Source organism: Triturus cristatus, chromosome 10 (genome assembly GCF_964204655.1).
Source record: "Triturus cristatus chromosome 10, aTriCri1.1, whole genome shotgun sequence".
Taxonomy (NCBI): Eukaryota; Metazoa; Chordata; class Amphibia; order Caudata; family Salamandridae; genus Triturus; species Triturus cristatus.
The window spans coordinates 909,380,069-909,524,247 of record NC_140593.1 but is presented as its reverse complement, the minus strand read 5'-3'; the positions used below and the strand labels follow the sequence as shown (position 1 = coordinate 909,524,247).

The 144,179-nt window shown below is 44.9% G+C and overlaps 1 protein-coding gene and 1 pseudogene across 2 annotated transcripts; both read right to left on the bottom strand.

Annotated features, from left to right (window-relative positions):
• Positions 1 to 40,033: 40,033 nt before the first annotated feature.
• LOC146796239 (uncharacterized) lies at positions 40,034 to 137,371 on the bottom strand. Of its 2 annotated transcripts, XM_085628732.1 has the most exons (4): positions 136,930 to 137,364; positions 77,233 to 77,307; positions 51,680 to 51,781; positions 40,034 to 41,256 (listed from the first exon to the last, which is right to left on the bottom strand). In XM_085628732.1, exons 1-4 carry the CDS (start codon positions 137,281 to 137,283, stop codon positions 41,056 to 41,058), a joined length of 732 nt encoding a protein of 243 aa, XP_085484858.1. In that variant the 5' UTR covers positions 137,284 to 137,364; the 3' UTR covers positions 40,034 to 41,055. The 2 variants fall into 2 exon arrangements, with proteins under 2 accessions (XP_085484858.1, XP_085484859.1); XM_085628733.1 differs by lacking the exon at positions 51,680 to 51,781 and having other exon boundaries at positions 136,930 to 137,371.
• Positions 137,372 to 139,915: 2,544 nt separating this feature from the next.
• On the bottom strand, positions 139,916 to 142,308 carry LOC146796238 (E3 SUMO-protein ligase KIAA1586-like; annotated as a pseudogene).
• Positions 142,309 to 144,179: the final 1,871 nt, after the last annotated feature.

The window sequence follows — 144,179 nt, the reverse complement described above, 5'->3', positions numbered from 1 at the left end:
TTACACCCCTATCCTTTGTCCGGCTTCGCGCCAGCTCAGGGGCTGGTGTGCCCCCGAAACTGGTTTGAGCCGGGCTATGCACAGTGAGCACCGGGGTGCCACTTGCAATCACCTTCCTTTCAGCCCTGCCTACCTGGGATACACAAACCCTGTCTGGGACGGTGCTAACACCGCCCTCGACAGGAAACCCTTTGTCCAAGCTCCCCTTGCTGGAAGGTCCCCCAGCAGCAGGAGGTCAGACTTGTGTCTGGTGGCAGCATCCATTTTGTGATGCTGAGGCTTGAGTCAACTTTAACCGGGGTTCAAGGTTACTTCCATGTCGTGTCCCTCTAAAAGGGGGGAATGCTAACCCCGTCACCAGGACTGGCGAGGGGTTCGTATTCCCATTCGTATGACACCTTACTCGACATGTATAGGTGATGCGATGCCAAAGTTAGCAAATAACCGCAAGGATAATAATGCATTAAAAGTAGTTGGCCCGCGTCACCATGGAACGGCTATTAGGACTTGGTTCCGCAAGCCGTCGACGGGCTCAGCTCGCGCCAGAGCACCGTCCCACATGATTCCCTGCACTCTGCCTTCAGGATTGATAAGGCCTGCTATAGGAGTGACTGATAGGAATCCATGTGTCCATTTTAGGGTTTAGGTGTAGGAATACTACACCTACAGCAACGGGTGATTACACCACGTGGCCCCAGCTGTCGTGCAGCCAGTTGTGTCAGATTTGGGCGGCCATTCCAGGGGTGGCATAATACATGCTTCAGCCCCTGGTAGGCCCTGTGTACACCGATGCCCTGGATACCTGTGGTATGCTGAGACAGGGACTGACAAGGCGGCCCAGTTCCAATTAGTGGATGCACCTAATGTACATGTGTGTTAATTTCGAGAGAGAACAGCTAGGCTGTGGGTCTGATTGGCAGGCCCACAGCCGGAGAAAGTCGTAAACCAATGAAGCAAAAGCAAAAAATCTGGGTGATCATAGGATTGCAGACCCTACTCTCCTACATGACCCCCCCCCCCAAACTTTGGGACAATAAGCTAACCTTGACCAGGTGAGTCTTCTTGCTCTAAGTGGAAATACCTGGAGAGCCCATCTGCATTGCCATGATCAGTGCCAGGTCTATGCTCCACTGTGAAGTCCATCCCCTGTAGGGAAATGGACCACCTAAGTAGTTTGGGGTTTTCACCCTTCATTTGATTTAGCCACAAGAGGGGCTTATGGTCGGTCTGAATCTTGAAGTGAGTGCCAAACAAGTATGGCCTCAACTTCTTCAGGGCCCAAACCACAGCAAAGGCCTCCCTCTCAATAGCTGACCAATTCTTCTCTCTGGGGGTCAGCCTCCTGCTAATAAAAGCTATGGGCTGGTCATGACCATCAAAATTCAGTTGCGATAGAACAGCTCCCACACCCAGCTCCGAAGCGTCTGTTTGGACAATGAATGGTTTGGAGTAGTCTGGACTCTTTAGGATAGGTGCTGTGCACATGGCCTGCTTTAGGTCATCGAATGCCTTCTGACAGCTTGCTGTCCACTGAACTTTTTTTGGCATCTTTTTACTTGTCAGGTCGTTTAGCGGGGTCACAATGGATCCATAATTTCTGACATATTTCCGGTAATAACCAGTCAGGCCCAAGAAAGCTCGAACCTGAGTCTGGGTGGTTGGAGGAGCCCAGTCCTGGATGGCCTGTATTTTGCTCTCCAATGGTTGAACCTGGCCTCCACCTACAAGGTGGCCCAGGTATACAACCTGTGTCTGCCCTATCTGGCACTTGGTGGCCTTGATAGTGAGGCCTGCCTTCTGCAGGGCCTCCAACACTTTCCTCAGGTGGACCAGGTGATCCTCCCAGGTGGAGCTAAAGACAGCGATATCGTCCAGATACGCCGCACAGAAGTCGTCCAACCCAGTGAGAACTCGATTCACCAGCCTTTGGAAGGTGGCAGGTGCATTTTTCAAACCAAAGGGCATTACCACGAACTGATAATGCCCACCCGGGGTAGAAAATGCTGTTTTGGGCTTGGCCTCCTCAGCTAACCTGATTTGCCAATACCCAGCTGTCAGGTCAAACGTACTTAAGTAGTTGGCCGAGGCCAACCGGTCGATAAGTTCGTCTGCTCTTGGTATCGGGTGGGCGTCGGTCTTAGTGACCGCATTGAGACCTCTGTAGTCCACGCAAAACCTCATCTCTTTCTTACCGCCCTGGGTGTGAGGTTTCGGCACGAGCACTACGGGACTAGCCCAGGGGCTGTCCGAGGGTTCAATGACTCCCAGCTCCAACATTTTCTGCACCTCTGTCTTGATGCAGTCTCTGACATGATCAGGTTGCCGATAGATTTTACTCTTTACGGGCAGACTGTCCCCAGTGTCGACCTCGTGGGTACACCACTTGGTCTGACTGGGTGTCAGAGAGAACATATGTCGAAAGGATTGAAGAACCTGTTTACAATCCTCTTGTTGATGTCCAGAGAGGCTGCCACAAAAGACAACACCATCTACTGATCCATCGTCAGGGTTCTGAGAGAGCAGGTCTGGGAGAGGGTCACTCTCCTCCTCCTGTCCCTCATCTGTGGCCATGAGCAAGCCCATGCCCTCCCTGTCGACATATGCCTTGAGCCTGTTTACATGGAGCACCCTGTGGGGGCTCCGGGGAGTTCCCAGGTCTACCAAGTAGGTGACCTCTCCCTTTTGCTCAATGATCGTGTGGGGCCCAGACCATTTGTCTTTGAGTGCTGCTGGGGCCACTGGCTCCAGCACCCACACCTTCTGTCCAGGCTGGTACACAGTCAGGACAGCCTTTTGGTCGTGCCAAGCTTTCTGTAATTCTTGGCTCGCCTCCAGGTTTTTAGACGCCTTTTCCATGTACTCCGCCATCCGCGAGCGGAGACCGAGCACATAGTCCACAATGTTTGATGCCGGCTTTCGGAGAGGTCTCTCCCATCCTTCCTTTACCAAACAAAGGGGTCCCCTTACAGGATGTCCGAACAGAAGCTCGAAAGGGCTGTAGCCAACCCCCTTCTGCGGGACCTCTCTGTAGGCGAACAAGAGGCAGGGTATCAGGACATCCCATCTCCGCCGAAGCTTTTCAGGTAGCCCGTGAATCATCCCTTTTAGGGTCCTGTTGAATCTCTCAACAAGCCCATTGCATTGTGGGTGATAGGGTGTGGTGAACTTGTAGTTGACACCACATTCCTTCCACATAGCAGTCAGATATCCCGACATGAAGTTTGCACCTCTGTCTGAGACGACCTCCTTAGGGAAGCCCACTCTGGAGAACACTCCAAGTAGGGCCCGTGCCACCACAGGTGCCGTAGTGGTCCTAAGGGGAATAGCTTCAGGATACCTGGTGGCGTGGTCCACCACCACCAGTATAAACTTGTGCCCTGATGCTGTCTGGGGTTCCATTGGTCCGACAATGTCGATCCCCACTCGTTCAAAGGGTACCCCCACCACTGGTAGTGGTATGAGGGGGGCCTTTGTCGTGCCACCTGACTTACCACTGGCTTGGCAAGTGACACAGGAGCGGCAAAACTCCTTCGTATCTTCGGACATGTGGGGCCAGTGAAAGTGTGGAACAATTCTGTCCCAAGTCTTATTCTGGCCTAAGTGACCTGCAAGGGGAATCTCGTGGGCCAAGGTGAGAAGGAAACCTCTCAGAGACCAGGGGATGACCAGCCTCCTGGTCGCACCAGGTTTGGGGTCTCTTGCCTCAGAGTACAGGAGTCCATCGTCCCAGTACACTTTGTGGGTACCTGTGGCGTTCCCTGCAGCCTCAGCAGCGGCCTGCTGTCTGAGGGGTTCAAGTGAGGGGCAGTCTAACTGTGCCTTCCCCAGGTCTTCCCTGGAGGGTCCCCCTGAGCCCAGAAACTCAACCTGACCAGGTTCAAGCTCTTGCGGCTCAGTTTCCCTCAGTTCTTTAAGGTCAGCCTCCTCGGAGACTTGATCCACGACCTGGGGCAAGGGGGAAGGCGAAGCCTTACCCTTACTGCTCCTTTTCTTGGAAGGTGTCTGGTCCGTTCTTCCAGGATCCAGCACCTGTTCAGTGGGGCATCTTTTGGCCTGTGACCTGGTCACAGCAAGGACATGTGCTGGCAAACCTAACATTTCCATGTGAGTCCTCTGCTCCACTTCTGACCATTGTGACGTTTCCAAATCATTGCCCAACAGACATTCTACGGGGAGGTCTGAACTAACCACAACCTTTTTCGGGCCACTTACCCCTCCCCAGGAGAAATCAACAACTGCCATACTGTGATTGGTAGTGACGTTGCTGGCATTGGTCACTAGGTAACTGGTACCTAGCATGATCTGTCCAGGGTCCACGAAGTTAGGCGTCACCATGGTGACACTGGCACACGTGTCCCTGTAGGCCTGAGCCACTCTTCCATTTATCAAAGGTGTCTGCCTGTATTTGCCCAAAGTATTGGGACTGGCACCAGGGGACATATCCATATCCCCTGTACAGACAAGGACGGCCTGAGTGAGCGTGCCGACTAAGTCGTCACTCCCCTCGGTTCCCAAGGTTAACCCAACTAATGCCTTGGGAGGCGCACTACCACTGCTGACTGTACTAGGGGGCGCAGGTGCCTTAGGGGCTGCAGTGGTAGGAGTTTGCCCTCCTTTCTTGGTGCACTCACTAAACCAGTGAGTCTTACTTTTACAGTATTGGCACCACCTTTTTGACTGGCCTTCTTGAGTCTTCTTCTTCTGTGAAGCCTGACCCCCACCCTCTTTGGTTTGTTGGGGACCTGTCGAAGACTTCTGGTCATTTTGTTCGTTCTTGTTACCCTTTTGGTCTGCTTTCTTCTGACCACCCTGATTCTGATTCTGGTTCTGCTTGACCCTTGTTCTGACCCATCTGTCTGCCTTCTTTCCCAATTCTTGGGGAGAGGTCAGATCCGAGTCGACAAGGTGCTGATGCAACAATTGGTTCTGACAGTTGTTTAAAATCTGTTCTCGCATGATAAGATTGTACAATCCTGTGTAATCAGTAACCTTGCTACCCAGCAACCAGCCTTCCAAAGCCTTAGTGGCACAATCGACAAAGTCAGCCCAATCCTGAGACTGAATTTTCTGGGTGTCCCGGAACAGCACCCGGTACTGTTCCGTGGTTAAGCCGAACCCATCAATCAGTGTGTTCTTCAGGACTTGGTAGTTGTTAGCATCCTCAGCTCTTGTAGTGAGGAGCTTGTCCCTTCCTTTACCTTCAAAGGAAAGCCACAGTATAGCTGCCCACTGACTTGGGGGGACGCACTGGACAGTGCAGGCCCTCTCCAAGGCAGTTATCCACTTGTGGATGTCGTCCCCTTGTTTAAAGGGGGGCACTATTTTACTCAGGTGTCTAGTGTCTATACCCCTGTCTTTCTCTCTATTGAGAATGCTGCCACCAGCGGGATCTAACCCACTTAATTTCTGCTCTCGGGCCAAGGCAAGTCTTTCTTTGGCGAGGGCAAGTTCTTCCCGCTCGATCCTCAGATTGACCTCCCGCATCTTCGCTTCATGCTCCCTCCTCTGAGGGGAAGTCATTCCTCTCTGAGAAGGTGCCTGAGAGACATGTGTATGAACCGATCTGCCAGAGCCTCTGGAGAGAGACCTAGCTCGTCCGTTCCCAAGGTTAAGCCTGCTTGAGCGTGGGCCCGGGGCTCCCCCAGTTCCATTCTCATGCCTGCTTAAGTTGGTCCTTGTAAGCCTGCCGACTACCACTGGACCTTTGTCTGCCTCGTCTCCCGATAACTCGTCCTCGTCCTCCTCCTCTGTGTGGAGGTCGAGGTCTGGGTCACCGAGGGTTCCCTCTAAGGGAGGCATGTTCCCATCTGCACTGGGGGGACCTGGGTTAGAGGACCTCCTAGCATCGTACGCCTCTAAGAGACCTATCAGTATTGCGATGGTAGGGTTAGAACCCTGGTTTAGCTTCCTGGAGGCACACAGTTGTCTCATCTCCTTGAAGCTAAGAGTTGCATATCGTGACACGACCTGTGGAGGGTCACTGACCACTAAGGGAGTCCCTGCAGACTCTCCGTGGACCGACATGCTTTTCTAGTGAGGTGTAAGTGTTGCACCTACCTACACTATGGGTTTACCTACTGATCCCTTGCTAAGAGTTGTAGTCAGGGTGTGCTAAGCCCTGTTACACTACAACAGCCGGTTCAGTAGAACTCGGAGTATTCTAAGTTAAGTTATATGTACCTGGGTACTTATGTGATCTTTCACTGCGATATTCTTAGGATACGTGTGTGGTAAAACAACAGCAAGCTCAAATCCCAACCGCTGCTCACCAATGTGAGAAGTTGGCCTGATATGTAGTGCTCACTATTCTAGTGATCACTGTGTATCATTCCAAACGACCCTTATTGATGATTGGTTGTAAGTCAACCTTTTAGACCAGCTATCCTAGTAGCGTGGATACGAGCAGTCTTTAGGCTAAACTCTAGAGGGCATGTTAAGCCAGCTGTTTACCATCACATATACCCCTTGAACACCAAGTGAAAGGACACCACACAAGTTGTTATGAAAATAAAAGGATATTTATTTATAACAAGACTACCCTGGCTCTTTATGAGTCAGGGAGCTAAGCACACTACAAAACTCTTAGGAAAATACTTCAGTTGCACAATTTACACAAATGCCCGAGGGGCACGAGAAACCATCTACACTAACAGTGAAATGCGAATGGTTAGAGTCTGGAGGTACTGATTCCGGAGTGATCCGATCAGTGGGACTAAACGAAAAAGGAACTGGACACTTGTAGAGCGAACCTGCGATGGAGCACCGAGATGCTCGAGTTACCTAGCCCGGAGGCTGCGGCTGCGTGAAGTTCGGCAAGATGTCGGGAGTCCTCGTGTAGTCTCAGGAGCCTGAAAGAAGAAGTTGCTGGCAGGCGACCAGTGACGATGTTCGGAGCGATCCAAGCCTGGATCGGTGATGAAGGAAACCTGAAAGCAGAGGGGACTCAGTTCTCAACCGCTAGCCAGCGATCGTGTGGGTACCAGGAGGGTACCGGCTGAAGTCACCTCGACCAGGTGAGTGGGTGACGTCGGACTCGGCTGTTCCTCGGACCAGGAGGCGCGGCGGCGACCAGGATGGAGGGCGAGCTGTCCCACGAAGGTGTCTGCTGTCGATGATGCTGGGCCCAGGCAGGGGCAGCGGATCTTGGCAGTGGCAACCCAAGCGGGGGAGTCAAGATGGCGTCGGGAGTGGACCAGGAGGGTCCGTGGTACTCCTCTGTTGAAGGGGAGCCAGAGCCAGTCTGGAGCAACCAGACTAGTGATGAAACAATCGTGGTGCGTCGTGAAGAGGGCCACAAGCCGGTCGGCAAGTGGTCGAACAACGCGGTGAACAACAAGGAGCGGAAGGGCCCCCACGCAGATCTCGGGGATGCTGGGGAGGCAGACTTCGATGCTGGAGCTGCTCAGGGTTAGGGCTTCTCAAACCCTAGGTGCACTCACTCGAGGGTCCCTCGGTGGGCGTGCTAGATAAGCGTCGTGCAGGTTCTGAAGATAGCCGGTCCCGCAGGTCTCGTCACACCTACGACTCTCAGCTGGGCTGATGAGGTAGGTAAAAGGTCAGAGATGGCAGGGTACTCGGGTCTCGTCGAGCTGGGCAGTCTTGATCCGTAGGAGAGACTTACAGCATCCCGCAAGCGCTTAGATGGTGCCTGCTGGTGCAGGGTGGCTACTCCTTAGCCACAAGGGAGAGTCTTCAGAAATAGTCAAGAGTTCCTTTCGTGGAAAGTAGTTCGTGATTCGGAGTTATCCGATTATCTGATTATCCAATTTGGGAAGGGGACTCGCTCCTACCTTTATTCTAAGAAAAGGGGCTGGCCCGTGACTAGGTTCTACCTATGGGTGGAGCCAGGAGGGGGGTGGTTACAGCCCTATCCTTTGTCCGGCTTCGCGCCAGCTCAGGGGCTGGTGTGCCCCCGAAACTGGTTTGAGCCGGGCTATGCACAGTGAGCACCGGGGTGCCACTTGCAATCACCTTCCTTTCAGCCCTGCCTACCTGGGATACACAAACCCTGTCTGGGACGGTGCTAACACCGCCCTCGACAGGAAACCCTTTGTCCAAGCTCCCCTTGCTGGAAGGTCCCCCAGCAGCAGGAGGTCAGACTTGTGTCTGGTGGCAGCATCCATTTTGTGATGCTGAGGCTTGAGTCAACTTTAACCGGGGTTCAAGGTTACTTCCATGTCGTGTCCCTCTAAAAGGGGGGAATGCTAACCCCGTCACCAGGACTGGCGAGGGGTTCGTATTCCCATTCGTATGACACCTTACTCGACATGTATAGGTGATGCGATGCCAAAGTTAGCAAATAACCGCAAGGATTATAATGCATTAAAAGTAGTTGGCCCGCGTCACCATGGAACGGCTATTAGGACTTGGTTCCGCAAGCCGTCGACGGGCTCAGCTCGCGCCAGAGCACCGTCCCACATGATTCCCTGCACTCTGCCTTCAGGATTGATAAGGCCTGCTATAGGAGTGACTGATAGGAATCCATGTGTCCATTTTAGGGTTTAGGTGTAGGAATACTACACCTACAGCAACGGGTGATTACACCACGTGGCCCCAGCTGTCGTGCAGCCAGTTGTGTCAGATTTGGGCGGCCATTCCAGGGGTGGCATAATACATGCTTCAGCCCCTGGTAGGCCCTGTGTACACCGATGCCCTGGATACCTGTGGTATGCTGAGACAGGGACTGACAAGGCGGCCCAGTTCCAATTAGTGGATGCACCTAATGTACATGCGTGTTAATTTCGAGAGAGAACAGCTAGGCTGTGGGTCTGATTGGCAGGCCCACAGCCGGAGAAAGTCGTAAACCAATGAAGCAAAAGCAAAAAATCTGGGTGATCATAGGATTGCAGACCCTACTCTCCTACACACCCCATGCACAAGAAAAGAAGCAGAAAAACAAACAAGGTTGCAAACCTGAGCAGAAACTACAAAATCTGTAAAAGACACACATTTCTACTAATCCTGCTAAGCCAAAGAAAGCCATACATGTTAAGGAAGTGGTTCATGTTCCAAGCCCTCTCATGTTCCTGACTGCTTCCAGTGTAGGCAAGCACCACTTGTGTAAGCTCTACTAGGATCACAGCTCAGACCCAGGCCAGAACCTCACACTGCACATGCACGGCTGAGAAAAATCATGTTAAACAAAGTAAGAAAGGTTGATGAATATCAAGGTTTAATGTACCCTTTTGTGTTCAGCAATGTTGCAGCAATGAAAAGACCATTTCTATGCAGGGCAATGGCTCCCTAGGCTTAGTTAGTTGCTGCCTTGACAGCACAAAAGTGAATTAGACCTCTCCATGTTTCCCTTCTGTTCTCACCCTTCCATGTGAACCCAATATGGGGGCATATTATCAAGAAATGGCGTTAAAGCGGCGATAATGGGCTTGATAATATGCCCTTGAGAATTCCCATAGAAGCCCATGTTCTGGTGTCAACATGGGCTTCTATTGGAATTCTCTGCGGCATATTTTCAAGCCCATTATCGCCGCTTTAGCGGCAGTTTTCTGCCTCTAAAGCGGTGATAATTTTAACGCCGTACTTGATAATATGCCCCATGGTCCTTAGATCGCTGCAACTTTGCTCTTTCTAGGTTACATGAGGAGGCACATCCTGCTCTTCTAGAACTTTCTCCCAGACAACTCCCACTTTCATTACTAGCAGTGCATGACATTCCAGGATAAAAAAGAGACAATGAACTTCGACTAGACTTCTCCTGCCTCAACTTTTTTGGCTAGGACAGGAGCATGGCATACATTTTGTAAATATAATTTGTTCAATGTTTGTTCCGCTCTCCTCTGACCTATGAGTTATGCAAAACACATTTTAGATATTTTGTATTATTCTGCTCTGTGGTGCCTTGTCTTCTGCCCCCATTAACTTTGCTTTCACCTTCATCAAGAATATTTTAATCCAAAACAATAGTATACGACAGGTGTCATTCCTAGTTCTAGACAACTCCTCACTCTACCCCTCTGAGTCTGTTGGTTGGGCCTACTGAATACCGCAGCTCACATCCTCCTTGGGCGAGGGGAGCCATTGCCCACCTCCCTTTTCCAAGAACAAGGCAGGCACTCATAACATTGACTGGAGTAGGCCGAGGAACCTAACTCCATTTTAAAATAGCCTCTGTATTTCTGCTTGCTGTGCATATTCTTTTCTGTTCCAGACATGTGACTCACTGTGTTCTAGTTAAAAACTTTATTTTCTGGTAGCTTGATGGTTGAAGGTCGTAGTGCAGCGTTTAACGAGTTTAGATGATGATTCTCAGCACGGCATGGGATGGGAGACGGAGGGCAATACTACTTTCTGAGATATCGTGAAGGCTGGATGGATGATGGAAGAATGGTACCCTTTGTGAGAAGGAGGACAACGCCAAGCTCCACACGAATGCTGTATTTTGATTGCTCTGTGGTATTGGAAAATGTGGGAGCTGTAGCATCTCCTGAGCCTGAGTTTCATTTGAGTGCTCTGCAATTAGTCCGAACTCAGTCAGATCTTGTTCTGGACTAGGCCCTGTCCACCTATGCAGCCAGATATCTCTTTCCATCTCTTGAGACCCAGTGCTCATTATATTTCTGCTCTCAGAGTTACTCTCGAGAGCATGCTCACTTTACTCTACTTGATTAGAAACTTCTTTGGTTCTATCTCAGATTCTATGCTTGCTGACTTCTGCTGCTTATGAACCTCCCCACCTTACCCGCCATTTTAGAGTAGCATAGGGTATTTCCCTTAAGCAGAACTGAATCTTCATGCAACTGATTCTGACTTTACATAACTGAACGTGGTGTTTATTTGACTGGCCTGGCTGGTCTATAACTATGCTGTAACTGAGTGATTATTGAGTTGTGATAAAATTCACTGATTTGAGACTGTAATCTTACTAATATGTAATAAACATCTATGTATTGCTACCCATTCATCTCAGATCTGTGGGGAAAAATATTCTTTACTGTTACTGAAATACAGTGACGGCCGGCACAGGTAGGAGCGGTGAGGTGGGGGTCTAGAAAGTTGACATACAATGGTATATTAAATGTAAAAAAAATAAAACCACTTACCTTTTGCTCGTGAAGCGGCAAGCGCAAGGTAAGTGGTTTTATTTTTATTTAATTTAACTTATCCCGCAGTATGTCGACTCCCCCGACCCCCACCACGCCCTGCTCACCGCTCACCACTCTTATCTGTGCCGACCGCCACTGCTGAAATGCAAAATTTGATGACTGTAAACCTCAGTACAATAACAAGGTCCATCCGAGTAAGTGCAGCAAGGACAGGGGCATGCGCCTAGTAAGCGCAGCGCAAACTTCATCCTTATCATCCTGTGTTCTCACCTTCTTTGTGCGATCGCCAACCCTTAAGCCTAAGGTGCAGGAATTCTGAACCTTTAAGTATACACCATTGCATTGTACACATCCCAAGGAGGACCTTTAAATTTAGGATTTGATAGAGCACCATGAAGTTTTGAAAATTGTAGAGGTGCATCATAATCATGTATAGTCTGCACCCACATATATCTTTATGTTATGTTAACAGATGATCATTAGAGGAGTAAATGTAATAATAAATAATGTAAATGTAACATTAGAAATTTAATTGGTGTTAGTCGAAGTTGCCTAACAAATTAATTCATGTGCAATGTAATGCATTAGATTTAAACGTGCACATTATTAAAGTCTGCACGAATAGGAATGATTACTTATATTCTGAATGTAATGAAATAAAGTGCTTACCGATGCAACATTATTAATGTGTGTAGTTTTTGATGTATAGAGGCCTAACTGAATGTCTATGTTTTGCTATGAAAGGCCTATTCACATTTCTTATGTAAGCTGAATTGTGCAGGCCGAAGTATACTTTCTCTGGGAAGGCTCTCATTTAGAAATAGTCAGCAAGAATTATATGCGTGCAAGGATTTTGGTTTCTCAAGCTTCTGTTGCAGGTGCAAGGACCCCGTTCTCGTTAGCTGAGACTAACCCTTTGTTTTAGGAGTTAGGTACGAAGGAGGATAGTCGCAATATTCTACAGGAATGCAGATAAAGTTGAGCCGATACTTTCCGCGCTGAAGGAGCCTGGGACCCAGGGACGTTTCAACTGTTATTGGACGAAATACAGGTTTCAATGGAAAATTACCTCCAGGAGGTGTCCAGACTGAAGAGGTGTTCCGAAGGCGTGTCTTTCATGTTGTGCATTTTGTATTACGGACAGTGCACCGAGGGATGAGCGTCAGAGAAGGAGCAGATGAGGGTAGAAGGAAGAGATCGATATTGAGGAAGGACACTTAGAACAAGTTTGGAAGCTTTGGCTATTGACCCTTTCAACGTGAGTGTACTTCTTAGGAAGTCTTCATGAGCTGACACCTTTTTCCGATCTTGCCTTGGGAAATGCTAAGCAGGGATGTCATTTTAGTGGTAGAGTAGGGACCGGCTAATCAATTTCTTTGTAGGTATCCATGAAGACTGATTTAGATATTGGAGCAGTTATCTTTTGTTTGATATTTTTAGAGTTCATTATTCTTTTAATGCTTCATCGAATAAGGTTGTTGCGTAGATTACATTTTGTATTAGTGCCCATGAATTTTCTTAACCTCGTCATGATGTGCTTGTATGTTCAGTTATTTTTGGCTTTGTAATAAATCCCCTAAAACTTAACTCGGATTTACTGATCCTTCAGCGTCGTAATTGATTGGCTATTGGTTTTATCTGAATGAGTTGGTTCTCTCCCCTTTACACTTCACAGCAGGTAAAAAGGTCCAGTCGGCTGAGGATTCTTAAGAGTGGTAAGAGATGTTAAGATAAGATAAGAATCTGGCTTGCCTTGGTAATTTCCACTTCTCATTGTCTGTTCCTCACAATCCCCTCTTTAATATTAACACTTCAACCATGTGCAAATAATGTATCTTTATGCAAGATATGTGTGATTCAAGATCAAAGGTTCTCAATTTTTTTATAGTGTTCCTAATTTTGTTACTCTGAATGGAATTCTTGCTGATAAACATAGAACTTCATTCTTACTGTTTTGTGCAGTGCTTATTTTGTAAAAGAATGAGTGCCGGTGCCCAAATTCGAAGCCTGTGGCCGGCGCTTTTAAATGTCAACGCACTAAATACCAATGCTAGTCCTGAATTCACCTAACGCCTCTTCAGTCCACTACCAGACACTCCCCGCCACTTCATCTCACTCTGTCAGCTTGCTGATCTCTCCCGCTGTGGCGGTTATTCTGTATTTTTCTTCATCAATTTTCCCGCTTTGTATCTTACTTCCTCTCTTGGAGAATGTCTGATGTGGAAAAATAAGTTCCGGCCTGCCCCAAGCAGCCACCAGCTCAAATTAAGCATTGCGTTTTTGTAAAAAAAAAAAAAAAAACACTCCTTCCTACTTGGTCAACTCTTTGCAGTGCTAAATGCAAACTTATGTTTTTAATAGGAGATTGACATATTTAAGGAGTGCTTTGACTTCCTTGTTTTTTTTATATTTCTAGAACTGGAGTTCAAACATGAGCTTTGAGTGCACAGTAATTAACCTGTGGAACCAGGGGGCATATTAGCAAGACGGGCGATAAAATTATCTCCGTTTTAGTGGCAGGAAACTGCCGCTAAAACAGCATAATGTGCTTGCTAATATGCGTTATAGAATTCCAATAGAAGCCCAGGTTAGATGTGCAGGACATCTAACCTGGGCTTCTATTGGAATTCTATAATGCATATTAGCAAGCCCATTATCGCCGTTATAGCGGCAGTTTCCTGCCGCTAAAACAGCGATAATTTTATCGCCGGTCTTGCTAATATGCCCCTAAGTATACTAATTTACTACTAAACCACCACTTACTTTGGGTTCCGGCATAACGTTATTCAAAGAAAAGTGCTTCAACACCGTTGTCCGGGATAGTAAGTGCTATATAAATACAATCAAAAAATGATTATCGAGGAAACAAGCAAATACTTTACAAAGAACATTTTGGAGGCTAAGAACTCCAGCAGAGAGTTGTTTGACACAGTGAAAAAACTAGCCAAGCTTCCAGTGAATTCTCAGAAGGTGAATAGTCCGGAGTTCTGTAATACTCTTGGACAATTTTTTATTAACAAAGTGGAGACAGTGTACAAAACATTTAGAGATAGTAATAACTCTTCTTCTGATAGAACAAAGCCAGGGCCAGATACGCAAGCATCTGGCACTGGTTTCTCCTTTCTTCCGCCCAGGGAAGAACAGATTACCCAAGTGGTAAGGACTACTAAGTCAGGAGCCCCGTCTGACCCTTGCCCTCTTAAAGTTTTCCATCTGTTCACAGAAATACTTAGTGAGCATCTTAGAGCAGCTTTCTCTGAAATAATACAGTCAGGTCTGTTCCCAGCGACATGGAAGACAGCCTCAGTTCGGCCTTTATTAAAAAAAAAACTAACCTCGACCCCAATGAACCCAGTAGCTATCGGCCGATTTCCAGGATTCCTTTCTCATCTAAGGTGTTGGAGAAACCACTTAACATACAGATTACAACCTCTATTTCTGGCGGAGATCTCCTGGACCACTCACAACATGGATTTAGAGAGGGCCATGGAACAGAGACTGCTCTGGTTATGGCAGTAGAAGAACTCAGAAGAACACTGGATGCAGGAAGGAAGGCCACCTTGAACTTGTTAGACATATCGACGGCCTTCGATACTGTCAGCCATGACATTTTAATTGGTAGACTAGAGGAGTTGGGATTCCAAGATACCTCTCTCACTCTACTGTCATCCTACCTAAAGGACAGATCTTTTGTGGTAGAAATGGATGGATCGGTATCTAAATCCTTCAAACTGCCATGTGGGGTGCTTCAGGGTTCTTCCTTGAGCCCCACACTTTTTAATATTTATGTGACCCCTCTGGCAGCGATTATCAGGCAATGCGGCTTCTCAGTGGTCTCCTATGCCGATGATACGCAGGCGGTGGTATCAGTGTCAAATAATGTCGAGGCTACAACCGATCGTTTCAACATCTGCATGTCGCAGATAAATACATGGATGCAGAACAAATGCCTCAAATTAAACGGTGAAAAAACAGAGGTTCTCCTACTAGGGTCAAACACCTCATTTTGGTCTCCAAGATGGTGGCCGGCTGATTTGGGCGAGTGCCCATCTCCTGTCACAAAGGTCAGGAACCTGGGAGTTGTATTTGATGAAAGACTGGCATCTGAATGTCAAATTAATAAGCTTGGCTCCACCTTTTGGGGCATTTTTAAAATAATCAGGAAGATCCGTCCTTTCATCCCCCTGGATGCATTAAAAACGGTAGTCACAGCCCTGGCCCTTTCCAGACTGGACTACGGCAATGCCCTATATGTGGGACTACAGTCCCAGTTCTTACTGAAGCTTCAGCGAATGCAGAATGCAGCAGCAAACTAACTTTGGATATCCCTAAATATGAACCAGTCTCCCATCGACTGAGAGACCTCCACTGGCTCTCAGTGGAAAAAAGAATCAAATTTAAGTCGCAATGCCTAGCATATAAGGCCTTACAGGGGAAAGGACCACTGTATTTGAGGACACACCTTAGGAAATATATACCAGCTAGAAATTTAAGGTCAGCTCAGGCCAACTACTGTCAATTCCTAGGTATAAGCTGGGGGGGCAGAAGCTTCCTATTAGGGACAGCAAAGATCTGGAACGGTCTACCTATTTCGATAAAAAATAGAAAGTTGCTTATGTCATTTAGAAGACTGCTGAAAACATGGTTATTCGCTATCTGAAAGGTCAGAAGCACTAAGACTTGCCAAATTTCAGCACTCTCGCCATTCCCAGCGCCAAGACGCCTTCGGGCATACGCGCGCTCTATATGTCTATAAATCACATCAAATCAAATCAAATCAAGCTACAATTACAAATTAGTTTATTAAGTATTTGAAATTGAATATAAAGTTTTGTGTCTTGTCAGAACGTCATGTCCATGCCTTTCATATATCGGAAAATTGGTCTGAGAGAGTTAATGTGCAAGTATTTCAGAACAGTAAATCCACAGTCTTTTAGGGCATAGAAGTGAAGTTTGAACGATTTTTGCGCTGTATTTTAGAATTACTAAATATTTTGAAGGCAGGAGGGGTGTGGTGTGACAGTACCATGTGTTGACAAGCCAGTTTTTGGCACGTTAGTCGAGTGGCATACATTCAGGAAGACCATAATCCAGCAAAACAGGCTTGACAGCGGATGAAGCAATTATGTGTTTGTAATCTTGCATGTACTGGCAGCTACCAACACAGGCGCATTATATAAACATTGATGTACACAGTTTCCAATAAAACATGAGCTGGCGGGTAAAGAGATAGGCTGTGTCTCACTCACATCTCCTACAAGGCATGTTTGTTGTTCCCGCCACTTTGGGGAGGCTGTTGAGGCTGAGGTGGCTGTCTCAAAAGCGCCGCCAGTGCATCACTTTTAATATGGGAAAAAGTGACGTACCGGCAGCGCACTGTGCTTGTAAATATGCCCCTTAGTACTTTTCGCACTTCCTGCTCATGACATGGCTGTGAGGTGGGCATCAGTCTGCCCATTGGTGTTGGAGGGTGATGGAGCGTGATGGTGTTCGGTAATTTGTAGGGGTGCAACATAATCATGGATAGTCCGCACCCGCATATACTCTTATGTTGCATTAACATTTGACCATTAGAAGTGTTAAGTAATAACACATGAAAGTGCAAATGGTAGGAAAGGTGTTGAGCCATGTAAAGAGACAACGTGGCATTCATGCTATAATATTGTAATCTATAGTATTTGATGTTGTATTGTATGGTATTTTGATTGTTTAAAAAATGCCAATTAAAAAAAAAAGAAAAAAAAAGAATTGCCTGGCTCTGCTTTTATAGCCTTGGATCATGTATTGCATTACAGCATCTTCATAGTACTGATGACTTAGATCAAAAATGCAGTGCCCGGTGCATTTGTAATCTGTAATAAGCATGCCAGTACGGGAGGTTTGGCGGGTGGGGGGGAGTTGGGAAATGTTTGAATTTTCTTAATTTTTTTTATTTTCTTTAAAAATTACGAACAGCAGCACACCCAAGCAACTCGTGGATTATTATGGAATGCACTTGCATCGGAAGAGATGCATCAGATGTATGGTGTAGAGGACAAATTGTGATATGCTTATAAGAACGGTGGCTATAACGATGTTTATGTATAAAATACCTAATAAAAATACTTTTAAAAAAAATAAAAAAAAGATTTAAACCTAAAAATGCAGTGCTCTTTGAGATTTGTATAACTTTTGATTTGTTCACCCTGCCCTTTCCATGTCGAGTAGAAGTTATGAGCTATGACTGGAAATCTACTTAGAAGGGAGTGTATGGAAGTGAAATAAGATGCTGAACACTTGTGATGGGCCATATGACCTTGAATAGCCAGGTTTCCTTAGCTGCCTGCAATGAATGTAGGTCTGTAGAGTATTTTAGTGGATATCGTGCTGAAAAGAAAACAGTTTTATGTTACCTTGTTTTAAATTTTTCTTGGGGAAGGTGTGTTTTAACATCCACGGGGCTTGTATGAAATCGCAAAAGTATTAGAATAGTTCTCTGGAGAACTTTCAGAATAGGTGAATATTTAGCAAATCAATCCACTCCCCTGCGCCAGCGTGCCAATGTAGGTGTAGTTACATTCAGCCAGTGAGTTGCAATGTCCCTCTTGGCCACTGTCAGTGCTGTGTTGAGAAAGAGCTTCTCAGCCCTGGTACCATCCAGCCCCTCGGTGATGCCCAAAAGTAAATTCAAAGAGTCAAGGGGAACCTCCCAGCCCAGGACCTCCGCGAGCTCTCCGGTCACGGATTCCCAGTACATCTTGATCGCAGAACAAAGCCATACTATGTGATAAAAATCTGCCTGGGGGTGAGGGCAGCGGGGACAGGAAGCATCGGGCCGAAGCCCCGCGCGGTGGAGGCGCAGCGGTGTAAGATAGGCAGCGTGAAGGTTGTATATCTGGACTAGTCAAAGCCTCGCTGAGACTGTAATTATTTTGGGAGCCATCAATGCGTCTCTCCAGTCAGTGTCCTCCAGGGCCCCAAGCCAACCCTCCCACTTGCCCCGGAGTCTTTAAATTCTTTTTATTGTGATTTTATCATAAAGAAAAGAGATAAGATAGTCAATTGCCACAACAATTAGCAGGCATGATCATATTGTTGTTTATCCTCACTACCACATCTTGGAGATGTCTTTTTATAGCTATTGCCAACTCCTTTACCAGAGTGTATCCAATTTGTTTTCTCTAAACATTTCAATCTGTTTTACAAAACTCATTCCCCTTCAAGGTAGTCTGTTATTAGGAAGATCAAGCTAATTGTGTCAACATTTCTGCCCATTCAGCAAGGTCCTCCATTACTTTGTCATCTCTCTAGACTAATTTCACAGATTAATATTGTTGTTTTGTTAGAAAAATCTTTATCATTTTTTCAATTAACAACATATACTACATGCAACACCTCAGCCTAGGTTTTGTACTATAGGTTTGTCGGTGCACATCATAAATCATCAATTTTCTTAAGAGTGCTATTTTTCCAGTAGGAGGTAAAGTGCATTGGTTCATTAAGTACATTGTTTCATTGCCGATTCCGTTTCCCGTGATCAATTAATACTAGATATATACCCAACCCCACTTCTTGCATAGCCTTGACTCCACCCCCTGTTATATTTCTAAGACTGCTCTCCCACCGTCTGTTGAGTTATCTGCTTGGGCATTCACCAATGGGTTTTGGTCAATAAGGACATCTACTAACCGATTAGTCTTCTCGTCGAAGAGCTCCAGATCCCGTTGTGCATCTTCATCCACTCTCAGTCAATTTTGCTCTGCCACTGCCCATTCATGCACATCCAGCCTCCAGGACTGGCACCTAGGGGTGACTGGAGAGAACAAATGTATGGCTATTCATCTTTTCATCTGATTAATTGTGAACTCATACCTCTGCTGGTCCCTGCACCAAGGATGAATTCCAACCTATGTGACTCCCCTGGCTCAGTTAGAAAATCGGTCCAAATCTCTTGTACAGTTCTAGACATTTTGGCAAATTGAAGAAACTGTCCCAACTCCAGCTTAAATGCTCATCAAAAGTAATGAATTTACCATTCCGATACTACAAGTCCCCCAATGTCTGACATCCCCCTCAAGCTATGGGCTTACACTCATAGCAGTTTTGTATCTTTTGAAAGAGTCATAGCCACCACATATTCAGTAACCTGGCGTAGGGTGGACGTTGCAAGATCTGCTTAATGGCCATCTCCCAGGCCCCTGAGACCTGTGGTACCATGAATGGACACACCCCTGTCCAATGGGAGCCGCTCATAAGGAATTTAGGGAGCGCAATACCTTCCACTGCAGATTAATATTGCTAAGGCAAAATTCAACAGCATCATGACTACAACAACTACAATCTGCAATATACAGCGAGCGTCACTAATATTTTATGTTAAAGGCTAGGGCCACACATATACATAAAATATGATTATGCTCAATAAAGGCACACATGTTGCTATTCAGAATGATTCCAGCTGCCTTTAATCTCTAGCAGTGGTAATAGCATAAAAGTATTCCCCAAAACTGGCCAAAAATGCAGTGTATTGAGGTAGACCCTTTTAGCTTGGTGAAATAGGTTCTGGATCGGGGCAGAATGATATTAATCATATATATTAATCATCCAGCAAGAAACGTTTTGTAACAAAATCAGCAACATCTGTACCTCTAGAATTAAGTCTGAACTGTTTCAATGCTATTTGGACACGCAACAGGCCCACTTATTCCTCACTCCTAGAATTTAAGGGAGCTGGACAACATAACTGACCATGGGTTTGAGGTTTTTCAGCTTTCTCTGCAAACATATGCTTGATAATTATCTTTAAGGAACTCTGGTTTACTCCTCTCAACCTGTGAATATTTTTTGCATATTGTACCAATTTTGCTAGATGCTACTTGAGCATGTTGAACTCTAACTTTATCTGTGATTGACTCGTCCATGAAGTTAGGCCTAAAACATTCTAATAAAGCACTCACCATCATATCAAGTATTAAGGTAGGAGTTTAATATCCCTGGGATTTCCTCAAGGCCGCATAATGGAAAATAAATTTACAGTGAATTTATTACTTCCAGAAGTGGTAACACCTTTGGACAGTACCACCTTTGGACTTGCAGCTTTTCAAATACAGCCTCTTGAATTTAAATATTAAAGTAGAAGACATGCCTTTTTAGTGTAGCCAGATGGAAACGTGGACTCTGTGTCACTAAGCCATACTCCAAACTAATTGTAAGTGGATGCTAATTCCAGCACCTGATTAAGTAGATGCCAATTGCCACAGCATTTCTGACCTATGCAGAAAATCATTACTTTTGCCTTGAAACTGTTAACCACCAATTTATTGGAGTAAGCTTCTTCAATGATCTCCAACACAGGTACCATCTAAGAAAACCATGTTGTCCGCATACTGGAGTACTTTTTGTTATATTGGGAACCTAATTTTGTTAGAAAACATCTGGCATGTGCTAGGACAGCTCGAGGTCAGCAGTATAGAGACTAAGGATAGGGGCTAGAATGCACCCCTTTTAGTGGGAATAAATGGGATCCGATGCTACCAGACCAGATACAAGGGTCACCAGAACCCAGGTCCCTGTAAGCCAATAAATAGACTTCAACAAAGAAGGGACATTACCTCAAGTAGGTAATTTGTGCCACAGCACACCATGTCAAAGGAAGCCCTGTAATCTATGAAGCAGGTATAAAGGCACTCTTCGTTGAAGTGGATAGAATGATGACCGACATGGCTACATCTATTATGTCTACTGTGCTATATTGAGCCCTGAAGCCTGTCTGGAAGAGTGGTAAAATGTTTTTTCTATTAATCCATTCTTCAAGTTCTGCAAAGAGTATGAACCCATAAGCCTTTGCGTTAACATCAAGGAGTGCAGTTAAATTATAATTGCCCATGTCAAAAAATTTTAGATAGAGGATTTAACACAACCCCCTTCATAGATATCTAGCTAGAAACAATCTGTAAATAAGGTGGGTCGCAAAAGGGCCCAGTACTTAATATCAATTTCACCAATGTTGCTGGTAACTTATTAGGGCCAGTGTGAACAATGATCATGCAAAAGATGTCTTCACTCAAGTCAAATCAAAGGTTACTAGAGAAAAGTCACCCTTGTATTGCCAGTCATACAGCAACGGTCCATATCCTTAATCCAGCTGTCAGAGGAACACTATTGTTGATACGTTTGAACTTTATACCATTTAGTGCAATACAAGATGTCCAGGCGTTTTTGTTCTTTATATTTACTAATTTCATGTTTGATAACCCACAGTGACTTGATATAGCTTGTCGTATACCCCTGGACAAAGCTAACACTAGTTCCGTGCTAGGTGTTTTACCAACAAACCACGGTCAACACAAAAAAGAAGACCAAACCATCAGATGCTTCAAAGACATCTCAATACACAACCTAATGCTTGAACTAATGTCTCATCCTGCCAGCTCCACGTCCAATGTAGAGAGCAATTCAATAGTTTTAGGAAGGCTAGTTGAACATTCATGCCCCAACTACGACACACAAGTGCAAGCCAAAGCCTTCAGCATCCTACTACTCTAAATACCTTGCTGATGATCTCTCTGCAGATACAAAAGAAAATTGAAGAAATGCATAACTCCAGAGGACCACTTGATGCAGAAAACCTGCAGCTCAACAGACAGACAGCTCATCACATCAGCTAAAGCAAAGTACTATACCAACCCCATAAATGAAGCCATCAACAGAAGCAGAACACTATCCAAGACAATCAAGCACCACATCTCCCCCTGTGAAACCCACATATTCCTCACACCACAGCAGAGTGCAATGCCGTCACCCTCTTTTTCAGTGATAAGGTACAGATGATCTGGCAGTACATCGATAACACACAGCCTGCTTCACTAACACTCATCCCTCCCTGTAAATTCCCGAAATGGTCAGCCTTCAAAGCCCTATCTCTCCCAGAACTCACTGACATACCCAACTCCCTCGAAGCCACTTCTTATGAAGATGATGTCTTACTATCATGCTTCTTCCAAGCTCTCTTTGGGGATTCTCTGTTACCCCTTCTCAGCTGCCTTCAGCACAATTTGCCATCTCACCTTTATACGCACCGTGGAGTCTTGAATGGGGTTCAATGGCAATGCCCTTCCCTGGTTCTCATCCTACCTTTCCAACCGACACTAATTTGTCCACATGGGCACCCCCAGAACACAAAAGATTCCAATCACTTGTGAAGTCCCCCAGGGCTCCATACTGCCTCCTGTCATATGTAACTAATACATGCAGCCACTTGGTTCTATACTAGAATCAAGATTAACCAGTATGCACATGATATACAACTCTGTTTGAAAGTCTCCTCTGCTTCAGACATCCAATGCCAATGCCTCAAACACTGCTGAAGCTCAACCCAACCAAGACAGAATGGCTGTTAAATTCCAAGAACAATAAACAATATGCATTATACATTATTAACCAGGCTCAATAACATGAACCTTGATGGCTTTGAATACCAAATATCACCAAATTCCAAATCATTTGAATTAACCCCTGGACGCCAACATCACCCTCAATAAAAAAGATACTTTAGAAGTGCTGTTCAAGCCCTTATACTGTCGCTTCTAGGTGGTAATAATGCCCTTCTGCAATGTCCCCCAGACTCTGCACCGGGCCCACATTGGGGCATTCTACACACTGTAACATGTCTCGTCCAGGGCCTGAAGAAATATGATCACATCACTGCCATCCTGGTGGAACTTCATTTGCCCCCCTTTCTGGCCCACACCATCTTCAAACCAATCTGCATCACATACAAAGCTGTAAAGAACAGTTCCTCCACTTATCTCTCAGACAAGCCCACCATCTCTGGTGGATTTCGGCATACCTACAGCCAGACAACATCAGACTGCCGACTAAGAAGTGTTAAAAAGAAAAACAAAAAAGCAGGTAGTTTCAATCTATGCACCCAGGATCTGGAACAACATCCCCGTATCCTTATGACACGGTTTAGCTCCAATTTAGAAGACTCAACTCTTTAAAGATCACAACATCATAATGAATTAACCATCTACAACTGAGTTTCCGCTCCTCTTACTCGCTGACTTTATTCTTGTCTTTGTGGATGTACAGGACATTGACAAACTAACTGTGCCACCAGTTACTGTTCACATTCCAATGGAATTGTGAAATTGATTAAAAAACTTTAATAAATCTACTTCAAATGTATGTGCAACTTCGCCACCAACTCAAAGCTCTTCTCATATAAAAAATGAACTTTGAGTTGAAACATTTTCTACAACCACAGCCATGGTATTTACTGTATTAAGTGTCCCTGTAATTCAATTTTTTATTTATTCTCAATGAGTCAAAGCTCACCAAAGCCAAGACATTAGCAGAGTCGGGTTCAAGGTTACCAATGACCCCGCCCCCGTTCGAGAACCCTCTACACTCCCGCCCCTGTAGAACCCTTCACACAGGCTCGCTGTGATGAGAATGACATATACCACAACCAAGTAATTGACATATCATTAAACCTACAAGTACAACAGATGTAGAATAACTACTGTGTAGACAAGAATGCAAATGGATACACTGTTGCAACCCCATCAAAGAAAGACTGAATAATCTGAAAGAATGGAATTGGATCATTATACAATGAGATTCTCTATCCCCGAAGGGAACATACCATAACAAAATACTTTATTTTCTCAGGCTTCCGCTTTGTTAACATCTGTTGCCTAGATGGTGCTTAGTGCTGTATACTTTGGAAACTGCTTTATTGTCATTATGCTAATTTGCATTGAGTCATTCCTCTCCTTTCATCATTTGACTCAGTCTTTCTCCTTAACTATTCTTTCGCGAATTTCATCATATAAAATATTTTTCTTAGACATGCAACATTTTCCATACCCATCTTTGCCGAGATGTGATTGACATTAAAAATTGTTTTCTTTTGCTATAGCAAATGTTTTTTGCCATTGTGTGTCCCACGTTGTTGTGAGTGCACACTGCCATATTTATTCTTGTCTTGGTGCCGTCGTACCCAAAAACACAAACAAAACAGACATTGACTGCTTGCTCTACTGCTCTTTCTGCAGCATTCACCACACCCTGTTCAAAGTGGTGGATGTTAAATATTGGTGACTTTTAGTTGACCTAATGTTCACATTTATTTTCATGCTGGATTATCCAGTTGTACCTAGCTTTGGTTAATTTATTTTCATGTTTTAATATTGACAAACTACATTGCTGACCATGAGGAGTAGATTGTCTGCCTTCATGTTTGTCACTTTCACAAGTGCTCGCTAAAAAACGCCCATTTTCCCTTTTTAGTGATTTCCACCAATAATAGAAGTCCCATTGAGATGGTGTGCAATTACGATTTTGAAGTGTATTTAGATTTTAATTCCTCTAATCTGGCCATTGCGAATGTATTTTTAAACAGTTGCTATGAGGTGCAGAAAGCCCATTCCAGCCCAACCCACTGGTCCAATGGGGAAGGCCCCAAATGGCTTGATAAGACCTTTAGGAGAGCCTGCAAAGATTTAACGTTGGCCCTCAAACAAAATCCAAGGTCCACACCTGCAGTGAAAGAGGCCAGAAGAATCAATGTGCAGGCACGCAGAGACTGGAAGAGCCACTTGAAGAAAGTAGCATGGGAAGATCTAAAGGAGGCCTGGAATGATAGGGACAGTGTAGCTTGTTTCAGAATTGTGAATCAGCCACTTTTTAACGAGGTAGCAATACTGGACCTGAGACAATCCATACCAGCTAAGCAATGGCTATCTCAATTCGAACATATCTATTCCAGTGATTCTGGTTTTAGCCCCTCCGTAGTGCCTAGAGTGGGATGACGCCACAATTCGAATTGGATGAGGTAAGGGAAATTATAGTGGCACTCACATCAGGGAAGGCGTCAGGACTAGATGGGGTGCCCAGGGATATCTTTAATTCATGTATGGATCTTTGGTCCCCTTTAATCGCCCAGCATTTGAATGCTGCAGCCCGCTGGCATATTTCAATATCTTGGAGGCCATCAGGTATTGTTCCAATTTTTAAAAAGGTAAATTGAGTCGACCCTGCATGCTATCGTCTCATATCATTAATAAATGCTTAGGTGAAGGTTCTGGGTAGGATTCTTTTAAAGCGACTATCGGAATGAATGGGCTAAGAGCAAAGAAACCCGGTCAGACATTCAGTACGGCTTCAGGCCAGGATATGGGACAATTGAACAAAACATGATTCTCTACCTTATAATTAACAAGTATACTGTTGTTAAAAAGGGTTGCGTACATTTGGCCTTCATGGACCTCAGCACAGCATTTGATACAGTGGATAGATCCAAGTTATTGGCTGTGCTATGGGACATGGGGGTGGACGAAGCCCTTGTAGCTTTATTGTATTATTTGCACCTGGAACTGGAAGCATTTGTAAGATATGGTCCCTCAGGGGAATGTGCTATTCACTTTCACCTAGGCAGATGGGTACAACAGGGTTGTGTTTTGGACCCCATGCTTTTTATATTTTATATTAACAGGTTGGATCCGGTTTTAAGAGAACACTGCAAAGAAGGATGTGCCGATGGTAGGAAACAGAAAGGTGCCGGCTCTGCTGTACGCAGATGAATCAGTTCTTATTGTGCGCACAGCTAATGTCTTACAGTTATTACTAAATTATTTTATAATTTTATGGAAAGTTTGGGACTGAAATTAAATTATTCCAAATCTTATACTATGATACTAGGCCCGAAAAATGAAAAATCATTTAATCAGTAATCACTTAATAGGGAAAGTAAAAAGGTTTTGTGGTCTTGGCATATTACTGGATAACAAAATTAATTGGGATCTTTGAGAAGAACACATGTTCAATCCTTTAAGAGGGTAGCACACCTAATAGATGCTTTCTTAAGGTGCCAAGGACATAGTCATATGAAGTCTTTATTACACCTTTATAATTCGGAGTATATTCCGACTGTGGCCTTTGGCGCAGAGATTTGGGGATATAAACCCTGCCCCTCAGTATAAGTAGATGAAAATACATTGTTTAGAAGAATATTGCGGATCCCCCAGAGTGTACCAAAAGTAATAGAGCATGAAGAGTTGTGAGCAGGTTATATTTCTGATTGTATACATATCCATTTAATAGTGATTTAGAGTTTGATGAGAATTATTGTATGAAAATGGAACATAGTCAACATATACCATGATTGTGTTACATCAAAATTACCCTGGGGGCTATGGGTAAACCTCAAATATTCAGTGCACCTGATATGATTTGTAAATCGGATATTGCATGGGCAAAAGGGGCTTTTTCTATGCTTAAACGAGAAGCAAGGGCTCTGGCATCGCAGCAAAAAAATAGCGACATGCAATATATGATGGTGAAGTCTCTGAATAAAACGGAAATGTACCCTATGTTGGAAATGCCGGCCATGCATAGAAGATTATTCACGTACTTTTGTTTAGATTTGTTCCCACAGCTTCTAGTGGGCTGGCTCAAGCCTTTAGATTGCCCCCCCCCCCCCCCCCCCCATGTGCATGTGACAGGACCTCGGCACTAGACACTTTACATATTATTTTTATCTACCCCAAATGGACTGCTTTGCATCATAAGTATGTTTGTCCTCTTCTTGTGCCCTTGACTTTTTAGTAAGTAAGACCGGCTTTATTGTATCTACAATTTCTAGACAATTTTAATGTTTGCTGTGTTTCATCTCGGTTTTTAACGGGGGTGTATTGTGCTTATTTATGCAATTGACTGATTATGTTTTCATTGTTGCTATAAAATTCTCCTTTACTGTACTTTCATGATGCTTTTGCAAATCGAATAAAGATACTTTGAGATATTAAATTCTGCATTGGACGATTCCTCATCCCAGTAATGGCATTTATTTTGTGTGTGCCCTTTTCAGTTTGCTCTGTAGTCCTTCAAATGCTGATTGATGTATTATTTTCTTCGTTCCAGTTACAATATGCGTGCATGCCTATGGGCCTATAGTCTTGATGATGACCTTATAAATGTATCTACAAGATCAAAGCGTCGACATGCAACCTATCGGTTTAGGAGTAATTACTTCATCCATTACTCATTTTCTGTGGCACACTATTTGAATGTTCCTGTACATACACACTTTTTCACTTATCTCTGTAAGCTCACCAATGGGCAGGGTGAGTCTCAATCAATTGAGAAAAAGATGTATAGCACACAAATGTGCACACATTACTCATATACACAACTAGGTCAGCAGTTTGATAATTACAAGGATTACAGACAGTGCTTCTGGGGCGGATGTGCATAGTCATCGAGGAACTGTGCACACTGCTGCTTGTGGTGCAACTTCACCAACAATATGAGGACTACAGGGGGTTAAGCAGCTCAGAGGGTGAGCTCTAGGCTCCCCCCCAGAGAGGAGGGGCTAAGCTGGCCGCCGAGGTGGTCTGCCTACTGGGTATACTGCTTGTGACCAGTTTGTACTAACTCCTACATTTTCCCCTAACTAAACAGCTACATCAAGTTATAACGAAATTGCAAAAAATAAGAGACAGCGTGCAACGCCCACACAATGAGCGCCTATCTAGAGATGCTACAGCTGCAAAAAAAAGGTAACACAAGGAGGAAGAAATCTCAGTCAAAAGAAAATATCACAGGTATTGTATCTTGCCCCCTCCTGTCGGGTAACTCCATCTCCGTCCTCATCTCTATCTCCGTCCCCATCTCCTGTTAGAGGCAGGCACAGAGCCTTGTGGTTTAAGGAAGATTAAAATAGATCTTGTTTAAAGTGCCAATAAGGACAACCCACCTTGCATGGTTGCAACACCAGTGGAAGAACCTGACCCCAATAGAGTGTGCACATATCTACTGCCTCCAGGTCGCCAGGACAATCAACAGGACACGCCCCCGAAAGTAGAAACATCAATATATCCTCTCTTTTCTGTAGGAGGGTCAAAGGTGATGCTTCAATCTCATCTCCCAACACCTGGCCCTCCACATTCGATACCCATTCGAGACATAACTTGCAATGTGGTAACAGAACAAGTTCTACTCGACGAGCATATACTGGCACCGGTGAAAGAATCAATCAGAACAGAGTGAGATGCGACAGAACTGATCTCCCACTCTCCACTATCTACAAATATCGAAACCACGCTCAACCAGATTCTACTCGAGCTATGTGATATGAAGTTCTCCCAGGAATTGGCACACCAGAAAACCAACAAACATTTGAGGCAGCTCAATGAAAACGTCCTTCAACTTTCAGATTGTTTGACACAGGCTGAGCTCAAGATATTCTCACTAGAAACAAAACACAACGACCATGGAAGCAATTTGATCAAATTACAAACTGAACTCGAAGATTTGCCACTCAAACTGGATGATATGGAAAATCGAGCCCGACTTACTAATTTGAGATTCATCGGTATACATGAAGATTGGGAAGCAGGCAAATCAGCGGTCCAATTTATAAATGACTTGCTACGCAAGGTGGTTCTGCCAAAAAGTGCAAAAGATATAGGAGACCTGACGATCAATAGAGCTCATCGCATACCAGCAATTCGTTCATCAAACACCATATTCCCAAGAACAATCCTGGTCAACTTTGGGGATTTCAGAGTCAAAGAACAGATTTTATCACAGGCATTTAAAAAAAAATCGTTCACCTTCCCATAGAACTTTACTTTCTGGATTTACTTAGATATGTACATTTTCGCAGCACAAAGGCGAAAAGAATTTGTAGGCATGATTGACGAGTTCAAGCCCCATAATGCACTGGTTGGGATAATCCAACAATCTAAATTTAAAGTTTTGTTTAAAGGGAAATCGCATATATTTCAGTCCGTAGAGGGAGCTCGGAAACTGCTTCTCTCCATGAAGGAGGGGGGCGAAAGAGGAAATAGCAAGTAACATTCAGGCCAATAAGAGGGGCAGATATTGAAGTAGTAGAAATATAGAAGAACAGTTTGTTTGTTAGAAGTACGTTCCTAAACATGTTATGTATATTCATTTATTTTGGTCTGATTTGATGATGATATTCTTGTCCTTTTCCTTTATCTTAGTGGTAACTGCTGTCATCTCCTCTGGGGTGGGGGTGAAGGTCTCAGTACCATGTCAGTGTACAATAGTAGAGGTAAGGGGGGACACTGGGGTGAGGGATTCAGGGCACAGGGGGGGCAAGGGTCTATGGCAGGCAAGAACCAGTTTAAAGGGAGATCAAAGGGAGGGGGCACCTTAGGATGGGTGGGGGGCAGCAGAAAACCCCCACAAAAAACATTTATATCCCTAATTAAGGGTAATTTTCTTACCTGTAGGGGTGGAAGCAATGGAATCTACAATAAGATTAAAAATCAGAAAACAACCACTGGACCACATGGTTGAGCAACAGATGCTTCATATTGCATATTAACGGAGGCAATAATACAACAAAATTAAGAGCCATACTTCAATGGCTGATGGTTAACCAACCTCATGTGATCTTACTTCAAGAGACACATTTTTAAAAAAGTATGTTCATACCTAAATGGCCAAAAGTTTTAAAGAAGGCCTTTTTGGCCTCAGCAGACGCCACTGTCAGGGGGGGTCACAATTCGTATTACCTGCTACTATCAAGGAGAAGCTCTCCAGATAATGAGCAATGCCCTTACTAGACGGGTGATGGGATTTTTAAAATTGGAAGAGCAAACTTTCCACTTAATCAGCTATTACGGCCCTTTACATGATGACATTCTAGCACTGAAAAAAATTCCCTACCTACTAATTCCTCTACAAGGTGCTATTATTATTGGAAGAGACTTTAATGTTATTCAGAATCTAGGATTAGATTCCTCTCAAAAACATAAATCCCAAAATAAACCATTAACCACTAGATACTTGGATAACATGATTCAGGATTTCGCGTTAGTAGATCCTTGGAGGGCCTGCCATACCGCCTGCAAAACATTTACCTCTTTTTTGAAAAAATACAACACAGCATCCAGAATAGATTTCTTTTTAATCTCCCACCAGTGTGAAAAAGGGGATTCCTGGATAATTCTTAATCAATTTTCTGAACACTCGGTCCCAGTAATAGGGTTCAAGGCAAAAGCTGACTTAAAGGAGCGACCCAGATGGATATTAGTTAAAACCTTACTAACGGAAGAGGGCTGGATTAAAAAAATGCAGACACTACTTATTGAGTTTGCCAGTATAAATGTGGGAACAGCTAGTCCCTTTGCGGTATGGGGGTCCTGTAAGGCTTTTATCAGAGGGGAGTACATTTCTCGTAAAGCTAGAATCATCAAAGAGAAAAAAGAATTAGCTAAACATCTCCAGCAGAATTTTGATCAAACTGGCCAAATGAATCTTCTTTCTCACTCAGTAATAATGGCCCTTAATCTAAACTAGGCTCATCAAAAAATCTGAGATTTTTATGAACATCAGGAAATAATACATCAACAAACCTGTTTCCACTATTGTCATGAGGACAGCGAACATGCTGGCAAACTTCTGGCATGAGGGAACCATTTTAGGATCCACCAGGCTGCACAGCCACATGTCTGCCTGAATCCAATGAATTAAATTCATATAATTTAATCTGCTTTCTTCATTTTTTCACCAATAATTTTCAACCTTTCTTTTCCTTTACGTTCAATTCATTTTAATTCAATCCATACTTAACGTCAATGTTCAAAAAAGGGCTCAGAAGCATATAACGGGTACCATGTCATGATTTATTTTAGCAAACCCAATGCATTTCGGGAATAGATTCCCTTTGTCGGGGGCATCTGAAAATACAAGCAAATATATACTTTTAACCATGTCTATCAACAAAGCATTTCATTGAAATCTAAACAGCGTATAAAAAAATTATGTTAGCAATGAGCCTATAAATAAAGCGATGAAAATTCGTCTGCCATATATGCAAAAAATTGTAACTTGCAAACTGTACCCAATCATTTCTAAACCCACATTATTCAAATATATTCAGCGTAACACGATGACACCATAGTTTTGAGTGAATTAACCCCTTATCAATGATAAAAGCAGTACCATTTCTTTGAAAACACAAACACTTATATAAACTACTTGGCGCTTACCATGACATGCTGTTACATCCTAAAATATCAAAACGTGATTCCAAAATAACCAAATCCAATTTAAAATCCATAGCTTCATTTTCCTGCTGTCCAGCACGCCGAGGCACGCGTGTCTCATTTCAAAGTTAACTGAATCTGATGCTCAGGAAACCACTATAAAGAGTTTCCGCCCTGTATAGCGCTGGTCAAGATGGTAGTGCTGCCTCGGTTGTTGTACTACTTCGCCAATCTGCCGCTGTACCTGCCGGCATCTTTCTTCGCAGGCCTCATGCGCTCCCTCCGGGATTTCGTCTGGGGAGCGGCACGCCATAGGGTTGCGTTGCCCAAGCTATGCCTTCCCGTTGGCCAGGGCGGGCTCGCAATGCCCTGTCTTGAACACTACTATTTGGCGGCGCAGTTGCAATGGATAGCCCGGTGGCTGGCGGACAGATGTCGGGAGGATACTGCAACAGCGGAGAGTCCTCCGATGGCGGTGGCGGAGCTTCTGCGGATCTTTCACCCGACGACGGGTGCTTCACGGCCAGCACCGGCGCTGCTGGCGGTGGCGTGCAAATGCTACCGCAGAAGCCTCCGGCTCACCAGTACCAGGATCCCTTATGCCCCGGCTATGCCCCTGGAGGGTTCCCCTTGCGGCCGAGACACACTTGGGGCCGCGGAGCTGAGGGACTGGCATGCGGTGGATATCCACACGTTGGAGGATCTCTACCGTGAGGGAGAATTGTTGTCGTTCGCGACCCTTGCGGAGGAGACGGGACTAGCACAGGGCCCGTTCCTCCGCCATCGGGCCCTGGTAGAGACGCTCACGGGGCACTGGGGAGACCTACGGGAGGAGCCGGAACAACACTTGGTGATGCAGTACCTCCATGTCTTGGGCCGCGGGGGACACCTGATCAGGTGGTTTGCTGCGGCACTGCGCGCGCATGCTGTGCCGAGTCTGGGTGCACTACGCGAGAAATGGGAGGGAGACCTCGCCCGCCCCATGACAGACAAAGAATGGGACAGGGTGTTGCAGGGGCCGAGGAGGGTACCTCGAAATATGAGATTTCGTCAAATACAGTTCTTCGTCTTGCATAGGGCCTACCTAACGCCTGCCGCCATTAATAGGTATTTCCACCGTGTGGATGCCAGCTGCACCCGTTGTGCGGAAGCTGATGCTGATCTGCTTCACATGCTGTGGGGCTGCCCGGAACTGAGTACATACTGGCAGGCGATACACGGGATGCTCCGTCGGTGTACGGGACGGGAGATCCCTCCTGAGTGGCCTACTTACCTGTTGCACCTCTTTCATAGGTCGCCCCCGGTCAAGGTAGCATCTCGTTTTATAGACCTGGGGATCATAGTGGCAAAGCGACTCATCACTAAACGCTGGAAAGCAGACGCTGCGCCACACGTGCGGGCGTGGCGCGGCTCTTTCCTAGTCTGGGCCAAGGCGGAGGAGGTGGCACTTCGGAGAGAGGAGACGCTGGGTCTCCGGATGACACCGATCGCATCCCAATGGGGAGAGATGCTGCAGGTCTTGCTACAATCTGATGGAGTGACTCTGGCTGGGGTCGAGGGTGAGCTGCAGGACCCGGGTTAGCTGCGGGGAGGTGATCCGATCTGACGGGGTGCCGCAGAGCTGGGGCTGATTTGCTTGGATTCTGGCATTCCTGCGCGTCGCAGCCCGGATGTTCCTACACATGACGTTCCTGGGGTGGGAGCCGGGGGGGGGACTCGACGGGAGGGGGGGTTTGAGGGAGAAGGACGCCTAGAATTGAGACAGGAGAGCTGCTGTTAGATGTTGTTTTCGTTGTTCTGTGGCAAGCAGGCCAGTTCCCCAGTTGCAGTATGGGTGCGCAAGGCTGTTTGATTATTGATCTGGGGGTACACTGGGCAGCACGCGTCTATAGTGCATAAGGCGGTGACTTGCTACCCTCAACTGACACAGTGACTGCAACAACACGCGTGATGGTAGTGGTCATTACAGACTCACGGGTCACAACTTTAGTCCATACTGATTGCTCCTCAATTGGCGTAAAGTGTTATGCTTATATGTGGCATGCTCCGAATCCTTACTGTGTATCAGCTGTAATTATGCTCTTTGCCATTCTGCACTGCATTGTATAATCTTCTTGCTGCAAACTTTAAAATTCAATAAACAGATTTCTAAATAAATATAAAGAGTTTCCGCCCTTCTTAACACCCTGCAGGTGATTAATTTTGTATGCTTGTGTCACACCCCACTTAACAACAAACCATAAGCGCTGCGCTTTTAACTTTTTTCACCATGATTCAATGAGTGCTACTACAAATCCCACAATACACTATACCCACACTCTTCCACCTGGTGTAGATCACAAAACCCACTGTTTCCGTTTCTCAAAACAAATTCATGGTAATAAAAGTAAAGCCACTCCTTTCCAAACCGCTTTATGTCCGTTTTTTTGATATGAGCCTTGTGAGTCCTCCAAGAAATGCTTCTTTACGAAAAATTTCCAACATTGCTCTTTCCATGAAAATGCTTGTGCACTTTGTTTTTTCATAATAATCCAACACGGCAGGGAACCCGGCTTCTGGGTCATTCGTCATCAACTTGTTTGTCAAATTCTTAACTTGTCCTGTTGTTCATTACATTTTAAACTTTTTATGGGTGCAATCTCATTGGAGACGAAAATAATTCATGCAATGAGCTAAATTGAGATGAGATGCACACCTTTGATATTCCAATATCTGAACGATTTTCAACAATTTACTCCATTTAAACGTTCATGGCGTGCAAAACCTGCTCCGCGCTTCGCCTGGCATGGTCTGACAAGAAAGATCTTAATATTGCTATGGTAAAATCTATTTTTGATGACGAGACAGGCAAAAATGTCCATCAGACGGACAAGATTAATAAAGTTTTTATCACATTACGATAAACTCTGTACAACCTCGATACCTACATCGTCAGAGGAAATAGACAGATTTTATATTACAATTTCGCCACCCCATCTAATATCCTGCAGAAAGCCCAGTTGATAGCACCAAACTCCGAGATGAAGATTCATGCTGCTGTAAAACATACACCGAGCACCCAGGCCTGTGGCCTTGATGGAATACCCATTGAATTCTATAAAATATTTCTGCCAGAATTAACAAATCTATTGCTCCCTTTATATAATACAATCGTGGAAGGTTCGAATATCCCAAAGACATTTTTCGAATCAGTTATAGTTAAAAAAAGGGGAAGTCCCTGGATACACCTGGATCTTATTGGCCAATTAGTTTACTAAATAATTATTTCATACGAATCACGAAAATCAGGGCAACGAGAATTAACCTAGTTGCTGCAAGTTTAATTCATGAGGACCAATGTGCTTTTTACCAGAAAGATTAATCACTAACAACACAAACATTTTAGTTCATGCCATCAATTTTTTTTCAAATAGTAATACGAAAGCAGCAATGATTAGGATTGATGCAGAAAAAGCCATTGATCTGGTCAATTGGAATATTCTTTTCGTGATATTAAAAAAATTCGATTTTCCCCTAGACTTTGTAGAATTGCCTAAGAAATGATATGGTAAAGCCCAAGCCAAAATAATAATTAACTCTAGTACTGCTGGTATAGTTGAGATTCAAAGAGGAACTCAACAAGGTTGCCCAATGTCGCCCGTTTTATTTGCTTTACATATGGAGCCATTAACGAATTTGATACCCCCAAAACACTTAATTGATCCACCAATAGTAGGGGCACCCAAGTTGAAATTATTTGCGGACGATCTAATCCTTTATCGCGAGGCAGAAAGAACAAATATCAAACAAACATTTGACACAATTAAAACAGTTTCCAACCTAGGAGGGTATACAATCAACGATAGCAAATCCGAGATCCTATTATTTAATTGCCAAAACCCTGTTTGACACTTAGGTATTTGGGTCACACACGATTTTTCACAGCTTTTCGCACTTAATTATACCACAATGCTTAATAAGGTAAGGAATATCCTAAATAGCTGGCATAACCTTCCCTTATTGATAATTGGAAGAGTTGCATTAATAAAAATGATGGTACTGCCGCTATTTATTTTTATTTTCTCAAATATACTTATTAAGATTGCACTTAACTACTTCCTAGAAATAGATCAATTAGTGTGGAAATGTATCTGGGCAGGCAAGAAACCACACACAAAATTGACAACATTACAATTGAGTCCTGAAAAGGTGGTTTAGGGCATCCCCACATTCAAAAATACTTCCAAGCCCCCAACTTAGACTGGTGAGGATGTGCAACATCAGCCCGCGATCATGGTCCCAATTTTTCTCTTCACCAAATGCTTTTGGAAAAAAATATAGCTCTAAAACCTTTTATCAAAATTCCCAAGCTACCTAAACGCTCCAGATATAAGACGCCCATATAATTCATGATAGACTTAAACAATTGAAGGAAGAATATCAATTTACACCTTTACATTTAGAAACTGAACTAATACACTGCAGGGAACTAGGAGTTACAATCGATACACCAACATCAAAAAGATGGGAAAGTTTGGGAATCTATCAAATTAAAGATCTAGTAATACAAGGCGAGATTAAGTCATGGGAACAAAGCAGACAAGACAAAACCGAAGCTGTCTCGACACTAGTATTTTCCTACCTCCAAACGTCGAGTCTAGTGGAAAAGCTACGACTCCAGGAGGGCTCACTTCCCGCAACCGTTACCCATGCATTATATATCAAACAAATGACAGCAATTGGGAACTGGTATCATATTCTCCAGCAACAAATCCATTATCAAGTAGTCCAGAGAGCTCTTTTAAAATGCAGGTGACCACAGGGTGTCATATAGAAGCGGCCCAATAGGAGCACTACAATAAATGGTCTATTAAGGCCATTCGCTGGGCGAATTTTAAACATATGGCATTCTTCTCCAAATGGCAACTATACCACACTCCTGAGAAATTGCACAAAATATTCCAGGAAATATCACCAGGTTGCCCTAGATGTAATTATCAAGGAGGAGAATGGCTCCAGATATGAATATGACTCATTACAATGCGAGTCATTACATCGCGTGCCTTTACAACACGGTCATTACAACGACCGTGTTGTTACAACACAGTACCATTACAACGCAAGTAGTTACAACTACTTGCTCTAGATGGTACGCTGGACTAAGGAATAGTATGATTTGCTATTCCAACTCCAGTGTGTGCAACAGTAGGGAAGGTTTTGGAAGAGTAAATCATACTATTCCTTAGTCTAGAACGCCATCTAGAGCAAGTCGTTGTAACAACTTCATTGTAATGGCACTGCGTTGTAACAATGCGGTCGTTGTAACAACCTCATTGTAAAGGTCTCGCGGTGTAATGGCCTCGTTGTAAAGGTTGTTTCCCTCCATATAAGCTTCTCTTGCCCTAAACTGACTCACTAATGGACTAGGATTTTTCAGTCAATTAGCCGGCAACTTAAACAGAACATAGACCCCAATCCTAGATCTATTTTATTCGGGATCCAGAATCTAACTTTACCGGTGCAACCAAAACAATTTGTTTTTTTATGCTTCTTTAATAGCTTGATCTTTGATTTGACAAAATTGGAAATCATCGGAATCACCAAAATTTTCACAATGGGTAGTCAAAATGAGAAACACAAAAGAAAGGGAAATACTATATAGCCTTCGAATGGGAGCTATCCAGAAATGTATACAAATATGGGGGGCAGACTAGAATCGAATATTGGTGGACACTACAATAAAAGCATAAGGTAAAGAAATAGACATGGATAGACGGCAACAAATATAACTATTTATTATATATGTCAATACACTGAAGAATTTATTTGTACATTATTAATTATCATACTCGAATCATGAATTGTTATTATGGGTCTGTGATTGATTGGACAAATAAAGCTTTAAAAAAAATGAATGAATCATGAAAGGATAAAGAAGTAAACCATTTTGGCAGGCAAAAGAACAAACAAACAAAAAAACAATATGAGTACTTAATTATGCATTCGCTCCTGATGAAAGTGAACGAATATGCTTGTAGTACAGTAATTAATTATATGCACACTCATGCACATAGTACACACTAGTTACTGACGTGCCTACATCATGTGCACACAACCATGTAAGCCTACACATATTCAGTGCACAGAACTGACACATGCACTTGTTCCCTGATGGGCATGCTTCTACATGAAATGTCTACTAAATCTGGTATAGGCAACAGAATCTCCATATGTATGGTAAACTCCTGCACGCTGGATCACTCCTCTGTGCACACTCGCCAAGGAGGTAAATTCATTAGTGATGTCCACACAAACCAATAATGTGCGCTCTCATAAAACATACACACTCCCTGCTTATGAACACGTTCATGCATGCTGTAGTTACACAAGAGATAACTCAGCACTACAATAGAGAGGACATAACACTATCCCTCCACCTCCACACGCTTTTAGATCCTGTTTCGTCCTTTTTGCTTCTCCCCCAAAAATACTATTGGTTCAACTCCTCTTACTCCTGGGCTCTGTCATTTAGTAAACCCTTGTCCCTTCTCTGGACTATACTGCTCCTCAGGAAAGAGGTAATTTCAGAACTGGAGAAATGTAATGAAATATGCTATTTTCATACTTGAACATATGTTTGATTTTTTTTATATCTGCTGCAGTTGTTTAAGCTGAGAATATAATAAACCAGCGGTTCTTAACCTTTGACTTCAGTGGACCCCTACTGAATCACTACTGTATGCCGTGCCTGGATGAAGCAATATCTTCAAAACAATCCACAAGGATGAAAATATACACAAGGCAAAATTCTATTTTAATGTGAAGACTGGTGCATTTTTAAAAAATGTGGCTCTATTTTTAACCTATGGCGTGATATGCTGAGACGAGCAAGATGCTAGACTCTAAATATCACTGCGTCTTTTTTACTCCTAATGCATGTTCTCTTTGTGTCAGAGCATAGAGGCGCTTCAATTGAAGCCACTAATCGCCCGTACTAGATTCTGTCTGCTCTAAGTGCACTGCTCATACAACTCAAGTTCAATTCCTGCATACTTTCAAAGCATTTTAAAAATTCAATTCTCCATGTTTTTTATATGTGTATATACTTTATTACGCTGCTACTAATTAATTGTCTAACCATTTGCGGAACCCCTAAGTAGATATTGTGGATCCCCGGGGCATACAGACCACAGTGTAATAACCGCTGCAAGTCACTATTTGATTGGGGAGATAACTTGTTCCAAGTTTTTTGTTATGTTAATTGATCCAGAGAAGAAAATGCAAAATACTGGGGCGAAGGCTGCATTTTTGATCTGATTTGTTCCCTTCTAGGTCTACACAGACAGTTTTGTGCAAGAATTGATGTACTAAAATGAAGAGTGCAAAACCTACTAAGCTGTCTTGAAATAACTAGTATTTAGATTGTTGATACAAACTTTCATTATATGAGCAGAGTGGCCACTAACAGTAGTAATGTTGTTAATATTTTTAAAATTCCCATGGCAATGATGGGCATGCTGCCTTGAATTATGCAGTTCTGTATTTGCGCTGTTTCCCACGTAATTATGGAATTATTGCTCTTACCATCTGAAGCATAATTTGAAGTTTTGTACATAAAATGTTTATTTGAAGCTGAAGAGAATCAACAGATACAAAAACATGGCCAGTTCCCTTTCAAAGGTTAACTGGTCACCTTTTCATTGCTGCTGGTGTGTTCAGGTGACTAATAAGGTACAACACTTAAGCAGACAGCTTTATAGAGTGCTAGAGTAACAAAACAGTGAAAGCATATTGCCACAATTTTGCCTTATGATGCTGCATAATTAAGAAATGCCTGCCACATAATTTGATCCTCCATTTCCACATACCTCCATTGGCCCTGCTAATCGGTTATAAGTTTATTGTATGATTGATCAGTGGATGATATGGAGCCATCTCAAATTGAATGTTTCCAAAATCGAAATACTCACCTGTGGCGATTGTAAAAATGATGACTCACTCGCCACCTGGCCTGGTGATCTGGGAAGACTGCCTAAAGTATCCAAGGAAGTAGGAAACCTTGGAATTACCATGGACTCCAAGCTATCAATGAATGCCCAAGTGGACAAACTAGCAAGATGAAGGTTTATTACTATAAAAACTCTGCGACAAATCATCCCCCACCTAGGATTTCTATACCAGGTCCAGGCTACCATCTCTCTTGTTCTGTCTAAACTCGATTACTCCAATAGCCTCTATCACGGATCATCTTTAACAACTATGAAAAGACTACAACAGATTCAAAACTCTGTCGCCAGACTACTCTTACATGAAAAGCCACAAGTCCACATCTTCCCTGCCTTGAAGGCCCTACATTGGTTACTGGTTGCCAGAAGATCCACATTTAAGCTGCTTTGTATCACCCACAAAGCGATATATGGAACAGGACCACTCTTCTTCAGGAATAAAATCACCAAATACATTCAACAAAGGAACCACAGCTCTAGATTGGCATCTTACCTCAAACTCCCACCGTACAAGAAAAAAAACATAGGTGGCACATCCTTCTCAGTTCAAGCAGCCAAACTATGAAACTCTTTATCCCCAAACATAAGATCCACAGATAACTACCTTATCTTTAGAAGAATACTCCAGAGTTGGCTCTTCCCCACGTAACCACCATGCTGAAACATAGATGTGTGGCATGTCCCTGTCCATGTGAGCATTTATTTGGGCTATTTGTGTGTACCTACATATGTGTATTCCTTTGTATTAATATATATAATAGTTGTGTTTATAAATATATAGATATTTGTTCTGCTTGACAAGTGTACATATTACTCAAAGTTATATTATTCTGTGTTTAACATGTATATAGGTCACTGCATAAATAAGTAAATTTTTATCATAACTATTTATCTACAATTGCTTCACTATTGAATTACAAAAAATATATCATAATAATAATTATATTAATAATAATAATGCATTGGCTTGAAGTACAGCAACACTTGAAAGTCTAAGTTTATTAGATGCAACTTAAATCTACATATATTACATTCCTTATCCATATATACCTTCCATGTACTTCTGTATCTTTATATTTATTACTTATCTTTTAATTCAGCATCTCCTATGCACTATCCTATATCTCACCTTATACTTTTCTCAAGATATTGTCTACCTCCACTCTCTGACTCATCCCAAACCTCATTCTACTACTCTCTCCAATGCACTACCCTATTTTTCACCCTATACCTCTTTCAATATATCCTCTACATCAACTCTCTGATCCTACACAAATCCCATTCTACTACTATGATCCCCAAAATAACCCTTTCTAGACTCTTCCCCCCTCTGCCCCTCCTTGCATCATCTCAAAGCTCTTTTACTATTCAGATCTCCCAAACAAGCCTTTCTAAACCCTTCCCTCTGACTCTTCCTACTCCACAACAACACTACTCATCCCAAACCTCCTCCTACTGCTATGATCAAAAAACAATTTCTGGACCCTTCTTTCTTCTATCCCTCCACTATACTTTTCAATCCAACTAACAGACTCTCATGTTCACCGCTGAAATAAATTTAATAATTCCCTATACTAATTCTCCGCTAATCCTGTTTGGGTTCTGGAGTAGGGTGATACCCACTGAAAAGTGCTTGAACACCTCATCAGGTGGTAGCAAGTGCTGTATAAATGCAAACCCTTCCCTCTTCTATCCTTCCACTATCCTTTTTCAATCCAAATAACAATCTCACATGTCCACAGCTCAAATTAATTTCATATCCACCTATACTAATTCACCACTAATCCTCTTTGGGTTCCGGAGTAGCGTGCTATTCACTGAAAAATGCTTCGACTCCTCGGCAGGTGTAGTAAGCACTATATAAATGCAATTACAATTACAATTCATTAAAACTACAAAGTTCACCAAACTGTAAGAACATTAAAGCCAGGATTGTGCATGGAAAAACTCTCCCTAAAAACGCAACTACGAAAAAAGCAGGCAACCAACGTGAGAACAGCATTATCTTGCACAGGAGTTGGTAAGACTGCATAGAACACAAGAAACACATGCAATGTTGGCGGTGCCACTAGTAGAATTCTTCACCAACAAATTCATTGAATCAATCCGTACACCAAAAGGCTTTCTGTATCTTCTTCCTCTCCTTTCTGTAGCCTTTTTTTCTCCCGATTGCTTCTGCAGTCCTGAATTCAGATTAAGAAGCTGTGGGGCAGATGAAAGGAGAAAGAGAAAACAACATCAAGTCAGGCTTTACTATGTAATTATCTTTGATTCCTGCCTATTGGTGAAGAGTTAGAGTGTGAAAATTAAAGCCTGATCCAATTTTGTTTTTTTACATTTTTTTTATGAACACACTAACATACATATTAAGTAAGGAAGGTAAAGGATGACTACCCATCTTGCGAAAAAGTGTTATAAAGCGTTTCCTATTTCTATTGTACAATAGTGAGCACTAGACGTAGAATGTATGCACAGGGCACTGCCAGTAGAGTAGCAAGGATGCCATGGGCCCTTGTCAGGCAAGAAAAATGGCCCCTTTGACTGCTGTTGGAGTAGTAAAATGCAGCCATCATAGGTTTCAATGGCCCCTCAGGGCTCTGGGGTGAGGTGCCACTGCACCTGCTGCAACAATGAATGCTACGCCTCTGTACAGTGATTGGAAGGAATCAAAGCTATTGAGGTGTGAACTGCACAGGCCCAACATGCTACTTTGCTATGCACTCCTTTCCCCTACAAATCTCCAATGTGTCACCTACTTGCCATTTTATAGCAAGACCGGAAGGAGCATTATATGGCAAACCTATTAAATTTACCACACATGAGCAGTGACATATTGGATGAATAGTGATGTCAAGGTGACAGATAGGTCTACTAGGTAGTTGAAGTCGTCTATGAATTGCTGCTTAGCCGCAGATAAATACTCATCATCTTTGTCTACTAGCCAGGGTTCACCTTGCCTTTTGGCCTAAGCTTTACTTGCCTCAGTGCTTATTTTGAGCCAGTGGTTGTCGGCGGGGCCACAGCCACTCTTTTTTGGCCACCAGCACTTCTTTTTCTACATCAAGCATTTACAGGAGCTAAAGAGAGAAAAGCACTCAAAGTGAAAGGAAAGAGGAAGAGAAAGACGGAAAAACCGCCATCAAGGGAGAAAGCAGGAACCTGCAGGGAGTGTCTGGTACTAGATTAAAGATGCATGAGGTAAATTCAAGACTACGCAGCCTTGTTATTGGGCTAGCTGACACTTAATTGCATTGGCCATGGGTTCTGAGCAGAGCTTTCGGCAATGGCACTCTTTCTTTTCCAAATTAAGCACTGTCTTGCCTCTACAGCCTCCCTCACCATAGTTCCTATTGCTGTGACCCTGTGAAGTACTTCTTTTTTTCCCGCATGTACTCAGCAAGGTTACTTCCTCACCCCTTCCCCTTCCTAATTGGCTTCATCAGGCTACTTTTGTCTCGCTAACTGTGATATCGTCCTTCCGTTATCTTTTTCAGTTTGAGCCAGCATCCTCCCTGAGCGCCTCGTGATCATCCTTCAGGCGCCTCTCTCCACACACCTCTAACCACTGCCAGGTGAGCTAGCATTTCAAAGAATGCAGCGGGCAGCTTGAGACCACTCACGCTTGCTTGCGGTCCTTCAGGTGGGAGCCGCATTGTTCATTCATCCTTCTCTACTGAATGCCACTCTTGCCAGTTGCTTCCGTTTGATGCCACACATGACTGCACGACTGCCATATTGAGTGAGGGCTCTCTAACCACTCTGGTGGTCGGTGCTCCAGCTGCCAGCCAGTCACCAATGGCCACCATGTCTTGAATGCTGGTGACCTCGGAGTTTTGTGCTTGACCTGTGACCGTTGCCTGACACATTTGCCAATAAAAAAATAGAGGAGAGACTGACAAATCCTGTCCAGGGAACGAGAGAGACTACAGGACCTCCTTACACCGAGACAGATGGAAGGCAGACTGAGGTATCTGGATAGCGAGGGTCATAAGCTAGCTCCACCAGTGCACACTTTAGATAGGGTTATTTCCCCAATGACCTTTTAGCCATTAGGACTTGTTTTTTATCTTTCACCATATTCTAGCCAAACTCTCACATATTTGTTTTCAACACCCTCTCCATTTGACCAATATTGATTGAGTTACCTCCTTTCCTTGCTGCATTCATGTCTGCATGGGACAACTATGACCAGCCTCACAATCCCCACCTCTCTCCAGGGACTAAATTCTAGAAATGGTGGCCGATTCTAATGGCCAATCAAAGCAATTCTTTCAGATTGCGTTTGTGCAATTAAACACCTCCTGGGTATCTTCCCTCTCTTAAGCCCTTTCCGCCAAGGAGGCGGCGTGGCCAGCTCAGGTTCCTACCAGGGGGAAAATAACCCAGGTGTCCAACAGAGCTTTTAATTATGCTCACAAGTAACCCAAGGTGACACAGGAGGCCTATAGACCATTAAATTCTGGCAAAGAAATGCATAATCACCGGGACCTGCCCCAGCCAAGGTTCTCCTGAGATGGCTAGAAAAACCTGGTACTTGCTCCGGCTTGACGCAGTTAGCCACAGAGTCCTGCCAATACCATGCATTTGCCTATTAATATGATTCAAAGCACAAGGACTCTTCACCCACGCACCAGGACAATCTACTCATCAATTCAGGCAATCTTCCCAGGACCACTTCAATATGGGCTCAGCAGCATTGAAAAGACCTTCATCTAAAGAGGAGCTTCAATTATTTGGATGTAATTCTACTGGATGACGACTCTTTGAAATAGCTTTGATGGTATTTGAACAATGTAGAGGTGTGGAATGAAAGATCATCTTTGATTCTTATTTAGATGCCTTTCTTGAGTCAGGTGCTGGCAGTCTGGGCTGGGGCATGAATCTCCAGGGCCACATAATAGGAGGCGTTTGGTTCTGTGAAGAAGCCTTTTTCCAACTTGTCTGTTTAGAACTGTTGGTAGCAATGTTCACCATTAAGAGTCTCACCAGGAATCCTTGTCATTGTAACATCCTTCTCCAGATGGACAATGTCTTGTCTATCCACATCAACAGTCTCAGAAGGACCAGGTTAAAGAGCCTGGCGACATTAACCAACAAGCATTGGTATAGCCAATAGGTCTCGCTTTTGGGACTTTATAAGTATTTAGTTATGCAGCACAATATCCTTGGTGCAACAACATCAACTGTTGTCTGACACTTTCTAGGTCCCAAAGGCTAGACCTATTGGCTGTGCCAATGCCAATGCTTGTTTGTGCTAGTAAGTGGGATACTAAGCATCAGAAAGTTGAGGAATTGTCCACAAGTGCTGTACAGCATAATGCTATGCAGGGCTACGTTTGATTTGTTCCTAATAATGCTGACTTTATGTAAAATGTATGGCTCTCACAATGTTATGTTGTTTTTAGTTGTTTTATTAGAAGAACAATTACAATAAAAGTACTTCAAAACTATTAAAAAATGCAGTAGAAAACCAAGTTATGGCAGACCACCATGCCTCGCTCTAGGTGGATAGTGGTAGGATTCCCAGACACTGGCTGTTTCCGACAGCATGACCCGCTTTAATAAACAGCTGTACCGCATGATGATTTTCATTAAATCTTCGAAAGGCTGCGGAAAAGTCCCGGAGTCCCAACAACTGTTTCACGTCATCCTGAGGGATTCATGCACTTACCAACCACACTGGATAGTACAATGAAGAGCCCGATGAATTGATCACAAAGCACCAGATGGCTGGCACATGTGGTTGGGACACCACCTTCCAGCAGCAGATACTTGAACTTCTAAAGATTTGATGAAAATCAGTAAATATATTGGCTGTGTATCTGGAAAGAAGAGTAGCCGCCCTTCAGTGCATTACCTGGATGAATTAACTACTCCTATCCCAACTCAAGCTTGTATAACCTTAAAGAATATCACGACCACTCACAACACTGTCAGCAGCAGAGCCTGACAAAACTCCAATATGAAACTGAGCTACGGCCAGGGCTTTAAGTGTGCCGGGTCTCACTGGTGCTGAGCACGGGCAGTTTTTTTAAGGGGACTTCAAAACGGGTCTCTACCGGGCTCTGTTTTGTGCCCTGGCACTGGCGGTCCGTTTATTTCCAGACTGCAGTGACATCAGACACATCGATGTGCGCGTGCTCCCACTGCTCACTTCTGGAGAAGTTACGGCATGACATCAGGCCAGGTGAGCGTTCTAGGGGAAGGGAAATCCTTTAAAGAGAGTCATGTTCTCTCTGGATTTCCCTTCTCTTTTTTAAACTCAGGAGCAGCAGCATTGTCGTGGTGTCACCAGGGCTTTAAGTGAAAGCCTTTTCAATATTATATAATAGCCATAGTTGGCGCTTATTTATCTTATGCAACTAACAACCGTTGACAAAGCCAATAGTCCTGACTTCTTGTAGGTATGATGCTACTTGTTGTATCATATATCTGGATGCAATGACAGTATCAGCAAAATACATGTCAGGTGGCACTCTATGCTAAGCACAGGGATTTTAAGCTTACGTGTTTTAATCCACACCCTAAAATACATTGGCCACGCCCCTTTGAGAGCCCTCCCAGTTTTTTCATCCCACTTAAAGCCCTGGCTACAGATACAGAGCAGTCTGCAGACCCCTTGCTACTCTACATTAAGCCTGGGCGAAGCGCTACACTACGCTCGCGTAGTTTGCGAAGTTTGTGCTACTTCGCACTACGCGAATTGCACGCAGCACAGTGCAAACACACGTAGCGTAGCGTCGCGGTCATTTTTTGCTTGCTCGCGGTCCTCAACGTCAAGTTGGCGACCGCGAGCAAGCAAAATGACATCCCGGAGAAACTTTTTCCTCGTTCGCGATCAGCAACATCAAGTTGCCAATCGCGAGCGTGGAAAATAAGCCTCCCGGCAAGATTCTCAACGCGGGGAGGTCAGGTTTCTCATTGCGAGTGGTCACGTATGCTCGTGACCGCTCGCGATGAGAAACTACCAGTCCGAGTTGAGAAATCTGCCGCTCGAGTAAAAATCTACTCGAGCAGCAGAAAACGACAGCTCGCACTGTGCAAGATGCCGTTTTCAATGATTGCACAGTGTGGACAAGCATCCGGCACTGTGCAATCATAGCGAACAGCGCAAAGCGACGTTCGCGTAGTGCTACGCGTAGCTCGCGTAGTGCGATGTGCACTTCACGTAGCTAAGCGTAGCGCTACTTCGCGAACTACGCCCAGGGTTACTCTAAATCCGCTGCACGTGGCTAATCTTTAAGGAATTTCCCAAAGTCAACTGCAACATCTGTGCCATTGACTTCTGTAAGTAAGTGCAAACAAGCATGGCTGTTCGTGTGCAATCAAGCTTGAGTGTTCATGTTATATAGACGTAGGAGAACGAAAAAAAGTGTGATAACTACCCTCACTGGCTGTAGAAATTGATGTAATCCCAAAGCTTAAAAGAGCAGCCATTTCCGTACGTGTTGTGAGTTACCAAAAGCCACATATTCTAGAAACACTCAGCAGAGGCATGGGAAAGAAGATAATATACATTTGCAGACACTGCCATTCAAGCCTTTTTACCCCACGGAAATGACTTATAAGGGCACGAACAGCCAAATTAACAACACGGCCAACTGAAATGAACTGCCCAATGTGAAGCTTTGATACTTGAGAAACAAAAGCGATAAATACACAAAATTAAATCTCCCGCAAGTACAGAGTTGCAAACAACTGTCACATACGAGGCAGTGGTGGTTTATTCAATGCTTAGCTGTAAATTCCCAAATCCTGCAAATAAACCTTTGTAATAAAAAACACATAAAGAAAAGGGGACGAGTGTGCATCGCTACCAGATGGCTAAAATGCACTCCTCAGCCAGGAGTAATAATCTTTGATTGTTGTGCAGCGAAGCCCTGGCAAGCAGCCTATACTATACGTGATGAAGTGGGATCCTGACAAAGCAGCCGGCTGACTGGCATAATTAGTTGGTGATTTCTGATTCAACTGCCAGCGCCATTAATCTGCGCCGGGGAGTATTTTGCAGCGGAGGTTCAGGACTGAGCCTGCTGACGTCAATGCGAGACTTCCTACGGTCCCTCAAGTCTTTGCGTCAACCGGTGAACCTCATGCCGCTTTATTTTCTGCCATGCGGCAGTTTTACAGAACAGCTATTCTCCCTTGACCTTCGCCGTACGAACCAAATCGAGGACACGCTGACAAGCACTGGCAAGTCTAATAGGACTCTGTTAAGAACTCAATGCGCATGACTTTAGCTCACGACTTAAGATTGGTGAAGAAAAAACTAAAAAATCCTCATATTTTACTAGAAGGAAAAAGCTTACTGCAATGTGAAAATACCTAAGAGCAAATGGCAGCGCCAGGGACCTCCCCCCCAAAAAGTATTATTTGAAGAACTGTGTGGGTGCAGTACCAATGGAGGTTATATGGGGGCAGGTGGGGGAAGCAACAGAGTGAATGAGGAAGAAAGAGGTGCACAAAAGCAGATTTTGGAATATCGAGTGGCCTGGCAGCAAATGGCAGCAGCAGGGCTCTTCAAGAAAATTAATATAAAGAAAAAAACAAGCTGCCAGACGCGCACTGTGGTGGGGAGGGGCATTAAAGCGAGGCACGCGTGCTTGGGAGAGCGAGAGGAAAGCCAGATGGCGCCTATGCTCGTGCTTGTGTGCGTAACCGCACACTGTATGCCACACAAAGCGTGTGGTCGGACTTTTAAAAGCCCACTCACTAAATGTCTCGCCAGGGCAGCGCATGCGCTGGCTCAGGAGAGTCCTAAGAACCTCTGTACTATTGCCTCACTTTATATGTGGTGTTCCTCACAGGTCTTCCCAACTCTGCAGCCAACAGGTACTCAAGGAATCTTTGGAACTCCAGCAACTGAATTGTGGATCCCATTGCCTTTCAGACACGTCTACTCCTTTGGGGCTCCTTGGAAGTAGACCCTTTCACCTCCTGTCTGAATCAACAACTTCCCTTCTTCATGAGCTGGCACTCAGATGTGGCAATCTGGGCAGTAGGTGCTTTCCTCAAAGTTTGGAGTCTCTTTTCCCTCAATTCAACTCAATTCACAAACCATGGTACACTTTCACTGTTGTCTGTAATTTTAATTTCTCCTTGTTACTCTTCCTAGGTGTGGTTTCCCCACCCTTTGGGTGTGTAAAAGGCTTTCCACAAGCTCTGATTGATCTTCCCACTGTCCCTTAGGGTCTCATAGGGAATTGCCCCTCGCTGCTTCTCCAGGGCTACCTGCTTCTTCTGGTTTGGTTGGTCTTGGAGTCAAAGACAATTCTCAGACCTTTCTTCAGAAGCTCTGATGTTTATTTTTGATCCCTGCACCAGATGATCCTACAGGTTGGTCTGGATAATGCGGCTGGACTGGTGCCTGGAATGGATTGTGAATCACTTTGCTTCCTCTCTAACTAATTGGATTTACTTCATGCACTGTCCTCTCCTACCAAACCATTAACATTTAATGCTTAGCAATGGGAAAATATAGATTGGCTGTAAGATGATGAGAGGCATCTAACCCTCTTGCCTTTCTTGCCACAACACTCTGCTACTTGGGAATGCAACATGATCCTTGTCTCCCTATCTCTCTGGCATGTTAATTCAGAGCTTCCCTTGAAAGAATTATCAGTCAAGCTTGTTGCTCTCTTTTGCTTGAAGTTAGAACCCTGGCATTAGCAGCAGGTTTTTCTCCCTCAGGCTATTATCATCTGCACATATGAAAGGACCAATACCAATTGTTTTATGGTCTACCAGTATTTCCTGGCCTCCCTCTACTTGGGTGTTACGTGCTACGGAAAAGAATTTGAGAGACAAAGTGAGGCTACTTGTGTCTGACTGTTTCTCTATCACCCCAAAGCACATTATACTTAAGCCTATTTGATACCTTCAAATCACTATATTTCTATTATGTCACTGCTGCTAAATGATAACATTAGGAAGATTTGGAATATCATTTCTGCCTCGTAGTCGGTAATAAAACCATGATTATCCCTTCACAATCTATGGGTATCTCCGTTTCAAGTTATTTAACATTTGCAAGATACGCTCAGTTCTAACCCCCAATATAAACAAAGTACTTGTCCATTTCTTTCAAGCCTTGAAAACTGTTCCTTCATATTCCTGGGTCTCTCTACTTTTTCTCTTTCTCTCTTATGTCTTTTTTTAATTCCTCGTTTCATCTAGTTCTTAATCTCCCTTTTTCCAATCACATCTCTCCTATTTATTCATTTATTAATATATTTGTATAGCGCATTACTACCCGAGGGCATCTAGGCGCTTGTAGAGGTAGCCCACAAAGCCGCTGCATGATGTAGAAAACCAGTGCTAACAAGACTACAGAGTGTAAAGCCAGGTCTTCAGTCCTTTCCTAAAGGCCAAGAGATCAGTAGAGTTCTTCAATTGAAGAGGTAGGTTGTTCCACCATCGGCTAGTGATATTGAAGAAGCTTTTTCCACCCCATTTCTGCAGACGGGAGGATGGTACTATCACCAACTTCAGGAAAGCTGAGCGAAGTGTGCGGGCCGGTGTATGCCATTGGAAGCGTTTTGCCAGATAGGTAGGACCTGAATTCTCCTCCTCAACATATTTAATTGTCCTGATTTATTGTCCTTTCCATCTCAGGCATTGCTTTCCCTTTTTAATGTTCAGATTAATACATGGTCTATCACCTCTTCTTATATCTGCCCTAGTACAACTTTATGTCCCTCTTATCCTCTTCCTTCCTCCTCCCAAATCATGTTGGTTCAATGCTCCATTTTACCCGTTTCATGTGCACCTCCTTTTTAGATCCTCATCACTGGAAATCACCTCCTAGCCTGGTCTGCTCTTCGAAACGTTTTTGATACCCCATGTCTCACTCAAAGCCACCTTCTACCCACATATTTTCCTGGCACTTTTCTACCTGCATAACTGACCAGTTCTTACTTTTCATTCAATTTTGTATGCTTTGTGTTTTGTGTGTTACTGTGAATTAACGTACCAATTGACTCCCTACGACCAGTGCTTAGAAATAACCTCTGTATTAATTGGATGAATAAATACATTGTACTGAAGGATCAAGCAAGACTCCTAATAGAAGAAAAAGGTCACAACTGGACAAAAGCACAGGGACTTACAATGGATTGTGCTATGTGTATGCGCTTGGTTAAAGTGATTTGTAGTCAAAGGGGCAGATTTACAAGTCCCTTGCGCTGCCAGTACGTCACTTTTTGTGACTCACTGGCAGCGCTTTTCACTGCCCCATATTTACAAGGACAGGAAAAGCCACACAGGAAAAGCCACCCTGTGTGGCTTTTCCTATCCTTGTAAATACGGCCCCTTTACACACAGAACATTGTGGGAAAGGGGTGTTCCATGGGTGTTGCTGTGGGTGTTCCCACGCAATACCCATTGAACCAGACACATTTCCAGATTCACGAGAAATCGTAAATCTGTAAATGGGTCCGTTTGCTACGCTACCCTAGAGATGGCGTCGCTAGGCGCAACGAGGAGAAATGTTTTTATTTCTCCTCGTTTTTTCCTCTTTCAATGCGTGCTGCATTCTACAGCACGCATTTAAAGTGGAAAATGCCTGTAGTGATTGTTTTTGTGCAGGAAGGTCCCTTCCTGCAAAATACCAATCTCCCCAAGACGCAGGCATCTTTGCACCATGGTGCAAGGGTACCTGTGCCGGCGCATGGCAGCTGTTTGTGCGCCAGTGCAGGGGGGAGCACAGGAATGCGACATATTGTAAATATGTTGCATTCCTGTGCTCTGAAAGTGCCGCAGCGTGGCGCAGTCAAAGGGCTTTTGGTGCCGCGCTGCGGCACTTTCTTGGACATCTGCCCCCAAGTGTTTGGTTATATTGTTGCTGCAATTTGTTTTTTCTATGTGTGAATTAAAACATTAAAAAAACATAACGAATGCGTCACTATTTGACTGTCCAATCAATGCTTTCCAGTACGTTTCTCCAGGAAAAAGGGAAGCTATAATAAGTTTTCTTTTATGCCATTGCAGTATAAATGTATTAGATACCATAATTAGAGACAGACATACCTCTGCAGATACGTTAAGTTGAAGAGACACGCAACGCATTTTGAAAAGTCTTTAATGTATTATAACGCTATAAAGTAACAGCTATTTTTCGCACAACATAGTCAAATCTCTTTTTTTCTGTGCAATGTGCCTTCAGATTCAAACGTTAGTGGTGGGAGAGATGTTTATGCAAAATTCGTAGCAAATTTGTAGGATTATATCACAAAATTGTCATAGAAGACATTTGCAAACTTATCTTATTCTCGAATAATTTAAGAGGCTCAATATAATGAGCTGTCTTCGAAAGATTAATACTCAGGTTCGTATTTCAGATCAAAGTACCTGTTAATTTGGCAGTGTGCTCTCTACGAATGGTCAATGTTATTATATAACTTATGCTAGTGGTGAATTCCATGGCCTTTCAAAGTGTAGGAACTTTAGTGCAAAAACCTTTCATGAGAACTTGTCCCGCCCAAAAACGCAATCATGAGAAAAATGGGGAATAATGGGTGAAAATAACGTTTCTTTAACACGAGTTAGTGATATTGCACAGAACACAAGTGAGACATTGAACTAGGCTACTTTCTTCAGGAAAATTTTGCTTTGACTTGTCCAGTACATTTTTCCGTAGTCCAGAAGGATTTTCATAGCCTGTTTCTTCCCTTTCGTCAGCCACGTTTTCTCTCCACTGCTTCTGTCTTTCCGAGTCCACAAAAAGAGGCTGTGGGACAGTAAAAAACAGTGAAAGTGCAGGCACCATTAAAGTGAAAAATGACAAGTCAACAGGTCTAAATTCTGAATACTGACGAAGTGCAACTGTGAGAAAAGTGTAGCACGATGCACTTTGATAAACAGCACCAAAAGTATCTGAAGTAAGGAATACAAAAGTAAAACAGTGAAATTATATTCTTGTAAGATTTGTTTATGTATTTTTTCGCACTAAAGCTTATGGGGCATATCAGCAACAACCGGCGATAATTATTGCTCAGCGCTCTTAGCGTGAGGATAATTATCGCCGGGAAACGTGGATTTTTATCGCTGAGATAGCGTGCTATTAGCAACGCTTATCTACTCAGCGATAAAAATCCTAGCGGTAACTGCCTAACATGAGATTATCGCTGGAAACCCAGCGATAATCTCCTGAAATGTGGCGTTAGCTTGCTGTTAGGGACTCACAAACTTAGCCATGATATCCACCTTCCATAGGATATCATGGCTAAGTTAGTCCTGAAGCAGGTGTAAGGAAAGTAGCGATAACAGAGGTTATCGGTACTTTTCCTGCCGCTATGCTTCATAGCGTGGGGCTTGATGATAAGAGAAATGTCGCTTAGCGACATTTCTCCTGTCATGTTAGGTTAGGAACGCCCACTTTGCATCTCATTAGAGATGCAAAGCTGGGCGTTAGGAATCCCGACGCTAAAGCAAGGTTTCACGCGTTAGTGTGGCCTTGCTAATTAGGGGATAAAATTATTTTTTATCGCCAGGTTGTAAATATGCCCCCATGTTCTATGGGCAGCATAGGCACTGAAATTATGCCATTGTGTGGCTTAGGCATTACCCCCTCACAGGGCTTTAAGTGGCCCGGGTCTCACCAGGTCTGAGCACCGGCATTTTTTTAAAGGAGGGCTCGAAATGGGTCTCTTTCGGGCTCAGTTTTGTGCCCTGACACAAGCGATCCGTTTTTAGGTTGAGCCTAGAGCAGCACATGCGCTGCTTGCTCGACTTTTAGTAAGGGGATTTTCAAAGTGCTACCCACAAGCTTTTCCTGGCCTCAAGCTTGCGTGCACGCTCGTGTGCACGCGCGCAGCCTCCATCTGCCTTCGCCATCTGCCTTTCTTATCTCTTCCTGCGCATCAGAAGAGACAAACCATTCTTGGTGAAAGGTCGCAGTGGGAGTTGGAATGCTTTGCACAAAGATTAGAACGCAGTTCCATTCGGCTGTCAAGATCTTCATTTCCAGATTCCTATCAGACATGATGTCATTAGCTCTCAGGAGGATGTAAAATGTGCGCTTTGAAAAAGATGGGCCGGTATGGTGGTGAGAGTTTTTAAGTTACTTTTGGGTTCCGTTGTTAAACTTGTGCTCTGTCTCGAATTAAAGCTCAACTACTTGAAACAGTCCAGAAAGCATTTTCTGGGGGCGGCTTCAAAGCGTTCAACCTGACATGAGATGGCTGCGGGGATCTGGGCATCTACAGTGCAAGGGTCTGAACCGCACAAAGATGCTCATTGTGTACATGGAGAAGGAGGGCGGCGCTGTCATTGCTGTTCAGTTGTCTACAGAAGAGATGAATACATATGCACTAGAAGTGGCATAATGTTACGTTTCCGACCCGAGTCAAAACTTCAAAAAGGGTGCATTTTTTTGGGAAATATGCATGTCTAGACGTCCTATAATTATCCCCGCAATCTTTGACAACAGTCATTCATTTTGCAGATGTGAATACAACGTGTTTGCACATAGAGGCACCCAGTACAAGACCAGCAGACTCCTTAGGGGAACAACACTGGAAAATGTAGTTATCAAAAAAAGCATGTTGTATTACTGTCGCTTCTCTTTCTGTATCGCTTTGACTTTCTCCTTGCTTTACTTTCCTTGTTCAGTTACTTTCCTCAGTCGTTCCCTTGTCTTTCCATTTCAATCACCATCTCTTCCCTTTCTGCCCCCTTTTCTAAGCCACGTCCGCTTTATAGCGCAAACTCGACCCAAAGGTTTCGGAGCGCTTTACATGAGGACCAGTTACGTTGCACAAGGACACATTCATTTTTAGGTCTCGCCCGTGGCAGTGTGCATCACTCAGCGCCACCACAGCATCAATCAGCGCCAACACAGCATCACTCTGCACCACCACAGCATCACTCAGCGCCACCACAGCATCACTCAGCGCCACAACAATATCACTCAGCACCACCACAGCATCACTCTGCACCACCACAGCATCACTCAGCGCCACCACAGCATCACTCAGTGCCACCACAGCATCACTCAGCGCCACCACAGCATCACTCAGGGCCACCACAGCATCACTCAGCGTCACCACAGCATCACTCAATGCCACCACAGCATCACTCAGCACCAACACAGCATCACTCAGTGCCACCACAGCATCACTCAGCACCACCACAGCATCACTCAGCGCCACCACAGCATCACTCAGCACCACCACAGCATCACTCAGCACTACCACAGCATCACTCAGGGCCACCACAGCATCACTCAGGGCCACCACAGCATCACTCAGTGCCACAACAGTATCACTCAGCGCCACCACAGCATCAATCATGGCCACCACAGCATCACTCAGCGCCACCACAGCATCACTCAGCGCCACCACAGCATCACTCAGCGCCACCACAGCATCACTCAGGGCCACGACAGCATCACTCAGCGTCACCACAGCATCACTCAGTGCCACCACAGCATCACTCAGCACCAACACAGCATCACTCAGTGCCACCACAGCATCACTCAGCACCACCACAGCATCACTCAGCGTCACCACAGCATCACTCAGCGCCACCACAGCATCACTCAGCACCACCACAGCATCACTCAGCACTACCACAGCATCACTCAGGGCCACCACAGCATCACTCAGGGCCACCACAGCATCACTCAGTGCCACAACAGTATCACTCAGCGCCACCACAGCATCAATCATGGCCACCACAGCATCACTCAGCACCACCACAGCATCACTCAGCACCACCACAGCAATACAAGTTGGGCGGCACACTATGCTAAGCACAGATTTTTAGCTTATGTGTTTTAAGCCACGCCCTTAATTACACTGGCCACGCCCCTTTGAGACACCCTCCCAGTTTTTTCATCCCACTTAAAGCCCTGCCCCCTCATAGGACCCCCTTGTCCTAGTTGTTACATTAGTGAGGCGATCCCGCCACCAGACAGGCCTATGAAACGCTAGTCAGTTTTTACTTTTTCTTATATAAACCCCTCCCCATGCCTGTTTTTTTCCTGTCCCTAGACGGGTGTCAGAACACAACGTGCAGTGAAAGTGATGTGAGTGTAACTTTTGTTTTCTTCAATTCCGCATGTTATTTTTTTTTCACATTGTTATGTACACTTTTCTAAACTCGTGCTGGCCTCACTGTAGTGCTTGGTAGTTAGCGTCCTTGCCCTTCTCGCGTCTGCACTCCGCGCGCATGTGCGTGGCTGGAGCGGGAAGCATTCTAGGCAGTCGTGGGCAGGCCGTTCAGGGGCTGAGGTGGTCCCAGCAGCACCTGGCTCGTGCAGCTATGAAGTTAGTGTATGTGGCTGCGGGGGAGGCAGCAAGGTTGTCTTTTAGCTTTCCAAGTCTCGTGAGATAGAGACTTGGTTGCTAGGAGGCCGACATGAATAGACGTAGTTCTTGTGCATTTCCTACTTGACTCTTTCCAACATGGGGGATGAAGAGTCAATGCCCGTGTCTAGCAAGTCCTGTTCCAAAAGGAAACATGTGCAGGAGCTGAAAGAAGACAACCTTTTGCAGATCTCCAGGGCAGACTTGCAGGACTTAATTAATTCTACAGTTCAGGCTGCACTGAATGAGTACTCTGCAAAAAAGCTGAAAGGAGATAAGGACGAGGAATTAGACAATTCTCCTGAAGGCAAATATGTCCAGGGTAATGTTTTTTCAGGCATGTTGGCCCATATTCGGTAGTTGTTGGGATTTTAACCTAAATCATTGATATATGATGGCTTCTATTCCCAGTATAGTGCCTCGGTGGTGGATGATTTGCCCTTGCACAATATCATTAGGGAAATTCTGGCCCAGGAATGGCACAGTATCGAGAAGCAGGGGATTTCTCGTTTTCTGGGCAAGGGATATCATCTGGCGCAGTTTGATGACCAATTTCCGCAAGTTCCTAAGGTCAATACTATTTTATCCTCGATGGCTTCTACCTATTCCTTGTCATCTGAGGAGGCTTCCCTTTCTGATCCTGTTGAAAGAAAGGTGGAGGCTGCCTTGAAGCGGGCATATGCTGCGCGAGCACTTATTCTGCTTATGCCTCACAAGTCCTTATTGAGGATTTTGAGAAGTTGTTTAATTGTCTTCAGGATCAAGGGGATCCCAGTCCTATCTTGGCGCAGATGGAGGAGTTAGCTCAAATTCTGCCCGACGTCACATTTGATACCCTGTTGGCTTTCTCCTCAGCAGATGGGGTAATGGGGGCTGGTAGACGGTCACTGTGGACAAAGCCATGGTGTCTGGAAGCAGAACAGAAGGCTTTAATTAAGAAGCTGCACGTTGAAGGTCCCAAACTTTTTGGGAATGAATTAAACACAATGGTACAGTGTTCTGCGTAGGAGAAAAAATTGCGGAAGCCTTCACTGTCTGTGCAGAAAAAAACTTTCTTCCATAAGCAGAACCTTCAGGGCGTTCTCTCCTCTTCTCAGCCTTTTCATGGATGGGCCCGTGGTTGGGGGGCTGTGTTCTCCAACAAACCCGACCCAAGAATCAGCAGCCCCAGGGGACTGGTCAGAAATGACTATGTCAGGGTGGGAGCCCAGCTCCGTTTGTTCCAGCATCAATGGTCCAGCTTGATATCTGACCAGTGGGTTCTGTTACTCATCCATCAGGGGTATTAGATTCCGTTCCGGGGTCTTCCTCCTCAGACTCTGTTTTGGGTCAACCCATTGTCAGGAGACCCCATGAAGAGGGCTGTTCTGTTGTCTGGAGTGGAAAAGTTGGTCACAAAGGGCACTATTTGCAAGGTGCCAGAGGCAGAGAGGCGCCTGGGCTTCTACTCAACTCTCTTCTTGGTCCCAAAACCAGATGGTTCTCACCGCCAAATTCTGAGCCTCAGGGCTCTGAACAGATGGGTGAAGCTGGATCATTTTTGAATGACCACATTGCAGTCCGTCATTCCACTCATTCAACACGGCGACATTCTGGGTACCGTGGACTTGAAGGACACCTATTTTCATGTGCCTGTCCATCAAGAAATCCAACAATTTCTACAGTTTGTTGTGGACAGGGCTCATTATCAGTTTCAGGTGTTGCCTTTCGGACTCTCCGCCGCTCCCCGGACTTTTGCCAAAGTATTGGCTTTGACTGTGGGGATTTTGCAGCTTCAGGGTTTCTCTGTGTTTTCCTATATTGACGATTGCTTGATTTCTGCTTCCCCTCTTCCTAAAGCTCTACTGGCAGTGGAACAACCATGAACATGTTCCAATGCCTGGGATTCAAGTTGAATCTGGCAAAGTCTCAGCTGCTCCCTGCTCAGAGACTACAGTTTATCGGCGGTCTTTTCAACACTTAGATAGGGGTGGTATTCCTCCCACCTGCTTGCAATGCTACCCTGCAGAGTCTTGTGTTGGATATCCTGGCTCAGCAGTCGGCTCCGGCTCTGACTTGGTTGATGATCCAGGGATTGATGGCAGCCCCATGGCTGTGGATCCCTGGGCTCGCCTGCACCTCAAGCCTTTGATGAATCATTTGTTGTCTCACTGGGCCCCTCCCATGTAAATTATGATTCTCTGGTTCCTCTCACTGCTGTTCTGGTCCAGGAATTTGGTTGGTGGCTCCAAACTACTAACCTGGAGAAGGGGATCAGTTTCTAGCTTCCTCCTCCTTTTATGCTAATGTCGACGCCAGTCTGTGGTGTTGGGGGCCACATTGGTGTTCTTGGAGGCCAATGGTAAGTGTACTCAGGCAGACAGCACTCGCTCCTCGAATTGGTGGGAATTGGCAGGTTCAGCTGCAGGGGACAAATTTGTTGGTTCACATTGACAACCAAGTGGCTCGGTGTTACCTGAATCGCCAAGGCTGGACGAGGTGTGTGTCTCTGAATTGTCTGGCTTCCCTGATTTGTTCCTCTGCAGAATCACACCTCAGGGTGTTGAGGGCAGTTTCCATTCAGGGTCACATGAACATTCATGCGGACAGCCTGAGCCGCAACCTGTCTTCTTCAGTTCTGTATCATCTTTCAGTACCTCTATTCAGGGACAGTTGTCTCTGGTTCAGGGAACCCTGGTGGACCTGTTTGCCTCTCCATGCAATGCCCACCTTCCTCAGTTCTGTTCCTAAGTAATTTATCTTCAGGTGTGAGTGATGGATCTTAGGCCTTCTTAGGCATTCTGGCTCTTAGGTCTTCTTTATGCTTTAACTCCAATTCCCCTCCTCCCAAGGGTTCTGGAGAAGATTCGGGTGGAGAGCATGTCTGTTCTCCTGATTACTCCTTTGTGGCCTTGCCGTCTTTGGTTCCCGCTATTGATGAGGTTGTCCGGGGGCAGATTTGTCTGACTTCCAGTGATCCCGTCCCCACTTCAGGTTCTCCTCCTGTCATTGCCTCATCTTCGGCAATTGAAACTGACAGTCTGGCTCTTGAACGTTTGATGTTAGGGTCTTTGGGTTGTTCATCTCTAGTGGTGATGAGTATTCAACATTCCAGCAGGGTTTCCAACCCACCCTTAAGTGTTACAGCAAGCATTGGGGCTCTTTTGTCAGATGGTGAGCCTCTCATGGGGTGGATCCTGTGGTTGGGGAACTGACTCCAATTCTCGAGTTTCTCAGGGTTGGTTTTTTAAAGAATGTTTCCCCTTCTATGTTGGCTGCTCAGTTGGCTGTTATGCCTGCATCTAGGGGTTCGGTGTTGCGCTGAAAGGTTTTGCTCCTTTGGCGGTTTGGCTGCTATGAAGCTTTTGGCTTTGTCCTCCAGTCACTATGGTGATTGTGCCTTCTTGGGATCTGCCAACCATCCTGCAGGGTCTCCAGCTGTCCCCTTTTGAGCCTTTGTTGGAGGTCGATTTACTGTGGTTATCTGCTAAGCTTGCCTTCCTATTGAACATCACCTCAGCTCGTATATTGGGGGAATTGGGGGCCTTGCTTATATCTTTTCCCCATTTGCAGTTCCTGCCGGACAGGGTGGTTTTACTCTTTGTTCCGGCCTTTCTCCCTAAAGTCTCCTCTAAATGTAACTTACAGCAGGAGATAGTTCTTCCTGATATTCAAGGGCAGGAGGATACTAGGATGGCCCATCAGATTTATCTGCAACGTACCCAGGGATTCTGTAGTTCCTCTGCTCTGTATGTGTTTAGTGGGGGAGTGGCTAAGGGCAAGAAGGTGTCCATATCCACCATCGGTAGGTGGGTGCGCTTGGCAAGTTGCCAGTCCTATACATCTGTGGGGTTGGCTTCTCTGACTCAGGTTCAGGGACTCTCTACTCGATCTGTCTCTGCTTCCTGGGATTTGTAGGGCAGCTATTTGGCAACTGCATCATACGTTTATCAAGCATTACTGTCTCGATGTATTGCATGCTTCTGTGGACAATTTTGCTGTTGGAGTTATGAATGCAGCTTTATCTTAAGCTTTGTTTTTTTTATTAAACTTTGTATTCAGCATGTATTCTTGATGTCATGCTTTTTCTTTGTGTTTTGACTTGTAAGATCCTAATGTTAAGGGCTGAGACGAGGAGGTCCTATGAGGGGGTAATGTGTCTCTACTACCCCGAATAAGGTCCTCCTTGTTCAGTCCTGTTGCCTCCCCCCTCCCGCTGTGGTTTTGTCTGGTCTTGTAGGCATGGCAGAGGGTGTGAGGGTTCTATATAATAAACAGTAAAAACCGACTAGCGTTTCAAAGGCCTTTCGAGAGCGCCTCACTAATGGAAGGACTGGGATATGGAGGACCTTAATCAGGGTAATGAAGATTAGTAACAACACATTATCTGCATACTTATGACTTTGCTGCATTTGCCTCATAATCCATCATCTGCTGCATAGTTTGCAGATTTTAACAAAACAATTTGTTTCTAGTTCAAGCAGAACAAATGTTACTAAAAACGTGGCTCTATGTCCTGCCGCAGAGGAACGTCCTGCACAAAGATTGACCTTTCAGTTGCTGATTATGCTGTATCTTGAGTGTTAAACTGGTTCTAACAAGATGAAACCTTTGTCTAGACCGTCTTTTATTTCTTTATCTTGAGTTTTATATAGCGCTGGCTAGACCCGGAGGTATCAGAGCACTTTACATAAAGAACAACATAGCAACATAGTGAGTTACAAGGTATAATAATTAAAACATTTGTTGCACAGAAATTACAAAGTAAATGGAATTTCATAAAAGACAGAGAAGGAAAAGGGGGACAAGAATAGAAGTCAGAGAATAGGTGAGAGGAGAGAAGGGAACCTGGGGGGGGACGGAGTAAAGGCAGTCCAGCAAAAAAAAGAGAAAAGCATTCGAGGGTCATCAGGGGGAGTCAGGAGGGAAGAAGGAACGGGCAAAGGTCAGACAAGATGGCGGGTCTGGATCATGGGAATCGACGGAGACATCTCCAAAAATGGGAGGATGCAAAAAAGTCACAGAAATCATAAATCCAGAAGTAAAAAACCCAGAGAGCATGATTACATAGAGTACAGTCTGAGGGGGGACGCAGCCACAAAACCCAAGGCGACCGGAAGGCTGTAAGATGCATGCCCAGGCTCTGGACAATGGGGGCATCGGTGAAGACAATCCGCAGACGAAAGGACCGGGGAGGCCAGCTGGAAGTTAGGGAGCCTCCATCGCAGCGCCGAGAAGGTTCACTTCCACTGCACTCATGTGTCCCCGATGTCCCATCAGGGGTGATGCTGGAGGGCGGGCAGTAAGGGAAGAAACTGTAGTTACGCTCAGAGGGGCCGGGGGATGACCTGGAGGGGTGAGCCTCGTCCCCGCTCTTCACCGGCCATCCAGGGAGCTCCGCGAGGGGTAATCACCGTCGAGACTGGCTCCTTCGTCAGCCGAACCATCAGCGATTCACCGGAGTACAGGGGGGGAGACAAGCAGCGGAGGAACGATGGGACATGTCTGCTGTCCGGCTGGGTAGGTGCCGGCCTTGGCGGTGTGCCGGGGCCAGTCTCCCCTTTAGCTGGCGATGCGGCTCCACCTGGCAACGGCCATGTTGCTCGGCTCCGCCGGGTTCGAGTACATATCCTGATATCATCCAACGTCCAGAAACGAGAGACAAAGGAGAAACGGAGACCGCGGCAGACGAGCGACCACCAGGTGAGTAGAAGGGACCAAGAGGGGGTGGAAAATTTGGGGATTTGAGCCAAAAAGGCTATCCCTGGCCGGGAGCTCCCGGCCGGAGCTCCTCACTTGTCGGCCATGTTGTCCTTCTTGACATGTAAAAATGATAAAGTTATGAAGTCTATCATAAAATGTGCTTCATTACGCAGCATAATTTTTCTTTTCTTGCTGAATATTTTGGTTAAGCCTCTTGCATAGTTTGATACTCTTATGTGGTAAAATTGCAGTTGCTCTGTCTCTAATGCAGTGCAAGTTACTGCCCACAGAATGTAGAGTACATTTGTGTGAAAGTTAGCTTCCCAAGTGTGAAGGTAGTGTGACTAAATAGCATCCCTGGGATACACACACCAGACACAACACCATTACAAACAACCAGCACTGTGAAGGCTAGTCGACAGACTGAATTTCACGTTTGTGCAAAATTCAACCTATGTTGCCTGTAAGAGTTTATTTGTTTGAGGAGATTTTGTAGCTGTGGATAGCTAGTTTAAATTATTTCTTGTAAAATGCTTTGCATTAGTTGTTTAATTGTGTAGCGCTCTGGTACCTGGTGCACCATATAAGAACGATAAAAATAGAAAACAAGCACTGGCAAAGCCAATAGATTGCACCTATACAAGAGCTATTGACTTTGGCAATGTATTTTTGATAAGTTGTACACCCGTGTGGCTGCTGTTCACCATGACTAAAAGTTAGTGGTGTGGTGTGTCATGGGGTTGAGTGGGGGAATAGAGTGTTGTAGAGTGGAGTGGGAGAGTAAAGTGTTGTAGAGTGGGTTTTTTGGAGTACAGTGTCATAGAGTGGAGTAAGGGGGAGTAGAGCTCAATGGTTTAGTGTCAGAGGATGTTGTCGAGTGCAGTGGCATATAGTGGAGCTGCGTAGGATGAGGTGGAATAGTGTGGAGTGAATTGAGGTAGTGGGGTGTATTGAATTGGAGTGGGGTAAATTGGACTGTGGTAGAGTGACCTGGGGTGGAGTGGGGTGGACTGGAGCTTGGTGGATTGAAATGGGGTGAGGTGGATTGGAGTGGGGTGGATTAGATTGGATTGAGGTGGGTGCACTGGATTGAAGTGATAGGACTAGGGTGGGGTGGATTGGATTGGGGTGAGGGATTGAGTGGGGAGGCTTGGAGTGGGGTGAATTGAAGTGTGGTAGAGTAAAATTGGGTGATTAGATTGGACTGGAGTTTGTGGATTGGACTGGAGTGGGGTGGATTGCTTTGGAGTGGGGTGGATTGGAGTGCAGTGGGCTGGATGGATTAGAGTCGGGTGGGATGGACTGAACTGGGATGGGGTGAATTGGAGTAGAGTAGGGTGGATTGGAGTTTGGTGTATTGGAGCAGGGGTGGATGGAGTGGGGTGGATTGAGTGGGCCAGACTGAGTGGGGTGGATTGGAGTGGAGTGGATTAGAGCGGGGTGGGGTGGATTGGAGTATGGTTGACTTGATTGGAGTGGGGTGGATTGAAATGGGGTTGATTGGATAGGGGTGGGATGGACTGGAGTGGGGTGGATTAGATTGTTGTACAGTGAGAAGGACTGAATTGGGGTGGGGTTGGGTAGGTTGGAGTGTGATGAGGTGGGTAGGATTGGGGTGAGGTTTGGTGGATTAGTGTGAGGTGGATTAATTTGAGATGGGGTGCATTGGAGTGGGGTGATGTGGCCTTTTTCCCCTTGACCGTTCGTTACCCCCTTCCCTCTTCCTATCCTTAAGTCACTCCCCGGCAGTCACTGGGTTACTGTTGTACTTTTCTTTTTATTGCTTTGGTACAATAAAGTTGGCAGTGAATCAAAATAAAGGGTAACAACACAGGTGTGGGTCCTCCAGGTCCGACTTCTCGTCTGCCCTTGCTTGCTTCCCGGCTCCGTTCGGGGAATAGGTGAGCGTGGACCCAAAAGAAAAGAAACAGAACAAACTGGTTTTAAACTTCTACCAGACTACAGCAGCGTACAAAGGGGAGGGCAAGTGTACCGTCACCAGTCCCTAGTGAATGTGCCTAACGTGGGGGGGAAAACAATTGGTGACTTCAGTGACGTCCCTTAAAACGAGCCCACAGCCCCTGCACAAGCCCCGGCTGGATAATAGGTACTCGCCTCGAGCCCCGACCCTCCGGGGCCGAGGTGTTGGGAGACCAAGCCTCCGTTCCGTCAGGGAGTGCAGTGGTCCCGGGCGCAGTGCTCCTGGAGCTGTATTCCTTCGCTGGGTCTCCGACCGTGGTTCCTGGATCGACTCCTCTGACTTCAGGCTCCTCCGCTCCTCCCGCCGTTCTCCAGAGGGTTGTACTCTCCCGGTCGTCCTCTTCGGCTTCCTCTGCGTCTTTTCCTGTCTCCGAATCTCCCGCCACCCCGTTCACCGGATGTCCGTCGCTTTTTACAGGCTTGCTCACACCACGCTGATTAGACGCTAGAGCGCCGCCTTCAATGCCTGGTCGCTCTTCGGCGGCGGCCATCTTGGAATGGTCGGAGCCGTTTTCGACATCATCACAGGTGAATTGGCCTGGAGCGGAGTGGAGTTCAATGTGGGGTGGATTGAGTAGGGTAAACTGGAGTGGGAGGATTGGGGTGAATTGGATTAAGGTGGGGTGGATTGGATTGAGGAGGATTGGATTGGAATAGGGTGGATTGGAATGGGTTGGATTTGAGTGGGGCAGATTTTTTGGAGTGGGTTGCAGTGAAGTGGATTGGTTTGTAGTTGAGTGGACTGGATTTGAGTCAACTGGATTTGAGTGGGGTGGATTGTGGTGGATTGGACTGTAGGGAAGGATTGGACAGGAGTGGGTTGGATTGGAATGGAGTGGAGTGAGGAGGAATGGAGTAGGGTGAATTGAATTGGTGTGGATTTAATTGGAGTGGGGTTGATGGATTAAAGTGGTTTGAATTGGGGTGGATTATATTGGAGTGTGGAGGATTAAGGGGGACTGGAGTGGGGTGGATGAGGTGAGCTGGATTGGAATGTGATGGATTGGAGTGAGTTGTGTGGACTGGATTGTGGGTGGCCTGGAGTGAGGTGGGTGGGTTGGATTGGATTGGGGTAGAGTAGGGTGGACTGAACTGAGGTGGGATGGAATGGATTGGGATAGAGTGGAGTTGATTGAAGTAGAGCGAAGTGGGGTGGGGTGGATTAAATAGTGTGGTGTATTGGAGAAGAATGGTGTGGATTTGAGTAAAGTGGGTGGATATGGAGTTGGGTGGGGTGGAATGTCGTGGGATAAAAGTGATGGGGTGGATTTGAGTGAGGTGGATTAAAATGAGATGGGTGGACTGGAGTGGGGTGGATTGGATTGGAGTGGGGTGGGGTGAGGTGAGATGAGGTGAGGTGGATTGGATTGGGGTGGGGTGGACTACATCGGGGTGGATTGGAGTAGGGTGGATTAGAGTGGGGTGAATTGCATCGAGGTGGGGTGGATTGCATTGAGGTGGGGTGGATTGGATTGGAGTGAATTGGATTGAGTGGAGTGAATTGGATTGAGTGGAGTGAATTGGATTGAGTGGGGTGTATTGTTTGAGTGGGGTGGATTAGATTAGGTGGATTGGAGTGGGGTGGGGTGGGGTGGACTGGAGGGAGGTAGACTGGGGAGGAGTGAGGTGGGTTGGATTGAGTGGGGTAGGCTGGATTGTGTAGGATGTATTGGATTTGGGTGGATTGGATTAGGTGGGGTGGGTTGTGGTGGATTGTATTGAGGTGGTGTGAATTGGAGTGGGGTGGATTAATGTGGGGTGGATTGGATTGGGGTAGAATGGAGTGGACCGGAGTAGAGTGTTTGGAGTAGAGTGAGGTGGGGTATTTTGAAATTGAGTGCAGCAGTTTGGAGAAGAGTGGAGTGGATTGGAGCAGAGTGGGGTGGGGTGGATCAGAGTTGAGTTGGTTGGAATGGTGTGGATTGGAGTGGGGTGAAGGGATGTGGTGGATTTGAATGGGGTGGATTGAAATGTGATGGCGCAGATTGGCTGGGCCAGACTGAGTGTGGTGGATTGGAGAAGCGTGGATTGGAGTGGGGTAGGGTGGATTGGAGTAGGGTTGACTGGATTGGAGTGGGGTGGATTGAAATGGGGTGGATTGGATAGGGGTGGGATAGATTGGAGTGGGGGTGGATTAGATTGTTGTGCAGTGAGAAGGACTGAATTGGGGTGGGGTTGGGTAGGTTGGAGTGGGATGAGGTGGGTAGGATTGGGGTGAGGTGGGGTGGATTAGTGTGAGGTGGATTAATTTGAGGTGGGGTGCATTGAGTGGGGTGCATTAGCTTGAGTGGGGTCGATTGGATTACGTGGGGTGGATTAGGTTGGGTAGAGTGGACTGGAGTGGGGTGGCCTGGAGCGGAGTGGAGTTCCATGTGGCATGGATTGGAGTTGGATTGAGTAGGGTAAACTGGAGTGGGGTGGATTGGAGTGGGGTGGATTAGATGGGGTGGATTGGAGTGGGTTGGGTTGGGACAGAGTGAGGAGAACTGGAGTGGAGTGAGGTGGATTGGATTTAGTGGGGTAGACTGGATTGAGTGAGGTGGACTGGATTTGGGTGGATTGGATTGGGGTGTATTTGACTGGGGTGGAGTGGGCTGGGGTGAATTATATTGAGGTAGGGTGGATTGGATTGGGGTAGGATTAAAGTGGGGTGGATTGGATCAGACTGGGGTGGGTTAGATTGGATTGAAGTCGGTTGGGTTGAACTGGAGTGGGTTGGATTGGATTGGAGTGGGGTGGACTGGATTGGATTGGTGTGGAGTGGAGTGGTGTGGATTGGATTGGAGTGGGGTGGACTGGATTGGATTGGTGTGGAGTGGAGTGGTGTGGATTGGATTAGATTGGAGTGGGTGGATTAAGGTGGACTCAACTAGATTGGACTGGGATGGAGTGGACTGGGGTGGATTGGACTGGGGTGGGAGGATTGGGTTGTGGTGGATTAGATTGGAGTGGGGTGGATTGGATTGGAATTGGGTGGAATGAATTTGAGTGGGTGGATTGATTTGATTTGAAGTAGGGTGGGATGGGTTGGATTGGATTTGAATGGTTTGGATTGGATTGGAATGGAGTGGAGTGGGTTGGATCAGAATGGAGTGGATTGGAGTGGAGTGGATTGGATTAGAGTAGGGTGGCTTGGTCTGAAATGGGGTGGATTGGACTGGAGGGGGGTGGATTGGAGTGGAGTGGTTAGGACTGGAGGAGGGTGAATTTTGGTGGATTGGATTGGAGTGAGGTGAATTGGGGTGGGTGGATTACATTTAAGTGAGGTTGATTAGAGTGGGGTAGATTGGATTTGGATGGAATGGGGTGGATTGGAGTGAGGTGGATTGGATTAGAGTGGGCAGATTGTGGTGGATTGGAGTGGGGTGAATTGGGATGAGTGGAGTGGTTAGGATTGGAGGAGGGTGGATTGGATTGGAGTTAGGTGGATTGGGGTGGGTGGATTACATTTAGGTGAGGTTGATTACAGTGGGGTAGATTAGATTTGGATGAATTGGGTGGACTGGAGTGAGGCGGAGTGGATTGGAGTGGGGCAGATTGTGGTGGATTGGAGTGGAGTGGATTGGGATGGAGTGGGGTGGGTTGGACTAGAGTGGGGTGGATTGGATTGGAGTGGGAAAGAGTGGATTGGGGCGGAATGGATTGAAGTGGTGGGATTGTTTTGGATTGGAGTGTGGCAGATTGTTTTGGATTGGAGTGAGGCAGATTGCTTGGGATTGGAGTTGGGCAGATTGTTTTGGATTGGAGTGGGGATGATTATTGGATTGGAGTGGGCAGATTAGAATGCAGCAGATTGCTTTGAAGTGGGGCAGATTGTTTTGGATTGGAGAGGGGCAGACTGTTTTGGATTTCTGGATTGAAGTTGGAGCACATTGTTTTGAATTGGAGTGGGACCGATTGCTGTGGACTGGAGTGGGGCAGACTGGAGTGGGGAGGTGCAGGAGGCTGGTTTAGTATATGTTGCACAGTTATTTAAGTGATGCACCTTGCACTAATCCAGGCACCTCTTATGGAGATTTTAGTGGTACTTGATAACCATTGAAAGCTCTCAAAGTGGTAGCTGTGGAGAGCAGCTTTCAGGCTTATCTTGAAGAAGTGTTAGGCAGCTTGTTTTACCAGTTTAATCTGTAGTGTAAGTTAAACGAAAATGAACCACACAATGTTTATATACAAATACTTCTATTTATTACACAACACTCACTATCACATAGGTATATCTCCTACCAGGAGATTTCAACACAATACACAAGAATACTTAAAATGCAATCAGGTAAGAAGCACAAAATAGAGTGGTCACCAGGGGAAGACCAAACCATATACTAAGAAAGTGGAATGCGAACTACAACGGAGGACGGGACTTGGACCAGAATACCCAGAGGAGCTGGGTACCAAGGAACCGCAAGGAGGCTTTGTGCAGAGTGGAAACACGGCTGCATGCGCAATGGAGGTTAATTGAGAAGTCACGGTTGCAGTTTTACAGAAGACGGGCCCTTCCCAGAGGACCCTGAAGAGTTCCATTAGAGGACAGAAGGTTGGTGAGCCACCTCACCAGTGGATGCCCCCGTAACCAGGTTACCTACCCCTGGGGAGCCAGGTGCATAGCGGTGAAGAGATGTCAGAAACCTCCATAGATGACAATGGAAGAAGAAAATGCCTCTGGAGAAGACGATGAAGAGGTCTGGTGGAATCCAAGGGTGGATTCAGGAAGCAGGGCCGGCCTTAGCGCTGGTGGCGCCCTGTGCTACAATGTTTGTTGGCGCCCCCCAACAATGGCATGGTAAGGGAGTTGGAGGGGTGATCCGCCCCAGGTGGAACGGGTTTGGGGGTGACCGTCACAGGAATTGCCAGTGCCCCCCTCCCCCACCCCACCTGCTGCAAGCGCAGGGACCTCAATGGGCGGTAGAAGGAGTAGCTACACCACTGCCCCCCAAAGACCACCTCCACCACCAGCTCCCTCATTACCACCCTTAAACAGTGCCACTCATGTCTCCATAACCGTTCGCCACTTATACCGTTGTAGGGTGTCGGAGCACTTACCATCACACACACCTTGCACAGAGACAATCAATCATATGTGTTGAAATCAGTGTATAGGAAATGTTACATCAGCCAATATAATTTAAGAGTGGTTGGTCTGAAGAAGCACAAACTCAGAATATATAACATAACACCATGGTTGGGGGTTAAATGTAATAATAAGAATAGTTGTTTCACTGAAATGAACCCTTTTTGCAACATTAGAATAATGAAAGACTGGAGGAAAACTCATGAAATCTTTTAATCTATACCTTGCAGTTTGTAAGCAGCTCTTTGATTACAGTTATTAGCTCACTATTCTATATTAGGATTTTAATGTATTCCCTGTAAGTAACAAGGATCTCTCTGACAAAAGCAATGAACTATTGACATTATATGCACTTTGTGATCTGCAGGGTAAACGTCGTTTGCATCATGCATATTAACTCTCTGCCCTACTTTATGTTGAGTCAAAACTTCCACTAGACAAAACGATCTCACTCCAGAAAGAACGTTAATCACCACAATTAGCTTGACATTTTTATTGTTTTATGAAAATGCCTGGATGTGAGGAACGCGGCAGCAGGCGCTTTCAAACTGCAATATACTTGCAAACACGGCGCCCCCTCCAAGTCAGCACCTGGTGCGGTGGCACCGGTCGCACCGCCCTAGAGCCGGCCATGTCTGGAAGTGAAGAACCTGCAAGCAGAGGAGACAGAGTTCATGCCACTCTGAAGTTACCAGGAGGCACGAAGACACAATGCCTACCGATGTGGGGAGGTTCAGGAGAGCCAACAGTGACCTTGTCACTGCAGCTGTGAGGACCAGGCATTGCTGAGGAAGACCAATAGCCGTGCACAAGCTGTCCCATGTCAGATGTCGGTGACTAGTTGGTTGGTGTCCGGCAGGAGAACCAACAAGCGTTGGTAGCCACAACTAGCAAGGAAGATGAAGAAGGAGCAATGTTGGGACCATCAAGGTCCAAGGGACTGACCAACAGCAGGAGAGTCAGAGCTGACCCCAAGCAGGCAGAGGACCCACTAAAGAAGTAGGAGACCCTCAGGAGGACCCACAAGACGAAGGCACAGGAGTCGCAAGAGGACTTTGAGCAGCTCACCAAAGATGAAGGCCCACGGTGCAGAGGATGTGGTGAGGATGCTGATCTTGGAAGGAAAATATGATAGAGGATGGAGCTTCTTGTAGAATTGAAGATCTCTGGAGTGTAGAGCCAACAAGCCTCGTGTTGCACACGGGTTCGGTCCAAGCAGTTCCGACGAGGAATAGGGCCTCAAAATTTCAGAGAGGACATGTCATGCCTTGAGGGAGTTGCAGAACCACCACCTGTGTTGCTGAGCCTCGGAAAGTCCGTAGGACGACAGGAGCAGCAGACCGGTCAGCTTCATTGTGGTGCCTGCAGATGCAGGGGAGTGACTCCTTCACTCCAAGGGAGATTTCTTTGGGTGTTCTTGATGCCCACAAGTCTGTTGAAGAGCCTGGAAAAGCACAGACACAGATAACAAAGAAGACTTGAGGTACAGTGAGACTAGGAGCAGCAAGAGTCTTCCTTGGTGCAATCTTGGTTCCAGTCGAAGTCCAATGAAGTCCAAGTGTCCAGACAGTGGAAAAGCGTCATAGTTTCAGGGTTGAGTCTTGTCCCACGAAGAATCTGAGGACCCACCCATAAGTAAGCGCTTAAGTACCCTAAGCAAAGGGTTGTAACAACTCAGGGAATTCCTTCTAGAGGAGGGGCTGGACAGAGGGAAGGATACTCCTATATCCTTTGTCCAGTTTTGCACCAGAGCGGGAGCCAAGGGCTCGCTGAACTGGCTCAAACTGGAGTATGCAAGGAGGGCACCAAATGTGCACTTTAAATCAGTATTGTGGCACTGGCAAGTGCCCCCACCCCAGCCCAATACACTAGGTCCTGTCTGAGAGGTGGTCACACCTCGGTGTGACAGGAAACCTGCTGTTCTACTTTCCCCTGCTCGAGCTTGGCTCAGCAGCAGGAGGGCAGAATTGTGTCTTTGGTCGGCAGCAGCACTAGCTTGCTTGCAGACCCTGAAAGATTGTTACCTGGAAAACAGGGGGTACCATAGGGAGCCCCCAGTGCATGGGATCACACTTCCAACACTGGAATCGGTGTTGGGGTATGATTCCACAATGTTTGATACCAAACATAACTGGGTTCGGTGTAGCCACTATATAGTTAGACACCTCGTAATGACTGATGTCTACTATATGTATTAAAATACCTGACTGCACTTCAATCAGTCAATAAAGCTTTATTCGATTTCTTGAAAAAAGAAAATCATAAAAGCATATGAATGCATACATCATTTAAAACAAATAAAATGAACAATTTAAAAAGCCGTGTATAAATGAACATCTGTATAAATCGTGCACAAAAGAAATTTACATCAATATACTTTTTCTGCATTTTAAAATGTTCTTTAAAAACATGACAATAGAAAAGGTAAAATGTTCGTTCTCAAAAAGTTGTAAAACCAAGAGCGCGGGACGACATTGTCTTAATACAAGTATTCTTAAAATCGTGAGGATACACCTCTTTCTATGCACGGTTTAAAATTTACAGAGAAAAAGTACATGTAAAGTCGACTGTTGGGACAAGTCGTCACAAGGGCACTTACACAAATCTCTTGACCAATCGTTTAAATCAGAAAAGCTGATCGATCTATGAATTATTCCTAATCAGAATCGTGCTATCAGGAACATATCGTGACCACCTAAGATATTTCTCAAGTAGGGCTGCATACTCGGTGTGATCAATGTGAGCTGGTGGGCTTGTACGGTTGGTTTTGCCATTTTAGTGGTAGTTCTACCTTCCTCCAAAAATGACAAACATCTGGCCTTAAGATCTTTCCTTGTTACTGTTCCCAAAGAGTTGGGATCATTGAAGTACTCAGGGTGTCCTAGGTTAGTTGTATATTTTTGATATACTTTAACCACCTAATATTTTAGGTCCCTTGTAGTCTACAGCTGCCCTTTAGTATTTCGAGATTGAGTTTAGTGTTGTCATTAGTCCAGATCCTGGGCCACAATAAGACTGGCTGAATTTTTATGAAGTCTGCTATATGTGATATCCCTAATTCAGCATAGCAGATGTACGTCGAGGTACTGTTTGGGACTGCCAATAAGGATCTGAAGGAGGTATTTTCAACGAGCAGTAGGGGATTGATGTCTACATGGCCCCAGCCCGTAAGTGGCTAGTGACACACACTTTGCTTTATACATTTTCAGCAATTCAGCAGGTGGGCGTCTGCCAAGTTTTCTGCTAAAATTATTAAGGGCTGCCGTTGCCTTCATAAACAATAACTTCCTCAATTGCACAGCCTGAGTCCAAGCCCCCAAACGGTCGAACAGTATCCCCAAATACAAAAAACTTTCTGTACATTCGACCATTTTACCATCAATTAAGAAGTCTCTGCATTTGTTGCTACCCGGCCCGCATTTCATTACAAATGTTTTTGAGGTGTTAACTGCTAAACCCAGGTTTTGCATAAACATGGCAAAGCTTGACACCACACGTTGGAGCCCCAACGGGGTACAGACCATCAGGACAGCATCGTCTGCATACAGAAGGGCGGGTATTGGGCGCTTGTTGATTAAAGGCATGTCCTGGCACTCATTTATCAGAGCCTGCCCCAAATCGTTTATGTATAATGTAAAAAGAAAAGGTGCCAGGATGCAGCCTTGTCTCACCCCTCTTAAGATACTGAATGGCGGTGTACATTCCCCACCCTCCCCAAAGCTGACCCTAGCCTTGGCGTCATTATAAAGTTGCCTCAAAAAATGGATGAGTGGCGTGTCCACCCCTAGACCTGCTAAAATCCGGTGAGCAGCCAAAATATCGAAACTAAAATATCTACCTACACAAATATCGAGTTTTAAATATCGAAGGGACAGAATATAGATGTCAATAATATCTATGGACAGAATATCGATCCTAAGGTAAGTATTTTAATATCGATGTTAGTAATATCGAAGTTAGTAATATCGACATCAAATATATCGATTTTACTAATATTGATGTTACTAATATCGATATTTATATTATTGTTATGTATTTTATTATGTATTTAATATGTATGTGTTATATGTTTTTAGTTAAGTGTTCTACTGGTTTTAACATATGTGTATACAATTTTTATATGTTAACAATGGTTTTTTAAGTCAATTTTGTGTTTTAGTACCGTAGCGGGTTGTGGGTTTATAGGGGAATAGGGTGGGAAGTACGTTAATTATATGGAATTAATTATACATTTTTAGGAATTATAAATTAATTTTAATTAATTTTTGCGTTTAAGTTCTGTAGCGGGTTGTGGGTTTATAGGGGAATAGGGTGGGAAGTAATTTAATTATATGGAATTAATTATACATTTTTAGGAATTATAAATTGATTTTAATAAATTTTTGCGTTTAAGTTCTGTAGCGGGTTGTGGGTTTATAGGGGAATAGGGTGGGAAGTAATTTAATTGTAATTAATTAATAATTTATTTTCATTTATTGGTATTGATAATTATATTATTGTTAATTAAGTATTAATTGGTAATTAATTTTTATTAATTGGCAATTAGTTTTAATTAGTTGATTAATTGATAATTATGTTAAGTGTATTATTTTATTAGTGGAGTGTGTCGTGCGTTTATAGGGGAATAGTGTTGGAAGTAATTGAAATCTAATTAAGTAATTATTAAATTAGTTGTTGGGTATTGATAATTAATTAATTGGACAGTAATTATTAATTGGTAAATATATTAAATTATAATATTTTGGTTATGAAAAATAATTAATTGTTGATTAATCATTAATTGTGAATTAAATATAATTAAATATTATGCATTGATATTTCTAATTAATATATTAATAAGTAATTATTAATTGGTAATTAATGTGTAATATTTATTATTTTTGCGTATGAAAAATATTTAATAGTTCAATATTTTTTAATTGGTAATTAATGTTTCATAATTATTATTTTGCGGTATATATTTTTTTAAATGGTTAAATATATTTTAATTGGTATTTACTTTTTAATAACTCATATGTTTTTGGTTATGAAAAATATTGTATCGTTTAATATTTATTATTTGGTAATTAATATTTATTAATTATTATTTATTGGTATTTATTATTAATGTATTGTTAATTAATTATTCTTTGGTAGTTATGTTTGTAATAATTATTTATTGGTATTTGTAAACAATTTTGAGTTATTTAATAATTAAATCACTAATTATTTTAAATAATTATTTTATTTATAACTATGTTATTTTGAACTTCTACGCTATCCAACACTTTCCCTACTGTTGCACCCTCTGGAGTTGGAATAGTAAATGTTATCCCTACGCTATCCAACACTTTCCCTACTGTTGCACTCTCTGGAGTTGGAATAGTAATTTTTACCCTTACACTATCCAACACTTTCCCTACTGTTGCACTCTCTGGAGTTGGAATAGTAATTTGTACCCCTACGCTATCCAACACTTTCCCTACTGTTGCACTCTCTGGAGTTGGAATAGTAATTTGTACCCCTACGCTATCCAACACTTTCCCTACTGTTCCACTCTGTGGAGTTGGAATAGTAATTTTTACCCCTACGCTATCCAACACTTTCCCTACTGTTGCACCCTCTGGAGTTGGAATAGTAAATGTTATCCCTACGCTATCCAACACTTTCCCTACTGTTGCACTCTCTGGAGTGGGAATAGTAATTTTTTCCCCTTCGCTATCCAACATTTTCCCTACTGTTGCACTCTCTGGAGTTGGAATAGTAATTTTTACCCTACACTATCCAACACTTTCCCTACTGTTGCACTCTCTGGAGTGGGAATAGTAATTTTTACCCCTACGCTATCCAACACTTTCCCTACTGTTCCACTCTGTGGAGTTGGAATAGTAATTTTTACCCCTACGCTATCCAACACTTTCCCTACTGTTGCACTCTCTGGAGTGGGAATAGTAATTTTTACCCCTACGCTATCCAACACTTTCCCTACTGTTGCACTCTCTGGAGTGGGAATAGTAATTTTTACCCCTACGCTATCCAACACTTTCCCTACAGTTGCACTCTGTGGAGTGGGAATAGTAATTTTTACCCCTACGCTATCCAACACTTTCCCTACTGTTGCACTCTCTGGAGTTGGAATAGTATTTTTTACCCCTCCGCTATCCAACACTTTCCCTACTGTTGCACTCTCTGGAGTGGGAATAGTAATTTTTACCCCTACGCTATCCAACACTTTCCCTATTGTTACACTCCCTGGAGTGGAAATAGTAATTTTTAGCTCTACGCTATCCAACATTTTCTTTACTGTTTTTGTTTGGAGCTGGAGTAGTAGTTTTATTGTCGGTGCTATTTAATATTTTTTGGATTATTTTAGTTAATGTAATATATAATTAATTTTAACAATATTCAAATTAAATATAATTTTTTTAATGTGTTATATATAATTATTTAATTTTTATTCATGTTATTGTTTTATGTGTATGATGTATTTGTAATTTATAATAATTTCTAACAAGTTATAAGTTATTAAAATAATTATTACAATTTATTATTAAGTAAGTATATATATTATATATTATATGTATATGTTTAATTAATGTTTTATTACATTATATATATTAATTATTAATTTTAAACATTATAACATATATTTAATTATGTTTATTTTATTTATAAGTATTATTTGGTTTATTTTACATATTTTTTTTAACTAAAAAATACTTTTTATTTTTAATAACGATATTTTTGACATTCTGGTGCCGATTACGATCCGGTAAAAACCGGGTACGAACCGTCGGTCGGAGCGTTTTCCCCGTCCGACTCGTACCCGGTCGTAAAACTTTACAAACATGGAATTACGATTCGCACGGAAACACCATTTCCGTACGAATCGTAAAAAACACCGACCGACGAAAATATACATACGAATGTGATCCGGGAATGCTGCGACGTGACGTCGGTACGCTTTCAGGCAGCGTTTCACGACCCAGGAATTACGATTCGAACCGACAGCAGTCCGGACGGCAATATTTTCACGGCACCAAAAAAAAAAAAAGTGCCGGAAAAGCGAAGTACGGCGCGAATCGACCAGAGTAGGTGGCCCGGTACGCACCGTACCCCCCCAGCCCCCGTACGTACGCGCCGACCCCCCCCCAGCCCCCGTACGTACGCGCCGACCCCCCCCAGCCCCCGTACATACGCGCCGAACCCCCCTGTATGTACACCCGTGTACGTGTCGAACCCCCCGTGTACGTTCGAGTCGAACCCCCGTGTACGTTCGAGTCGAACCCCCCCATGTACGTTCGAGTCGAACCCCCCGTGTACGTTCGAGTCGAACCCCCCGTGTACATTCGAGTCGAACCCCCCGTGTACGTTCGAGTCGAACCCCCCGTGTACGTTCGAGTCATACCCCCACCCGTATATGTACGGTGCGTACCCCCCGTGTACGTTCGAGTCGAACCCCCCCGTGTACGTTCGAGTCGAACCCCCCCGTGTACGTTCGAGTCGAACCCCCCCGTGTACGTTCGAGTCGAACCCCCCCCGCTACGCGCTGGGGGTACGCACCGTACATACACGGGTGGGGGTACGACTCGAACGTACACGGGGGGGTTTGACTCGAACGTACACGGGGGGTTCCACTCGAACGTACACAGGGGGTTCGACTCGAACGTACACGGGGGGGTTCGACTCGAACGTACACGGGGGGGTTCGACTCGAACGTACACGGGGGGTTCGACTCGAACGTACACGGGGGTACGCACCGTACATACACGGGTGGGGGTACGACTCGAACGTACACGGGGGGGTTCGACACGTACACGGGTGTACATACAGGGGGGTTCGGCGCGTACGTACGGGGGCTGGGGGGGGTCGGCGCGTACGTACGGGGGCTGGGGGGGGTCGGCGCGTATGCGGGCACGTCTCCATGGTTGCTATGGGAGTTCGGTGCGGACGGTGTTTTTTCCATCCGGTTGTAACCTCGGACGCACGGGATGGATCGTGATTCCTCGGTCGGACTTCACCTTTCACATTTGTACGGTAAATCGTACGAGGACGTGTCGGACACATTTTCCGACCCGAGGACGTGTGGGGAATGATTCCCAATGCGGTTCGTATGGACTTTTTACCATGCGAATCGTGATTGCCAGTTCGTACGGCACTTGTACGATTCGTACGGTAAAAAGACCGGATACGAGTCGCACGGGGAAATTTTTTACCGGATCGTAATCGGCACCTCTATATTTTATTTTCGATATTTTTGTACTTACCATGTTGTAGATAGGATCTCGATATTCTTGTCATCGATATTTTTGTGTCGATATTTTTGTAGGTCGATTTTCTGTCCGTCGATATTCTGTCAGACATTCCTAAAATCCCCCATAATTTGTCGTGAATGACGCAGTAAAAGGCTGCGGTTAAGTCGACAAATGCAAGGTATAACCTGCCCTGCTTGGCCTCAGTGTACTTGCCCAGCATGATGTTTAAATTAAGGCCCTGTTCCAAAGTCCCCAAACCGTTGCGGAAGCCGAATTGAAGGTCGGACACAATTGAGTGCTCTTCCGCCCAGTCTTGTAGTCTAGTTAGAATCACTCGGCCCACAATCTTGACCGAGGAGTCGAAAAGAGAAATAGGTCTGTAATTTACAGGATTCTAAAAATAGGGACCAATATCGACTCTGTCTAAGTTGGAATAAAACTAGTGATACAGCATGCATTAATAACTTGTGTTAAAATGGGACCCCATAATGGAACATTAGATTTAAAAAGGTCGACAGGGCTGCCATCGGGTCCAGGAGCTTTCCCTCCCTTACTTGCCATCATCGCACCATTGACCTCGCTGAGGTCAAAATGTATGCCAGGAAGTTGACTATTGGATGATGTTTCTTTGATGCCTGGAGTTACACCATCCCCATTTACCTCACAGGATGGATTGTTATACAGGCTCAAGTAGTGTTCCACCCATTCATGTTCTGTAATGGCTATCTCATTCCGTGGAGTGTGTTGTTTGGTTATTTCTGTGTTTTGGTGTCAGTGTGGTACTAATGAGGTGAAACCTTTGCCCAGATAGTGTTAACATATGCGAAACTTCCAAGAGGCAATATGTAATCAATACATTTGAATGTTTCGGGAGGGTTGCCTATATCGGCACTATAAACAGCGCACTGACCTTAGTAGGGTCACAGCGGATCACAGTGTTGTTGGCAGTGTCCCCGGAGATCAACGTTGAGCAGTTTTTCTCAGTCTGCAAGAGAAAGAAGTAGGACAACATTTTACTTTGTGTTGATCGTACCGCTTGGTGGTCATATGTGTAGCATAAATGTACCTTGCTTTCGGGTAACTGGTCAAAGCTGCATCCAATGCATCTTCTCAAAAGGGACCTGAACTACCGTCCTTCCCCAGAAATTACCAAAATGGTAGTATGCCACAATTTCAAAGTTGAAATATCTTCCTACATATACACTCTGACCATAACATTGACTATTAAAATATCCAAAAAGTATATATTTACTATTAGTAACTCCACCGTGATGATATTTGGGGAGCTGATACTATAGGTAGGTTGATATCGTGAGTGCGATATTGTGGTACAACACCACAAGAAATTGCAAAAAGATTTTTTAAGGCAGCTGCTATTCAAGGCTGTTGCAAGGACTCTTGATGGCCTGTATGAAGTGACAAAATGCTATAAAACCCCCAAACCCGCCCAAGCGTAATTTCTTGCGTATTGGACCAATTTGTCAGCCCGACCACTTGCTGTCAGAGGCCAGTCATTCAGATGGCTGATTATGGAGATATGGTAGTTCTTTTCACTATTTTTCTATATAGCGATTGTGTGTGAGATGCCAAGGCGTTAGATGTTACTGCCTTATCCTTTGTGGGCAGGGTTATGATATCATTCTATCAAAGGTTACTGTCAGTTAAAACTGAGGGTTTTGTGTGAATTCTGTAAGAAACACATGGTGGTTACAAATGTAGATTATCTGTGTGCTTTATGCTAGAGTCAGGAGTCTGATGTCGTCTGCAATTGAGATGAAGTATAAGTGAATTGGATACAAATTTGTAAGATGCTTCATGAATGGCTGGAATGAATGAAGGTGACTTGAGCAACTCGGCATCTGATTGGTTATAGTGACTGCGAATCACTGGCATTCCTTCTTGTAGATGTGTCAGAGCATGAGATAAGATGAGTTGGTGGGAGAGAGTCAGACTTGGAGAGACTTGTGAGGAGTCTGATTTCTCCACAAATGTGAGAGAGAAGAGTTGGCATTGTGTGGAATGGAGGGAGGATGGTGTGGTTTCTGTAACGCGTGCTTCTATGCTATGTCTTAAATTCTAGTTTGGTTTGATTTTGGTAGAGGCCCCCGATGGGCTTTGGTCAAGACAAGAAGCCCTGTGATGTGGTGACACAAAAAAATCTTATTTAACCTGCCTCTGTGGTTTCGTTGATTTGATGACAAGCATCACTCATTTTGCCCTGCCAGGGCTGACTCTATGCTGCCTGTTGCTATTGAATCTGTGCCACCATCAGAGATGACCTGTCTCCTGTCCTGAACTGGTATTCGGGCATTTGCCGGTGGGGGTGCCTAACCTTAGGTAGGTTTGCACCCGTTGTTCCAACTCAGCAGTGACAGCCTGGTAAGTGCTTAGTTAAAAAAAAAAAAATTACGTGCAGAGGTACCCAAAGTTTTTCTTAGGAGCCTGCCGCGGTGCTGCCAAATACCAAGGCTGCCCAGTCTTGATTCTTCCTCATGTCTTCTTCCCCTACCTTCTTACACTTCCTGTCTATTTATCTCACTCGTGTGGGTTCTTTTTCACCCTTTATCACCGTTTTCCTATATTTCATTTTCTTTTAGCCTTTGATTTTCTCTCCCATGCTTTGGGTCACAGTCTGATGATGAAAAAACCATAAGTCCTGGACCCCAAAAATGAGTGTTGGTGCTCACTACCTGCTGCCACAAGCAGAAACTCAGCACTTGCTTAGGCCCAACAGGCTGTTGCAGCCACCCATGTTATCACATGCTGTTTCAATGCTCGGGTCCCAGAGAGTATGGGTGTGTGTGAGTCTGAGTATGTCAGGCCTTATTTTCCCCTGGCTGCTGGGGCTCAGCATACGGTTATTTGTCCCCTCAAGTAAATTCCTGAAAGTGTCTCTAATTCTGGAAACGTGTAAGTTTCGGGCATTGCTCATTCTAAACCCATCTAAAATAATTCTTAATGGATCATAATAAAATGTTGCCTCTGAATTCAACAGGAATGCGAGAAATAATCACATGCTCTTGAGTTTGGTGCAGACTGTTACATCTTAATAACTGTTCTTGTATTTATTTTTTTAGTACTTTATCTTTTTCAGATACAAACAAACAACAACACCACATGTATGGCATGTGATTGTAGTATCATGAGAAATATCAAAACGTACAAGCATTTCATATTTACATTTAAAAAGATAAGGCACGCTCGAGTCCAGAGTAATGGCAGTGAGCTGTGGCTATTAAACAGCCCTGACAGGTAATTATGTGCAAGGAAGTATTGTGTTGTGATACCAGTGGAGATTGAACAGTGTGTCGCAGTAAGAGGGCAATATATGGCAATGTAAGCATTACATGTTTGATGTTTGGGAGGGGAGCTGCAGATCTAGGTGGGTCAATCTTGTGAGGGTGTGTCCAGACATTGTAGTGAAACATGAAGGTTTTGCCAAATATTCTTTTTTTCCAAAGTATTTTTATTATTTTTTACAAAACAGGTACATTCGTTTTTACATTGAGGGTTCCCAGATAAACGTAGTTGGTATTACAGAATTTCCATGATACTGTTTTGTACTCGTCCAGCTGGTCCCCTCCTCGTTGACTAGCTGGGAATATTAGAGACAGAATAGAAGAAGAGAAGAGAAAGAAGAGAAAGAGTAAAGGTAAGTTACAAGAAGTGTTCTCTCGCTATGAACCAAGTCTGGGGTTGTAACCCTGTGTGGGGGCCGAGTTCCCTTCCAAAGGGCTCAAATGGGCTCATGGGGGTTGGCGAGATGTAGGGGGCGGCATCGGGGCATAGGGCTCACTGGTCGTGTTGCAAAGCGTGAGGCTCGTCTGGAGGGATAGGATAGGAGGGCACCTGGGCGGGGATGATGTTTTGGATGCAGTGATAAGTGTTCTTGTATAACACACAAGTCAAACTTGGTAGCATCAAGTCACTCCCAATAAAACAAGTGAACAAGGCCATGGGCGAAAAGATTTAGCATCACTTTTTTGATGCAGGCCCGACACAATATCTACGTTGCTTTGTAAAAAATAAATACAATTAAAAAAGTAACGCAGCACATTGTGCTTACTTTGCATCAGGGATGTGCTCCATGGGTGGTGCATGAGCGATCCTGTGCATCCATCAATGTACACAGACTTCTAGACATGGGTTTGTGCCAAAAATCCTGCATCTCCGTGAGGCTGCTCTAAGAAGGAGATATATTTTATTTCTACTCGTTATTTTTTCTTTTCATGTGTGCTACAGCAGCACACATGCAAAGAGAAAAAAGCCCTCAGGGATAGTTTTTTGTGAAGGAAGGCACCTCTTCCTGCACAAAAACTATCCTGACCATAATGCAGGCACTCTGGTGCAAGGGAGACTGAGTTGGGGCTTGGTAGCCCAAAGTGTGGCAGCGCTAGAAGAGAGCAGAAATGCCCTGCTACTTCTTTGAAATATATTGCAGTTCTTCTTTTTCTCCTTCATGCAACGTAGCACAGCAACTTCACTTGCTGCCCTGCATTGCTTGAAATGTTTGTTAGTCTAAGCCTAAGTGATTTGCCCAGGATCACGCAATTCGGCCAAAAGATGAAGTGCAGGTGTCTGGACACTCAATTACAACTAAGTTACTTGACCAATGCTACACATTGCCTCACAATGTCCCTTCTCTTTACATGTTAAAGTTAAAAGGATGGACAAATGATTGAGTGTGTGGTGGTATGGGAGTGTCGTGGTGAGGATTGTATGTCAATATATAAATGAAAAAATGTTAAAGAAATATCGAGGCGTTAATATTGAGAATCAAAATATTGTGAAGGTAAGTGCATATAGGTACGTGTTATTTACTATTCCTAACTCCACATCTATGTGCCTTGAAGCTTTACATATGTATAGATATATCAATCAGGTACATAAATGTGAAGGTATGTAAAGTTAACCTATACTCCTCTGTATGTACATCCCTTCATGATATTGGTGCACCGATATTTAGGCATGGATATTTTGTCCCCATTATATATAGTAGGCGCACACGTGACATTCACTCTTCCCATTTGCCCAATGACTCTCAGAAACTGAGTGTGTTGTTCATGGCGTAGCCTTTTATTCATGAAAACCGGTAATTCACCAATGACCAACACGAGAGTAACAGTATCCCTTTTGGATATAAAATTAGCAAAGCATCACTCTTTAGCGGTATTAACTTGGCGAAGGCTGCCAGGCAATTAGGCCCACACTTCACACTTGAACTTGAACTTGGCCGTACACTTTAGTGGCCTTGGCCTGTCAAAGGCAGTAAAGAAGATATGCACCACATTACATTTGAACTCTTGAACTTGGCCATACACTTGAACTTGGCCCAAGCCCCCAATCTGCTGTGCCCATTGTGCCAGCAGGCCCCAACGCGCTACAGCGAACAGTTGCACTACTTGTAAACCAGGGCCCCGCATGGCACTCTGGCATGCCCACCGGGTACCTGCACTCAGGCAGTCTCCCCAGGGTTCACCTCAGTCCATAGGTTGTGGGCTAGGGCAGAAGTGTCAGGGACCACCAGTAGGCCAATCCCCCCTTCCGCCTACCCTCTGCACACGTGGCTCGTACCCCTTTCTGGGGCCATCCAGTTGTTTAACCGCCCTTGTTGTGCTTGTTTGCTGTTAACTGTCGCTGTTCCGCCCTTGTTCTCTTGCCGGGTGGGTGGGTGGTTGACGATGTGCCCCTGCAGCTTGCCGGAGGTTCGAAGGGACAAAGAGGCTGATGATCGCTGGGCGCAGATTTAAATAGCCTTCGTCGCGCCCCGATGACGTCACTACATTCACCCCCCTTTTCCGGTCCTGGGGAAGGTCTCGTCCCGCGGCGCTACTAAGGGCGCCCCTCCTCTAGGCGCGGGGGGCGCCGGTCATAGTAGGCGCACACGTGACATTCACTCTTCCCATTTGCCCAATGACTCTCAGAAACTGAGCGTGTTGTTCATGGCGTAGCCTTTTATTCATGAAAACCGGTAATTCACCAATGACCAACACGAGAGTAACAGTATCCCTTTTGGATATAAAATTAGCAAAGCATCACTCTTTAGCGGTATTAACTTGGCGAAGGCTGCCAGGCAATTAGGCCCACACTTCACACTTGAACTTGAACTTGGCCGTACACTTTAGTGGCCTTGGCCTGTCAAAGGCAGTAAAGAAGATATGCACCACATTACATTTGAACTCTTGAACTTGGCCATACACTTGAACTTGGCCCAAGCCCCCAATCTGCTGTGCCCATTGTGCCAGCAGGCCCCAACGCGCTACAGCGAACAGTTGCACTACTTGTAAACCAGGGCCCCGCATGGCACTCTGGCATGCCCACCGGGTACCTGCACTCAGGCAGTCTCCCCAGGGTTCACCTCAGTCCATAGGTTGTGGGCTAGGGCAGAAGTGTCAGGGACCACCAGTAGGCCAATCCCCCCTTCCGCCTACCCTCTGCACACGTGGCTCGTACCCCTTTCTGGGGCCATCCAGTTGTTTAACCGCCACAGGGCGAGGAGCTCCCTGGCGCGCTCGCCCTCCCCCCGCGCTAACTGTGCTCCACAAATGGCCCCTAGCATTGTTTGTATGAGCCACTGTCCGTCCACCGAAATTATGACCTCCATCCTGATTACACATCTCTCTTTTGTTATCTGGGCCGTCCTGTGATACCTTACCTTTCCCCTTTCAGTGACCTTCGAGTTGTGAAGAGCCTAGTTTACCCCATCTTCTGTTTCCCTTGAATTAATCCCTAACACCCTGCTAGGGACCTGTCACCCTCTGTATTCCCACTACCGTTATCCTAAAAGGAACAACTCCCCAGGCCCTCCATAAATTTTCCGCCCGTACGGGTGCCCAGCTGCTAGCGCAACCTAATTAGACTCCCCTGGTCTCCTGGGACTGCGGAGGTAGTGTTGGACCCACTGCCCTCCTCTTACTAGTCACCCGTCACTTTCTTCCCCAGTTTCTCCTTGGCCTTAACCCGAACCCCCTTTACTTATACTGCCTGCGTTATCCTACTGACCACAATCAATATTTCCCTTCGGACCATCGGGCATTGAGCAGTGGCGCAATAATGCACCCACTTACCGCCTTGTGACAATTTACCAGGCCCAATAATGCGTTAGATAAATATTTTGGCAACTAACCTCTGTAGCAGGCGCATTGTCCCGAAGCCTCTCTTATGCCCACTGAGATGGGGAGGCCCAACCTTATCGCCCATTTTTAATTTAAGACATCCACTTCCCTCCCCAAGGATACCAGTCCCCTTAGGGCTTCCAATAGCTAAACTGCCCCCCGGGATGCCTGCAACCTTAGTGCAACCTTAAGTGTACTCTCCTGAGCCTCTCCGGTATACCACATCGATATGCCCATGAAGTCCAGGACCCCCAAGGGTCCGAACTCTGTCACAAGCCAGGTGACGTCCAGGACCACCGGCAGGTCAGTCCCGTTTGTCGCCAGCCCAACAAAGAAGCACTACTGCCCCATACCGTTACCTGCTGACATCAGTCATAGTTAACTTACCAACCAGGCACCTCCTTGTGTCTAGCAACCACTCCGCTATGCTACCTATTTTGTGTCCATCACAAGACCTTCTTAAGCCGGACTTGCATTGGGCTGGACTCCTGCACTGTCCCCTTCTGAGCCATTGCTCTCCCCACTGACAAGGCTGCTCCCTTTGTGAGTGGTGTTAATTTGCCTTTTCCTGGTTAGGACCTGTGGTTATAGGCCGCCACATGGGTATAAAAGGCCGGTTTTGTTTCGCCCCGTACTGTTAAGACCTGTGGTTGCAGGCTGCTACAGGAGTATAATTGGCTGGGTTACCCTGATAATGTATCACCCGCCGGGCAATTACCCTGTGCCCGATGCGAAGTTTGTAAAATTGTACTCCATAACCACCTTTACCAGGGAGCCTCTGGGTACCGTATCCTCTGCTATATGCCTCTTTATTATAAATCCTCCCACCCCCGCATGGTCAACACTATGTGAAGATGGTGTTACCCTTGGTCGAGGGAAGCAGGGGCTGGATGATTTAATTTATAGCCTGGTAACTAGCCAGACCCGGTAGCCCACGCCACAATACTCCCCGTTCGGCTCGAAACTGCCTACTACCTTATCGTTTAATATGTCCCTCGCCAAAGACCCCCTACGTGCAAGGAATAAATACTGCTCCATATCGGCACTAAACACCTGGGTTTTGTAAGGGGTCCTCCTGCAACCAGGCCTTGAGAATGTTTTTTTTTTTTTTTTTTTTTTGCACTGTCTCCTCTCACTTATTGGCATCACCGTGAAAAAACCAAGAAACTACATCCCTGCCAGAATTGATTCCTCCACACTAGCGGCTAAAGGATAATTGTAGCAGAAAAAGTTTCATCTGTTTCCTGACTTCATAGTAGCACCATGAGCACCTGATGAGACGTTCTCCTACAGGCCAAGGCTGATTCCCCTTATACTATGTTGGCGAGACAGAGTTTATGTCCCTTGTGCTGAACTAACCATAGCTTTTCGGGATAACTGCAAGAAGGTAAAAGTTTTGAACTGGTGGTTGTAAACTTGGGTTTGGGTGGGGGGTCCTCCTGGAACAAAATGCCTTGAGAATGTTTTTTACACCGTCTCCTCGTACTTATTAGCATCCCCGTGAGAACCTAATGAGAAACCACACTCCTGCCCGAATTGGTTCCTCAGCACTAATGGCTCAAGGGAAATTGTAAGAAGACAAAATTTCAACTGTTTTCTGACTTTTTAGCAGCTCCAAGAGCATGTAATGAGCAACTCCATCCAGGCCAAGTCTGTTTTCCTACCTATGCTAGCACACCAGTCGTGTGATTATGTTGGCGGTACAGAGTTTATGTCCCTTATGCTGAACTGACCGGGACGTCACACGGATGAATGGAAGAAGGCACTAGTTTATAACTGTGTTAGGAGTGGAATTACGGGTTGAATGTCCAACCCTGTGCGGGACCATTATGGCTGATCAATTTAATCAGACCATGTTGCCTCCTGGAAAATTAGTTATGGCCACTGACGGGAGTATTGGGACCAAACGTACTGAAAGTGACGGACACTAATGGCCGATTTCCTTACTGCTAGTAACGTTAAATCGGAAGTGAGTATTTGCTGTCCTTACCATAACAACATTGTCTGGTTTTAGATCTCCAGAATTCTGAGCACATGTTACATTGCAGAGGGTCAACCGGAAGTATGTACGTGCTGCCTTTCCCTTAACAGCATTGTCTGGATTTAGATCTACAGAGTTCTGAGCCTATGCTACATTGCCGAGGGTCAACCGGAAGTCTGTACGTGCTGCCTTTCCCTTAACCGCATTGTCTGGATTTAGATCCTCAGAGTTCTGAGCATATGTTACATTGCAGAGAGTAACTGCCACCTCGAACTACCCAGTGGAGTCGCTGGTGTCTACTCAGGGTCAGTGAGTAATTGATGGGTCGGATGAGACTTGCACCATTAACTGCCTGTGAGGGCGACTGCAGAGCTAGCAAGGGTTGAGAACCCATTCTTGCCTCCCATGACCTTACTGGAGTTGGTGAAATGCATTTAATGTATTCTTTTGTAGCGCCGCCCCATTTGGGAGCTCCCATTCCACCAGTAGTCTTCATGGTGCCCGAATTTGCCCATGGTAAAGCGCTAACTCAAGGCACTTCCTACATAATGAAACTCCTACCCTAGGCGCAGGGAGATGTACCCTGCGCCCGTCAGTTGCCATCCCCTGGGACCTCCTTATTTAATGCAGACCGGACACTCCTACATCCCATTCCGTTACATCATTACGTGTACAAATGTCTACTTTATTTACGTACTTGAGGTTCTCAGATCGTTCCTTTATGTTGCCGTCTAGACACTTCCAGGACCATGTGTTTACCCGGATCCAGAAGATCTAAAATTACTTCAAAAACTCTTATTAACTTACTTTATTCAAAAGCATTCCTCCATCCCGTGGCATTAACCCCAACCTGCCTTTTCTTTAAGGACAAATCGGACCCTCACAAAGCTTGCACGTGTTACATTAGCTTGATCTGAAATGCTAGCCAGTATTAACGTACAGTCGTCACATTCTCTACCGAGCAATCTGAATGGAACCAACTAATTAAACGCACAGAAGCCTCCGCTACCAGCCCTTCCACACGGACAACATCCATCAGAGCTGGCTGGATGCTCACCTAATCACATTATTTTAAGTTACATGGTCGTACCGAATCCTCTAATCCCCGTCCTTCTTCAAGGACGGACATAACTCGACGCTGACCCGAGTGCTCCCCCAGTCCCTGTAATAGTATAATATAATATAATAGTATTGCGTGTATTTCCTTTCAAACGTGCCCATTCGACCTCAGTTTTATATGAATACAATGGTTCTGTCGGGGAAGTTTCAATTGCTTTTGGGTGTTCACAGTATAAATACATTACATGTAACACATATCCATAAGTAAATATAACAAAACACACCCAAGCTAAATTTTTCAATCAGTATTATTTTTAGAAAAAAGGAAATGACAAATAAACAAGGCTACAGTTATACAATTGACAGATTTGTGAAGAAAGAGTGACATGTAGTGGTAAGTACAGACGATACACTGTAGTATGATAGAGAAATCACAAAAAGGTTATTTTAGGGGGGATACAAATTTTGATTATGTCCATATGATTGATCACATATGCTTCATCATCATGTGTAAGTTAATTTTTGAACTGAAGCGTTGTGTAGACTCATAGTATGCGTCGACGTTTCGACCCTATGTAAAGCGCAATATTTAATACGCGTCACGCCGGGTCTTCCTCGGGACAGGGGGGTAGGTGTGTAGCCTATGGAATAAAATGAAAAGCTGATTTGGGGGTGTGTGTTTAAAAGAACAGAAAATAAATGGATGTTCCATTAGGTAGTGGTGCTTACCCTGAGCAGAGGGTCATGAATCACTGCGCATGCGTTGGGTTTCTTAGTCCAGCAAAAAACGATTTAGACCTATGGGGTGATAATATGGTTTATAGAACTCCCAAGGTTGTGATAGCTTAAAGCGCAAGTTAATCACGGAGCTGTGAAACATGGTATTTATTGAGACAAGCCTTAAATGAAAGCAAGTCACAACGGTAAACAATTCTGGCATTTATTTAACCAAACCAACAAGGAATGGAAATATATAATTAATCATTTACTGAAAATGCCAAGGTTAAGTCTAATTAGAGGTGAAGACCTCCGCGCATAGGCAATGCTATTCAAAGTTATTTAAACATGTTGAAAATCCTGGGGCAAGCCTTAAAATGAAAGCAAGTCACAGCGATAAACACTTCTGGCATTTATTTAGCCAAACCATAAAATAACGAAGGCTAATTAATCATTACTACAGAAGCGGAGGTTAAAGAGGAGGTCAGTCTATTTAAAAGTGAAAATTCGAGCATAGACAGTGCTTTTCAAAGTTAATGAGACGTACCTCAAAAGATATAAGAATCTTGGAGGTCAGGGAATAATTTCCAAGGGTTAATCTTTATGAGCCAGTCGGATGATTTACTGCAACATAAGTGAAAAGGAAGGTTTTAAGAAGCGAAGAGCTTCTAGAGGTGGGCTAATCAAAAGATAAGAGCACTTTAAAATGTGAGCTTACCACGATCTTGTGTTTGATGTATTTTTTCTTGTTGAGGAGATCCATTATTTCTTCCATTACGATCTTTTCATATGCAAGGATCTTTTCACTCATTTGGTGCGTGGCAGGAAGGAACGTCGAGGCTGGCCTAAATTCGGTAGCTGATGTACGTTTGGTCCAATTATCATTATTCTTGAAGTAGTATTTAAGGCGTATTTTACGGAAGAATTGCTGGAGTTCGAGTTTGATATTAAAGTTGTTCGGAAAGGTGGTTGGAATAAATGATAGACCTTTACAGAGTATATCGTATTCACTTTGTGTCAATATGTGGTTAGAGATGTTAATTATGGGATCTTTTGGATTAATTTGAGTTGATGGTCCGTGTCTAGTTATGGTGGGTAATTGAAAAGGCCACAGTACATCCCAGGGGTGGCAGCATACTCCAACAACTTAATTTCAAAGAATGCAGATGGATCCACCTGCTAGACTCAGTCAAAACTGGGTTGAACGAACAGGAGGAGACATACAAGCAAATGATAAGACTGTAGAACCTTATATCCAACCGGGTTCACTCTATCTACCAACATGCTAGCTCTCTAGAAAACAACAGGCGAATCTGATTCATTTTTGTAAATTGCGCAATTTCGACTAAGGTCTCTAGTCCACTTTCCATGTGCCATGATGTACATATACGCAATTCCTCTACGTAATTGCCTTAGTCTGTTGTCACGAAATAGAATTGCCATGTAATCACACATTCCGCTGAACTACTTAATTGAATTGCCTTTTTTTTTTTTTTTTTTTTTTTTTTTTTTTTTTTTTTAGATTAATTATGTCCAATGTTTGGCAGAACTCTATTTAAGTTGTTGAAATGTTTTCTCATCTGTTTAAACATGTCACTATGCTAAATGTTTTACTCATATATTGAACAATGATGTTATTCTCAATGTTTGGCAGGACTGTATTTAAATTGTTGACATAATTTTCATCTGTGTTAAACCATTGTTAAACACATGTCATTGTGATATTGAATAGTGAGCTTGACGTTGATTATCATGCCTGCACTTAAACATACACTATTTAATTTACACAACATCCCTTGACTCCTGCTTAATTGAGCATGTGTGAGCATTTCACATGCACCATTCAGAATTTACACCACATCCCTTGACTCCAGGGTAACAGAGCACAGGTGTTGTCTTTTCCTGCTCTCACCGTCACGGGATAACGTGCACGTTGCAGGCACGTCAATCTGTCATTAAATACAGGCCTTTGTCTCCAGCCTCAGTACTGCATCAGACTGAGAACTGGAAGAGACGTGCATCCACCAGATCGTGGTAAGCTCACATTTTAAAGTGCTCTTATCTTTTGATTAGCCCACCTCTAGAAGCTCTTCGCTTCTTAAAACCTTCCTTTTCACTTATGTTGCAGTAAATCATCCGACTGGCTCATAAAGATTAACCCTTGGAAATTATTCCCTGACCTCCAAGATTCTTATATCTTTTGAGGTACGTCTCATTAACTTTGAAAAGCACTGTCTATGCTCGAATTTTCACTTTTAAATAGACTGACCTCCTCTTTAACCTCCGCTTCTGTAGTAATGATTAATTAGCCTTCGTTATTTTATGGTTTGGCTAAATAAATGCCAGAAGTGTTTATCGCTGTGACTTGCTTTCATTTTAAGGCTTGCCCCAGGATTTTCAACATGTTTAAATAACTTTGAATAGCATTGCCTATGCGCGGAGGTCTTCACCTCTAATTAGACTTAACCTTGGCATTTTCAGTAAATGATTAATTATATATTTCCATTCCTTGTTGGTTTGGTTAAATAAATGCCAGAATTGTTTACCGTTGTGACTTGCTTTCATTTAAGGCTTGTCTCAATAAATACCATGTTTCACAGCTCCGTGATTAACTTGCGCTTTAAGCTATCACAACCTTGGGAGTTCTATAAACCATATTATCACCCCATAGGTCTAAATCGTTTTTTGCTGGACTAAGAAACCCAACGCATGCGCAGTGATTCATGACCCTCTGCTCAGGGTAAGCACCACTACCTAATGGAACATCCATTTATTTTCTGTTCTTTTAAACACACACCCCCAAATCAGCTTTTCATTTTATTCCATAGGCTACACACCTACCCCCCTGTCCCGAGGAAGACCCGGCGTGACGCGTATTAAATATTGCGCTTTACATAGGGTCGAAACGTCGACGCATACTATGAGTCTACACAACGCTTCAGTTCAAAAATTAACTTACACATGATGATGAAGCATATGTGATCAATCATATGGACATAATCAAAATTTGTATCCCCCCTAAAATAACCTTTTTGTGATTTCTCTATCATACTACAGTGTATCGTCTGTACTTACCACTACATGTCACTCTTTCTTCACAAATCTGTCAATTGTATAACTGTAGCCTTGTTTATTTGTCATTTCCTTTTTTCTAAAAATAATACTGATTGAAAAATTTAGCTTGGGTGTGTTTTGTTATATTTACTTATGGATATGTGTTACATGTAATGTATTTATACTGTGAACACCCAAAAGCAATTGAAACTTCCCCGACAGAACCATTGTATTCATATAATACGTATACCCAGGTTCTGAGGGACACCGGGTCACCCCATTATTTTTTGTAAACATTCGACCTCAGTGTCATGATCAACCGGCCTGTTAACCTAATGAAATACGGAATATAAGCCATGCCATAATATGTTCCCCCGGACACAATGTCACGTTACCTAGTCGTACTGAAACCCCCCCCCTATCCTTCTTTCATAGACAAACCTACATCAGCGCTGACCGGGTGTTCACTGAGTCCCCATATTTCACATTACAGAGCCCTGTAGCGCGCTCGAGTTTGAAGATTTCCATTGAATTTAAAACAGCCGTTAGTTCACTTGCCATCTGCGCGCTAATAATAGTATCGCGCGTAGTTCCTTTCAAAACGCGCCAATTCGACCTCATTGTCATGTTCGCCCTGCGAGTAACATACTGACATACCGAATATAATCCATGCCATAATCTATTCACCTGGTCACAAGACTTAATGAAAAAGGAATATAGAAAACCATGACCTGATATGTTCACTCGACCCCGTAATTTCACGTTACATAATCGTATAAACCTGCCGCAGCATTCCTTCTTTGACCAACCAAAATTCAGCGCTGACTCGGTGCTCACGAGGCCCCAGTATCTCTATATACAGAGCACTGTGGCGCGCTCGAGTCCAAACATTCTTACCGTGTTTAAAAACCACCGTCCTAACAACTTGCCATCTACGCGCTAGGGATAAAATGCATATATTTCGATTCCAACGCGGGTCTTTTGACCTCATTGCTTCTACCATTCCTTCCTCTAAAACCAACATAACCCGGCGCTGATCGGGTGCTCGCTGTACTTTACTGAATGCGCGCTATATGTTACCGCGCCTTATTTTTTACCCGGTTTATTTAAATACAAGAGATGAAAGCCCTCACCCTAGAGTCACTATCGCCCCTACCTCATGCGACCCCGTGTCCGTGAAAACAGCTGCGAGCCGCCATTACCGCGCCCGTCCTACATAAGGCCGCCCTAATGAAAACTTTCAAACTTCACTGCCGCTCTGCGAACCGAGTCGTGCGCGTCCACGCATACGCCGCAGGACCTAGCTAACTAACCATTGCTCTCCGCGCCCCCGCCTGCAGCGACCTCAAAATCTCTTAAAACATCTTATCTATTTAGCGATTACTACTCTATAAAGACCTACACGCTACGCCTAGGCCCCCTCAAACCTCCTGTGCCACAATGCACGTCGCCGACCGGAAACCTCCGGAAACCTCGCTCCACCTTGACGATGTGCCCCTGCAGCTTGCCGGAGGTTCGAAGGGACAAAGAGGCTGATGATCGCTGGGCGCAGATTTAAATAGCCTTCGTCGCGCCCCGATGACGTCACTACATTCACCCCCCTTTTCCGGTCCTGGGGAAGGTCTCGTCCCGCGGCGCTACTAAGGGCGCCCCTCCTCTAGGCGCGGGGGGCGCCGGTCATTTCCTTGATATTCTGGTGGAAAACTGTTTGACGATCATTATTCTTTGGGGCAGAGTATTCCTCTGGGCACTGCCTGCCCTTCCCTAAAGTTCCTTTGTAACTTTTTAAACATTCTTTTTTTTAACAATCAGCCATTGATTTACATTAAGTTTGGTGTGAATTACTTTGAACAGATGGTGATGTTCTGACAGGGTGGTTCCAGTGCTGAACCACAAACAGAGACTGAGTGGCTTCACGGAGGTTGCACACGTTAGGAAAGGTGTAGATTGACAGAGTGCAAGGATGTGGTTTACTCTTCAAGGGGCATATTATCAAGCACGGCGTTAAAATTATTGCCGCTTTAGCGGCAGAAAACTGCCGCTGAAACGGCGATAATGGGCTTGATAATATGCTCTATGGAATTCCAATTGAAGCCCATGTTAGACGTCCTTCACATTTAACATGGGCTTCAATTGGAATTCCATAGAGCATATTATCAAGCACATTATCGCCGTTTTCGGCAATAATTTTATCACCTGGCTTGATAATATGCCCCCAAGTGCTCTCACAGAAAGAAGGGGGAAGGGGTGAGGTGGCACAGAGTGTGGTGTGTTAGGTGACTTGGGGGCCAGTTATTGTTTTTTACATTTCAGACAGGGACGAGAGGCCACTTTATGTATGGATGCTCCATTACTCCTCTGTTCCTGTGTAGCAGTTGACAGCAGGGACAGGTGATTTTGAGGACATGCACCACCATAAAATTATACAAGGATAAAAAGTGAATAACAGGTGTTTAACACCGCAGGCTCTTGAATGACAAGCCAGAGAACTCCAGGTTTGTTCTTGTTGTCTATTTGCTATTACTCAGAGCCCCTCAGTGAAAAACATCCACGTTATTTACTGTTTACCCATTCTATATATTTTACCTAGTTTATCTCGTTCCTCGCTCAGGGCTAAAGAGGCACTACTTATCTGGATCGCTTGAGGTGTTTATTGTGTTATACAAGAAATTATGTGAGAGTCACCCAACATACAAGTGGTGAATTGATTATAAGGAAGCCTAGTTCTGTCACATTCCATTTTTACAACAACATTTTCATGTTGCTAATACTTCCAATATTACTAATCTGTCTACGGTGATGGACTATGGCCCTTTTTTAGAGTTTGGCGGATGGGATTCTCCATCAAAGGGTTGCAGAGTCCCGTCCACTATTTTACTAGTGTATTAAGCTATAATGCACTACTAATATGGCGAATAGGAAGTCCAACACATTTCTGATAGCGTATCCTGTCCGCCATTCTCTAAATAGGGCCCTGTGCTATTGATAATAAGCTACACAATGTGCCTACTAATACTCTTTTGTTTGGGGATATTAATGTCAATGCTAATTGTTTAGTACGACTCAAATGAGTTGTTGAATATCTCGCTGCGATAGACAATGGACCCACAGATCTTAAAAGGATATGAATTTCCACTGAAGTGGAATCTTAGAAATGTTTATAGCTTCTTTTATTAGGGTTCTGGCTTCCTACATCTAGCACTATTGTGTATGAGTTTGCCTCTGATTCGTTATTAATTTATATTAAAAAATTCAATGCAGTCCCTTTAGACTATAGTGATCATAACTCATTCACAATCATTTTAAATCTTGCTCATACTATAAATTATACTCATAATATGAGACCTTCTGAGGAAATCACCATGGAGAATGGTAAGCCCTGGAAAGCTGTGAGTCCTAGCATGATCTTGAAAAAGTGTGGTCTCTTTGGCCCATAATGAAATGTTGATATGTTTAAATGTGGTACCGATTTGAATGCCTTTGGAACTGCTTAGGACTTTGTGGTTTTGACTGCGAACAATGTTCTAAATGACAGTTCATGTAATAAATCTCTTTGACGGTTTAAGATACGGTTTGATAGCAACAGCATCCAGTCTAATCGCAGGTTGACGTCTGCTATGAGCTAGGTAACCGGAGATTATTTATTGATTAAATAATGCAGATTCCTTTATAAAAAAGCAATCAGTGCCAGAAAATGTTGCTTACAGGAGAAAACATTGTATGTATTGTTAGGCATCACGAATGAGTGATACTAAAAAATGATTAAGAATCATTTGACTGGCTTCCTGGAATCCAATACGTTTTCTGATGAGGCTCAATTGGGTTTTTATCCATCACATGTGACTGAAACTGCTTTGGTCTCTGTATTTGATGACCCTCAAATGCTGGAAGATCAGGGCCATTCGGCAACCTTGGTGCTGCTAGACTTATCTGCAGCTCTTGATGTAGTGCATCACAAGCGATTGCTTGTGAGACTGGCAGAAGCTGGAATTCAGGATTCAGCTCTGAAATGGTTTGATTTTCATATGGACTCTAGATGCCAAGACGTTCATCTCCCTCCCCTCATCATTCTCAGTTTAATGCCTTACAACAAGCAGTTCCATAGGACTTCTCATTAAGCCCATCATTTTTTATTTTTTATAAGTATCCACTACCTCAGCTACTGCCCTCTTTGGGTTCAACTTTATAAATTATGCTGACCACACACAGATTTTGATTGTATTTGAGAATGCTGACGCTGACCTTTGGGGCTTTCAATGAATGTATGCTGGCAGTATCCTCTTGGTTGGCAGACAATTCACTGAAATTGTATGTGGAAAAGACAGAGAAATTACTGGTTCCGTGCCCTGATCCTCCCCTGATTGCTTTTGGCTGTCATCTCGAGGATTAAAACCAAGACTGAGGTAGTGGTGCAGAATCTAGGTTTTCATCTGGATGCTAATCTGTCTTTGGGCAACCATTTTAATCATCTCTCTGCCATTTACTGCTGTCTTATTTGATTGTTACAATAAATTCTTCCTTTTTAGGTCTCGCCTAGAGTTGCAGCGCAAATGCGCTGCCATCGCTTTGCGAGGCATGCAGTATATACTGTAGTGTGGAAGCTTTGTGGAAACTCCGCCCACTCTCTGCTCATTGGCTTTTGTCTTAAATGCTGCCTTCCGATTGGTTTGAGGCTTGTTAGTCCCTCCTCATTCATCATTTGTATCCTTCCACGGCTATTGGACCCTTTACTCCTGACACTATTTTCTTTTAGGTCTCGCCTAGCGTTGCAGCGCGAATGTGCTGCCATCGCTTTGTGAGACATGCAGCATATACTGTAGTGTGCCAGCTTCGTGGAAGCTCTGCCCACTCTCTGCCCATTGGCTTTTGTCTTAAATACTGCCTTCGATTGGTTTGAGGCTTGTTAGTCCCTCCTCATTCATCATTTGTATCCTTCCACGGCTATTGGCCCCTTTACTCCTAACACTATTTTCTTCCCTGTCTCCCCACCCCACCGCCCCCCCCACAGTCTGTGACTTCTCACCCTCTCCCGCCCCCCCACTCCTGTTCATGTTTTCTTGCCTGCCGGCACTTCCGCTTTCATCTTTATTATTGCCACCTTGAAATATGCGAGTTCAAGATGCGTGCTGTACAAAAACTTCTTGTGTTTAATGAACTAGATTTTAATGTTACTCTAAATATAATAAGACTCTAGGCAACATTCAGGGTATGCATGGCAACCGACGCCTCTTAGTTCACAAATGGCATTGTTGTCGGGCGGTAGGAGCGGCAGTGTTTTTTTACTCATGCTTAAAACAAGCACTTTTAATAACTTCCTCTCAATTCAGTGCTATAATCTTGTGTACTGAGGTGACGCGCTAAAGAAATGCACTTTTTTGAATTCTGAAGAGACATTATCACACATTTACATCATGTTTACTGTATGATTAACATGCCGTTCATTTTCACGGCTCGCCCACTGGCTCGAATACGCTTGGCTCGTCTCCGGCTGGCTCTACCTGTTAATTAATATATTGGCTCGTGCACCTCTAACTAAGAGAGATGAATGGATACATGACAGTGAGCCCGGTAGATGGTAGAGAAATAGACTGGTGCAGACAAACAGACAAAGTCAGTCTCCATTGCCTCATGTTAGAATCATCAATTTCAATAACCTGGAAATCTGCCGGCAACTCCTGCATGCCCTAACCTCATCCCCCCTCACCTATTCTTAGCAGAAGCAGCAGATTTTGAGCTGTGCCCTGCTGGTGCAGAGGAGCACGGCAGAGTCTGTAGAAGCGCTGGGATCCCTAGCCTCTCCGGGCGGGCACCTAAGCCTTCGGGTGCCTTCACACTCAGGATAAATGACTGCATTTTGGTCTGTGCTTTAGTCGCCCCTCTGTGAGCACTGTCTGATAGATGAAGCTCTGTGTTAATAAACACATTCAGAGAGGTGGTTGTGTACAAACAAACAACAGCCACAATACCATACGTTTTGAACGTGTAGTTAAATACCTGCTCATCGAGTACCTCATTGGCTGATCATTCCATGGCACTACCAAAATTACATTTGGACACATTTGCTCAACTGTAAAACACTCCCTTCTATTGGTCATTTAACAGCTCGGGGCTTTGGGGTTAGGTAACCTACTTTGGATGCTGTGTAAAAGAGTAAATACAAAAATGAATGCAATGAAGCTAAGCAACAAGTACTGTCTAAACACTGTGAAAACTGACATGCATTCTGGCATTTTGTTTAGTTAATGTCGATTTTCTCATAGATGCGAGTAAAGGACTCTTAATATCTTAATGAAATCTGCACACTTTTAACTAAAAGCACCGGGCGACCATTAACAACTAGGCAATTAATGCATTTTCATGTACCCCCGAAGCCCCCCTGCCCCCCGCCCCCTTGGCAAATTTCATTGCCTCCCAGTGTTCGGGGGATAACCAAGACACAGGAGAGTGAGTCAAATAGTCTAGAAAATGAAAGAGAAGCCGGGATTTGGATTCACATGCTCCGATCCCGAACGCGTTGGTTAGTCTGTAAGCACTACTTTTATTAATGAGTTTCGCATTAGTAAACCACCACGGTGTGCATGTGTTGTGACACTTCACCCATGAGGTACGTGCCAAGCAATTGTTGACACAATCCACACTTTGCGTCTTTTTCAATATATTTATAACTCACAAATGCGAGACCAATCCCTTCCATTAGTGGTGCAGGGGATGACTTTAAGTCGCTTTAATTACTGCGACTCTTTTTACCTCGAATCTGCTTTGGGCTCATTCAAACAACGTCAATTAGTTCAAAATGCTGCTGCGAGGCTGACACTACAATGGTCTCCTCTCTCTGCTGCAAAAACAGCCCTGTAACAAAAACGGCCCCAAGGGGCCCAAAACCGGCCCCCACCCGTGTGGCCCACCGGGGCGTTGCCCGGTGTCCACTATGGCCCTGCCTGATAGTGCCTCTGAGTCCATGGGGAAAATACATTCCCCCGATTCTTTTTTTCAAAATCTCCCACTTTCCACATGTGAAATGTTGGCATATATGTTAAGGCCAGTTCCTGCAGAAGAGAGCATATTGGGATCTTTCAGGGGCACTTCACTCTGAACCCTACAATAAAGTTCTGACTGAGAATCAGCTAGGTTGTGCTGCGCCAACAAATGAGTGGTGTCTTTACAATGCGTCATATGGCTGTAACCTCGGAAACAGAAGTAGTGATGAACTCGTGTGACACCAAACGTGATCTAGCATTGTGTCAAAGTGCAAAGGCTATTGCATGAAATTTGCACATAAGGCATATTTTTGAGTGTAATTATCTTCATGCAGATGACTGCCCAAGGGAAAACTCCATAATACCTCCACTTAATACAAGTTGAAAAATCACACAATGAAGACGACCCCATTTTTCTCATAGCTTGCACATCTTGGCGCTAGAACATCGTGCACCCCACTCGGTCAGGCTACTTTGAGTTTATAGCTAGGGGTTGGTGCTGAATCTTACACAGGGCCGGACTGGCCGTGGCAGGCATCAGGCGTTTGCCCTGGAGGCTGGAAGGTGGAGGCCGGTTTTGGAGCATTGGGAGCCAGTGTTGTTCTTGGGGGCCGGCTTTGCAGCGATGCTGCACCATCGGCTCCCAGTAACAAAAGCAGCAGTGCTGGGGGTCGGTTTTGTTGAGCATCAGTGCTTCAAGCTGCTCTCCCCCTCTCCGGGGTGGGGGCCGGTCTGTCAAAATTGCCAGGGCTGCTTTGGGTTGCCAGTCTGGCCCTGATCCTAGGGGTGTTTGCGCTGCTCCCAGCCCATGATGCCACTTTGCGCTCATTAATGGGACTTTTATGCTGCGTAACACAATAGCGTTTAGATTTTAATTCGTGGGACTTTCCATGCAAAACACCCTTTCTGGCAGAAGTTGGTCAAAAGATTTGTTAGCGTGGCTTTGTATTGCACACGTGTCTGCGCAAAACTTTAGTAAATCTGGGCCACAATCTGACGATGTTTAGTGCAGAGAATGACACCAGATCATAATCTTTGAATAATTCGCGAAGAATGCGACAGGCTCCACTAATCTTACTGTTTGCAGCAAGCCTTTTAAAACACACAGTGCTGGGGCACGAACCAGGTACCAGGCTGAATGAAATGTATTGTAGCAGTGCCAAAATAGGCTTGGAAACCAGTTCTGCTGATTGGTAAGGGTGATTAGGTCTTCTTTCATGAATATGCAGTCTGCACTTGGCAAAACATTTAATGCCGGGTAAGTGGAACACAGAAAGATTACAGTGATCTGTTCTAATCCAGGTATGACAAAGTGCCCACTGCTCAAAATTACCAGCAAACACTGATGACAGTCACACAAGTTTGAAAGTGGCTGTGTCAACAAACAGGGAGGGCCCTGTTCCTTTACACAATAAATGCACAGGACTCTTCCGCTCTCAAAGCCTGCCAAGATGATTTTCACAGCTGTGTTATATAATATGTATTCCAGGAAAAAGGGTGCCAGGACCGCAGGGAAGTATCCCTGCTCCAGGCCTACACTATTCCAAGGAGTGAGGTGACACTGTGCCACTAGTTCTCGTTTATCTTCATACATGTACTAATCTGCACATTCATAAAGTGTTTTCAGATTAAGTTAGTCATAGTTAATGTACGCCTAAGGATGACAGCTCCTGCTAACGTTGAAAAGGCATCATTTTGGCTGCTGTGTGTTATCCCACTCACATTTCTGGAGCTGAACTGCTGTAGCTTACACTTATTAAAGCTGTTTTGAATGTTTTATTCTGTAAAAACATGTTATCGTTGTTAGTTTCCCTGAAAGGTGAATAAGAGTTTTCTGCACCTGTGCTGGGGACGGGATGATTGTGATGTACCATCCTGTACGAGATATCTCCTAAAGGACGTGCAGCTGAGAGGTTTTTTTGTGCAAGGCCTGGGAAGAAGGGCAAAGCCACTTTATCAGGATAATGCTGGATTTTGATTGGAATAGTCTCAGATGCTCCTATCTACTCTTTGAGAGCAGATGCCCCTTTCCACACTCTTGAGACCGTGTGCTTACTTTGCCCCTCTCACAGAATTAAATTCTCAAGCAAATCTAGTCTTTATCTGATTGAACCCTCATTTGGTTCTGGCACCTGCTGCTTAAGTTCTCCCGGCCTCATTTGAATGCTCACCCTAGCATTAGGGTATTTCCCTTCAGGGAAGACTGAATCTCATACAATTTACCTATGACAATCTTTAAATAACTTGCCTTTCTATTTGCTTTTGTGAATCGCTTTGGATTATAACGAACAATGCTTTGATAAGGTAATTGTTGATTTATGACCATTTTGAACGACTGAGTTTGTAATTTTGCAAATCTGCTATTAAACCTTCATATTTTTCAGTTCTACTACTCTCTGTCATTTTTATGGGGCCAAATGTGCTGCACAGCTTTAAATGTATTATTGATTTGTTGCTGTTTAGCCTCATTTCGGGATAAAGTTCCATCCACTTGAGTGCAGCTTGTACGTGAATTTGCACGGTGCACGATGCAAACCCCATAGCACACTGCTTCAATTGCATTGCTTAATTTGAGCTTCTGGTTGTAGGGAGTGGGCACCGGCATTCGTTTTTGCAGACCAGGAATATTTTTCATCATCAAACTTTGTCCCAGAGCATGCTTAAGGCAGAAAAAGGAGAAAGAAGGAGGATGAAAAAGATAGGAAAACAGTGACAAAGGGAGAAACCTGGGATGGAAAAGATCCCACGGAAGTCAGATAAAGAGACAAGGGACTCAATTCACAATAAAGTAGCAAGTGTGAACCCTAGTATTGTATCGTATTGTATTGTAAAATTTATTTAGTGCTTACTAACTATATGTTGGGTGCTGAAGCGCTTGCCTAAATGGGTAGCATGTTATGAAATGTAGGGTGTATGGCTGAAAGAGCATCACCTTTATTTAGAAGACATATGAGTATTGTTCCCATGTCGTGCGTGATGACCACTGAAGTGCAGTTGTTGTATTGTGAGAGGCTGGGCTTAGCACTGTGATCCATACAAAATGTGAGAGATAGGCACACAGTTTATGGTTTTCAGCAAACTGGCAACTGTGGAACAGCTCTGGAGGCACCTTATTTTTTATGGTCACTTCCACTAAGCTGGTTACTGCACTGGGGAGTCCCATGGTGAAATTTTAGTTAAAATATATGGTGTGGAGAGGTATAGATTGGAGGGAGTGATGGTTGGGAGTTCTGATGGGTTGGACATTTTTACTATCGTCCACTATGTGATTGTCAATGTGAGATGTCAAGAAGTGGTCACATCTTGCTGGGACCTGCAGTGGTCGAAAAGATTGTATGTTTCCATTGGCCAGCCTATGTAGCAGATCTCCTAAGTTGTTCCATGTCTGTTCTCTGGTGATGGGGGGGTTATTGCTATGGACTGCTAGAGCACTGGATCATGGACATTGCCCGCAGGGGTTCTGTTCTATGTGAGTGTAAGTGGGTTAGGCAGTATAAGGGATTTATTATGCACCGCTTCGAAATGTGATCAGCGACCCCACCGCTGAGTCATATAGTACTAGTGATAATGAGGCCTAGGATAATTACATATAAATTGGCATTACTGTATAATACTTAGGTTAGATGCAGCTCAACCCTTCATAACTTACCTGCACATAGAAGGCTGTGTGCTTGGTGGGGTTGTTCAATATCTGTGGAGTATACATTGTACATGAAAGGATCTATTATTGTTCCCGGTTCTATCCAAGGTTTATGGTATGATGTAGCTAAATACCACAGTGTACAAAAGGGTGAAGATTTGCAATTTTTGTGAATTCACAAACATTCCCAGCAGTACACCTGGAGAGCTTCTCAAGTAACATGTTGCCAGACCTTGTCCTGGGAATGTCGTGACACGGTCCCTGGAATACAATTTCTCAAATGTATAATTGTACATAGCATACCACTGTCAAGAATTCCTGTCATACAAGGGAAACACGCCCTTATGTAAACAGGAGAGCTGTTACATAACTCAAGGAAAACACGCCCTTATGTAAACAGGAGAGCTGTTACATAACTCAAGGGAAACACGCCCTTATGTAAACAGGAGAGCTGTTACATAACTCAAGGAAACACGCCCTTATGTAAACAGGAGAGCTGTTACATAACTCAAGGAAAACACGCCCTATAAAGGGAGGAACCGGGAGGTACAACGCTGTCGGATATTGTGTTCACACCGACGTACCTGCTTCGTGAAGAGCAGTGTTCCGGAGTGGTGCTCCAGTAAGGCAAGAACGGAGGTAGGTCGAGTCGTTACTCCCTGGGCCGTGTCTTGCCCCATCGTCACCTGTGAAGGACCCGGAAGCTCTACCGGTCAACCATTGAGCTTCGCTTTTTGATTCGGCTGAGTCCAAGCGCAGTGGCGCTTTTGCTGGTTGGAGTCGTAACTCCCAGCCCGACCAGAGACACAGGGACTGCCAGCTGTAACGCACACCAGGAGGTGTTTGCCGCGTTACAGACTCGGAAGTCCACAGGATCGATCGAGCGGCTGCTCTCGGTTCAGTCTTCTTGCTTGTGATTGGGGTATCGGTGACGCATCACCAGGAGGTGACTCCGCGTCCCGGTGCAGTCTGAGGAAGAGGTTGAGGGGCTGCTCCCTTCAGGTAGAGACCCCGGCTGGGTGTTTCCCTGACTCCTCGATTCTCCCCAACACTCTTCGTGCCCCTCACAGCCTACCGATTGGCATTGTCGGCCATTTCATTTCTGCCCTCTGTTGGCATACGCCGGGACCGGCGTATATGCAGAGGACGGTTAGGACCATCCGTGCTGTGGGCTGGTAACGTACTTAGCCTGGAGGATTCCAGTGACTATAACTTTTGTTTATTCTTTGTGTTTTATTTGCCTTCATTAAAACAACTAACCCTTCACTAGTGGTTGCGTCCTCATTGTCGTGTCTGTTAAACGATCCTGAGACGTTCAGGGCGTTACAAAATATCCGACCTTAATAACACTAACTGTCTCCCGGTCGATAACAGACATGGCAACACTTGATGATGTGCTGGCTGCTTTAGCGGCCATGCAAGTTGAAGTGGCTGCCTCTAGGCAAGAAACAGCCGATGTAAAAGCCAGACTGGATGCTATCCAATTGGACCCGCTCACGCCCAGCACCTCCCTCACGAATCAGACCCCTGCGGTAGTAGTGGAAATGCCGGTAGCCATCCCCTTGGCGACACCAGAGAGGTACAGTGGGGATCCTAACACATTGCAGGTATTCCTCACACAAGTGGCGCTACATTTATCGTGCAAACCAAAGGCGTTCCCCACGAGTCAGGCTCGTGTGGCTTTCCTTATAATCTATTTGGCTGGAAACGCGGCACAATGGGCCGTACCTCTGGTGAGCAGGGACGACCCCCTCTTATGTGATTGGGGTGCTTTTCGCGAGGAATTCCTGAAGGTATTCGACAGAAGGGCTGACTCGTACACGGCGGACCGTGAAATGCTTGAGTTGAGACAGGGATCCAACGACCTGGTGCAGTATCTCAACGCGTTCCGAAGGCTGGTTGCGGAAACCAAGTGGCCTGTTGCTAAACAGACGGCGCTCTTCCATCAAGGGCTGTGCGATGAGCTCAAGGACGCCGTGGCTCATATTGACCCTCAACCCAAGACATGTGAGGGCCTTATCAACCTGGTATTACGGCTGGAACATAGGCTAAGTGAAAGAAAGGGGGATCATGGGAGAAAAGGAAAATCCCTTCCATCCTATATGACGGTGGGAAGTCCTGAAACTTCCACCGCATCCAAAGGAGAACCCATGGACATCGGCGCAATACGAGCGAGCCTCACAGCCACGGAGAAAGAGTCACGCCGTAAACAAGGATTGTGCCTATATTGTGGCAAAAAAGGCCACTACGTACGTGAATGCCCTGCCAAACCGAAGACGTCACGTTATCGGGCCAACCGGTCGGTAACAGCCGTGGTGGACATACCGGCGGAAAACTAGAGGACTCCAAGACCAGAGAAGGGGCATCTCGGAGTCACTCATCCATCCCTTCACTTTCCAACTCGGTCACTAAGGGACAACGACACCTGTTTATCACGGTGCACGTGGGAGTGCATGACCAGTGGATACCCGTTGTGGCCATGGTGGATTCAGGGGCCACTGGCATGTTTATGGACCACAACGAGGCATGCAGGCTAGGGCTAGTGCTTCTTCCCAAAGCTGTACCCGAAGACGTCTATGCTGTAGACGGAAGGCGATTGGTGACGGGGCCCATCGGGCAGCACACGGGGGTCCTTCCGATGAGATATGGGTGGAACCATTTGGAACAAATCGATTTTAACATCATCCGAGCGCCCCAATATGGCGTCATATTGGGATTGCCGTGGCTACAGAAACACAACCCCTTTGTGGATTGGCCAACACATCGCATCGAAATGACGTCACCGTATTGCATCCTGCATTGTGGAATAAGAACGGAATCCCTTGACGCAGATGAGAGCGGGAGTCAGACGGTGGCTACAGCGGCAGAAAAAGATGTGGCTCTCCCCCAGGCTTATCACAGTTTTGAGGATGTATTTGATGAGGTGAAGGCGGAAGTGCTACCACCACATAGACAGTTTGACTGCCAGATCGACCTGGTGCCAGGGGCCAGCGTTCCCAGCGGCAGGCTGTATGCCCTGACGGAGCCTGAAAACGTGCATCTCCGGGGGTACCTGGATAAACTCCTCAAGCTAGGAGTCATCCGCCCATCCAAGTCTCCGGCCGCCTCGCCACTCTTCTTCATCCCGAAGGCTAATGGGGAGCTGAGAGCCTGTGTGGACTTTAGGGCATTGAATGCGATACTATCAAAAAAAGGGGGGGGGGGACCTGAGAGCCAGTTAATGGTCCAGTGTCCGTGCTCCCACGATTACATGTAACAAAACTGAAAGGACACTGTTCCAACAATAGGGTGCAGATAGACACCCATATGCTTAAAGATAAAAAGGGGGAAGATTCTAGGTTAACTGGACCCACCAAATGAGGGGAAGAACGTGTCTTGCCTCTTGTTGCCCTCACACACCCCAAGGGGTGTCATGCTTCATCATCGGGCAGTTGCTCCTCGTTGGGCCGGCGCTGCAATCCCCAACGGGTCCCCCGAAGGGTCACTTTGGCGGAGATCTTTTGAGACATGCCGGATGGTGCATGTGGGTATGTGGGGTGTGGGTCCAAAATACGGGTAACAAAGTGCGTGCATCGTGGTTTAAAATTGACCAAGGGTGGCCTGACAAAATTATAGTGTATAGCAGCACCCTTGTCAGAATAAAAGCTCATAGATTGAGTATCATCCCAAGGGGCACATTTGTGCCGCGGTATCATAGAAATGGTCAACATGTTTCACGCCTCTGTTGCCATAAACGGTCGTTGGCGCTTCTTCAGGACCAGGATTGAAGAGTGTAGTGAAGTGCACGTGAAGGAATGTTAAAAGATAAATACCCATTATACATGTCAGGGCGGGTCATTGTACTGCTCCTGATCACAACCTAGAACAGAAAGGAAAAGAAAGAAAGTACATCGGATGTGCATTAGCGTTGCTTAATGCAGCATAGTGTGCCACAGCTGTGTGCGCCACATACCAATGCCCCAAAAAAAGAGAAAAGAAAACAGCACGAGACCACAGAGGGGTAAGGTATCCCCTAATTAAACACAGGACATGTAGGAAAGGCTCAGGGCCGTAATATGGTGAGCCAGCATTATCAAGGGGCCCACACTGTGGGGAGGAAGAGTACTAGCCCACCCCTTAATGAAACTAGGGTACCCTTAGCCCCACCAAGTCCCCAGAAGGGTCAATAACCTCCATCAGAGAAACCTACACCTTTCTAGAGGAAGTCCTTACCTCCCAAATAAACAGCACTCGCTCCAAAGACTGTGGGCGGTAGACGCCCGCACCATGCCGGGCTAGCAAAAACAGACATAACAAAAGTATGTATATCGATAATAAATATACATCCAAAGGTACGAGCATTAGGCTCAAAGTTGAAAATTAGGTCGCACATCCTCATCGTTCAATGTCTTACTCACAAGATATCACACAAGCCAGCGCCCATGCACCTATCGTTTGCCGTCGCCAAGTCAAATGAGCAGCAGTGGCCGCGCGACGGAAGGGGTGTGTGAGGGCAACAAGAGGCAAGACACGTTCTTCCCCTCATTTGGTGGGTCCAGTTAACCTAGAATCTTCCCCCTTTTTATCTTTAAGCATATGGGTGTCTATCTGCACCCTATTGTTGGAACAGTGTCCTTTCAGTTTTGTTACATTGAATGCGATAACCATAAAAAATCGGTACCCCTTGCCTCTCATCAGTGTACTTCTGGAACAGGTCAAGAAAGCTCGGATCTACACCAAGTTGGATTTGAAAGGGGCATACCATCTGGTGCGCATGAGGGACGGAGACGAGTGGAAGACCGCCTTTAAGACCAGGTTCGGCCTTTTTGAGTACCTCGTCATGCCGTTCGGTCTGTGCAACGCCCCGGCAGCCTTTCAGTACTTTTTGAATGAGGTATTCAGAGAGGAGTTGGATATCTACGTGGTCGTATATATCGACGACATCCTCATCTATTCGTCCAGTGTGGAGGAGCACGTACACCACGTCAAAGCTGTGCTCCAAAAGCTGAGGGAAAACATGCTGTTTTGTAAACTCAGCAAGTGTGACTTCCACGTCACATCCGTGGAATTCCTCGGAGTGATGCTGAGTCCAGAGGGACAGGAGATGGCAGAACGAAAGATCAAGGCGGTGAAAGAATGGCCGGTGCCCCAAAGCGTGAAGGACGTCCAAAGTTTCATTGGCTTCGCCAACTTTTACAGGCGGTTCATAGATGGATTTTCAGGAGTGGTGGCCCCAATCACACAGCTACTGAGGAAGTCCAAGGAGTTTGTCTGGTCCCCTGAAGCGAACAAAGTCTTTGAGGCCCTGAAAAGCGCCTTTGGTAAGGCGCCGGTGTTGGCTCACCCCGATCCGGATCTCCCCTACGTGGTGGAAGCGGACGCGTCGGATGTGGCGCTGGGGGCTATCTTGTCCCAACGCAACCACGACACAGGGGTGCTTCATCCCGTTGCGTACATGTCCCGCAAACTCAACGACGCCGAACGCAACTACCATATTGCGGAGAAGGAGCTTCTCGCTATCAAGGACGCCTTCACCGAATGGAGGCATTGGTTGATGGGGGCAAGACATGTGGTATCGGTGTACACGGACCATCGGAACCTACAGTTCATGACGGCCACTAGACACCTTTCTCCCAGGCAGCTGCGGTGGATGATCTTCTTTGCGGGGTTCAACTTCCGCATCACATATCGGCCGGGGACGGAAAACCGAAAGGCGGACGCCCTGTCCCGTCAATCTGCAGTTAAGGAACCATTGCCTGCGACCGAGCGTTCCATCATTTCCCCGAGGATGGTATTGGGGGATCAGGTCATTCGCATGGCGGAGGTGGCTCCTCAGTCACAGAGAATGGCAGCTGAAGGACGGGATACCCCTGAAGGGCAGGTGCCTATTGATACCCACGCCTAGGCTAAGGAAACAAGCATTCATCTGGTGCCATGACTCTCCATGCGCAGGTCATTTGGGCTTTGAAAAAACGGTGGCTAGCATGGGACGGCATTTCTGGTGGCCAACCATGAGAGTGGATGTCAGGAGGTGGGGACAGGAGTGTCCTACGTGTGCTACCATGAAGGCCGACCATGGCCGAACCCAAGGGCTCTTACATCCACTTCCAACCCCGGATAGACCATGGGATAGCATATCACTGGACTTCGTGGTGGGCCTACCGGTAGACCAGGGGATGACGGCAATACTGGTGGTGGTGGATTACTTGACGAAAATGGGGCACTTCATCCCCTGCAAGAGAGTCCCTACGGCCGGGGAATTGGCGTCACTACTCCTAAAGAATGTGGTACGACTGCATGGATTACCTGGGGTGATCGTGTCGGACCGGGGGTCGCAGTTTACTGCGCAATTCTGGAAGACTTGGTGCACTGCGCTGCATGTTAAGACCGCCCTGTCCACCAGCTACCACCCTCAAACGGACGGCCAAACCGAGCGCCTGAACCAAACGCTCAAACAGTATCTGCGATGTTTTGTGGACCAGGGCAGGGAAGAATGGGTCGACTTGCTATGGGTTGCAGAGATAGCCTATAACAACGCCACTCACAGCTCCACACAGTCATCTCCGTTCTATAGCAACTATGGCCAACATCCCAGGTTCTTGCCATTTCTACATCCGTTCAGAGAGGACAGGATTCCCGCCACAGCGGACAGGGTGGCACACATAAAAGACACACTGATGCGCTCAAGGGCTGTCCTAATAGAGGCCAAGAGACGATACAAGGCTGCGGCAGATAGGAAGAGAAGGCCCGGGCCACTGTACCGCACTGGAGACTACGTCTGGATATCCACAAGAAACATGAGGTTTCGAAAGAACAGTGTGTTCCATCCCAAGTACATGGGCCCCTATCGAATTACCAAGTGTATGGGTCCCGTGAACGTGAAGGTGTGCTTGCCCCAGTCATTGCGGATACACCCTGTCTTTCATGTATCATTGCTCAAACCAGCACCCTCCAAGCCGTCTGGGACACCTCGGCCGGTATGCGTGGAGTCGGAGGTGGAGTATGAAGTGTCGGGCATACGGGCGTCCAAATGGCGCAGGGGGAAGCTGTGGTACCTGGTTGCGTGGAAAGGCTATGGCCCGGAGGAACATTCATGGGAACCGGCTGAAGGGGTTCATGCTCCGCGCTTGGTCTCCTTGTTCCATCGGCGTTTTCCTGCCAGCGCTGGACCCGTGGGGAGCCGCTTAGAGGGAGGATGTACTGTCAAGAATTCCTGTCATACAAGGGAAACACGCTCTTATGTAAACAGGAGAGCTGTTACATAACTCAAGGAAAACACGCCCTTATGTAAACAGGAGAGCTGTTACATAACTCAAGGGAAACACGCCCTTATGTAAACAGGAGAGCTGTTACATAACTCAAGGAAACACGCCCTTATGTAAACAGGAGAGCTGTTACATAACTCAAGGAAAACACGCCCTATAAAGGGAGGAACCGGGAGGTACAACGCTGTCGGATATTGTGTTCACACCGACGTACCTGCTTCGTGAAGAGCAGTGTTCCGGAGTGGTGCTCCAGTAAGGCAAGAACGGAGGTAGGTCGAGTCGTTACTCCCTGGGCCGTGTCTTGCCCCATCGTCACCTGTGAAGGACCCGGAAGCTCTACCGGTCAACCATTGAGCTTCGCTTTTTGACTCGGCTGAGTCCAAGCGCAGTGGCGCTTTTGCTGGTTGGAGTCGTAACTCCCAGCCCGACCAGAGACACAGGGACTGCCAGCTGTAACGCACACCAGGAGGTGTTTGCCGCGTTACAGACTCGGAAGTCCACAGGATCGATCGAGCGGCTGCTCTCGGTTCAGTCTTCTTGCTTGTGATTGGGGTATCGGTGACGCATCACCAGGAGGTGACTCCGCGTCCCGGTGCAGTCTGAGGAAGAGGTTGAGCGGCTGCTCCCTTCAGGTAGAGACCCCGGCTGGGTGTTTCCCTGACTCCTCGATTCTCCCCAACACTCTTCGTGCCCCTCACAGCCTACCGATTGGCATTGTCGGCCATTTCATTTCTGCCCTCTGTTGGCATACGCCGGGACCGGCGTATATGCAGAGGACGGTTAGGACCATCCGTGCTATGGGCTGGTAACGTACTTAGCCTGGAGGATTCCAGTGACTATAACTTTTGTTTATTCTTTGTGTTTTATTTGCCTTCATTAAAACAACTAACCCTTCACTAGTGGTTGCGTCCTCATTGTCGTGTCTGTTAAACGATCCTGAGACGTTCAGGGCGTTACAACCACCTTCCACTGGAAAATTGTGAAATCCTGTTCTCCCACATCGTCCACAAGATTGGAGGTGATCTATTCCAATTTCTACCCTGGAAGTGGACTTACACCACCCTTTTGCTGGAGTAAAACTCCAACCATTTACAGGCACGTGTGGACATTGGCAAAGCTAGAATGCAATTCATGCATTGTTCTGTCAACTTCCAACTCTTTATGTGGGGTTCACTACTGTGTACTTCATACACTTGTGGGTGAGAATTACACACTTGTAAAACCATGTATTCCTGTCTGGAATCCTTTTGTGAATTCCTGACAGGCATTAATGAAGCAGGTTTACTAGTAAAAGTGCATTTACAGCCAAATATGCCCTTAGGAATTGGACCTCGAAGTTTAGGGTGGTGGGAAAAAAAGAGGCATGAGGTGGAATCAAAACTAGCCAGCTTTGGTATTCAGCAGCCCTAACAATCGGCAAAATTGGTGGAGAGCTCAGAATAAAAACTTTGTAACACTTTATTTATTAATTAATTGCTGCTGGAATGTGCCACTAAAGAATGTGGTCCCCAGTGGGGGCAATATGCACATACTTCCTGACCGTCTCCTTACCTCTTGGAGGCAGGCGAGCCAGTAAATTCATAGGGATAACTAAGGCAGTTGTCTGGCTTCCCTGAGAGCCAAATATGAACCAGACCAATGGAAACAATTCTTATGTAAATAATATAATAGTATCATGTAGTGCACTGAACTGAAAAACGTATATATGTTAAAGATATCACTACTGTGAGTCACATTCATCAAAACTCATCTTTTCTTCATGCAAAGGTTATAGGAACTATAGGAACGACATCAATCAATGTACACAAAGCAAATTTATTGTGGTGTCCCATATATTTATTTATTTATTTCAAGAGTTTTATGAGAGGGGATTTTGTTTTTAAGTAGTTCATTCACATTCTGAACGGAACTGTTCATCTAAGGGGTGCGAGGCACCCACAGGGTTGTCCATGGTGGTTTTTAGAACACTCAGTGCTAGAATGAAGCGTGCTTCAAAACACTCCAAAAGTCGTTATAGGTAAAGGGAGATAACGCATTTGCTAAAGAATAATTAGCCTGGCTAAATGTTAAAAAAGGGTTCCCCCAAGGGTGGTATAAAAAGAGCATTGCACCCCGTGCAAACATTGGTTTGTTCACATCCATGCGCCCAGTTCCAGCTGCTTGTCCCTGATTAATATTCCCAGTCATGTGTTTGTGCATGTCCTATACTGTGTTTGGCGTAGATGCTGATATTACATTTTTCATCAGTTCGTGCATATTTTATGAAGTTGTTCCTAACTGACGACGTGGGTAAAAATACAAGCCTCGACTCAGTTTTTCCTGACAGCAAAGAAGTTTCCAGGAAAGCATCTTACCTTCACATTCCCAATGTACTCCGAAGGAGAACAAAAAGAAGGAAGTGCTCCCTGTTCAAAACAGTGTGCAATTCCAGAGTTATTTAATTCTACTTTGCTTCACAAAAAAAATTAAAAAAATCCGAAATAAAAAAAATCCTCGAGCCCCTGTTCTTTGGAGAGTGCTGCTGTCTGTGAGCGTGCTGCAGAAGAGACTCCTTGCTCATGGTTGATACAAGCAACCAGCCCAAAAGGAGGCAAGTGTTTATCCAACAGGCAGATCTGAGAGGCTTAGAAGCTAGCGAGGGACTGGGGAGGTATCCATAGTCGGTAAAGAAACAAAAGAATGGGTGTCAAGGGAAAGAACGCGCAACCAGCAAAATTTCACACCATTAGTAATTTTGATCCACAATTATCCTAGTGCGGTGCTTTCAACTTGAGGATAGGCACCCTAATCCTCAAAACAACAATCAAAGATTGATTCACGTATTTTCTCGTGTCGAAGCACTCGCAAATTAACCAACAACGTTTCCTGTTACTGTCACAAAACTAAATACACATTGATGTGGGCTTCTCTTCTTCTTTTATTTTCATTTGAATCTCCAAACTTCTTTTATTCATAACATTCTTCCACTCCCAACGCGTTTCGTCGATAGGGAATAACCCATGCGACTTCCTCAGGGCTTAATCTTGTGTAACTGTCTCCTTAATGCACTTTGAAAGCAATATTGTCCTTATCTCCTTCCTAATGGTCTTTTTGTTATCCACAATTACCTGCTTTCGTTGAACACTGTTCGTGACCATTAGCGCAATTGTTTTAGCAGTATTCGCCAAATATGTAATCCAAGTCTCTGAAGTACGGAGACTTTTTGCACTGACAACGTCCCCGGATAAGGAACACTCTTCGCGTCATGTGTTTGTGCATGTCCTATACTGTGTTTGGCGTAGATGCTGATATTACATTTTTCATCAGTTCGTGCATATTTTATGAAGTTGTTCCTAACTGACGACGTGGGTAAAAATACAAGCCTCGACTCAGTTTTTCCTGACAGCAAAGAAGTTTCCAGGAAAGCATCTTACCTTCACATTCCCAATGTACTCCGAAGGAGAACAAAAAGAAGGAAGTGCTCCCTGTTCAAAACAGTGTGCAATTCCAGAGTTATTTAATTCTACTTTGCTTCACAAAAAAAATAAAAAAAATCCGAAATAAAAAAAATCCTCGAGCCCCTGTTCTTTGGAGAGTGCTGCTGTCTGTGAGCGTGCTGCAGAAGAGACTCCTTGCTCATGGTTGATACAAGCAACCAGCCCAAAAGGAGGCAAGTGTTTATCCAACAGGCAGATCTGAGAGGCTTAGAAGCTAGCGAGGGACTGGGGAGGTATCCATAGTCGGTAAACTACGGCCTTTAGCATGAAGGGGAGAAGAAATTAGATGTGATGAGTTGAAATGTTGACCGCAATTGGAGTGCTTTACCAAAGTGGTGTGAGCTGAAGAGATGTAATGCATCGAATCGTGTGCCAATCTTTTGGCATTGCATGTGCATGTAATCTTTTCTGACCCCCTCCCTTAATCATACTAACATCCTACAAGTTTCACACTCCGTTACACAGTTAAGCGCGGTGACTACAAAAGACATTAGGTAAATCTCCTTTGTTCAGATTGCAGTCTGGTGCCATAGCAAAACTACTAAGGGGCTCGTTATTAGATACCTGGTAATTGGACGGGGGGATACTGGCACTGAAATGAATGTGTCCAGTCAGTATAGCCCCCCCAGCTACCAAGTATCACAAGTTTTCAGCCATGAATTGGGGTATAATATGCAGGACCTGGATTTTCTGGTCAGAAATTTCATGCGGTTCCTGATTCTACACATTACCCTAACAGGCCTTGGGTTCAAATCGATCAAGGGTGTGGAGCTTGTCAGTGGAAAGCGTCAGGGATGCGCTTGGCCCCCTCACTTTCACCCTATGCATGTGTGATGATGAGTAGGAGTTTGTTAAGGCGTGGGTCTTTCTACTGAAGAGAGGTTAGAAAGCGGTCAGAGCGGTATATGTGATATTCCGTTTGCAGGTTAGTCTACACACTCTGGGCATTGCTAAATACAAGGAACGTTGTTACAATCTGTGCTGCTTTTTTCCAACATATAGGATCTCGGACTAAAATTCCCATTTTGGATTCCTTCATCGAGGTTCCAAATGCACAGACTGTGGGATCCTTATGAAATGCATCGCATTTCAACTGGAGTGACGCTGGAGTCTTAGTTTTACGTGCGTGTGAAACTCAACGTATGCCACCTGCAATCATGATACAGCCTTGTCATTATACAAACAGTATAGGGTGCACAATCTAAAAACTCCTGGAAAAGTAAATACCACTGTGGAGCTCAGTAAACTCTGCTCAGTACTTGCGTTGAAGGGAGGAGACGCGGGCCGGTCGTTTAGCTGCTGGCATTGGGACCTCTGGACCTGAGGTCTAGATCCGGGAATTTGTGAGATGTTGGAAAATCACTTAAATTCCCAGTGTCTAAATTTGTGACAAATGTAATGAAATGCAGTTGTGAACGTGTGAAAGTGTAAGTGTGTACTTGAAATACGTATAACCTTCATTTGAAGTATACATTCTATATAAATATAATAACATACATGTATTCAGGGGTGAGCTGTATATTATGTATGTTACATTCACCTCTCATGCTAGGCAGAGAACATCAATATCTTGATACATAACGGTACCCCGAAACTGGCACCACTGAAACTAACAGGTAGTGCCAACTTGTTGCTTCTTTGCCCATTGTGAAGGCTCCTGAACTGCAGTAATCACTCTGAGATGGTCCAACTAAAACATGTTTAACAACCACGCTAGGGGCTGAGAGAGGTTCATGTCTACAGCAGAGGAGGATTTGGGCCAAGATGAGCCAGAACTCATGCAACAGAACACTGTGCATCACGGTGCCATGAAAGACAAAAAATGAAGCAGGCCCATGTGTACTACGCTTCATGCAGAATCGGCGGCAGCCCCTCTAATTAGGGATAGAGGAGAGTCGTCCCCCTGCTGCCATTGCAGCAAAAGGGAAAAATAAAACGACAATAAAATCAATTACTGTTTAATTTTTCACTGCTCCTAAACTGAGCAGTGTTTGGGGGTGGGCATTGCTGCTGACTGGCAGCAGGGGAGTGGTGCTTACTTCATCAGTTTACACTGCACAAGTTACTTTGGCCGGCTGTGTTGCGACGGCCAGCCTAGCATACACAGTGTAAACCTCTCCACCTAGCTGTCTCAGCTGGGCGGAGAGCAGGCACAGGCATCCTAAACGGGATGCCTGTGCCTGCTGGAGCGTCGAGGCAGCCTGCTCCAGCAAATTCCGGCACTGCTCTCATACGGCTCATCTGCAGCATGAGAGCAGCATCGGGATTTGCAGAAGGGGGTTGCCTGAGGCTGCGTGAAATGCTGTCACGCTGACGCCAGAAGAAAGAAGAGAACATAAAGGAGAGCGAAACAAGTACATTTTAAATTTATATTTATTTTAATTCTCTTTTTGGAACCCACTGGGTTTGTGTCTCGGTCCCCTCTATGCCCCTCCAGCGTTGACGGTCACCGCCCGCCACTGTGCAGATACAGAATACTTTGTCAGCCTGTCATAGACAGGACATACAATATACAAAACAAAAACTACAACATTAAACATTTTATAACACACCTAATTAAGTTACAGGTTAAAATTATTTCTAGGAACAGTAAAAGCAATGTCTTCTGTAAAAAGACTGGTCATGATAAACATCCATTAATAAAGCGCTAGTGCTTAGTCATCGACCGGCTCCAAAGCTGATACTCCTAATAAAAGCATTGGTGGCAGCTGGCTGGAGTGAAAAAAGGCCACAGAGCCATTATAAAAAATCATCCAAAACAAGTTTAAATCACTAATATAATAAAATGCTTCTCGAGAGGACCACATATCCTGTCATAGGCAAATATCAGCAACTATATTGCAGACTGAAGATTATACAGTTCAAAAATGAATAGTTAAAATCTTCAGTAAAGGTCCTGGAATAACAATGACTAGTGCAACGTTCTAATTACTCTCCAATCCACATATATATATATATGAGGAGACCTGGTTAAAAATATGTTCAGAATCTGTACGCATACATTAAGTTAAGGCGTCCTTGCAGTGTCTTATCGCATGAGAAATAAAAAGCAGGTGGAAAACATCTCTTCTAGCCTGCAGGGTAAAAGTACAAACCAACATAAAATGTATCTCAGACTTTATCCCCCCAAAGTCGCATCCACAAATAGATGAGCTACTTTCACCCTTTTTCCAGGAGCTAGTGTACTGCTTCACCTGCAGAGTGCCTAGTCTACAATTAACATGCAGGGATCTTTTAAGGGGTGGATCAAGCATGTCCAGATGTGGTTCAAAGATGAGGATAGGCTTGAAACTCCGAAGATGCTCTATCTATCTTCTTCCCTGACTGCTTGATGGAAATATAATGCCAGAACCTTTCCTTTATGACCTTTTCACTATCCATAGTCATCCTCTCTGGTTTGAACCAGCAATCGGCACAGCCTATGGCTCGCAAAGTAGTGGCCACATGATTTAACAAGGGTAGTTTCACTTGCTTAGCTTGCAGTCAGACTTCTTGCATAATATCCACATAAGGTCTCAACTCAGGTTTTGTCCATATTCTAACAAAGTATTGGAGGGGATGTGGGGCTGCATACTGGTCAATAGATTTGGCACCCAGCTTGAGCCTCAATGTGCCCATCGGGGTCCCTGGGCCAAGGAGAACTAAGTGGCATAAAAAGCAATTCTCTGGCCTTACCAGCCCCTTCGCCTTTTTATTGCCCCACAACTCTTCTCTATAAAGCCCTGCTGCAAGGGTTTGTGCATGATAAGCCTCAAGGGCGGGGCCAATCAATCTGCTTCCCTGGCTTTTAGCAAAGCTAAGGACACTGCCGCTTATTGACTCAGTGTCGCCTCGCCTTTTAGTAGTTGGGCTGACCAAGTCAACTTGGAGTCAAACCTCACTCTGAAGGTATCATATTATTCAGTGCGATCCAAAGGCATTCCATAAATTGTGAAGGAGCGCCTCAATTTAGGACTGCCCTTCATAATCATGTATTTCTTTTTTATGCAGTGTTAATCTGTAGCTTCTTTGTGTCGCAGGAGCTTTCGAATTCCTTCAGGAGCTTATCCATAGCTAGTTCGGTGTGTGACAAGAGCACTGCATCGTCAGCAAAAAGCAACATTGGCATTTTTTGGCCCCCGTGAACCAGCACATCAAGATTTAGGGCCTTCAGATAGGTGGCGACATCATTGATGAAAATATTAAACAAAACTGGAGCCAGGATGCATCCCTGCCTGACCCCAACATTGATATTGAAGCTTTCGGTAGTTCCTCCTCTTAAGCCATATCTAACTGAAGACGTTTCATGCAGAAATAATGTCGTTGGGCAGGCTTGGCCAAAAAATGTCTTGCTTGAGCAATGCTGAACAAAAATTGGCATTGCAGCACAGGTCAAACGAAAGTGAGCAGTGTTTTCCATGAGTTTCTGCTCTGTGTAAACCTTTCAGTAACAGGTGCGGCTCCTCCGCCAAGGCGCCGGATCGTCACCCAACTGGTCTGTGAGCAGTTGACAAAGGAAAAATAGAGTGATAATAATGCAACGTTATCATTTTATTTTCTCTGTCGTGGCTTAGCTTGTTAGGGTTGGGGCAGGGCTGGCTGTCACAGGAACAGGCGGAAGTGTGGTGGGCACTCTCTTAAGTGGGCATGACTGTTTGTATGACCATATTGGGCCGGCCAAACAGTCATGCGCACTTTGCATGTTCTCCACCAGCTGTATTGCACAGCCTGAGTAGAGGAAATACACAGCCTCCCAGCCCCTCTCTGAGCGCCAAATCAGGGCGCATGTATACATCGCGTGGGCAGACTCAGCCGCGCGAGCCAGGACTAAATAGAAAGTACCAAGAGGAGCTGCTTTCCACGCTGTGAGCTTTGTGGTGGCCACTAAAGCTCCTAAAGGTAGTGTATTGTTCCCAGTCGAAGCGCTGTACACTTATTACCACATTGTACTTAAGCTTTGCAATGTCACTTCTCCTTCCAGTCACACTCGGCTCCGCTCTTCTCATGACTAACTAAATTTCATGCCGCACTTCCTGTAAATTAACCACTAGACTCCAAAAACTTCCGCAGAAGACCAACCGCCGCCCCCGAAGGGAATTCCCACACTGGGCTTTATTACGTGGCATGTTTTCTTGGAATTCTGCTTCCTGTTAAGTTCTGTTTGATGTGTTTGCATCACCTTCACATTTATTCACCAAAATTACACGTTTTCACCAAGGCAAATATGTCTTTATTGTGTTTTAAAAGGTCTGAGCATTTACAAACTACAAACTGGAGCAGCACTCAGCCAGGTGTAGTATTACCACCCCAAAAGCCCTTTTTTGTCACCCTCAAGACCTGCGCTCATGGCATCTGACGCATGACGATCAAGTTACACACATTCATACACACAGGATTGGCAAATGGCTCACGTCCAAAAGAAAACATTGTTCCTATTTTAAACTTAGTTAGAATACAAAAAGGAAAATTAAATAACAAGATGCAAGGAGAGGTATAAATGAATAAAAATCAATTTTGCTCAAAATAATGGCATTCATAGGAAAACGCGGTTCATAGCTATTTAGATCGAGAGATAGAAGATTTTGTGGCAGATTTATCAACAGTTTGCACCAGTAAGTGCCAACAAGTGTCGCAAACTGGTGCAAAATGTTAATTTGTTATTTAGGTTCCTGCACAAACCTTGTTTTGCACTGGAAATTGCCTCAACGTAGGGCTGTATTGCCTTACTTTGCATCAGTTGGGTGCCCCATGGGTGGTGCATGGGTGTTTCCATGCAATCACCCAGTGTTTTTTACGCAAAGCCTTATCCACTAACATTTGTTGGCTGGACTCTTTTTCCAAACATTTCGAACTCTGCCTGTGCAGCAATGCACAACACACATACTAACAGCCCAAAAGTATGTCTAAGTATAGTAAAGTAAAGAGGCACTCTAGCTACCTTGTCCGTTCATTGGCCTACTGTTGCACAGGATGATTAATACAATATTCTGGAGGCCCCCTTTTGCAGATGGCATGCTCCTATGGTTTCAGGTGGTGGAAGGGCGTCTGTGAACGGGTGGGAGAGTTGTATCTCAATAATTGATTTGTTTCTTTTGCTTCTCGCTATCAAGGACGCCTTCACCGAATGGAGGCATTGGTTGATGGGGGCAAGACATGTGGTATCGGTGTACACGGACCATCGGAACCTACAGTTCATGACGGCCACTAGACACCTTTCTCCCAGGCAGCTGCGGTGGATGATCTTCTTTGCGGGGTTCAACTTCCGCATCACATATCGGCCGGGGACGGAAAACCGAAAGGCGGACGCCCTGTCCCGTCAATCTGCAGTTAAGGAACCATTGCCTGCGACCGAGCGTTCCATCATTTCCCCGAGGATGGTATTGGGGGATCAGGTCATTCGCATGGCGGAGGTGGCTCCTCAGTCACAGAGAATGGCAGCTGAAGGACGGGATACCCCTGAAGGGCAGGTGCCTATTGATACCCACGCCTAGGCTAAGGAAACAAGCATTCATCTGGTGCCATGACTCTCCATGCGCAGGTCATTTGGGCTTTGAAAAAACGGTGGCTAGCATGGGACGGCATTTCTGGTGGCCAACCATGAGAGTGGATGTCAGGAGGTGGGGACAGGAGTGTCCTACGTGTGCTACCATGAAGGCCGACCATGGCCGAACCCAAGGGCTCTTACATCCACTTCCAACCCCGGATAGACCATGGGATAGCATATCACTGGACTTCGTGGTGGGCCTACCGGTAGACCAGGGGATGACGGCAATACTGGTGGTGGTGGATTACTTGACGAAAATGGGGCACTTCATCCCCTGCAAGAGAGTCCCTACGGCCGGGGAATTGGCGTCACTACTCCTAAAGAATGTGGTACGACTGCATGGATTACCTGGGGTGATCGTGTCGGACCGGGGGTCGCAGTTTACTGCGCAATTCTGGAAGACTTGGTGCACTGCGCTGCATGTTAAGACCGCCCTGTCCACCAGCTACCACCCTCAAACGGACGGCCAAACCGAGCGCCTGAACCAAACGCTCAAACAGTATCTGCGATGTTTTGTGGACCAGGGCAGGGAAGAATGGGTCGACTTGCTATGGGTTGCAGAGATAGCCTATAACAACGCCACTCACAGCTCCACACAGTCATCTCCGTTCTATAGCAACTATGGCCAACATCCCAGGTTCTTGCCATTTCTACATCCGTTCAGAGAGGACAGGATTCCCGCCACAGCGGACAGGGTGGCACACATAAAAGACACATTGATGCGCTCAAGGGCTGTCCTAATAGAGGCCAAGAGACGATACAAGGCTGCGGCAGATAGGAAGAGAAGGCCCGGGCCACTGTACCGCACTGGAGACTACGTCTGGATATCCACAAGAAACATGAGGTTTCGAAAGAACAGTGTGTTCCATCCCAAGTACATGGGCCCCTATCGAATTACCAAGTGTATGGGTCCCGTGAACGTGAAGGTGTGCTTGCCCCAGTCATTGCGGATACACCCTGTCTTTCATGTATCATTGCTCAAACCAGCACCCTCCAAGCCGTCTGGGACACCTCGGCCGGTATGCGTGGAGTCGGAGGTGGAGTATGAAGTGTCGGGCATACGGGCGTCCAAATGGCGCAGGGGGAAGCTGTGGTACCTGGTTGCGTGGAAAGGCTATGGCCCGGAGGAACATTCATGGGAACCGGCTGAAGGGGTTCATGCTCCGCGCTTGGTCTCCTTGTTCCATCGGCGTTTTCCTGCCAGCGCTGGACCCGTGGGGAGCCGCTTAGAGGGAGGATGTACTGTCAAGAATTCCTGTCATACAAGGGAAACACGCTCTTATGTAAACAGGAGAGCTGTTACATAACTCAAGGAAAACACGCCCTTATGTAAACAGGAGAGCTGTTACATAACTCAAGGGAAACACGCCCTTATGTAAACAGGAGAGCTGTTACATAACTCAAGGAAACACGCCCTTATGTAAACAGGAGAGCTGTTACATAACTCAAGGAAAACACGCCCTATAAAGGGAGGAACCGGGAGGTACAACGCTGTCGGATATTGTGTTCACACCGACGTACCTGCTTCGTGAAGAGCAGTGTTCCGGAGTGGTGCTCCAGTAAGGCAAGAACGGAGGTAGGTCGAGTCGTTACTCCCTGGGCCGTGTCTTGCCCCATCGTCACCTGTGAAGGACCCGGAAGCTCTACCGGTCAACCATTGAGCTTCGCTTTTTGACTCGGCTGAGTCCAAGCGCAGTGGCGCTTTTGCTGGTTGGAGTCGTAACTCCCAGCCCGACCAGAGACACAGGGACTGCCAGCTGTAACGCACACCAGGAGGTGTTTGCCGCGTTACAGACTCGGAAGTCCACAGGATCGATCGAGCGGCTGCTCTCGGTTCAGTCTTCTTGCTTGTGATTGGGGTATCGGTGACGCATCACCAGGAGGTGACTCCGCGTCCCGGTGCAGTCTGAGGAAGAGGTTGAGCGGCTGCTCCCTTCAGGTAGAGACCCCGGCTGGGTGTTTCCCTGACTCCTCGATTCTCCCCAACACTCTTCGTGCCCCTCACAGCCTACCGATTGGCATTGTCGGCCATTTCATTTCTGCCCTCTGTTGGCATACGCCGGGACCGGCGTATATGCAGAGGACGGTTAGGACCATCCGTGCTATGGGCTGGTAACGTACTTAGCCTGGAGGATTCCAGTGACTATAACTTTTGTTTATTCTTTGTGTTTTATTTGCCTTCATTAAAACAACTAACCCTTCACTAGTGGTTGCGTCCTCATTGTCGTGTCTGTTAAACGATCCTGAGACGTTCAGGGCGTTACAACCACCTTCCACTGGAAAATTGTGAAATCCTGTTCTCCCACATCGTCCACAAGATTGGAGGTGATCTATTCCAATTTCTACCCTGGAAGTGGACTTACACCACCCTTTTGCTGGAGTAAAACTCCAACCATTTACAGGCACGTGTGGACATTGGCAAAGCTAGAATGCAATTCATGCATTGTTCTGTCAACTTCCAACTCTTTATGTGGGGTTCACTACTGTGTACTTCATACACTTGTGGGTGAGAATTACACACTTGTAAAACCATGTATTCCTGTCTGGAATCCTTTTGTGAATTCCTGACAGGCATTAATGAAGCAGGTTTACTAGTAAAAGTGCATTTACAGCCAAATATGCCCTTAGGAATTGGACCTCGAAGTTTAGGGTGGTGGGAAAAAAAGAGGCATGAGGTGGAATCAAAACTAGCCAGCTTTGGTATTCAGCAGCCCTAACAATCGGCAAAATTGGTGGAGAGCTCAGAATAAAAACTTTGTAACACTTTATTTATTAATTAATTGCTGCTGGAATGTGCCACTAAAGAATGTGGTCCCCAGTGGGGGCAATATGCACATACTTCCTGACCGTCTCCTTACCTCTTGGAGGCAGGCGAGCCAGTAAATTCATAGGGATAACTAAGGCAGTTGTCTGGCTTCCCTGAGAGCCAAATATGAACCAGACCAATGGAAACAATTCTTATGTAAATAATATAATAGTATCATGTAGTGCACTGAACTGAAAAACGTATATATGTTAAAGATATCACTACTGTGAGTCACATTCATCAAAACTCATCTTTTCTTCATGCAAAGGTTATAGGAACTATAGGAACGACATCAATCAATGTACACAAAGCAAATTTATTGTGGTGTCCCATATATTTATTTATTTATTTCAAGAGTTTTATGAGAGGGGATTTTGTTTTTAAGTAGTTCATTCACATTCTGAACGGAACTGTTCATCTAAGGGGTGCGAGGCACCCACAGGGTTGTCCATGGTGGTTTTTAGAACACTCAGTGCTAGAATGAAGCGTGCTTCAAAACACTCCAAAAGTCGTTATAGGTAAAGGGAGATAACGCATTTGCTAAAGAATAATTAGCCTGGCTAAATGTTAAAAAAGGGTTCCCCCAAGGGTGGTATAAAAAGAGCATTGCACCCCGTGCAAACATTGGTTTGTTCACATCCATGCGCCCAGTTCCAGCTGCTTGTCCCTGATTAATATTCCCAGTCATGTGTTTGTGCATGTCCTATACTGTGTTTGGCGTAGATGCTGATATTACATTTTTCATCAGTTCGTGCATATTTTATGAAGTTGTTCCTAACTGACGACGTGGGTAAAAATACAAGCCTCGACTCAGTTTTTCCTGACAGCAAAGAAGTTTCCAGGAAAGCATCTTACCTTCACATTCCCAATGTACTCCGAAGGAGAACAAAAAGAAGGAAGTGCTCCCTGTTCAAAACAGTGTGCAATTCCAGAGTTATTTAATTCTACTTTGCTTCACAAAAAAAATTAAAAAAATCCGAAATAAAAAAAATCCTCGAGCCCCTGTTCTTTGGAGAGTGCTGCTGTCTGTGAGCGTGCTGCAGAAGAGACTCCTTGCTCATGGTTGATACAAGCAACCAGCCCAAAAGGAGGCAAGTGTTTATCCAACAGGCAGATCTGAGAGGCTTAGAAGCTAGCGAGGGACTGGGGAGGTATCCATAGTCGGTAAAGAAACAAAAGAATGGGTGTCAAGGGAAAGAACGCGCAACCAGCAAAATTTCACACCATTAGTAATTTTGATCCACAATTATCCTAGTGCGGTGCTTTCAACTTGAGGATAGGCACCCTAATCCTCAAAACAACAATCAAAGATTGATTCACGTATTTTCTCGTGTCGAAGCACTCGCAAATTAACCAACAACGTTTCCTGTTACTGTCACAAAACTAAATACACATTGATGTGGGCTTCTCTTCTTCTTTTATTTTCATTTGAATCTCCAAACTTCTTTTATTCATAACATTCTTCCACTCCCAACGCGTTTCGTCGATAGGGAATAACCCATGCGACTTCCTCAGGGCTTAATCTTGTGTAACTGTCTCCTTAATGCACTTTGAAAGCAATATTGTCCTTATCTCCTTCCTAATGGTCTTTTTGTTATCCACAATTACCTGCTTTCGTTGAACACTGTTCGTGACCATTAGCGCAATTGTTTTAGCAGTATTCGCCAAATATGTAATCCAAGTCTCTGAAGTACGGAGACTTTTTGCACTGACAACGTCCCCGGATAAGGAACACTCTTCGCGTCATGTGTTTGTGCATGTCCTATACTGTGTTTGGCGTAGATGCTGATATTACATTTTTCATCAGTTCGTGCATATTTTATGAAGTTGTTCCTAACTGACGACGTGGGTAAAAATACAAGCCTCGACTCAGTTTTTCCTGACAGCAAAGAAGTTTCCAGGAAAGCATCTTACCTTCACATTCCCAATGTACTCCGAAGGAGAACAAAAAGAAGGAAGTGCTCCCTGTTCAAAACAGTGTGCAATTCCAGAGTTATTTAATTCTACTTTGCTTCACAAAAAAAATAAAAAAAATCCGAAATAAAAAAAATCCTCGAGCCCCTGTTCTTTGGAGAGTGCTGCTGTCTGTGAGCGTGCTGCAGAAGAGACTCCTTGCTCATGGTTGATACAAGCAACCAGCCCAAAAGGAGGCAAGTGTTTATCCAACAGGCAGATCTGAGAGGCTTAGAAGCTAGCGAGGGACTGGGGAGGTATCCATAGTCGGTAAACTACGGCCTTTAGCATGAAGGGGAGAAGAAATTAGATGTGATGAGTTGAAATGTTGACCGCAATTGGAGTGCTTTACCAAAGTGGTGTGAGCTGAAGAGATGTAATGCATCGAATCGTGTGCCAATCTTTTGGCATTGCATGTGCATGTAATCTTTTCTGACCCCCTCCCTTAATCATACTAACATCCTACAAGTTTCACACTCCGTTACACAGTTAAGCGCGGTGACTACAAAAGACATTAGGTAAATCTCCTTTGTTCAGATTGCAGTCTGGTGCCATAGCAAAACTACTAAGGGGCTCGTTATTAGATACCTGGTAATTGGACGGGGGGATACTGGCACTGAAATGAATGTGTCCAGTCAGTATAGCCCCCCCAGCTACCAAGTATCACAAGTTTTCAGCCATGAATTGGGGTATAATATGCAGGACCTGGATTTTCTGGTCAGAAATTTCATGCGGTTCCTGATTCTACACATTACCCTAACAGGCCTTGGGTTCAAATCGATCAAGGGTGTGGAGCTTGTCAGTGGAAAGCGTCAGGGATGCGCTTGGCCCCCTCACTTTCACCCTATGCATGTGTGATGATGAGTAGGAGTTTGTTAAGGCGTGGGTCTTTCTACTGAAGAGAGGTTAGAAAGCGGTCAGAGCGGTATATGTGATATTCCGTTTGCAGGTTAGTCTACACACTCTGGGCATTGCTAAATACAAGGAACGTTGTTACAATCTGTGCTGCTTTTTTCCAACATATAGGATCTCGGACTAAAATTCCCATTTTGGATTCCTTCATCGAGGTTCCAAATGCACAGACTGTGGGATCCTTATGAAATGCATCGCATTTCAACTGGAGTGACGCTGGAGTCTTAGTTTTACGTGCGTGTGAAACTCAACGTATGCCACCTGCAATCATGATACAGCCTTGTCATTATACAAACAGTATAGGGTGCACAATCTAAAAACTCCTGGAAAAGTAAATACCACTGTGGAGCTCAGTAAACTCTGCTCAGTACTTGCGTTGAAGGGAGGAGACGCGGGCCGGTCGTTTAGCTGCTGGCATTGGGACCTCTGGACCTGAGGTCTAGATCCGGGAATTTGTGAGATGTTGGAAAATCACTTAAATTCCCAGTGTCTAAATTTGTGACAAATGTAATGAAATGCAGTTGTGAACGTGTGAAAGTGTAAGTGTGTACTTGAAATACGTATAACCTTCATTTGAAGTATACATTCTATATAAATATAATAACATACATGTATTCAGGGGTGAGCTGTATATTATGTATGTTACATTCACCTCTCATGCTAGGCAGAGAACATCAATATCTTGATACATAACGGTACCCCGAAACTGGCACCACTGAAACTAACAGGTAGTGCCAACTTGTTGCTTCTTTGCCCATTGTGAAGGCTCCTGAACTGCAGTAATCACTCTGAGATGGTCCAACTAAAACATGTTTAACAACCACGCTAGGGGCTGAGAGAGGTTCATGTCTACAGCAGAGGAGGATTTGGGCCAAGATGAGCCAGAACTCATGCAACAGAACACTGTGCATCACGGTGCCATGAAAGACAAAAAATGAAGCAGGCCCATGTGTACTACGCTTCATGCAGAATCGGCGGCAGCCCCTCTAATTAGGGATAGAGGAGAGTCGTCCCCCTGCTGCCATTGCAGCAAAAGGGAAAAATAAAACGACAATAAAATCAATTACTGTTTAATTTTTCACTGCTCCTAAACTGAGCAGTGTTTGGGGGTGGGCATTGCTGCTGACTGGCAGCAGGGGAGTGGTGCTTACTTCATCAGTTTACACTGCACAAGTTACTTTGGCCGGCTGTGTTGCGACGGCCAGCCTAGCATACACAGTGTAAACCTCTCCACCTAGCTGTCTCAGCTGGGCGGAGAGCAGGCACAGGCATCCTAAACGGGATGCCTGTGCCTGCTGGAGCGTCGAGGCAGCCTGCTCCAGCAAATTCCGGCACTGCTCTCATACGGCTCATCTGCAGCATGAGAGCAGCATCGGGATTTGCAGAAGGGGGTTGCCTGAGGCTGCGTGAAATGCTGTCACGCTGACGCCAGAAGAAAGAAGAGAACATAAAGGAGAGCGAAACAAGTACATTTTAAATTTATATTTATTTTAATTCTCTTTTTGGAACCCACTGGGTTTGTGTCTCGGTCCCCTCTATGCCCCTCCAGCGTTGACGGTCACCGCCCGCCACTGTGCAGATACAGAATACTTTGTCAGCCTGTCATAGACAGGACATACAATATACAAAACAAAAACTACAACATTAAACATTTTATAACACACCTAATTAAGTTACAGGTTAAAATTATTTCTAGGAACAGTAAAAGCAATGTCTTCTGTAAAAAGACTGGTCATGATAAACATCCATTAATAAAGCGCTAGTGCTTAGTCATCGACCGGCTCCAAAGCTGATACTCCTAATAAAAGCATTGGTGGCAGCTGGCTGGAGTGAAAAAAGGCCACAGAGCCATTATAAAAAATCATCCAAAACAAGTTTAAATCACTAATATAATAAAATGCTTCTCGAGAGGACCACATATCCTGTCATAGGCAAATATCAGCAACTATATTGCAGACTGAAGATTATACAGTTCAAAAATGAATAGTTAAAATCTTCAGTAAAGGTCCTGGAATAACAATGACTAGTGCAACGTTCTAATTACTCTCCAATCCACATATATATATATATGAGGAGACCTGGTTAAAAATATGTTCAGAATCTGTACGCATACATTAAGTTAAGGCGTCCTTGCAGTGTCTTATCGCATGAGAAATAAAAAGCAGGTGGAAAACATCTCTTCTAGCCTGCAGGGTAAAAGTACAAACCAACATAAAATGTATCTCAGACTTTATCCCCCCAAAGTCGCATCCACAAATAGATGAGCTACTTTCACCCTTTTTCCAGGAGCTAGTGTACTGCTTCACCTGCAGAGTGCCTAGTCTACAATTAACATGCAGGGATCTTTTAAGGGGTGGATCAAGCATGTCCAGATGTGGTTCAAAGATGAGGATAGGCTTGAAACTCCGAAGATGCTCTATCTATCTTCTTCCCTGACTGCTTGATGGAAATATAATGCCAGAACCTTTCCTTTATGACCTTTTCACTATCCATAGTCATCCTCTCTGGTTTGAACCAGCAATCGGCACAGCCTATGGCTCGCAAAGTAGTGGCCACATGATTTAACAAGGGTAGTTTCACTTGCTTAGCTTGCAGTCAGACTTCTTGCATAATATCCACATAAGGTCTCAACTCAGGTTTTGTCCATATTCTAACAAAGTATTGGAGGGGATGTGGGGCTGCATACTGGTCAATAGATTTGGCACCCAGCTTGAGCCTCAATGTGCCCATCGGGGTCCCTGGGCCAAGGAGAACTAAGTGGCATAAAAAGCAATTCTCTGGCCTTACCAGCCCCTTCGCCTTTTTATTGCCCCACAACTCTTCTCTATAAAGCCCTGCTGCAAGGGTTTGTGCATGATAAGCCTCAAGGGCGGGGCCAATCAATCTGCTTCCCTGGCTTTTAGCAAAGCTAAGGACACTGCCGCTTATTGACTCAGTGTCGCCTCGCCTTTTAGTAGTTGGGCTGACCAAGTCAACTTGGAGTCAAACCTCACTCTGAAGGTATCATATTATTCAGTGCGATCCAAAGGCATTCCATAAATTGTGAAGGAGCGCCTCAATTTAGGACTGCCCTTCATAATCATGTATTTCTTTTTTATGCAGTGTTAATCTGTAGCTTCTTTGTGTCGCAGGAGCTTTCGAATTCCTTCAGGAGCTTATCCATAGCTAGTTCGGTGTGTGACAAGAGCACTGCATCGTCAGCAAAAAGCAACATTGGCATTTTTTGGCCCCCGTGAACCAGCACATCAAGATTTAGGGCCTTCAGATAGGTGGCGACATCATTGATGAAAATATTAAACAAAACTGGAGCCAGGATGCATCCCTGCCTGACCCCAACATTGATATTGAAGCTTTCGGTAGTTCCTCCTCTTAAGCCATATCTAACTGAAGACGTTTCATGCAGAAATAATGTCGTTGGGCAGGCTTGGCCAAAAAATGTCTTGCTTGAGCAATGCTGAACAAAAATTGGCATTGCAGCACAGGTCAAACGAAAGTGAGCAGTGTTTTCCATGAGTTTCTGCTCTGTGTAAACCTTTCAGTAACAGGTGCGGCTCCTCCGCCAAGGCGCCGGATCGTCACCCAACTGGTCTGTGAGCAGTTGACAAAGGAAAAATAGAGTGATAATAATGCAACGTTATCATTTTATTTTCTCTGTCGTGGCTTAGCTTGTTAGGGTTGGGGCAGGGCTGGCTGTCACAGGAACAGGCGGAAGTGTGGTGGGCACTCTCTTAAGTGGGCATGACTGTTTGTATGACCATATTGGGCCGGCCAAACAGTCATGCGCACTTTGCATGTTCTCCACCAGCTGTATTGCACAGCCTGAGTAGAGGAAATACACAGCCTCCCAGCCCCTCTCTGAGCGCCAAATCAGGGCGCATGTATACATCGCGTGGGCAGACTCAGCCGCGCGAGCCAGGACTAAATAGAAAGTACCAAGAGGAGCTGCTTTCCACGCTGTGAGCTTTGTGGTGGCCACTAAAGCTCCTAAAGGTAGTGTATTGTTCCCAGTCGAAGCGCTGTACACTTATTACCACATTGTACTTAAGCTTTGCAATGTCACTTCTCCTTCCAGTCACACTCGGCTCCGCTCTTCTCATGACTAACTAAATTTCATGCCGCACTTCCTGTAAATTAACCACTAGACTCCAAAAACTTCCGCAGAAGACCAACCGCCGCCCCCGAAGGGAATTCCCACACTGGGCTTTATTACGTGGCATGTTTTCTTGGAATTCTGCTTCCTGTTAAGTTCTGTTTGATGTGTTTGCATCACCTTCACATTTATTCACCAAAATTACACGTTTTCACCAAGGCAAATATGTCTTTATTGTGTTTTAAAAGGTCTGAGCATTTACAAACTACAAACTGGAGCAGCACTCAGCCAGGTGTAGTATTACCACCCCAAAAGCCCTTTTTTGTCACCCTCAAGACCTGCGCTCATGGCATCTGACGCATGACGATCAAGTTACACACATTCATACACACAGGATTGGCAAATGGCTCACGTCCAAAAGAAAACATTGTTCCTATTTTAAACTTAGTTAGAATACAAAAAGGAAAATTAAATAACAAGATGCAAGGAGAGGTATAAATGAATAAAAATCAATTTTGCTCAAAATAATGGCATTCATAGGAAAACGCGGTTCATAGCTATTTAGATCGAGAGATAGAAGATTTTGTGGCAGATTTATCAACAGTTTGCACCAGTAAGTGCCAACAAGTGTCGCAAACTGGTGCAAAATGTTAATTTGTTATTTAGGTTCCTGCACAAACCTTGTTTTGCACTGGAAATTGCCTCAACGTAGGGCTGTATTGCCTTACTTTGCATCAGTTGGGTGCCCCATGGGTGGTGCATGGGTGTTTCCATGCAATCACCCAGTGTTTTTTACGCAAAGCCTTATCCACTAACATTTGTTGGCTGGACTCTTTTTCCAAACATTTCGAACTCTGCCTGTGCAGCAATGCACAACACACATACTAACAGCCCAAAAGTATGTCTAAGTATAGTAAAGTAAAGAGGCACTCTAGCTACCTTGTCCGTTCATTGGCCTACTGTTGCACAGGATGATTAATACAATATTCTGGAGGCCCCCTTTTGCAGATGGCATGCTCCTATGGTTTCAGGTGGTGGAAGGGCGTCTGTGAACGGGTGGGAGAGTTGTATCTCAATAATTGATTTGTTTCTTTTGCACAGGCACAAGAGCTGTCTGGCTTTGGGTCAAGGCAGTTCCTGCAAAGTTCTCAAATAGAACACATGGGCCAGGACATCTGGACATGTTTTCCAGACAAACCCCAGGAACATCAAACAATGAGATAGATTCTGGATTTAGCAGGATGAAGCTGTTTGATAACACACTTGCGTGTAGACTTAGTGGCAGATACGGGGGGGGCATGATTGACAGGGGAATGAAATGATGGAGTAAGGACTGCCTGGAGGACCTGAGTAGGCCTGAATAGAAGTGGCTTGTGAACAAATACAGACAGTATCACCCAATACCCGATTTAAAGTGGTACAATTTAACGGCCTGCACCAAACCGTGCAGATGGTCTACGATTTATCCCACTAACCTGGCTGTGTGCAGAAGATGCGGACTACAGGCCGCGGGCTTTTTGCACGTGACATGGACCTGCCCGCGGCTGGCAGGTATTGGGAGGGCGCGCTGCAAGTGAAACGCATTGGTGAGATAGGCTCGATCCATCTGTGTCTGCTGAGAGTACAACCACATTGGAAACATTTTAAAATGCAGTCTAGTATTGAGTGCTTGCACTGGATCTGGTCCTAGCGTGGGTGAGGATTAGTATACACTTTCTGGCGACTAGGACGCTGGATACAAAAATGGGCGGACCGACTTATTAGAATGGGCGAACACTGATGAGCAACATATTAAGATCACTTGCAGGGATAATGGTGTGGTGTATGATCTGATCCCTTCGGAAATATGATCATGAAAATGATGGACCCCCCCCCCCCCGGTGACAGGCAGCCCTGATTGGACATGGCTGCACACCGGGGAGATCTGCAGGTGCTACTGCTGGTGGGTATGAGGTGGGGGTGCTGGAAAGCTATGCTTTATCAAATGAATGCAACAGTGCAACTTTGTGTATCTCTAAGGACATGGTTTCTCACGTGGAACTGTTTAATTGAATTTTGTATGGTTGAAAGCAGCAATAAAAACAATTTACAAAAAGAAGAAGAGCTTTTTTATCTCCTGTAGTTGAGAATGCTTATTATTCAGCTTCTTTGTCTGAGGATAATTTAAGTTATACAATAAGTGCTACGGCAAACCAAAGGCTTCTTAAAAGTATTGTTTCATTCTTAAGTACCATGAGCCAAGCTCTAAATATGTTCTAAAGAAAAACAATTCCGTCATCATCCTTCTCACCCTCCTGTATTTTGTGCTGAACTTTTGTACATTATGTTGGTCCTCTCATGCTCAATTTACGCCAAACAGTACTCATAACACACAAAAATAAAAACTCCTATTTGTAGACTGTGCATGGAGACCACAGCATGAATCGGCATCAAGGTACAAATGCACTCTGGATACATTTGATGCATTGCAGTGGGAACTGTGAGAAGTCGCCTTGCTGTTTAGGGTTTCAGCAGAGTTGCCACCTGACTCCATGTCATCAGGACATTCGTTTTCCAGTCCTGGGCTTTATTAGACTACCTGTGGCATAAACTGCATTGATCCTGGTTTGCTTCCATTGAATTAGTTCAACTAATTGAAATAATGTCAATGATCTAAAGGACAAAAAAGCACAAAAGTGGAATATTGGCCAGCGAACATGGATTGGTGTGATGGGAGTGGACTAGTGAAGATGGGGAAGACAATGGAAAACGGTGTGTGATGCTGCTTCTGGCTCCTGAAGCTGATTCTTACTGCTGAAGATGCTCTGCTGGCTAGTGCTCTAAGTGGTCCTCCTTATGACCTTTTTCGGTACAATATTTTTTTTCTACATTTTACTTGAACATGTACTGTTCATATGTTGTGACAAAAAAGTCCCCCGCATGGTGACAGACATGGACCCCTGCCCTAAGTGACCCAGGTGCAATGTGGTCTGGATCCTGTGTTCTAATTTTTGTTGTTTTGGGCAAAATTTGTATCATGTGTTTGTGTCAATGACGTAGGCCTGTCTCCTGGACTGCGGTCTTGTTGGAACAAGAGTGGCACCCAAAGTGCTCCCCTCACACTGGTGAAAGGCTACTGCCTTTGCCAGGAGTTAAGCAACATGAGTGCGCTGTTGGCAGCAGATTGCATAGTGATTAGTAGAAGTGAACAGGTTTTTGTACCTGTGTCACTCAAGTGAGGCCTACAGGCTCACTTATGTAAAGCTCCACTGCTGTGTGCTTAACTCACCCTTGGTCTACATCAAGTTAGTAAGTAGCGCTGGGCGGCACATGTGTGTTGTATGCATGTGCTGAGTGTATGTGTATCTATGAATGGTACAGTACATGGAAGATTCTGGGTTCCATTTTGGCAGATTCAGGACAGACTGTAGAACCACGAGTAAGTAGAGGAATCCCCTTCAGACGGATTTGCAGATTGCTATATTTCTGTAAGCTGTGTGGGACACGCATTGGAGGAAGAAATTCTACGCTCTTCAATACACTTCAAAGGGTGCTTTTTGATTCAGAGAAAGGCCATTGTAAAGAGGCCTGGCACATCTAAGAAAGAAGATGGGGCTGAAAAGTGAAAAGCAGGTTTACGGCGCCTAGGGTATCCTTTGTATGCAGATATCACTGTGGCTGACATCCATGTGCAATTCTATAGCCACTCTCATGGCCTGTGTGGTGAGGCTATATGATTTGGAGTCACTACAGCTGTGACAGACTGCTTTCTGGAGAAAGGGCAGGACAGTGGAGTGAGCACTTCTAAAGGAAGCAGACCCCCAATGCAAACGCCAAAGGCACAGATGCTAAATCACATTTTGTCTCATGGCTCATGGGAACATTGGCGTTTTCTCTAAGTTAGCATGAGCACGTTGCAGCTTGCCTGTTGCTTTGCACATGTTACTACATGTCTTTGTTTATGTAACACTTTCTGTGGCTGCTTTCACATGAGAACTCATCGTTGTGTTCACTTTCTGCAGGTCCCTGGGATTTAGTCTGAACTTTGTCAGCAAGATCGAACAACAATGCCCCTTGTTATTTTGTTCTGGTCAGCCCTTAGCACCTAGACAAAACATACCGATGCAGCTGTTATTTGGGACAACGTACTTTGGTCTTAGGGGGATACACGAATAGGTAGCACACACTTTGAGAGGGACCTTTCAAGGGAGAAGAGCGAGACAGGACCTATGATGTAGATCTACTCCCTATGGGCTAAGGTATAGGGTCTGTTGACAAAGCCCAGAGATCTTCTAATATATAATAATGCTGCTTCTTAGCAAGGGGGGGAGGTTAGGCTCTATTTTCTTTTCATGACATCTCCCTTCATGATATAGGGACTGGCTGCTATGCTGACTGTATTTGTACTGTGCATTTCTCTGTTTGTTGTGACACGTATACTGCATGTTAGGGCACATTAGTTAAAATAAATATTTTAAACTGTTTTGTGTTGCTGGCAGATGTTATTGTGGACAAGTACAAGAGAGTGGGCGAAAGGGTGTGTCTTATTACCGCGATTCCTGAGAGATCTGGAAGTATTGTGTTCTGGGGTGTCTAATCATTTGTTTTTCTGTGAGTGAGTAGGAGAGCAAGTGAGACACTATAGCAAGTCGGTCCTGGGCTCATGGGTACTAAGGTGGTAGGATGACTCAGTCCCTATACGCCAAGGTCCTATAATCCTGCGCATAGTTCTGCTTTCGGGCAGAATCCCTCCAACAATTTGGTACCTAGAAAGGGACAATAATAAGGGGAGCTTGAGGCCCCCAGAATTGTCATCTGCCAAGCTGCCAGTCAGGCTGTGTGAGGATAAGCTCAGCAAGACTTCTGCCCGTGACTAGGGCTAGGGACTAATGCCTGCTAGTCTTCCAGCGAGCTGAAGGAACATCACCAGGGACATCCAAGACTACCTGATCTTGGAACCTGGAGCAGCAGTGCCTGCCTGCTTGCCACGACCAGTGTGCCTTGTGAGGAAGAGGAGAGCACTAGAGGGAGCAAGGTCCAGTGGGATGTTCTGGCAAGTGTATCACTGTAAAGAGGTGTGAGGAGTTGGCTGCTGCACTGATCGGGTCATTGCCCATGTGCTGGTTCCAGTTGGTGACCCCGTACACCATTGGGGGCCGAAGTGAAGTTAGCCGTGGTCAGCATCACTGCTGTGCTGATCGGTCTGTAGCCCTGTGCAGAGTGACGTTGGCTGGCCCATATGCCAGGAAGGGTCACAGTGATTATTACTGCCATGACAATTGGGCTGTAGCCTGCCTGGGTAGGAAAGTCGGTGACCCAGTATGCCAAGTGAGGCCACTAGAATGTTACAGGGACCTTTGCCTGGTTCAAGCTATCCTCGTGAGGAGAGGCTGCTGTGTTGACCTGTGTAGGCCAGGGACCCTACTGAAGATTGGAACGGGAACAGCCTACCTCATACCTGTGGGAAGGACAAGAGGATTATACGGTCTCACAGGAGGAAGCGCTGTGGAGGCCAGCCGCTCCTTGTAGAGCTGAAATACTACTCACCAACAGAAGCTGCTACCACTCCCCTCGTTGCCTCCGGTCATGCCATCCTTGCAGGAGGGGGAAAAACTGGATGCACGGCCGGAAGGCCCCGGGGAAAGTTGTTCCACTACATAGCACTTCGGTGCTCTAACACTTATGAGTTTTATCAGAGTCAGAGTGGGACTCCTGAGACTCAGACTACTAGTGAAGCCTAACCTCAGTGTTGCCTATTGTGAATGGGGAATAATCACTACCGCTAGTGAGAAGGAAGTGGGACTGAAGGACCAGCCTATTGAACACTAGAGCCCTGACCTCAGGAAGCTGTGTGTTTTTTGTGTATGCCTTATTTCACTTTATGTTGGTATATAAATCTCCTTTTGTTATAAAAGAATGTATTTGATTGGACAATCATTTATTGCTGGAATTAAACATATTTTGAGTTGTGAGCCTCTGTTCACCTCCCCTGTATCTATCTCCCTCTGAGAAGACTTGGACTGCTAGACCCACGCTACCACTGAGAGTCAAGTCTTGAATGGGTATTTGTCCCAATAGCTCAGATCCCATGGTAGGTCGGGCCTCCGGATATCAGGAATCAGGAACTCAACCACCATGGTTGGGCCCAGTAGCTCCTGCTTGCCCTGTGGCCCTCTGAAAGGGTTTCTGAAGACGCCATAGTACTAATTCACAGTAGACTGGGGAAAATCCTAGCCACGTTACTTTCTAGTTTGTACTAATTAACAAATCAGAATTTAATAAATTACCCCCCACCAACCATCTCAAGCCCATGAACAACCTTGCCTCAAAGGTTGCTATGCAAATGTCAATGTAACTCATAAGTGGTCTATAATGATCATTCATCTTCTTGTCTTTCAACTAACAATACTATATATCCTTCCAAATAGTACGTTAGTGAGGTATATTAGCAAAACGCTACATTCAAAAAGGCAAAATTTGAAAAAAGTATCAAATTGAAATATTTACTGCTTAGCCTTGTAAGATACCCAAGGGATACAGACATAAACACCTTTGATGAATCCCTGAATTTTGATCTGAGAAGGAATCAATTGTTCTATACAAGCCAGTTGGAGAAACGCAAGATAAACAATGTGTAAGAAGTCTAATCCAATAAACAACCTGCCTCTTGCAGCAGCAACTACAACTGAAACCCCCAACAGCAGAAAAGGGCTGCAGAAACCTGCATCACATAGTGGACCATTCCATAACATTTCTTGCCCTACAAAAATAAAAGGTATATTACTTTTTTATTTCTTTCCTTATTATGTCTGAAGAACATACAGTCTCCTTTCCTTGTCTCTCACTTCCTAATGCCAGTACAGACTCAGACTCTATTGACAGCATCCAGTTAGTGCATGACTGAGAAGACAAAAGAAAGTAAGACAGGAACATCGGTTGCCTTTTCATAAGGATAAAAGTGCAATAAGAAGGAAAAACAAGTGAAGTGGCGATAAAAAAGAATTTTCAGCAAAGATGAAAGTAACGGACATGAGGAAATTGGAGGGAAGAAAAAAATCAGTTCAAAGAGTGTGGATGACATGAAAGGATGAGAGGACGACAAGGAGAGGTGAAGGAGAAACCGAGAGGAAGAGCGGGACAGAAAAAAAGAAGCAGAAGCGAGAGAGAAAGAGGAACATACGAGTTAGATGGGCAATAAAATCTGATATGTCTGGGGAGGGATGAAAGAGCAGTATAGGTGGATAAGCAAAGCACAACTCGAGCCTGGCTCTGGTCAAACTCCCAGCTCTCGTCCAATCCTTGTGTCAGGGATTTGGTGAACTACAACAGAGCCACGCACAGCACCCCAGGCCCTTCAGCCTTTTGTTCCTCGTTACTAAAAGGGCTAAGTTCGTAAGTGAATGGTGTTTTGTGCTTGAAGGTTTCCCACTGTAATGTAATCTGAACATTCTGTGGTCTCTTTTTGGTCTTAATTTACCTTTCTTGGGGAGCTAGACGGTTGTGCTATGGAATATCGAAGGCAGGATATCGACTGCAGCAGACTACCATCACCAGAATATCGAGGGACAAAATATCGAAGATGGAAAAGCACAAAGGGAGGGATTTATTGTTAGTACTTACTCATCTGCATGAAGGATAGACAATGTATACAAACGGAGCTTTCGATATTCTGTCCGGTATTCTCCTTCGATATTCACAACCTACACCTGCGCTTCATTTTGTACCATACTGAACACGTACATTTTTTAATTCACATGTTTTTCGGATTTCGTTATATATTCCAAGTATTAATTCTCTTTTGCAATTTTGTGGATTTTGATTCTACACCTACTAACTTTTTTTCGGAATAGTGCGTTGTATACAGATCCACGATGTTTTATAATATAACACGTATTTTGCAGGTTGACTTCATTGAAGACAGTGCTTTATCAGGGTCATTGGAAGATAATGAAACACACAGCACAGTTCTTTGGTGTTAAACCTCAGACAGAAGGCTGAAGCTGTCTAGTGGCTGAAATGCAAACTTAGCAACCTGGAAACATGGGCTCCTAGTTACAAATTTGACATAATTGTGCGATTGGTGCAAATCATTTACGTCATTGCGCCTCGTTTTCCTTCATTGTCAAATTTGAGAGCATCTTTAAGTAATTCGGTTCAGGATATCTGTTGTACAAATCCCTCACTCGAATACAGTTTAAAACTCTACATCTGAGGCACACTTAGGGGCATATTAACAAGCCAGGCGATAAAATTATCGCCGCTTTAGTGGCAGAAACGGCGATAATGGGCTTAATAATATGCTCTAAGGAATTCCAATTGAAGCCCATGTTAGACGTCCTTCACATCTAACATGGGCTTCAATTGGAATTCCATAGAGCATATTATTAAGCCCATTATCGCCGTTTTAGCGGCAGTTTTCTGCCGCTAAAGCGGCGATAATTTTATCGCCTGGCTTGATAATATGCCCCCAAGTGCACACGAGAAACTGCTTAGCTCTGTGTTCACTCAATGGTGCAAAACAAAATGATGGTGCGCCACCGCAGAATCTGGGGGCATATTAACAAGCCAGGCGATAAAATTATCGCCGCTTTAACGGCGATAATGGGCTTGATAATATACTCTGTGGAATTCCAATCGAAGCTCAGGTTAGATATCCTTCACATCTAACATGAGCTTCAATTGGAATTTCATAGAGCATATTATCAAGCCCATTATCGCCGTTTTAGCGGCAGTTTTCTGCCGCTAAAGCGGCGACAATTTTATCGCCTGGCTTGTTAATAAGCCCCCTGGTGAGGGGGCCCCTAAGATTCGATGTTGACAGATACTGCTTGGGCTGAATGGGCGGCCCCCGTTGCAGGGGCCCATATTACGCCCCAACTATAGAGAGGCAGAGGGGAAAGATGAAAGGAGACCTAAGAGAGGTAGGTCACACGGAGAAAGAGATAGAAGAGGTGAGCGAGAGAAAAAGAACAAGAAAGAAAGAGGGCAGGAGGGAAGGAGAAAAGAGTGTGCCGCTTGCAAAAAGTCCGATAAGAGTCAATACGTTAACTACCAAACGAAAAAATAAAAATTCTCACGTGCCTCATTGCCCTTGGTCCCAACATCCAGCAACTTGGAGACAGAGCTCGTGTTTCGATCCCCGTTGTAGGTGTTCACAGCTTCCACGATGGAGGTTTCCTCGTCCCTATTCCCAAGTGACGCACCGTAGCCACCTGACGCGAGCGCGAGCGCCAGAACCGCTATCCACCACAACTCCATCCCCGCGCGCCTTCTGACTTTCTGTGGTAGTTGACAGTGCTTCGTCGCGCGGGAACCGCCTCTCTTTGGCTGAAGGCTGTGCATGCTTGGCCTGGAATGCGGTCTGCCCAGAGAAAGACTGACACAGGTGATTTTCCGTCCAGACAGGTGACTGTCAGTCTTATGTACCCGAAACATCGCCTCGAAGGGAAGCGTGCCAGGGCTAGACAAGGGCTCCGGGCACTTCGGGAGCCCGACGGCGCTGCGGTGAGGTAACTCCAGGATTGCACAATGCCAGCTGTTTCAGTATGTTTGATTTTCATCAGGCTTCGCCTCTTAAGCGCTTTTGTGTATATAAATAAACAGAGAGGTAGATACTCAGAAACAGGCAAGGAGGGCATTGTAAAGTCGGCGAGATAGACGTGTTTACTTTGTGAACCAGGAAATGCATGTATTAAATTAATCTACCAAAAAAAGAGAGAAATGGAAAACACAATAAAGCAAGCATTGTCAAAGCCAATAAATAGGTTATGCCTAAACTCACTTAGGACCTAATGTATTGTTAGGGCTACTGGAAATATGCGCCAGGAGAAGGTCAAATTATGCAGCAGGGCTGAGTAAAATATGCGCCGAGAAAAGGCTAAATATGCGGCGAAAAAAGGCAAATTATGCGGCACAATGCGTCACATTTTGTAATAGTTACTTCATTATTTATTCTGTCATTTATAAACTTGGTAACGCTGTTTGGACAAATGGTTGCACTTCATTAGTACCAGTTTAATACCTAAATATCGCAAAAAGCAACAGAAAGGTGACCAGTCCAGCTTTGCAAAGGGCCTTCCACTGCGTGGCAACACGTGTCACTATTTCTAATGAGGTTCTGTTAAGAATTCCACTACAAATTTAGATATCTTTAGGGTGCTGAATAAGCAAAAGTATACACATAGTGAAAGAGGGAAGTGAATCCAATCTGGTGAGAGTGCAATCTGAGCTTTTATGTCGCCACAATGCATTCTGGTTATTGTAGTTTGGGCTTTCTTCCATTAAACTAATTCACTATCAAAGCAAGGAAAGCTTTAGGACTTGCCACTCACTATTAGTCTTCAAGAGAGCCATCAAAATAGCATGGAAATCAGCTTAGGCTACCCAATGCGTTATGAGCGAAAGCCTGGTGTTTTATCAAGAGGAGAAACAGGGATTGTATGGATGCCAGTTACGTCACTAGTGGGGCAAAGTGCTATCAACATAAGGGCACAAGCCTAATTTGGACGATAAACAGTCAATGATATCAGACATGAAGGAAACTGCCTTACCGTGTAGAGAAATAGAAATAGAAATGCTTAAGGGGCTTGGCAGACATGCATTGATGGAGTGATGTCATGGGAAGGACGGGCAAGCCACAAACTTGAATGCAACCCCCCAAAAAAGGAATAAATAAATGTACGGACTAGCAAACAGAGAAGGGCCATGCAGCGACTCCAGTGAGATGGTGTGAGGGATGGGCAAGACACAAACTGGAATGCGATGCTAAAAAAATAAAATAAATAAATGTACAGACGAGCAAGCGGGGAAGGGGCAGTGCTTAATTTGTAAAATTTGAAGTGCAGGTGCTCAAATCTTTGTCAGAGGCCACACCTACTTTTTCTTTGGCTCCACCCACTGGCTCCACCCACTTCCGCTATTAGCTCCACCCACATCCTCTACGGGCACAGCGAAAAGTCAGATGAATTTCAGCAAGGGAGCCTGCCTTCCTCATAGTAAGGTTTTGATAGGAGGTTCCCCTGCCCTGTGAACATTTTCAAAAAGATTAAATCAAAAGTGCATTTAAAGCACAATTTTGGAATAAATTAGATAAAATCACTAATGCATTGGACAATTCCAGTGCTCTATGTGCTAATTTGGGGAAAGGACAATACTGGGGTAGGGTATGCCCTTTTTAATAGAGTCTATGAGATCAAAGATACAATGTTTACATAGCTTATGTGACAAAATAAACCAAAATGTTGTGAAAACAAACACTAGTCAAATCAGAACAGATAAGCTGAATAAAATCATGAAATACACTTGAATGAGTCACTGTCACTTCCAGTGGCCCAAGGGGTTTGGGATTCATAAATAGCAGAGTTAAAGCAATTACTTTTAGAGAAACAATTAAAAAAGATGATTAACAATTGGGCTTGCTACTATAACTTACTCCCTGGCATGGAGCTATATGTGCATTTATTAGACATTCTGAATAGTAAAAAACATGGAACTTAACTGGCGTTTCCAAATGTAGTTCTGTATCATACAGCCAAGACAGAGATTAGAAAAGACGCATATATACTCAAAATATGACTTTTTAATTAAAGATTTGTATATTAACAAAGCACAGAAAAATGTCAACTCCCCCAAAAGTCCTATAGGTACCTAAGGCAAAGGAATAGGTAGTGTCTGCCTGGGCAGTTTGAATTTCTGTTTGTCAAGTCATACCCATTAGTGCAAAATGACCATAGTACCATACAAAATAGAAATAAAGGCAAAATGACTCAAACTAAAATATAGATAAATACAGTCAAATAAATACATACATGTTCTAAAATTAAAAACGAAAAAGAATTGTCTCAGAAAAACAAAATAAATAACATATATAAAATATAACAATATATATAACATCCAAAAAAAAGGAAGAGATATAAATATAATAAATATTAAATAAACAAAGTGTTATAATTTCAAATAAATAACCTATATAAAGTAGAACAATAATTAAATATCCAAACACAGTAAAGCCTAACTTTTTCAGAGCATTGCAATGACACGTGTTTTGTCAGTTGGAATTGGCTAGCATCTATTTTTCTAGAAATGCCCACAAACAGTTTAAATTGCTTGAGCATTCCAAGTCTTCCTCTTTCCTTGCTTTACTCCTAGTGTCATCAGCTGCTCTTCGTCCTTTTGCAAGCCATGACTGAACATAAGGGATGTGGTTGAATCTCTTCAATGGTGGGCCAACAAGATTTAAAAACATTAAAGAACATGTTGTTTCAGTCAGCAATGATGCTCTTGTAGATGTGCAAATAAGATTCATTTGAGAAAAGCCGCGCTCACATTCTGCAGTACTGATTGCAATAGTGTGTAAGGCCATCAAAAGCTCCTTGAACTGCCTTTTAATTTCTTTCCCTTCAGATTCCTTAAACTCTCTGTAAGCACGTATAGTTTCTCGACTGGCAATGTTGAATCGTTTACACAGAGACTCAATGTCACTTTCACCATAAAGAACAGGTAGCTCATCAGGCCAGTACTGTTTGTATAAAACTTTCACTTCGCTAATCAGTGTATCATACTCTGCCTTTTTGTGAGTCGAATTAGTACCTCCTGTAGACAACAGACGATGTCTTAGATTTTCTGCAAGACTACGAAAAAACTGTCCCTGTTCAATGATTTTATCAGTGGTCTTTCCTTTGTGCAGCATCACACCTTGGAATATATTTTCTTCTATGCCCTTTTTATACTGTGAGAAGTGGTTCCCTTGCCTGTCTACCATTGCCTCAAACACTGCAATTTGCCGTCAAATAGCTCGATGAGCATCAATGATTGTAGACTCACGTCTCTGTAACTCGAGTCATAACTCTGATAACTCCTGAAGAACATCATACATGAGCCCAAGATTAGCAACAAACTGGATAGATGATAACCGCCTTCCTAGGCCTGTGTACATATTTCGTGTTGAACTGTCACGGGAACCATCATCAGCTGCTCTAGTAAAGTGCTTGTAGAGAGCAGGGTAAGCATTCCAAATAGCCTCCACTGTTCTGAAGCTTGATGCAACCCAACGAGTATCTAACACTCGACCTATTCTGCAAAGCTGAATGTCTAGAGCTTCTGCACATTCTTTCAGCTCCAAACGGTTTTTAACAGATGTGGCAAATAGAGAATAAAGCTTATCGAGTACATTTTTGAAATGATTGTAGCGCCAATATCTTTCATGACATCATGAACGGCAAGTTCCAGGTGATGTGCTGAGCAGTGCCAGGCTACAATATTGGGAGAGATTTTTTCTTGCAACCTCTTCACAACACCACTGTGGCGGCCAAACATCACAGAAGCTCCATCACAGGCAACAGAAACCAGGCATTTGGAGAGAAAGCCCTCACTTATGTTAAATGGATCTTTTTTAAGTGCAGATAGTAAACTGTTTACTATGCCGTCAGCTGACAAATCACTCATCTCAATGAGGTCAACAAAAATATTAGCTGGGGAGTCCATGCCAGGTAGCTGCATTCGCATGTACACAATTAAAGAACTTTTCCTATTTAATGCAGTGGCTTCATCTAGTAAAAGACTTACTTTTGGGGAAAGTTCAATAATTTTGGCAAATATCTTCCTCTTCATTTCTGAGGCTATGTGGCGCTGTATGTTTGAGCAAGCTACATTGGAGTGCAAAATTCGCCCCATATCTAGTCCATTCAACTGGTGACAGTCTATCTTGGTTTCAAAACGATACGCTGGCCTATTCCGCTTTGCTTCCTTATAAGCTACCCGGAATATTCTGGCTGTTGCTGACATTTGTAAAGATTGCGCTTTTGCAGTTACTTTCAATAAAGGATCTTTTTTTGCATTTTCTATGAGTTTTAAGGTTGTAATATGAGCCTTGCTTTGTGCATGTTCTCCAATCTTTTTCCTCAATGATTTCTGCTGCTGTTCTATATTGGTGCCATATGCCTTCACAGTAGACTCAGTCCATTCTTTGGACAATTTCATTCCCCTGGATTTCTCAGCACCAAGATCACGGACTTGGCGACACACAGAACAGCCAAGGTTAGGGCCTTTAACAATTAACCAGGGATGCTTGCGTTGGAAATATATTTTTTGGTCATGTTTCCAACCTTTAGGAAGAATACCTTTCCTAAAAACTCTGTCTGAATGTGGTTTCAGTGATATGTTAAACTGTTTGCTAGTGCTTGCTGTTTCCTCTGTCTCTGTATCAATTTCCACAGCATGATGCTGCTCATCTCTAAGAGGACTATCTTGTGTCTTTTCTTCTGTAGGGGTGATAACGCTGCTGCTAGTAGTGGGGTCACTCTCATCCAGTGCCTTCTCTCGCACTTCTTCATCTTCCTTGTTCCCTTCATCCACTGGAAGTACATGGTCTTTTCTAGCAAGTTTGCTTGCAGGCTCCTCATCATCTTTGGGCTTAAATTTTGTGAAGTAGCTTGAAATCTTCTTCTGTCCAGTGTGCGACATTCTAGGGAAGCAAAGTGAAAGAAAACACGCTAGACGTGCGAAGTGCGATGTCAATTCGTCTAAGTAACATGCACAATTAATAATTATTTGCAGTTTGCACCAAAGACATTTCTGCATCTGGACATATATTACCATCCATGACTGACTACAAGTACAATCCAAATGGATCCTCCTCCTACTTTGCCCACCCAAATTCAGGCCTTTTCCAACTCATACTCCTGCCTGCCCTGCAGCGCTCACTCGAAAGAGACACAAAGTCTATAAAGTTTGCCTCAATTTTAAGCTTTGGCTTCCGGTATAACAAAAGCAGGGTGAGGTGGCAGTGTGCAGAGTTAGTTACACACTGCGATTCACAAAAAATAATTAATTGACACTCGGGGCCGGACTGGGAACCCAAAGCAGCCCTGGCAAGTTTTATTACACCAGCCCCCATACGGTGCTTAGCATACGAGCACAGCAAGCTTAATGACTGTCAGAGGTGTTTGGATGAAGGGGAATTCTCCCCTCAAACATTTTGCAAAAAGAAAAACCAAAATGGTGCACAACATATTTTCCATTACATATTTAGCTGTATCAACTTTCAAATCATAGTAAATCATAAATGATGACCTGACATAAGCACCCTGGCCAGAAATCATGGAAACGTCACACAAACGCACCCAGGCCAGAAAGCATAGAAATGTCACACAAAGGCAACGAGCCAGGTCAGACAGCATGGAAAAGTCACACAAAGGCACCCTGGCAAGAAAGCATGGAAACGTCACACAAAGGCACCTATGCCAGAAATCATGGAAACGTCACACAAACGCACCCAGGTCAGAAAGCATAGAAACGGCAGACAAAGGCACCCAGGGCAGAAAGCATAGAAACGGCAGACAAAGGCACCCAGGGCAGAAAGCATAGAAACGGCAGACAAATGCACCCAGGGCAAGAAGCATAGAAACGGCAGACAAAGGCACCCAGGGCAGAAAGCATAGAAACGGCAGACAAAGGCAGCCGGCCCAGGCCAGAAAGCATGAAAATGTCAAAGACAGGTACCCAAGCCAGTGGGCCTGGAACAATTTTCAAAGTGTTGCTGCTGCCCTCAATGTTGCATCACTGAATGAAGTCATAAGATTGAGAAAATGCAAACATCACACTAAGGACAAACATAGCAAATGAGCCTTGCCCATTCCGGCGGAGGTGGTGAGAGTGTGGTATGTTGCAGTGGAGCATTTAGAAGCCCACTGCTTGTTGAGTGGTGTTGGTGAACTCAACTGTATGAACCAAATCTTTCCACAATCCTAAACTCACCAACCCCAAGTGCCTCAACTTCCTGCTCTATCCAGTGCTGTGGTAGAATACCTGCATATCGGCTGATGCTTTGGACAGTTGAGTGGCTACCAGAGACATTGCTAGTTGTTATTTGTTAATGATATGTATGTAGGAATAGCTCTACGAAACAGCAGTAATGATTCAAGATGGCGTAACATAGGTCTCTGAAGCAAAGTGAGTCCTGTGAGGAAGACACAGGTTGTATAGGGACCATACTCCTGCCGTCACATTCGGTATGTTTTCTTTGGTACCTCCAGGGCTTGGCACTTTAATTTAAGGCAATCTCAGGAATGGGCTAGCGAGGTGAGCCGTCATCCCTGGAAATGGGGAAAAAATGACTTACCCAGAGACAAAATGCAGACCGTGCCTTGGGTTAAGCAAGGCCTAAAGGGCACTTTGCAGGCAGCATGTAGGCCTGTGTTTATTGTGAAACGGCAAGCTATCCCGAGTCTCTCCCAGAGATACTGTGCTGGCAGAGATTCTTTGTTGAGATTCCTGCAACAGTTGTGTGTTGTAGCTACTATTAGAGTGTATCAGTGAGGGATAACTTTACATCT

Excerpts from the sequence above, each read along its gene's own strand:
- LOC146796239 (XM_085628732.1), bottom strand. The coding sequence starts at position 137,283 with ATGTTTCGGGTACATAAGACTGACAGTCACCTGTCTGGACGGAAAATC. Across the intron at positions 51,782-77,232 it reads TCCGCTGTGACCCTACTAAG|CCTCTTTTTGTGGACTCGGA; the intron begins GTCAGTGCGCTG and ends ACTGTCCCACAG. Across the intron at positions 41,257-51,679 it reads CTTCTGGACTACGGAAAAAT|CTTCTTAATCTGAATTCAGG; the intron begins GTACTGGACAAG and ends TCTGCCCCACAG.